Source organism: Peromyscus eremicus, chromosome 11 (assembly GCF_949786415.1).
Source record: "Peromyscus eremicus chromosome 11, PerEre_H2_v1, whole genome shotgun sequence".
Lineage (NCBI taxonomy): Eukaryota > Metazoa > Chordata > Mammalia > Rodentia > Cricetidae > Peromyscus > Peromyscus eremicus.
In genome coordinates, this window is record NC_081427.1 from 13,111,532 (window position 1) to 13,255,710 (window position 144,179).

At 40.5% G+C, this 144,179-nt stretch overlaps 1 protein-coding gene across 2 annotated transcripts; it reads right to left on the reverse strand.

Moving 5' to 3' along the window:
- Positions 1-4,624: 4,624 nt before the first annotated feature.
- On the reverse strand, positions 4,625-110,732 carry Marchf11 (membrane associated ring-CH-type finger 11). 2 transcript variants are annotated; one of them, XM_059276205.1, is made up of 4 exons: positions 109,957-110,717; positions 108,668-108,823; positions 28,680-28,872; positions 4,625-5,104 (listed from the first exon to the last, which is right to left on the reverse strand). In XM_059276205.1, the coding sequence occupies exons 1-4, from the start codon at positions 110,467-110,469 to the stop codon at positions 4,782-4,784; spliced, it is 1,185 nt and encodes a 394-aa protein (XP_059132188.1). In that variant the 5' UTR covers positions 110,470-110,717; the 3' UTR covers positions 4,625-4,781. The 2 variants fall into 2 exon arrangements, with proteins under 2 accessions (XP_059132188.1, XP_059132189.1); XM_059276206.1 differs by lacking the exon at positions 28,680-28,872 and having other exon boundaries at positions 4,909-5,104; positions 109,957-110,732.
- Positions 110,733-144,179: the final 33,447 nt, after the last annotated feature.

Here is a 144,179-nt window from a genome sequence, read left to right on the forward strand (position 1 = left end):
GCCTAAATCCCTTGAGGGTATTTGTAAGGCTTCTCCAAGGAATGATTCTTGAATGGTTTGTTCCATAAAATGAAAAACACTTTCTAGCCTCCTGTAGATTTTATTTCTTGTATCTGAAATGATGGCCATCAGAAAGAGCTTCATCGAGGTAATGAAGCAATTGTGATGTGGATGCTGATAATGGCGGTGCTGGTGATGAAGAAAGGAGAGACGGAAGAAGGGAAGGAGTGAAAAAGAGGAAGACAGCCGGCAAGTGTGAGAGCTGAACGGGGGATGCAATAAAGATCACTCAGCCTGGCCAGTAGACACCCCTTCTTCAGTCTCCCAGTTGCGACATTATGATAATTTAAAATTGTCACACTACTTCATTATTTTAAAGCTGTGTGTTTAATGATATAACCAAGTTGATCAGGGATATTTTATTATATAGTTGGACTTACTTTGTGTAAGAGTTTATGATTAATCAAAAGTGTAGAAATACACATTTTGATGCCCTCGTGAATTCTGTTTGTGATATCTCCTCTCACCTTGATCATCTAGGCAATCCTTTTATTTCAGTCTCCTTCATTTCCTTCTCTTCACCGATTTGTTTTTAAACTTCCAATAATCTCCTCTGATCCCTACATGTCATGTGTTTTTTTTTTTCTAACAGACATTCAATTGTTGGCATGCCCTGCCATTTTAATCAGAACTCATCCTGTACCTTTCCTTCTTCTAGGCATCTTGGAAGCAGAAGTAAATGAAATACAGCCCAGCGCTCATGGATTTTGTGCATTAATAGAACATAGTAAGAAACAAATGACACATAGATAGATAGATATCAGTGTGTGTGTGTGTGTGTGTGTGTGTGTGTGTGTGTGTGTTCACATGGATATGTGTGTTCCACATGTGTGCCTGGTGCCCCTGGATGGGGAATAGGGAACCCATTAGATCCCCTAAAACTGGCTTTGCTGTGCTCTCTCATGTGGGAGCTGTTAAATAAACAAGGGTAGTCTGCAAGAGCAGCAAGTGTTCTTTAGTGCTGAGTCATTTTTCCAGCCCCTGAAGTGTGTTTTAGAAATGACACATTAATTGCTATATTACAGGTAATTATTACATTTGGGTCCAAAATCAAATTTATTTTGTTTAACTCCCCAGGCAAGGGTAAAAGGAATGTTTGGGCATCATAACAACAAAAGGGCTTCACCGACTCTGATAAATAATGGGACTAGAAAGAAACATTGTGCTCTAAAGGAGCAAAAGCAAGGGGCTGGTGAACAGAGGTGGGAAATCGAAACAGACGTTTATTATGGTGAATTCCTCTGTGTGTGTGTGTGTGTGTGTGTGTGTGTGTGTGTGTGTGTGTGTTAGTAATGATAGAATGTAATGACAGGGCCTGTGTGAGATAAAAATTCTATTGTTGAGTTATAATCCAAGCGCCATTCTGGCATATATTTAGTTAGTGCAATATGTAAAATTAAATTTTATATTAAAGAAATACCGGATGACAAAATTTCATTATTGTTTGAGTAGCTTTTAATAATGAAGAAGCCAACTTCTATTTCACAAGACTGTGGCCAGCTTTCCTTTCCAGAATTGTGGTTTTGATGTCTCCCGAGAAGAGAGGAAGGCAACATAACTGACCCATATGATGTTCCGGTGGCCCTGTTGTCTGATGCTACTTACTCCAGTGGATGCAGAGGACACACTCATGCTCCAGAACTGAACATGCCAAGTCTGATTTCCTGCTCATGCATCCTTGCGGCATTCAGTAGTCACCCTTTTAAGGAGGGACCCATGTCTTGACCTGCACACTACATTGCCCTCCACACAGAGCCCCAACTTTTGTAACATGTACCTTTCTTCCCACACCGTCTGTTGCATCTCCTCTTCTGATTTTCAAATGACCACTTAGGCTTGAGGAACCAGGTTCCACTATATCCCAGTGGCAACCTCTCCTGACGCCCCATGGACAACTCTTCCACACCCCACCCCTCCAGACTGCCGCGTCTCTTGGCTCACCTGGAACCGCCATGTGTGATGCAGCGCCACAAATCCTCATTCCTTATCTCCAGCTGCCTCAGTCCATGCTGCTAACAGTGCCCAGTACTTATCAACTGGTCTGGAGAAATTCACACTACAAATTAGTCATTCAGAAGCGACTGCTTGCTTATAGGCTCTGAGTTAATTATTTTGGAAGTGATTTTGAAAATAATAATTTAAGATATTTCCAATTCATTTCCTAATTATAAATATTTTTGGCATCAAAGATTCAGTTTAAATTATAGTATTGAAATTTAAAAGCTGTTTCTGTCATAATAGCTTGTGTATGAAGATATTAAGAGTCTTAAGAATTTTATTTATTTTAAAACAATGAGTTCATATCTCTCTTTCTCTATCTCTGTCTTTCTGTCTCTCTCTCTCTCTCTCTCTCTCTCTCTCACACACACACACACACACACACACACACACACACCACTATTTCTATGAAATTATATAATGGGTGGTACATTTATTGTGTGGAAATTCTGATAATTTTCTTTTTTTTCCCCCTAGAGCTGATGACCGAACCCAGGGCCTACTGAGCTAAATCCCCAACCCCATATTTTTTCTTATTACAACATTGATTTAGGCATGCTCTGTCTCTCTGTCTCTATCTCTCTGTATCTCTCTGTCTCTGTCTTTCTGTCTCTGTCTCTGTCTCACACACACACTCACGCACGCACGCAGCCCAAATGAATGCTGAGATAACAAAATTAGAATTGTCACACAATAAATATTTTCCCATTGCTATCTTCCCAACACACACACACACACACACACACACACACACAGAGAGAGAGAGAGAGAGAGAGAGAGACAGAGAGAGAGAGAGAGAGAGAGAGACAGACAGACAGACAGAGACAGAGACAGAGAGACAGACAGAGACAGAGACAGAGACAGAGAGAGAGAGACAGACAGACAGACAGACAGAGACAGACACACACACGGTAGGTGGGGACAGGGAGCGAGCAGTGAAGATGGTTAAAACCAAACAATGCAGACAATGATACATGGCAGGACACAATCAGGCTTGCCATATCTCTGGGCACTCTCACCCTGACAAATCTCTTCCCTCCTGTGTTCCACCAAGATGTTTCAGAGAGTTTTCCTTTTGTTCTATAGGTGTGATGCAAATTCACAGGTATACACTGCCTCAAAGGGCAAGCTTGCTGTATGTTGGAGCACTGTCTAAAATATGCTGAAGATATATTCATGCAGTATTATCAAAACAATGCTCTATGCCGGGATACCAATAGTAACCAAAGCTGTTCCCCATTAAATGCTGTGTTGTTAAACAATCCAGGAGCCTCTCTCAGAACCATGGCACTAAAACAAACAAACAAACTGTTTGGAATAGAATTCCTGATACCCTCACTTTCTGGATCTGTCCCTAAATAATGGTAGGATTCCCTTCCCTGTGTGGCTTTGTGATTCATTTTTCATATTTCTACAAATTGTAGCCTTTTCATTGTTTGTGACACAGAATTATAACTGGAAAAATATTATTTCCAAAATAAAGCATATTTTCTATGGAGTAATTATAGTCATACTTATAAACACAAAACAATAATGTTAATAACTCCAACATTATTTTTAGAAAGTAGAATAGAGAACATTTTGTTTCATAAGCTTTTAGATCTGACTATGAACTTCAAATTACCAGCAGGTTTAACTCACATTCCTAAGCATGACTGCCTACCTCCTTGTACATTTAGTTATTGCCTTGTATATGTGTCAATCATTTCATTACAAGGATGAATTATAGATAATTACCAAGTAGCACTAGTTAAAACCCTGTTTCTAGGAAGTCAAAGGCTTAATTTTTTTCTTTTTTCAAAAAGAGAAAAAATTTCTAGTCTATCCAGAGGAACAGAAAGATCTTCACTGTTGGTAGGAGGAAATATTCCTCAGAACTCCATTAAGCCAAGGGGCAGGGTTAGTGTTTAGGTGGTTAAGCAGGTGTATAAGTTTTTTATGAGGAAAATCTGAGTATGATAATTTAAGACACTAATTATTTACCAAATTAATTATGATAGTCTATTAGGCTATGCTGATGTGAAGGGACTATTTTGTGAGGCTCTCTGATTACGGCACCTAAATTATTTCGGTGAGCTGAGCTTTCAAGGGCTGCATGTGCTGGGGATGACTTTATCTGTTTAACATAATTGGAAAGTTACGATCTTAATCCGTGCCTTTCTGCATCCTTCGACATTCCCTGTGCTGATTCAGAAGACCAAAAGCAGGCCATAATCCCTAGAGTTCACAATCCTGGGGACAGATGTTTGTTGCTACAAGTCTGGCAACCCAGACAAGGTGCGGGGTGATGCCCCAAGGAGCTTTGTGGAGTAGCCGGAGTCTGTGCCTGAGACTAGCACTCGGGAACCTGCCTGCAGCATTCTGAACAGACCCATTTGTACTCTGTCTGAATTATTATACATGTGGCAAAAAGTTTGATGCACATATATTTAAGATAAGCAAGAAAAAATACCTAGGTCTTAATGATTATTTTCATTATTCTTTTAACCATGTACAGTTAAATGATGTGTATGACAATTTTAAAAAGATGTGACAAGTCACAAAGCAAACAAGGAGCCTCTTTTTTTTTCAGAAAAATGTATTTGCAATTCAAATGTTCATATAAAAAGCACAGATTTTAAAAAGTTCATGGATGTACGGTTAGAAGTGCTATGGATTTGCCATTCATTGCAATTACATTCCAAAATGTGCAGGGTTCCACTCTCTGCTGCTGTGCATATCTGTCACACGGACGTCACTCTCATTACAACCTCCCCGGAGCCATTATCTTCTGACACATCTTCATGGGCCCTCATCCGATTGAATAGATGTAATAGCACATAGCCACACTGAAACCGTGGTGAGGTTAGCTGCGTTGGGTGGACCAAGTTCCTGTTCCTCAGAGCTGACAATGGTAACCACAAAGTCCTACTCGTTGAAGACTCTCCTCGGCTGCTTTCTTCAATGTCTGTGGCTTTGTCGTAATTTAATACATCCCAGTGCAAATTAACAGCTCGCCATCGCTTAAACACTCTGTAAACTGCAGCTCCTTCATGGACAATGAGGCCTGAAATTCAAGGAAAGAAAATGACTATTGGCAATTCAAAATTGGAAGCATTATCTTGTGTATAGGTAAGGAATTAAAAAAATAGATTCATCTCTGTCACTCCTCATTATCAGAGAACACAGCATTCTGAGGAATAGGAAAGGCACACTACTCCATGCTAGGTAGAGGTACTCATTCTTTAGAGATAACTCATTAACATGTGGAGAATTTAGCTGTCGTTAATGTAAATCCCTTCCAACATCCTGGCCCAGAGTACACATAGACATATCACATTGCTTTCAATCATTGGGTTCATTTTTTTAAACTCAACATTGTGCTAACTGTGTGTCATGCAGGCTATTAGGAACTGGGATTGAATTGACAATCCAAGAGGTAGATACTAAGGTCATTACCATTTCCCCGCTCTTAAAGCAATAGATGACATAACCATGGATGTCTTGAAAGCATAATAAAGTGGGAAGAAATGGAAGTTTTTTACAGGCATGATTGAAGTGAAAAATACTGTACATTTTTTCTTAGTACATATATGTGATCAATTTTTTAAAATGTGAAAATACTATTAAATGTGCTGTAGTAGGGAGGGAAGGGATAAATGAGACTAGTGGAAGGCTTACAAATGTTTTTTGAATTATATTTCAAATAGAGAAATCGGGACTCAGATATTCAACTATCGGTCTGAATAGTTTTTGCACCTGAGTAATTCAAATTTCCCAGACAACAGATAATTTATTAGTAATCGAACATTGATTGAAACCTTTAGGGAAACAAAGAGGTCGCTACCCTAACCTTGAAGAGAAGTCATAATTTGACTATAGAAGGAAAAAGGAGTCTTCACTGAGGGAAAAATGGCGAGGTTGTGGTGACAGGAAAGGGCACAAATCAGCCCAGGGACTTTAAGGTTGAAAGAGTGAGTGATTGAAAGGGTACTAACTTAGCATGCTTGAGGAAACTGCCCTTCGTTCCCTCCTTCCTGCCCTTCCTTCTTTTTTTCCTCCCACTCTTCACTTTTTCCTTCCTTCCTCTCTCCCTCCCTTCCATACATCCATCAGCTAAAACAATGCCAAGCAGGTGAGGAACATGTCTAGTCCTTGAAAAAAGAAGTCAGAATTTTGTCTATTCACACTGCCCCCTCAGCAGAGGAAAAGTTTCTTGTATATGTGACTTAATAGCATGCAGAGACATTTACAGGCCCATTAAAAATGTGTGCGACCTGGTAAGTAACACGTCTTTGAGGCCAAGTTTTCTATGTCACAAAATAGCAGGGGAAATATGCTCTGTCCATTGTGAGACTCACCAAAAAAAAACAAAAAAAAAACCCCACAATCATTGCTGAAGCTCCTTTTCCTAAAGAAATGACGGGAGTTGACTCAACCAACCAGTTGTTTACAGGAAACAGCCAGAATTACAAGTCAAGATGACTAGGTTTTAATTGCTACATCTATTATTAGCTTCCGGAATTCATCACAGTCAGTGAATTTGCCTTTCTGACTTTCTCTTTTTTCCTTAAAATGCAACTGAAACACCCATTTTTTTTTTTTTTTGCATTGAGCAGGAGAGTTTGGAGATTAATTGTAATTCCTCTATACTGAAGAACTGGGATTTCCTCTGAGATAGTGACTATACAAATATAAGACATAACTATTAGTTACAAAATCAATAATGGACCTATGTGATGTGAGAGCTCGTTCACACTAATCAAAAAACAATTACAGTCCAAGGTAGGCTCATTTGGAGTGAATGTAGTATCGATGAGGTTTGCAAGATGGCTTTAGCATAGAAAATCACTTTTTTTTTTTTTTTGGCATTTTTATTCTTTTTCCATTAACTTTCTTGGAAAGGCCAGAAGTCTGGATCATTTACTAGAGAACAAACTCACTTTCTAGGAATATATCCTAAGATCACTTCTTCAAACATAAAAATTACCCCAATGTGCAGAAACAGGTCCTCCAGTCTCCTGGAGTACATTCTGAATGGTGTCCAGAGAGAATTCCTTGAAAGTTCTCAGAAGACACAGTCTTCTTGTCCATCCACCTGCATAGGCTGCTGATCAGTTGCATCAGTCATGAATCATGCATAGATCTTGCTTCACTCTCCATGAGCATTCAGAGCTGCCCTTTGCCTTCCTAAGCTTAAAATCCCCCAAACAGAATTAATCCCATGCTGCTCACAAGGAGCCTCTCCTCTCCTCTTCATAGTCTCTGAAGCTGTGGCAAATGCTATTTGAGCTGGTGGCCATGGGAAGACATGACTACCAGGACCTTAAACCAAGGGTTAGAGTTCATTCAAATCTAGCTCTCCATGCTGAAAAGCTAACCTTTAAGAACTGTATCAATGGTACTTTCCCACTGATAAAAGGACTTTGTCACCTTGACATTTCAGGCCACGTAGTAAGAGGCTTGGATTTATATTTCACTTGAGTCATTAACCTTGCAGCAAATAACAGTGATGATTTCTATAAAATATAAATATTAAATATTTTAGGATAGTTTTTATATTCCATGCCATGGATGCCAACAGAGTATAAGAGTTGAGGAGTATGGTAGGCATGAAGTCTTTTTTTTCCCTTGCTAATACATTTAATTGAAAATATTATTTATATTCAAGGGGGCATTTTTGTTAAGGGATTATCTTGAAAAATCAAAGGAGGCTTAAATAGGTTTCAGTTTCACTGACATAAAAAAAATTTATTTAAGTAATATCAATCCCAAATTTTAAAGTAGTATGTGAGCTGCAATTGTCATGAAAACTGAGTCTAAGAGATGAAGGAAAATATCAAGGTCCATGTATTCACATGGTCACATGTCTGATCATGTGCATACATGCACTCATACATACATACAAACCATATTTGTCTCTATCTACTTTCACACCTGAAGTATTGTAACTAACAATGAGTGGGGCTAGGGGTGTATCTCAGTGGTAGACCACTTGCCTAGGTATGTTGCAATGCCCTGGGTTCGGTACCCAACACCACACAGCAGAAAGAGGAAAGAATAGAGGGAAGGAGACTTTCAAGCTTTGTAATTATAAACTTTATCTGACATTAACTACAAATGCCCTGGCTAAATACTTGTCTTTTTCTGTACCTCCCTCCTTCCCCATCGTCCCTCTTCCCCACCACCCACATCCAAGCAAGGCAATGTGAAGGTACAACAGGGAGATATCAGTCCTAAAGGCTTGATGAGATATAAAGTGTGTCAGTACTCTGAACTATCTGACCTCCAGCACCACAACAAATAAATGTTTGATGTTTGAACCATCCAGTCTCTAATATTTCATTACAGTATATAACCTGACTGCAATATTATGGAAAAACTACTGTCATCTTCATTTAAAACTTAAGTAAATCAAATATTGGACATTGTAATTTGAGAGATGTTGTATAATATGTTGCTATTATCAGCATCTCTGTGCTTCAATGACATTGTTTAATATTGCTAGGATGCTTCCTATCATCTGACAAAATCCCTGAGGAAAATGACTTAATGAAGAGGATGGTTATTTGGCTCTCGGTTTCAGTAGTTTCTTCACTTTTAAGTCCAAATAAATACAGCTACATACACACTGTGGTCCAGGGAGGGCTTGGAGGAAACACAGAAGTTGACCTCGTGACAGCCAGGTAGAATAATGCTACTTCCTAGTTTCTACCACCTTCCACTATGATCAAGTGATGAATTAATAATGGATTAATTAATTGAGTAGGTCTAAGCCCTCAAATCCAATCACATCGTTCAGAGCCTCACCTCTGAATACAGCACCAGTGATTAAACCTTCAATAGAATACATGTCTTCATGGGACATTCCATACCCAAACAGTAGCAGTCAAACAGCTATGCCCCTGTCCACCCACTTCTACTTCATGAACAAAAGGTCTCAGAGTCTTTTTGGAAGGCAGCAACACTGTCTAGTTATTGGGTAAGTTATACTCATCTCAGCTTTACCGGGAAGTGCAGCCCTGTGTAAGTCCAGCTCTGCTCAACCCTAAAGTCCTGGTGAAGGCTGGCAGGTACAGCAGAACTCTGGCCAAAGGAGAATTTTGGTTGAGATCCCTAAAAGTTCTAGTTTAAATTCTTTGTCCCTTGCCAAGATGTCACAGTATGTGTGAGTGCACACATGTACACTTGCATGCATGAGTATGAGTTCAAATGCTATAAATGACAAACACGGGACCCGCAGGGGTCTGCATCAGTCCTCTGCATGTGTGTTGTAGCTGTAAGCTTGATGTTTTTCCAGAACTCCTAACTGTGGGAGTGGATGTGTTTTTTGCCTGCTCTTGGGACTCCTTTCTTCCTGTTACATTGCCTTGTCCAGCCTCAGTGTGAGGGCTTTTGCCTTATCTTTTATTTTGCTTTGTTATGTTGGGTTGTCTCTTCAAGGCCTGCTCTTTTCTGCAAGGAGATGAAGGGGGAGTGAGTGGTATGGGCGAGAGAGTAGAGGGCTGAGAAGAGTGGAGGGAGGGGAAACTGTGGTTGGGATGGATTATACGAGAAAAGAATCTATTTCTGAGAAAAAAAATCCAAGTGTGTCAACCTGTATAGTCAGTGGCTCTAAAAGCAGCCTGAAGATTTGGATCTGTAAACACAGATCTATATGTGTTTATCTATATATCTATATATCTATACCCTACGTGGTGGAGCAGTTTGGATGGAGCCCATACCACTAGTTGGCCTACTTTTGATGCCTTTATTTTTGGCAGATATTGATGAAAAAGGAACAGTGTTGTTGCTTCAGAAGATCCACAAAATGAAACATTAGTTCATAACTTCCATGGTGGTGATAAACTTTGCTAAAATTCCATTAATGACTGGAGTGGTTGCTTAGTGGGTAAACTGCTTGTGGCAGCAGGCAGACTATCTGAGTTCAATCCCCAAAGCCCACTTAAAAGTGGAAGGGGATCCAATGTCATGGAGTTGTCCTTTAGTCTCACACGTGCTCTGTAGTATATGCATCCTCGTGTGCCACCCTCAATGACATAAGAAAGGAAATGTAAAACGCCATGAAGTACATTCACTCGCTTAGCACTGTTTCCTAACTGGTACACAAGCTGCATTTCCAATGCTTAGAGAAACTTAGATGTGAGTGTAGAAGTCACTACTGAAAAGGCATCTTTCATTGGCTATGGTTCACAAACGTCTTGAAGAAATAACTGTTAGTCACAGTTATTTCTCTATATGCTAAAAGATTTCTGTTATTGAACTAAACTATACATGAAGGCTAAAAACACATAAAAATGTATTTGGATGGGAACAGAAGGGGGTGGGACTGGGAGGAGAGGAAGGAGGAAAAATAAATAAATTTATTTTTTAAAAGGCAAGGTGAAGAGAGACAATACACACACCATCACAAAACAGTCACCATAAATTGATGTCAGATGAGACCTCTGTAAGCCACAATGTGCTAATCATAAATGGGTGTTTTTGTGATTTTCATATACAAATAAATGATATAAAGAAATCCTCTTGTGGGACCCCTAACAGTGGGAACAGGGGCTGTCTCTGACTCTTTTACAGGCTTTTGGGGACCTACTCTTCATACTGGGTCACTTTGCCCAGTCTTAATACATGAGGAAGTGCTTAGTCTTACTGCAACTTAATATGCCATGTTTTGTTGATGCTCATAGGAGACCTGCCCTGTCTTGAACAGAAATGGAGGAGGAGTAGATTGGGGGTTGGAACAGAGGGGTGATGGGGGAGAAGGACTAGGAGGAGAGGAGGGAGGGGAAACTGCAGCCAAGATAATAAATAAATAAACTTATTCAAAAAATTTTTAAATAAAAAATAGAAATAAATAAATGGGACCCTCATGAAACTGAAAAAACTCTGTAAGGCAAAGGAAACCATCAATTAGACAGAGTGGCAGCTTACAGAATGGGAAAAGATTTTTACCAACTACACATCCGATAGAGGACTAATATCCAAGATATATAAAGAGCTCAAGAAACTAAATTATCAAAAACAAAAAAAATCAATTTCAAAATGGGGTACAGATCTGAACAGAGGGAACTCGAATGTGCCTTTGACTGGTTTGCCGGATCTTGGGACTCTTCCTCCTATTTGCTTGCCTCACCCAGCCTCAGTGAGAGGGGCTTTTGCCTTGTCTGATTGTATTTTGGCTGTTGTCTCTTGGAGGCCTGCTCTTTTCTGAAGGGGATGGAGGAGTGTATCTGTGGGAGAGAAAAGGCTGGGGGGCGTTGGAAGGAGAGATGGGGAGGGGAAACTGTGGTCAGGACATAGTATTGTAGGAGAAAAATAATCTATTTTCAATAAAAAGAAAAGAAAGAAAAAGAAAAGAAAACACACTTTTATCTATAAAAGTTGTGTTGATTTTTCTATTGCAGAATATGAATGGTATAGACCTTTGCTTGTCTCAGAATTGGCTAGAGCCAATCTGAGAGTGATGTGCTCATTCTAACCAAAAGCAAGCACAGATTCATCATTACCACTGGCAGAAGACCCACGTGTGTTGGAGAAACCTGGTAAGTACAATAAATTCCACTATTACACAGAGAAAGGGCCTTGGTATAGACACTGGCTAATTTCTAGGCACTGATGTTCAAAAGCCAGCATGCCCTTAATGTAGATAACTGTATACACTAAGAAGTGAACATTGTGCTATTGGAGACCCTAAGACTTGATGGAGTTTCCCTGAGTCAACAACATAAATTTCATGTCTGTTCTATGACACTATCTCTGTGGTCTGTGAGTTCTACATTCATTAGGTGGATGGGAGGAGCTTGTTCAGGCTGGATCTCCAAGGATGGTCACACCAGGGCTAAAAAGAGACCCAGACTGTGGAATCCATCTTGATACAGAAGTCAGCTTTCACTTGCTGAACAGAGTGAAACAGATCCTTTCCCAGAAAGTATTGACTTGTGTTTTATTAATCCTTGTCTGCCCATGGCTGTTTCAATAAATGACCATTGCCTGCTTTGTCTGCTTGGCAAACATGGATTGAAAACCTGAAAGAGAAATGCCCACTCATGATGATGTACTAGGACCACTTTCTTTCCTGTTTCCTTAGTAGACAAGATCTGTCAGCTCCTCCTCCCTCCTGACCATCTTCCGCTCCAATGGGACAGAGCTGTACTGTGTTACTTATCTCTTGTCCAGTAGTACCTTGTATAAACACTGTGGTTCCTAGTCTGCTGTGTTCCCACTTCCTTTTTCCTTTAGCAAGACACTGTTTCTACCCTGTTCCCTGGCATAGGGTAAAAGCTTAATCAATCCTTGCTGAATTCCAGGGAAAGAAGAAGACAACTTGCTGAATTCCAGGGAAAGGCATCAGTGGGCTCTTGGAATGCATGAATCTAGCACTGACTGAACCTAGCTGTGTTAGCACTATTTAAACAGGATAAAAAAAAAATCTCAATTATAGCTCTTTGAAACATTCAAGTAATATTTTAAAACCCTGGTAGATGAATTCAAACATATGATTCAAAACTAGATTTGAAAAAAGCATAAGGGGTCATTCATCATATTTTACGACAGTAACTTTGCCTTCAGGGGAAAGCGGGATGAATAGAGGGATCATTAGTGGCAAAAGAGTTACAGGGAATTTGTTTTCAGCCCAGGAAACTGGATCCTCCTCCTCCACTCTCTTGACAGCCTGGCCACCAAATACTTGGCTGAATCAAACAATTACGAGCCCAGATGCTTACAAAATGACTGAGCCAGGACTAAAGCCTAAGGAAGAGTGTGGATTCTTCTCTGTTGTTACCAGAAAAAAAAGAGAATGAAAAGCAAGCCATCTCTTCATCTCAAACTTGCTGTCTGTCAATTCATCAATCAGTCATATTTTTTGTTTTGATTACTGTCTTGACCATTCAGTTGCTAACTTTGGAGCACAAACCTGTCACTGGTATAGTCATAGAACATTTCTCCAAAGCTATAATAAAATGCTGCAGGTTATAAATCCTTGGTATAGCAAATGAGAGGAGATCATAGTAATCTGCAGCAGAAGAATACTTTTGTCTTCTACAATTTTAGCCAATAATCATTGGAAAGAATCTGTGACTAAGACTTTTTTCAGTGAAGTAAAGAGATAGGCCTAGAATTTTTGTAGATAATAAAGGTAACCATGATGTATAATTAGGAGTACAGATTAGAAATAGCTTAATCACTTGAAAGAAACATCAGTGCTATTCATCAGTTCAAGTGATAATGAAATATCTGGTAATAAGGGGGAATACCCTATATCATGGGGGTAAAAACTGAAGACAGCCTGGTGGACACAACAGTCACTGAACTTCAAAGTTACAGAGCACTGGTATGGTGCAATCCAGCTCTTTAATTTGTTGGGGAGGGGATAAAGAATCTGAGATCTAGAAATGTGATATGACATTCAGGAGCCTGAGGGCTAAATCTGAGTCCAGACACCTGGTCCCCAATGCTTGTACTGTAGAACTTCAGACCTTAGGAGCCAAAGCCAGGCATTCCTGACCACTGAATGAATGGTCAATGACAAGGGGATATTATACTGACCAAGAAGTCGATGACATAAAAATCCATTGGTAACACCCAAAGCTGAGATGAGGCCTTTTCCTAGTGAAAAGCCAACAAACACGTCAAGTTCCATTTTTTCTCCAACTAATAAACTCCAACTGAAAACTCACAAAACAGGATTGATAAACCTTCAAAACCTAGGTGATACATGTGTTGCTTAGTCAGCTTTGAGGGGTGAGAATATGTTAAAACACCTAAACTGAAAGATATAATTGAGTAGTTAAAAGCTTGTTTATCTTTATGAATCATAGTAGGCTTCTTCAATTCTATTGGCTTTTTTTTAGTATTTCCTTTAGGACATAAAGGAAATGGGAAAAATTTCCAAATGTGTAGGGCCAGCTAAGCATTATTATAATGTCTAATTCTTTTATTCCATGATACAAGAAAGATATTTTATTTGATTATATAATGGAATTTTTTAATTAGAAATCAAAATTCTCAAACTTTGGTTTTGTTAATATTCTTTCCGTAACCTAGATAAATGAGAAACTTCAAGATGAAGTAGGAGTGAGTGTGTGTGTGTGTGTGTGTGTGTGTGTGTGCATATGTGTGAAAGATGGGTGCGTGTGGGGGTGGCATGGCACATGTACAGAGATTAGAGGATGAATTTGTAGAGTTTGCTCTTTCCTTCCACCTTTTGTGAGTTCCATATATGAAGCAGTCCAGCAGGTGACACTACAGACACCTTTACCCACTGAGCCTTCTTTCCAGGCCAGATGGGATTCTTCATATAGGTAATTTTTATTAAGAAATGCAATGGAAACAAAGAGATGGCTTATAGTATAAGTTATCATGTTGTATACTCTCTTTACTAACACTTCTACACTTTTTTATTTGGTTAATCATAAATAAGCAAATGAATAAAGATCATATATATATATATATAATATCTCCTTGGGATTTTAAGAAAAAATAAAATCAGCTCCTCCAATCTTAAAACTTACTCCTTACACCATATCTTTGTATTTTACATAGCTTTCATTATTACATAGACATTAAGTTTTATAAATTATTCCAGTTTAGCATTGAAGGAGAGTATTTTAGTCAGATAGTCAGTTTAATTAACTGTTACATAAATATTCTCAGTCTTTCTACAGAATCTCTGGAGTAATAAATAAGAATTCCAGTCTTAGATCTCATTTCCAGTCTGTGTGGGCATGATCATGGGTTAACTGCTGTCTCTACTCAGATTTCTCACCCCTAAGATGAGAATAACAGTGTCCCACCTCACGGTTTTCTGTGAAGGTCAAACATGAACACTAGCGTGAAGACCTTAGACTGGTACATGGGTCCTAGTAACTCAAATTCAGAAATCACCTAGGATACATTTGTAAAAATTCTTGTCCATTTATTTGGAAGTCGTGGAAGCACACAAAGTTTCCACTTCTATACCACACCCCTTTGATGACTCAAAGCAAGTGTCTCTCTCCCTTCAGCCTCCAGGATCCCAGTCATAATTTGAAAGAACGGTCATGGTCATGTTCCCTTGAGTGAGAAATGTATCTCAAAATAGTACAAAGCCAGGAAATGCCCAAAGGTCTAGGTATCCCATAGGAAGGACAGTCTCTGGGTTTAGGGGGCTTAGAGAGCTGATGTTCCCTGTATCTTTCTGAATGATGGCAATTGGGTCTTCTTGCAAAAGTTTGGCCTCATTGTCACATGATATAATTTCTTCTTTCTCTTTCTAAGTTGATTTGTCTTTCATGACTTTGTCATCTCACAATGCCATAGAACATACCTGGGTCTCTCTAAGATTAGAGCTGCTGTTTCCAAGTGTCACATGTTTTCCAGGCACACAAAACCTATTCTAGAAAGCACTCCAGTTACAGAATACCTCTCTTACACTCACATACACTGCATAATTACAAGAGATGTGTACTTTTACCCATTCCCAAATGTCTACAATTGCCATAGGTCTGTTTCCTATGACTGCAGGACCTGTGGAAATGCAGATTCTATAGACTAATATGCAAAATCCCATCCTGGGCATGGCCTTCTGGAAGCATACCATCTCCAAGCTCTGACCCCACTTCCAAGTTCTCTATCCTACCCACTTTCTTCACCTTGTTGCCCACCTTCCGACTCTGGAGGCATTTTCAGTTTTGTTTGTTTTGTTTTGTTTGCCAATTTCACTGCTTGCTTGCAACATTATTTCTTTCCTAGAAGCCAAAAAATAGCTCAGCCCATCCTGAGGCTGTTCTCTCACCTCATAATGTCAGCTGTATGGCTGTTCTGTGTCCTAAATCTCTGTATCACAAAATCCTGTCTGATCCCAGATACAGCACTTCACCTCTCTGAACCTGATTCTATTTCCTGGGATAAAATGTACTGTCTAGCTGTATCTTGCAAGGTTAGTAAAGTATGGCTTTGGAAGACTGCTGAATCATACTTAGTGGTTCTTCATATCCCTGGGACAAGGCTCATCCCCTGATGCACTCAGCAGCCAGCCACAATGTTTATTATTCTCCTGAGACTCTTCTTCCCATAGTGTGCCTTCTCTGAGAAGATGCCCACTCCACCCATTTTACGCTGAAATAGAGGCTAACTTGGCGGCATTCTCTCAGGGGAGTGGGTCAGTTGTTCCTGTGCATGGCCACCTTGCCCACTGGAAGCTGGGCTCAGCTCTCTGCATGTCTAGAGATGTCAGGCTGTTCCTTTGCATCTCTGGATCTTCACTCTCTCTTCTGACTTTTTGAACAAAATCTCTCCTCCTCAGTTGTCTCTGTCTAACTCTGCCATTAAAATGCACGATCCAGTAAGCACCATCTTTCTGAGGTGCACACCCTCTCTAGACGCTACCATTTTTAACCGTGTCCTCTGTCGAGCAAGACTTGCGACCTTCCATTCCCAGTCCTCTTGTGCCCATCTTCCTGCTGCTGTGGTGTTTCTCTTCTCCGTGCCCCACCCCCATACTGCCAGGTCTGCTTTGCTCTCCTTACCTGGAATGATTTCTGATTGGGCCACCTGGTCCTCTTCTCCCCTTCACCTGACCTTTCCTACTCTGGCCATGCTCCTCTGCCCATTCTCTCTCGCTGTGTTCCTCAAACTTCAGCTGATCTTGCCCAAATCATGTCCCTTGTAGACACTTGTCTCAGAGATCACATATAAATCTCTAGCTCCATCCTCTATCTTGTGCTGCAGGCTCCTAATTCCAGCTGCTTGACAGCCACATTTCCTGGGGTTCCCCAGAAATTCTGACAAAAATAAATGTTCAAGAGGAGTCCACGATCTTTCTCTCCTTCAACCCCTTCTGATGTCCCAGCCTTCAGGAACTAATACCAGCCTCTGTGAGTCCCAGCTGAGGGGCTCTCCCTATATCCCCAGCCTCAATTCCTTCCAATTGTTACCACATTGATCACTGTCACCTGATTCATCCCTTTTCATTATGGTAGTTCCCTACTAGGGCTAAGAAGTCTGAAATCGGGAGCTGGAGAGATGGCTCAGAGGTTAAGAGCACTGGCTGCTCTTCCAAAGGTCCTGAGTTCAATTCCCAGCAACCACATGGTGGCTCACAACCATCTATAATGAGATCTGGTGCCCTCTTCTGGCCTGTAGGGATGCGTGCAGGCAGAACACTGTACACATAATAAATAAATAAACCTTTTTAAAAAAAAAAGTCTGGAATCATTTGCTTAGGTAACTGCACTGTCTTAGTCACCCTCTCCTACATGACTGACTGTCTGTCCTCTACACCTATTATTATCAACAGATTTCTTCACTATCAGGATGTTCAACCATGTGCAGAAAAGTATTTCTTAAGGTCTTTGAACTGTGGTCCAGAGGCCAGCCTGGTCTCCATATCAAGTTCCAGCCCAGCCAGTGCTACAGAGTGAAACCAATCTTTAGAAAAGAAAAGAAAGAAGGAAGGAAGAGCTATGAACTACTACGTGTATGTTGATCAGTCCCACTATGAACTACTACATGTATGTTGATCAGTCCCACTATGAACTACTACATGTATGTTGATTAGTCCTACTATGAACTACTACATGTATGTTGATCAGTCCCACTATGAACTACTACATGTATGTTGATCAGTCCCACTATGAACTACTACATGTATGTTGATCAGTCCCACTATGAACTACTACATGTATGTTGATCAGTCCCACTATGAACTACTATATGTATGTTGATCAGTCCCAGTAGTTGTCCCCTCCCTGGGACCTTTCCAAGTTTCTGCTCTTCTTCAAAATTTAGCTCAAGACTTTTTCCTCCACGTAGGCTTTGCTGACCCTAAACTGACTACCCTCCTCTCACCAGTTCTCAGAAACCTCTCTCCTGGCATTTTCCAGGTTGTATTTAATCTTCTTTCTGTGAATGTCTCTTTATGGCAAATAGACAAAGCAGTAGGCATGCTACATCCCTGTTTAGAAAATGCAAAGGGGCCAGATAGTGAATTTTTATCATTTATTATTTATTATTGTTTATTTTATCTGCATTGGTGTTTTTGCCTGCCTGTATGTCTGTATGGAACTGGATTTATAGACAGTTATGAACTGCCATGTGGGTGCTGGGAAATGAACCTAGGTCCTCTGGAAAAACAGCTAGTACACTTAACCATGGAGCCATCTCTCCAGCCCCCAGATAGTGAATTTTTCAGGCTGTGCAAACCCTCTGGTCTCTATTGCAACTTCCCATTGACAGCACACATATACATGGATGTGGCTTTGTCTCAATACAATGTTATGTGCATTCAAAGTTTCAGTTTGATATAATTTTCATGTATTATAAGTTAATATTCTTTTGAGGTTTTTAGCCATTTAAAATGCAAAAAGAGTTCAATTACTCTCAAAGTCAAAAACAAGCAATGTGTTGTGTCTAGCCCTAGGCGCTATGTGCTGACTCACTTTCTGCTTCTTTCTCAAGTAGCACAATGTAAATACATAATGCAAGTGGCATGCATCTCAACAGGCAACTGACACCCTTCTGGCTAGACAGCGCTCAGTGGAGAGACACAGCTGACAATGTCTCAATTTCCTATGGAGGAGATGGAAGTCAATAATAATAGCACTCTTGGTCTGCTATTTGTTTATTTTTATTAATATTTCTTCAAAAGAACTAGGTCTTTACAAGGTCATTTAAGATGAAGGCTTCCTTGGGATCTTTATTTTTACCCCTCATGGGAGACCTATGGGGTTAATTAGTAATGAGAGACTATTTCAACACAACCCAGAAAGGCATGTATCAAAGATGAGTTCCTTTCTGCTTTAATTCCTGGGGTTCAAAATGCAACAGTATCACTAATAGCCAACCAAGATAATAATCTTTTAAAAAATTGGTAAACATCACTATGACTAAGGCACAGAAAATCCTATAATTTATACCTCCAGAGAAATGGATAATGACCTACTTCTCAAAGCATATGAAGTATAAAAGTCTGTTTTTCTTTATCCATTTCAAACAGCCCAGGGCCACTCTGCCTCTGTCCCCAGCGTGCACCCAAATTGTGGTCACATTCTGCAGCATTCGAGGCTGGGGCAGGTGTTCAAGGGAGACTTGGATTGTGCTTAGGGCTGACTGATTGTATCAGACACTTTCTGAATGAAACACTGGCATTTCCTAGGGTCTGGAGCATGTTAGCCTATTCTGAAGTCAAGGAATAATGATATGTCCATGTAAATAAATTCTACTACATCTAAGGAATGATTTCTAGTGAGCTAGCCGAGTGTGCTTCATGTGGTAGTTATGGTCAAACGTGGCAAAGACTCTGACTGTGCAGTGAACCATACAACCTATCTTCCACTTGAGATGGACTTGAGGTGGAAACCCCAGAGGGGTTCTGGTCAAAAACAAAAGAACGTCCTGTCCTCCATACAAAAGCAGATGAGTAAAGGTCTTCTAAGTAGCCAAATTGTAGTACTGAAGGATGTGGGTCCCTGATCACATTAAACATCAAGAAAAATAAAGGAATTTCCTGGAGGAGAAAATTACAGTGATACAGACATTCAAGAAAGGAAATACAAGCTAATCAACTTTTGTGGTTACTATGCCAAACAGTGTTTAAGCTGGGCTTCCTTTATCACATACCTTTTGAATCACACAGCCTTAAACACATCCATGCTTCCTACAAAACTCAGCCGAATACAAAAGCAGCAATTCCTCCTATAACCCACCTTTAACTAAAACCCAGAGTACCAAACACAGTACTCAGGAAGCCTCCTGTACCCTACTCTTTTGCTGAATGTTAACCATTGACTTCAAAGTTCAGTTCCTGAATAACTCCAGTGACCAAGGTGATAACTGGGTAGAAGGGTGGGGTGTGATGAAGAATTGCATCTGCATTCTGAATAGTTTTTATAGAAAAATATCTACATATTTATTACATCTTGTTGATGGGAAATTGCTAATGATTTTGATTGGGGAAGGTCTGTCCCGTTCAGGTCACCCTGGCATGTTTGTGTCTGGGGAGGGGGTGGGAGAATGGCTAGTACCTATGGTGTCTACTTCCCATAAAGAAAGTTAGCACATGCCAGAATGGGCTAAACTCTGGTGGTCCTCTCTCACTTTAGGCAGGTCTAGGAAAGAACCTCCTCCATTCATACATCCCAACCCCATGAGTGTAGAACAGCACCCCCTACATGATGCTAACAGTATGGCAAACATGCTGAGGTTCTCTTGGTAATTTAATGTTATTCATTTGGGTTCATCTGATGAATTCTATATGTATCCATAGACATCTCCTAGCTTTAACATGTGTGATCTCTAGATAATGACCTGGACTCTGCTTCAAGCACACATATCTTATCCATGATGAACAATCAGTAGCACAGAGCCTCTCTTGCTGCATCCTAAATTATGACCTGTCTCAACTTCTAGTGATTGTTTTTAACACTTCTGTCTTCTCTGTAGATTCATTTTTCACACAAAACACTTTAAAATATTGTCAATTTTTTAATCATTCCAAAAGGCACCAGAAAATAAGAATTTAGTCTTTTCTTATTTTTTGCTTTAGATGTATTAGAATTTTATGTTTCCGTATTAAGAGATCTGTTTTCTTGATTATGTTTTATTATGTCAGTTGCTTCATATTTAGTGAAACAATGGAGATGATCCACAGCCCCATTTTAGATGGAAATGTTTTGTCATTGTGTGGGCATCACTGATAAGGAAATGTATTTATGGTAATACTGATTCTTCTTGCCAAAATTATTCATCTTTACTCACATAATATCAAGAGTCAGAAAATGTACTTTTAAATTTTCATGTCAACATCATATTAAACCACATGATTATTTAGTGCTTCCATCCCTTCTTCCCTCTGTGTGTGTGTGTGTGTGTGTGTGTGTGTGTGTGTGTGTGTGTTATGTGTGCATATAATGTATTGAGCACTTATGTGAGCACCACAATTGTGTGAACTCAGAGAATAACTCTCAGGAATAAGTCCTGGCCTTCCCACATTTTTTAAAGATTTATTTTTTTATATGTATGAATGTCATTGCCGGCATGCATGTATGTGCAGTACATGCATGCTGGCAGAGGTCAGAGGAGGACCTCAGATTCCTTGGAACTGGAGTTGCAAATGGTGATGAGCTGTTATGTGTGCACTAGGAAGCAACTAGGTTCTCTGCAAAAGTGGGAAGCGCTTGTAACCACTGAGCCATCTCCTCAGTCCCTAACCACAACTGTTTTGCAGCACGGTATCTCTTGATTTTGCCACTGGGTGTGGAAGGCTAACTAGCTCATGAGTTACATGGTGATTTTCCTGACTCTGTTCCCATTTCCCACAGGAGTGCTGGCTTCACTGGTACCCACTGCCACAGTGCAGCATCTGGCATCTTACTCGGGGTCAGAGTATTCAACTCAGATCATCAGCCTGTATCACAAGCACACTTACTCAGTGAACCATCTTGCTGCCCCTATTTTTAGCTTTTCTACCTGAAAAAAAAATCACAAAGTGAAACAAGATCACCTGTACAATGAATGCTAATCTAAATTTAAAATCCAGATAAAAGTATTATCTTGGCTCTTTAAAATGTAAATATATGTCTAATCTAGTCAACCAAACACTGAATTGTATTTATCATTCTGATACTGAGTAAATGAAATGTGAATACATTGGTGACTGTAACTCTGAGAAGTTTGTGTGCCCAAGAAACTTCAGCCAGATAAATATTCAGCTATGAAAAGTACACTTCAATAGGGCTACCATCACAATTACAGGAATTGTTTAAACTTAAATAAAACTGTTTCAATTGAAGATCTAGGAGAATAAAAGTTTATTTGGGATAAAATGAGCCTCCTGTCTAAGAAGCATATGTTTCATTGTTGACTGTAATTGGTACAGCAAGAAAAAAATATTTTGATCTGACTGACATTCTAGCGTATCTCAGTTTGCTTTTTAGAATTCCATAAACTTGGAAGCATTCAAAAGCAACACAGTGTAAATAAATAGTCATATTAAACTCATGTCATTATTTTATATGGGATCATCGCATTCAGGGTGTAGACTAAGTTATTACTGCAAAAGAGCCCTGAGAGAGATTTTTGGTTCCTGGTGGGTGCATCTGAGTGTGTGCACGAAGGTGCATGTGAGTATGTCAACAGGCCCTCCACTCTGTGATATGGCGCCTTATTCAGAAATTAATAGGGAGAATAAAAACAACAGATCAGCATTAAAGCTGGCCCACCAAGTGAGAGAGGAGGGCTGTTTTCCTCAACTAGTTTCAGGAAGTGGATTCTACACAGAAACAGAAAGTGGAAGTGGCAAACAGCAGAATCCACTGACCCCAGAGTGTCTAAGCATCCTGGGGAATCCAGAGCCTGTGAGAGTCAGCTGGTACCACTCTCCATCACCCATGCTGAGCTTCATCTCCGAGAGGAAACATGGGAGGGATGCACAGGGAACTTACTCTGCGTCTGTGCACTGCACCACTGCTCTTCAAGGCTCAAGCTGTCCACTGGTGTGACCCAAGGTGGCCTTGCTTATTTTCTTAGATAAAATTATCACACTGACTTAATTACAGAAGTGATTTGGAGAAAGAGAGCCTAATACTGTTCTGTATAGAATGTGGTGACAGCCGTGGCTGCCAAGGCACGGGAAAACAAGAAGGTTTCTTTGGTGGGTGGTAGATGGTAAAAGCTGTACAGTGGGTTATTTAAAGACATCTTCTAAAATCTGACACACGTGCCTACTGCTCTATTCCGACTCTCTACTCTCAGAATCTTGTCTGAAGAAATAGTTAAAACAGATGTCTGCTACAACATTATCCCCCCTGGCAAGTGACACTGAATGGCTTAAGTCGCCATCAGTAGATGGAAGGTGAAATAAATCATGATATAACCAACAAATAAAGGTCTTGAGATCACATTGCTGAGTGGAAAGGACTGTTTGCTGTACATGTTTGTAGAGCATAAGAATGAAATGCCTCAGGATCTGTGTGTTTATAAGAACAAAATGATTGGTTATACATTGAAACATTGAGAATGCACATTTTCACAAAGGAAGTATCACATCAAGAAGAGAGGTGTGAGCCAGGTGGCCTTTTGATAACTACAGATTTTATAAGAACAAATAAAATATATATCTGTGCATAGTTAAAAATATTTTAAAAGAACAATGTCAATTCATTTTTTCAAAGAAGACAACAATAATCAGTGCCCTCCATAACATCCCAGGAAAGATCAAAACCTGTCCTTCACAGATGTGGATTTGCCACCAACTTATGGTGTTTATTAGACTTTTTTAAAATGTGTTTTCTGACTCTATGATATTACATAAATAAAGATGTGTAATTTTTGGCAAGAAGATATTTCAGGATTATTTGCCTCGGTTACCACAAATAAGGTCCCTCATCAGGGATGCCTATGTAAATGACAGAGGGTTTCCTTTTTAAATGAAGCTGTGGGGATCCCATTGATATAACATGGCTTTAGTCTTGCTTTTACAATGTTTACATTCTCACTCCTCCTGAAACTGGAATGGCTGGGGAAATACCTTCATTTTAGGTGCAAGGTAATAAACTGATCCTACGTCCTTTCATCTCCTTGAATGCCCAAGTTAGTCATTAATAAATATATTCCTCTCACAGCACAGCCTCGGGATCACACAATCAATGGGTGTATGATCTTCTATCACTTCAATAGGCAATGTGAAATACTGAATCCTCTGGGCAATGCCCTCCCCCATGCCCCACACTGGCTGGCTTTTCCTTTCTGGGGTTTCTAATCTTCCCTAGTCCACTGCACAAATCTTCCTTGGAAAAGCCAGCAAGGGCCTATATTAATTTATACTTCTTCCTAAGTCACTATCTCTGACTACATATCTCAGAGAATCAGGTTGTCCTGTGAATAATGATAATCTGGCATCCACTCAAAAGAGATGCCTAAATACCTTTTCCTATTTCACTTGTCAGAAACAAATGTGGGCTGTACAACAAATGTAGGTTGAAATTTCAGTTCCTGTATAAACTTCCTAAGTCTCTTTTAGAGGTTCAGAAAAGGGTACCAGGAAAGGACAGCTGCCAAGCACGACTCCACTTTGTGGCTCTCGATCTCTCTTTTGACATCAACCCTCTCTCTCTCACACACACTCTTCCTTTAGTCTTTTTGAACCCCTTTGAACCTTACTCCTCTCTCAGAACTAAGTCCCTTTATTGTTAAGAACTGCAGCCCATGTATTCCAACAGGGTGAAACTTGTTTGTAGTATACTTATAATATTTCAACTTATACATTGACCATTCTGTCATCTGGACCAGTATGGTGTTCAACAGCATTACATATATGTCTACTTAAATTAATTTAAACAAAATTAAACTTAAAAATCTATTTTTCTCATTCTCACTAGCCACAATCCACAAACCTAACTATGTTTGTGGTACTCAGCAGTGCAGCTATGGACCACTTTCACATCTATGGAAATTTCTACGTGGCAGACCATGATCTCAATATTTCAACTTTGGCCCCTGGGAGAATTTAAAACATTAATAAAAGCAAGATGCTAAATCTAAATACAAACAAATTCAATGTATCAGGAAATGAGTAATCAAATGCCCTCAATTAAGGATGTTTTCTGGGGTTAAGGACTTATCTCTGTTGTAGAGGAATTCCCTAGCAAGCACAATGCCCTGGGTTTATTCCTAGGCCCAGGAAACAGGCTCTAAAAATCTTTAAATTTCTGTTTAATGATTTGATTTCTTACACATTTCATAAAATGGCTACATTTTAATTTTTATTCTATAATAATCGTCTGTGTATTTTTCTGGATTATTTTTTAAAAGAACGTTCAAAACTGTCAATCTGTTCTTTCTAGTTTAAAAATAAGCAAATTTGAAAACCTTGTAAAAATCCTTCCAACTATTTCTAAGCCCTCTCTGTGGAGAAACAGTGCAGCTTCCTCCAGTGGGAGGAAGGGGGCATTTCTGCTTTCACCAGGCATCAGCCATTAGCTTGCTTATCTATCACTTCCTCCATGAAATTTCCTTGAAAATTCCCCTCCATGCAGTACCAAAGCAGGGATCACTCCCTGCACCATTGAATGACCATTTGCCCGCCCATGACATCACATCCCATTGTATTCCAATTACATGTTTGAACACCCATGCTCTTGCATTTGTTTAACTCTGTGAAGCTGTGTTACTGTGCCTGCCTAAAACACCGGATGGTCTAATAAAGAACTGAACGGCCAATAGCAAGGCAGGAGAGAGACAGGCAGGGCTGGCAGGCAGAAAGAAGAAATAGGAGAAATCTGGGAGGAAGAGGAAGAGAAGGAGCCAGAGAAGGAGGAGGACTCCAGGGGCCAACCACCCAGCTACACAGCAACCCACAGAGTAAGAGTAAGATTCACAGAGGTAAGAAAAGCCCCGAGGCCAAAGATAGACAGGATAATTTAAAGTTAAGAAAAGCTGGCTAGCAAAAAGCCAAGCTAAGGCCAGGCATTCATAATTAAGAATAAGCCTCTGTGTGTGACTTATTTGGAAGCTGGGTGGTAGGCCCCCAAAAAGAGCAAAAATGAACAACAGTAGATGGCAAAACTTTTTAAAGGAAAAATGAAGGAAGGTAGATAAAATACTTTGAAATAACAATCTTTGGCCACAGAGGTTAGAATCAACTATAATCAATGATGGATACCAAGGGAGACACCAGTTCAAGGTCAAACAGGTAGCCTGTTGGGTAAGATGTCCTTACAGAGGTAATTTCTGTGTGAGTTTGTGCTGGCCTCTGTACAAAGCTGTGGTTGTATAGTATTTGGAAATGGTCCTTACCAGGCATTCGAATGAGCTCTCCTGCACAGTGCTCCTACACAGCATTTTGTCGGTTAATTATTAGGGTTTGACAGGATGACATCATTTTGATTCTGAAGACCTCCACGTCCATATGAGGTCATGCCTTTCTGGAGGCAGTAAAGCAACGGACCTCACTTGTGTTCCTAGCATCTAGCACTGTGTTTGACACAGAACATGCGCAACAATTGAGCTGAGCAAACTCAATTCCAAATTATAAATCTCCTTGCTACTGAGACTCTATGTCTTCTGTCGGTAGTTTTAAGGTGTAATCTATTTAATTTTTGTTAGTGTGTACCTTTAATGAGAAGACATTTAAATTAATTTGTAATGTTGGCTGGAGCTGATACTGGCCATAATTCAGCTGGCTAATGCATCCTTTACTATGTTACTGTCTCAGTTTCTTAGGGTAAAAAAAAAAGTAACATTTTCACAGTTCTAAAATATACTGATTAATAAGGTTGCCAAATGAAATAATGTTCAATCTGAATTATTTAAAGTTTTTCCAACTCTGCAAATAGATCACTGAATGACGAGAGTGGGGTCTGAGGAGCCAAAAGACAACAGAACGTGTTTTCAATATTTATAACACAGATAAAAATTCACTTTCTAAAATGTCTGTAGAAAATATGGCAACTATTTTTGTTTCTAGGAAACTTGATTTTTGTAAAGTGAGAGAATATTCACATTTTAAAAGAGGAGCCGAAATATAGCACGTATTTCCCCAAGATCACTAGTTCACATGCCTGCGCTCTTGAAAGCAGGGTTCTAATAATCTTAATTGAAATGCTGACAGTAACATGTAATAACTTAGCAATGAATGCACACTGCTAAACTCACAGAAGTGATTTCCTACTTAGGAGGCATCTAGTCCTTCTTAGTTTTACAAAAAGGTAAGGAAAGGCAGCTCGACCTTCCCCCAAGGCTAACTTTTGAGCCCAGTGATCCATAGTGTTTGTTTGTTGTATTTAACTTTCTTTCTTAAATTTATTTTAGTTAGTTCACAAAAATACAAAACTGAAGCTATTGATGTACGTATAATGTTCACACTAAGGAGTAAATAGATGTATCTTCTCCTGAATTTATCCTTTATTTATGGTGAAAATTTTCAAAATCCTTTCCTCCAGGCTAAGGAAGCACGTCCCTTGTGGTATCAAAAAGCATACCCCATTTTATAACAGACATTGGAAGAGTAAACACATTCTCTGAGCTGCTTGAGGGATTCGGTGTGAAGAAGAGTTTCGTAACTCTTTATTTAGAGCAATGCCCTAGAGATTAAATTTGAAGAGAGATTTGGGATTTTCCAAGCACTTGAATATGTATTAGCACATTTACTGTGGAGTCCTCATATGTATGATCAGTTTAATTACCCAGGAAACCTGCACTTAGATTACTGTCTTCACAACATCTGCCTCCTTCATTTCTCTCTTGAGCCTGAAATTTCCTCATTTTCTTTCTTGATGGTCTTGTATTAGTGACAAGGGAAGAAAGAAAGGAAGGAAAGCCAGAATGGTTACATTTTAAATGTGTATAAACTTCCTTTCATAAAACAACTGAGGATTCAGAAATGTCTAGTTAAATTTAGACTCTCCTAAGTACTGACATTAGTTCAAGTGACTGAGATTAACTCAGGTGTTTTTGACTTGTGCTTACATATCCCATATGTGATTGCCTACTAATAATGGGGTTCTTTCGTGCTGCCTTTATTTAGACTGACATGGTAGAAATTATTGTTCCATTCTGTGGGTAGAAAGACAGAGGATGAAGAGATGAAGCAGATCTACTCAAGCAGATGTTGGTTGGGATCAGAAACAAAGTCATCTGATCTCACACACACAGCATTTTCCCAAGAGCCTTTGGCTCTCTAGCTTGAGTATTCATCACTACTGCAGAAAATGTGGACAACAGAGATGCCAGCACCACCTCTCACGTTTCTGACTCAGTAGGTCTGGAATGGGTGGGCCTGGTGATCAGCATTTCTAATCAGGTGACAAGAGGCTACTATTGCCAGTGGTCTGGGGACCACATTTGGAGAAAACCGTTGCTTTATATCATGGCTACCTTTCCATTTAGTCCCTTTTACAACCCAGGAGCCTGAAAACCAACTCAAAGCAGCATATTCTCCAGGGTGCCCTCCTCCAGGTGCTCTCCCAACCCCATCAGCTGTCACCTTCACAGTGCCTGCGAGGACACCAGACACACCACACACCACACATTGTTGCCTGAGTCAACTTCTGTCCATTGGTCAAGTGAACCATAAGCATAACCTTTCCTGTAAAGTCTGATTTAACAATATTTGTGGAAAGTAGGAAACTTTCCCTCTTTTCAGACACTGAATTTATTAAGCACAATGAGAGAAAAGTAAACAAGGAAAACTGTCCTGTGCCCTCAACTTTCCGAGGGGCCATTTATGCTCCCAAAGGAATCTGAGCCCCAATTATGAAGCAGGTTTTTTAGGGCACAGTCATCTCTGCAAACCCACAATGTTGCTGTTGGCATTGGCCATGCTTCCTCAGCTTTGGAAAGGGTACTGGTTTGTTCTTGCTCCTTAGAAACAAATGGCAATCCTAACATTGCTCACCCCATGTAATCTCTTCAAACCATTCCATCTTCTTTTTGGTTGCAAAATATGCCACATTAAATGAACACTGGTCTGTTATTTTTTTCTTTTCAAACTACCCTGGAAGCAGCCAAGTTGTGGCAACCTCCTCTTCCTGCCCCAATAATTAACCAGAAGTCAAGATAATTTATATGGCAACATTCTGTGTATATTGGACATGACTGGTAAAAATGCAGGTGCTGAAAGAGATGCATTACTGACAGTTTGTGAATATTTAACATCGTGGTCTTACCTATGCACACTAGATCCATAAAACCATACATTCCATAGCAGATTTGAAAAAGGATGTCCTTCCTCTGCCACACTGCATAGGGGCTGAAGGCTGACCAGAGGAGCCAAGTCACACTCGCTATTAAGAACAGGGATCCTAGGATTACAGCAATCATCTGAACTTTCTCAACCAGTGTTATAGATATGCTCTGCCACTAAAAGAAAAACAGAGGCATGTAAGGAAAAGGTGCTGTGCAGAGTTAAAAAGAGAAGAAAAAAATTACATTTTTAGAGTTTCTCTTCACAATGCCAGACCCCTTTCAACCTGATCATCCCCCAAATGAATTTCTCCATTATATCCAGGATATAAAAAAGTAGACAAGCAGATAATAATTAATGAATTGCCTTTGACTCCAATATTTTCATGAATTCACCATTTTCAAAGTTTAATATGGTTTTAGTCCAGATAATAACACTGAGTGTGAATGGCTCAGGAATATTTGGTACCTGGAAATCACATACCCACATGAAATTAAATACCTTCTGACAACACACAATGAGGACTCCTCTATCTCATGCTTTTTTTCCCCTTATCATATTTGGTTTTTAAGAAAGGGAAAATTCTCTCTTGTTCTTGTAGAAGAATGTAAAAATAGCAAATAAACTATATGTGATCAACAGTACAAACAGTAATTGAAAGTAACACATTAAAATAATCATACAAGAATCACAAAGCTATTCTTATCTATGAATGGTATATCTTACATTCTTAGACATAATTGGCTCTTATTATCAGTGGGTAAGCCATGGAGCATTTTAACCAAGATTTAGAATTTGTATACCAATGGCAGATCTTAGAAAGACATGAAACCATAGTAGCACACAGCATTCAATGAAGAGTGACTTAATATACTAAGTATCCATATTTGAGAGGAATTACAGGTGCTCAAAATATCCATCAGTGGTCCTATTAGGTTAAGATCAATTAATCATGTTCTCATTTTTATATGCTTGAGAAATACACAAGACATGAACTGATGGTTGACTCATAAGCAATGAAACACATAAGAACCTACTCAGTTTGTGAAGGAAAGGCCTGGCTGCTGCTATGTTGGGTTCATTGAAGAATCTTCCCCAAAGGAGCTCACCCCAATATGTTCATTCAATAAATCTGAGTTTTCTTAAAAGCCAAACTTACCTTAAGTCTGAATGTACATGCTCTTCAACAGTGAATCGGCCCTCCCTTGTAATTTCCCTCTATATTCTCTCCTTCCCTCCCTCTCTTTTTCACACATACCCCAAGAGCAGATAACCAAATGATCCAATTGTAGTATTTTAAATCTGAACTTGACCTCCAGTATTGACAGATATATTATTGAACTCTATATGGGTTAAATATCAACACACATTTAAAACAGTGCTCTACAGTCATTTACTTAACAAAGAACAGAACCAACAGTCGACAGTTGTTTACTGTGATAAACACATCCTTCATTTTAACATGGAGTTTTCTTTCATAACTTTAGCAAATGTGAAAATAATAATAAACTGTTATGTATTATTTCATCTTTATAAGTGAACAGGGTTGTGTTTCAAGTGTATTTTTGCTTTTGCCTTTAGCTTCCTGGTGTAATTAGGAACACATTAGTCCCACCTGCTAGGTCTTTAACGGTGAAGCATCTGAAGCTTGTTGTCACCTAACAAACAGGAAGTGCCACTGCCACTTGTTCTTGTTTCCTGTGGATTTCTATTAAAGTCTGCCTTAAACACAGCAACGCAGCAAGCAGCTCAGAAAGCGGGCATGCCTCCTAAGTGGATGCTGCCACATATGCATGCATGACCTTAGCCTGGAACAATCACTACAGGTGAATAATAACAAAACATAAAACAAAGCATACGTTTGGGGGTTGTTTGGTGGGGTTGCTTTTCAGACAGGCTTTCGGTCACAGCACCGAACTCACAATTCTCTTGCTGCACAAACTCTTGACCACTGAGGAATACGCCACTACTACTGGCTCTAAAGTAACTCATACTTCTAAGTTTGCAGAGCAGTGGTGGTGGTGGTGGTGGTGGTGGTGGTGGTGGTGGTGTGTGTGTGTGTGTATGTGTGTGTGTGTATGTGTGTGTGTGTGTGTGTGTGTGTGTGTGTGTGTGTATACTTGATTTTCATCTGAAAGTTCATATGCTAAGCACATAGGACTGAACCGCAGGACGCCTAAATAACCAAAAATGAGTGAGTGGATTCAGCAACTATGGTCTTATTCACTGGTATATATTTTTCTTTTTCCAATAGTCTGTGTAATGGAAGAGTGAAGTTTAAGTCAAACAGTTAATTGTCAAGGTAAGTCATTGTATATATACATACAATATATATATAATATGTATTCTATTGTATTGTATGTATCTATTATATATGTACTATATATATATATATAAAAAGTCAGCTTCAGTTAAACCTTGTCTGTAGGTCAAACTTCTGATTTTTTTTTTTTAAAGTTTTTCGACACAGGGTTTCTCTGTGTAGCTTTGGCACCTTTCCTGGAACTTTCTCTGTAACCCAGGCTGGCCTTGAACTCACAGAGATCCACCTGTCTCTGCCTCCCGAGTGCTGGAATTAAAGGTGTGCGCCACCACTGCCCTGCCAAACTTCTAACCTATGAGATATGCCCCTCCATGGCAGAGATGCCAAATGAGTAAAGGGACACTTCCAGGAGAAAGAAATATGGATGCTTCGCTCCTGTCTGGTTGAGGCCAAATTTAAGGTGGCTGAACACGTGAATGCCTGCAATTTGAATAGATGTGTTTAAGATCATGTGAGCAAGCTACAAGGAAATAATAACTTGATTATGTTGCACTGGGAGGGTCAATTATGTACTATTATCACAGACATTTACTCTTGCTGGGGATTTTCAAATTTACACTTAGAGAAAAAACTCTATATACTCTATAACGGAACCTTTGTAATTTTCTGGTATCACTCTGTGAATAACTCAATTAACTTTCTTTCTCCATTAACAACACAAACAAATTATCCAGTAAGTTTATGTACCTCATGTGCTGATGCACCCTAAACATCACATCGCTTTACTGAATGGCTAGTGATGACAAACACTGTCAAAGCCAAAGTTATGGAATGTGGTCATGGACACAGGGGGCTTCCCTTGATACAGTAACATCATCTTGGTAATTTCTTTGCCCTCTCTTTACAGCTCTCTCATATTTCTAGAGTTAAGTACAAAAGAAAGGAAAGTTGCCTCAGTTCTCCCAGAGGAAAAATAGCTCTGTCTTCCAGGGAAGGGAACTCAGCCAGCATCTTTTCTGTCAGAAGTAGGAGACTTCCCATAGGCTCAGCTCGGAGACCATGAGACAGAACAGTAAAAGCAGGCGATGACCGTCTTGGGGCCTGTCTTTCCACCTCATGGTAACCAAGGACTAGACTTCAGTTTGTAAAACATTTGAAACTTGAGCCAAAGTTTTCAATGGTGAAACATAATTTTCTCCTCTGGAGAAGCAGGTATAGTAGTGCATGCCTGAAATCCCAGCCCTCAGGGAAGGAGGGAAATTGCCGTTAGACTGAGCCAACCTGGTATGCTTAGTAACTTCTGGAATAACAAGGGCTCCATAATGAGACCTTGTCTCAAAGGGTTTTTTTCTCATATAATCCCTTTCTCCACTCTCCTCTCTCTCTCTCCTTCCCTCCCCCCTCTCTTGTGTGTGTACATTTTTCACTGGCATCATGCCATGAATGAGTATAAAGATGATACATCAGTACCTAAATTGGCTTTCCATACGTGTTATTTCACGTTAGTCCATAATATTTGATTTATAGTCCTAAAAACTATCTGTGTCTGTACAACAAACTAGTATTCCTTTAAAAATTGGGACCAAGAAGGTCCTCTGTTGGATGTTTACCCTCATTGAGTATCCAGGAGGTAATTTAATGATAATAACTTTCATTCATATAGGGCCAATATATGCCAGTCATTGTTCTAAGTTTTGTGTATTAACTCATTGAATTATCATAACAACTTGGTGAGAGAGTTGCAATCATCATTTTAAAAGATAAGTAAATGGAAGTAAAAATGACATGATGGTTAATATTGATTACTAACTTGACAGGATTTATAATCACTTAAGAGACAAGTCTCTGGACCTGACTATGAAGGATTTTATTGATTAAGTTGGTCTTTGGCCATGTCTGTGAGGGATTGCATTGATTAGGTTAACTGTGGTGGGAGAGCCCACCCTAAATCTGGGAAGCACTATTCCCTGGTCTTGGGTGTTTGACTGCATAGAAAGGAAAAAAAACTAGCTGAGAACAACAATTTGTCATTCTCTCCTTAACTACAGAAGCAATGTGACCAGCTGCCTCAAGTGTCTGCCATTATGGATTGCATAGTGTGTGTCAAAATTGACTTTTTCTCCCTTAAGTTGCTTTTTTCAGGACAGTTTATCATAGCAGCAGGAAAAAAAATAACTAAAATATAAAATTAGTACCAGGAGTAGGGTCATTGCTATGATAAACCTCACTGACCATGAAGGTTTTAGACCTCTACAATTGTTTTGTAAATGAAGTGTGAAAGAGGTTGGCAATTTGTGCTTCAAAACTCTTTGCATGTTAGAACCCATGCATAATTGGCCATTCTGGTGGGAGCTTAGAAGACAAGAATACTAAAAGAAATGTGAATAGCAGAGGCCCTGGTTCATGAGGTTTCAGGGGGAACAAGGACTCTACAGGAACTGAATGAGGAGGCAATTATGTGATATTTTGGCCAAGAATCTGGCTTCATTTTGCCAATGTCTTGAGAAGATGAGTAAAGTTGAATTTAAAGATGATGGGCTAATCTGTTTGCTAGAGAACATTTCAAAACAGACCCAGCCTAAAGGTGGACAGTGCCATTCACTTGGCTTGAGTCCTTGGCTGCATAAAGTGGGAAAACATGGTTGACCTTGAACATTCATTATTCTCTACTGCTTGATTGTGGAAACAATGTAACTAGTGTCTTCAACTTACTCCTGCTGCCAGGGTGATACCCTTGAATTGTGAACCAAAATAAACCTGTTATCCATTAACTGGATTTTATTTTGGTATTTTATAAAGAAAGAAATCAAGAGGGAGAGGGAAAGAAAGAAAAGAAGAAAGAAAACTAAAGGAGATATAAGACAAGAAGCTAAACAATTTTCCAAGTCTTATCCCATTTAGGACTAGATCTGAGGCGTAAGTTCAGGCAGTCTGATTCCTGCAATCATGCTGTTTACATGTTAGATTTTATAATTCTAGTGAACTTTATGACAATTTCATATATCTCTATATCCTCCTGTTCGCAGTGCTATGACATGCCTCTGGTGATTCTCCAACGCTGTCGCCTGTGGTTTGCTGGAAGAGCATTATAGCTGGGCTTGTGGCTGAACACTGTTCCCTGTTCTTCTGTGTAATCCTAGCTCTACATTCCTAAGGGAAGAAGAAGCCTGTAAATTCCATCAAAGAGAGCTCTGCAGATCAACATGAACCCTCAGTGCTTGGCACACAATTGCTACAGAATGTAAGAGAAGGTGATCAAGGGGGAGCAAGAGAACAAGAACAAAGGGATGGGAGAAGAAGGGAAGGAGAGACCTCTCTCAGTTAATTCTCTCAGATGTCATTCATCACTTTGAGAACTGAGCATGTTCCTTCTCCTTCTCTTATGCATCTGTTTAATGCCCATTATTTCTCACTTCAATTACAGACAGCCCTGTGGTCTCAACATCTTACACAGACCATGGGTTTTGTGATGGTTGAAGCGGAAACTTATCCTCTCATACTCACCACACTGCTGAACCCACCCATCAGTGCCTGGAACTATAGGATACCTAAAGTGGTTTTTCCTATCCATGTGACTGGCAAGTGATCATCCTTTTCACATCCATCATCATGAAGTCCTGGGTCTGGCCAAACCACCAGTGAATGGAGATATGTCTCTAAAAGCCTAAAGTATTTCCAAATTTCCCTCTCTGCTTCCTATATCTGCTCTTGTCCTTTCTCTACCTGCTTAAGCCTGTACCATAAGACAAGAAAGACACTGGCACAATCACAACAATCACGGAAAAGGCCGAGAGAATGGAAACCATGGCCAGCAAAGGCAACCCAGCACGATGCCAGCTAAGACTGACATAAACTCTCAGGGGCATCCACAGGTACTTCGTGAGTCTGGAAATTACAGCTTCTGAGATATACCCACATAAGGAAGATAATCTCAAGGAGTTGAATCCCTTTAATTTGAACTAATTTAGAAAATAATTAAACATGCATTACAAATTATGTCTTTTCTGAACAGGGACTCTTTAGAGGTGCATTCATTTGTTCCAAAAAGATACAGATGATGCATACAGCCAGAATTAATAGCACTGTGTGAGGGTCCATGTTGGTTGCTCTTCTTAGAAAATAATGTTAATTTCTCTGAAACTATAATGATGGTGATCTTATAAAAAGATTATTACTAATTAACTCAGCTTTATTACTGCCTACTGAGAAGACAAGATACAAAGAAAAATCTAGGAATTTTATATAAGGCATGACAGGAGACCAAGCCAAAGCAAAATCCAAAGTTTCCTTCTGTATAAATGACTTCCAACCAGTAAAACACATTTGGGTATCTAGGAAACCACTTAGGAGATATGCTCTCCATCCTGTTATCTGAAAGAGTTAAAGCATTTTCTAAGTTAAGAACCCAATTTGCTCCTGGAAAATAGCATGTGCTGAGAGGAAATCAGCCTGAACTTGGAGAGTGTAGTTCCGTTTGGTAAGCATTAAATCACTGAGTCCAAAGTACTGTGTCATCTTTGTTTTTACAAGGAAGACCAGATATGAATCATAAGCTAATGGGCATGTAGTAAGATGATAGGTGGGATTACTCACCAGGGCTACTCGAGAGAACATCTGCTCCTAAGGAGTGTCCTCATCAGAAAGAAATGAAGTTAAATGCAATCTATTTTCAATCATCTTTACATGGGGTTTAGATTGCAGTCCTAGAGTTAGGATTGTACATGCAGGCAGAAAACTTGCTATTGTGAAATCAGATTGACAAGAAGATGCAATGCTCCCTTGATTACAGGTCTTTTCATTATAGAGTTGTTTTGTAGGCTGCAAGATAGCAATGACTTTATGGATCGGACCAGGTCTTTTCTGCTAGAAAAGCATCTTCATAAACTTTTTAGAGCTGAGATAAAATCAGACAAATGAAAGCTGAAACTAGAGCAACCTCTAGAAAATCATCAGAAAACAGAACCACATATTTGGGAAAGTTAACAGCAACTTACAGAATGAAAGAAAGGTTTCAATCATTGACCCCATGTCAATCAACTCCATACTATAGATAAAATAGATGGGTGTCATGGGGGAAACAATTACTTTCTCAAAACTGACACATGAAGAAAAGGAATACATGAATAGCTCTATAGGCTATGTAGCTCAGGCTACCCCTTGAACCTGTTATGCATTCATTCCAGACCGGCTTTTCTCTCCAGATCCTCCTGCCTTAGTGTCTTGGGCACTTGTGTCACAACACCCAGCTGTGAGCCAAACTGTTTAAACATAGCTTACATGCTGTTCCTCAAAGAAATTAAAGACTCACATAAATTACAGTCGTAGACTAAGATGTACTGTTGTTTAGGTAGCCATTCTCTCCAAATTTCAATTCTAGACAAAAGTAGAATCAAAATATTATCATGAAGACTGTTTCCTTGCCATTTATCATATATTTATAGTACATATCACTTATTTAAAATGATCCTCCATCAGGTGGCCCCAATCATTCTAGTTTTTATGGATGACAGAAGAAAAGCAAAGTTCCAAATCCCTAGTTGGGTTGAAATTTCTGTAAGAACCAGAGAGTTGGAAAATCTCTGAGCCCATTTTCTTATGTGAAAACTGTCTTCATTCTAATCTCTTGGCTACTGGAAAGGCACATAATTAATGGACACCATTGCTGTGGGATGGTCTTTCTATATGCTGTGAGTATGTGTTCCTACCATTGGCTAATAAAGAAGCTGCTTTGGCCTATGGCAAGACAGGTTATAGCCAAGCAGGAAACTTAAGCAGAGAGACAGGCAGAAGAAAGGAGGAGTCAGGGGAGACACTGTTAGCCACAAGGGGGAGCAAGATGTAATAGAACACAGATAGAGCCACAAGACATGTGGTGATACATAGATTAATAGAAATGGGTTCATTTAAGATCTAATAGCTAGCTAGCAATAAGCCTGAGCCATAGAACAAACACTTTATAATTAATATAAGCCTCTGTGTGTTTACTTGGGACCAAGCGGCTGTGGGACACAGGAAAATTTCCAACTACACATTGTCCTGACTGTAAACTATCACTTTATTTAATTAAAATTCCTAGACTCAAGGCATACGATCAGAAAAAAAGTAAGTTCCAGGAAAGGCACAAAGCTACACAGAGAAACCCTGTCTCGAAAAACCAAAAAAAATAAATAAATAAATAAAAATAAAAAAGAGCAAAGAGGGAGGGGGAATGGGTAACTCAAGTGTTCCAGCAGATATGAGGGCTCCACACTATTGGATAATATTCAGAAAGTCAATGAAACATTGTCTTCCAAATACCTGGACATCTCAGAACAGAAAAGATCAGGACAAAAAGGAATCTGGCTCAAGTCATTTGCAGAGGGGACACACAATATGGGCCAGGACAAAAGAAATCTGTAAGCCTGAAAAGTTACAAAGTCAACTCTAAGAGAAGGAATCGGTGTGAGATAAGGTTTGGCCATGGACTGAATCAAGGCAAGCAGAAGACTTGGATCAGAGAGGCTGCTACCCAAGGAAGCATCTATGAATGGCCAGAGACCAAGACAACCATTGCAGGAGTCAAATGAGCCTTTCAGGGTAGTGTCTACCCCCAAGAGACTAGGTGAAGGGTCCTATAGCCACAAATCTGGGAGCTTGTTGAGAAAAACCCTAAGGAACAGGGAAGACTATAGCTAGGCTGGGTTGTTCTCTCCACAAAGATGCAAGAACTGCCTTTGTTAAGGAGAGTATTAAAATTTTCAGTGTTTCCAAATTTACTTTTCCATAGAATGTCCATTGCTGGCAGTTACCTTATCATTGCAGTTCATGCAGAACGTGCACTGAGTATTCTATTAGTGGGCAGAATAGTGCCCTTGGTGATAAGGAACGACAGTAGAAGGCAGACAGCCTCTTCTGTGGGACTTTTACAATGTTTTTGTCTCTTGTCTATGGGAAGGCAGCATAATATGGTAGGAGAAAGATTAGAGGCTCAGAAGTGGCCCTACAACCAAGTGCTTCATCTCATAAGGACCTCCGTGGCATTCTGTGTTAATGGCACTTGATAATAGCTATTGGTACAGTTTGGATAAGGTTTTCATGTGCTGGAAATTCCTTAAGAAGAAAATTGAGCAGGGTGTAATCATGTACTTAAGAATATACATGTATAGCCGGGCGGTGGTGGCGCACGCCTTTAATCCCAGCACTCGGGAGGCAGAGCCAGGCGGATCTCTGTGAGTTCGAGGCTAGCCTGGGCTACCAAGTGAGTTTCAGGAAAGGCGCAAAGCTACACGGAGAAACCCTGTCTCGAAAAACCAAAAAAAAAAAAAAAAAAAAAAAAAAAAAAAAAAAAAAAAAAAGAATATACATGTATATACACATGTATGCATATAACAGCAATGAATAAAAAAAGAGGCCATGAATCTGAAGGAAAGTCAGGAGGGGTATGGGGAGGGCTTGGAGGGAGGAAGTAAAAGGGGGAAATGATGCAATTGTATTATAATGTAAAAAAAAAAGTATTAAAGCAGTTTTTTTAAAAAGAAGCTATATTCCCAGAGGGGTAATGCATGTCTTACCCAGCCAGTTCTCTGAGTAAGAGTAGTTATAAGAAGAGTAAGCCGGGCCCTGCAATTTCTCCTACAAATGCTCCTGATAATGTGGTGCTATTTACCTTGGGAGCCTCTCTAGAGGATGAACAGAGAGGGGCCACCTGATCTTGAGCTTTAGCCTCCAAAACTGGGAGCTCAATATTTTCTTAATAAAGTACTCAGCCTTAGGCATTGTGTTATATCAAATAAATAAATAAAAAGGAACTAAGACCTAAGACTGTGTTTTCATTAAAGCTGTATACTCATGTCTTCATGACTTGTTTTACTTCCCTAAATAGTGTCCTGGAGACTGAATCAGTGGTAGAAGACCACAAAGAGACTGAGTTCCAGAGGAAAGACATGGTCTATAAAGCTGAGTGTTGATTCTGTAGCATCAATTGCATGGAACTGGACTTTGCTTCATTTCCAAGTTTGAGGAATCACACTATGGGATGACACCACCAATGTAAAAATACACATAGAGTTTTTACACACACACACACTACCACCACCACCACCACCACCACCACCACCACCACTCTAAGAACTAAAATATATCATTCATTCAATGTGCATTTATCAGATGCCTGGTGTATGTAATATGTATAGAAATCACTAACTTTGTGAAAAATTCCTATTCTCAGGAGATCATAAGACCGGGTATACTCATAGAGAAAATGAATATGATGCTTAGTGAGTAGCCATATTTCCTTTGCTGTGGCCATCACGGAAAGCTTCCAGGAAAAGTAACCTTGAGTCAAGCTTATCAGGATGAGTAAGAGATAGTTCAGTGAAGAAGCTGCTTTAGACTTGTGGGAAGGGTGAAGTATGCGGAAAGACACTGCTGGGCAAACAGTGAGGTTTTTCTTGCTAGAAAGTAGGAATTAAATAGGCAAGTGCTAGAGGGTTTCCACTATCAATTAGAGCTTGAATCTTTACCACAAAGCATTGACCATCACTATTGGTGAAATTATTAAGGCCACTCCATGTAGTTAAAAGGAGATTTATTTAATGGCGTAACTTACAAATTAAGTTTGTAATAGGATAGGTAGGTCGCGGGGTCTGGGGAAGGTGTATCGCAGTCCAGTGGTGTTCTCTGGAGCTCTGCTTGGCCCACCTCCACCGTCCAGGGTCCTGGAACAGAGAGAGTGCTGGCCCATCCAGATCTCGGGTCTCCAGGTGCCTCCCTTGGCCCCGCCTTGTAGGCGTGACAGTTGCCAAAGTCTCAATGGGGGTTGGAACTTCCAGATCAAAGCTGAAATGGCTACCCACTATACATCACATAAGAACAAGAATGTCACGGCACTGGATGTGACAGGATGACCCGTAGATGTCTCCTGCTTAGTTCAGTCCTGCTTCTCTTTTTTCCAAGGATGAGCAAAAATGGTGCACCCCATCCCATGTGCTCTTCTGTCATATGGCTCTTACAACCATGGAGTGGCAATCATTTTCCTACTCCTGTCGATAAGGGGACACATTCTGACCAACAGTGCATGGCAGGAATGACCCTGTGCCCACACAAACAAAGGCTGTCCCTGTGTAACCAATGTGAATTTCCTAGCTCTTAGAAAGCACAGCAGTTAACAAATCTGACTTCCCCGAGACTGGCTCAAGCTACTTGGGGAATCCCTGGGCCAGTGGAAGTGACACTGTGAGGCAAGGAGCTTCAAGGTACTAGTCACGTGATAGAGGCACTACCTGGAAACAAATTCTCTAGCTCCAAAGCACACAACAGCCACTGTGCTGTCCACAGACTCATAGCCCAGTCAAAACTCTTCAGACCTAAGAATCAAATGCAATATGAAGACAGTCACTTAGACAGCTAGGCATGGGTCAGCCTCTTCTTCCCATTGTGGTGAGAACTTGTAGAGACTCGTACACAGAACATACTGAGACTTCTGATGAGAACATGCTGAGAGTCACTGTGAGAAAACGCTGAGATTCATGGTGAGAACATGCTGAGATTTATGGTGAGAACATGCTGAGTTTTATGGCGAGAATATGGTAAGATTCATGGTGAGAACATGGTAAGATTCATGGTGAGAACATGCTGAGATTTATGGTGAGAACATGCTGAGATTTATGGCGAGAACATGGTAAGATTCATGGTGAGAACATGCTAAGATTCATGGTGAGAACATGCTGAGATTTATGGTGATAACATGTTAAGATTCATGGTGAGAACATGCTAAGATTCATGGTGAGAACATGCTGAGATTCATGGTGAGAACATGCTGAGATTTATGGTGAGAACATGGTAAGATTTATGGTGAGAACAAGTTAAGATTCATGGTGAGAACATGCTAAGATTCATGGTGAGAACATGCTGAGATTTATGGTGAGAACATGGTAAAATTTATGGTGAGAACATGCTGAGATTTATGGCGAGAACATGGTAAGATTCATGGTGAGAACATACTGAGACTCATACAGAGAACATACTGAGACTTATGATGAGAACATGCTGAGAGTCATTGTGAGAACATGCTGAGATTCATGGTGAGAACATGGTAAGATTCATGGTGAGAACATGCTGAGATTTATTGTAAGAACATGGTAAGATTCACGGTGAGAACATGCTGAGATTCATGGTGAGAACATGGTAAGATTCATGGTGAGAACATGCTGAGATTTATTGTAAGAACATGGTAAGATTCACGGTGAGAACATGCTGAAACTCAAAGTAGTTAAGTTCCTAGTATTTCACCAACTCATTTGAGTTGCACCATTTCTCAATCCTTCTCTTCATTGTCTTTACATAAGATCCCACTTCATGACTCTTCGGCTTCACAACTTCCTCTGTACCAAGGAATTTACTAATTTATTACTCAATCTGACCTTTCTTCCCATCTCCTTTTCCCCACACCTTAAGAATTTTGTAACAATAAGAACACAACAACCAAACAAATAAAATCCTTAAAAATACTAGAGGCGCTTCCTGGGTTCTGAAATAAAGATAGGGCCTTAAAACAGAAAAACAAGACTTCAGGAGAAGGACCTTATCTTGCTACCCCTTAAAATGGGATAACAGTACAGGCCAGTGTGGCTCAATGATAGAGCTCTTACCTAACATATATAACGTCTAGGGTTCAATCCCAACACCACAAAGAAAAAACATATAAAACAAAATAGCAGCACTTATTTCACATGGTTGTGGCAAAGCTTAAGTAAAATCACACACACTCACTCACATGAACACACACACACACACACACACACACACACACACACACACACAGAGGAGTGAGGGTGCATTTAGCTATAGTCTTTGTTCAAAGGACAAAGAGCCCTAACATACACCTTCTCTGGAAAAGAAAATTCCTGTGCCTGTGTATGGCTACACCATCCCATTCCTGATTCAGTGTTCTGCTCACCATATGACCTTTAGCTGAAGTCAAAAGAAATCCCATTCACTGACACAGATACTGTAACCTCCAATCTGCAGATTGGTAACTCATTGCCCCCTTGCAAGGAGATCAAGAAGAAGGAGATCTGATAATCCTATTTTACCCTTTACTTGGGAAACACATTAATATAATACATGAATGCCTTTCTGGAACTCTTTGGCCTTTTCATGGTCCCTCCAGTAAAAGGAAACAGACAGAAGCTTTTCCTCAAGGGCATCTTCCCCTCACTTAAATGCTACACCACTCACACACATGATAATTGAGAATCAATGAATCTGATGGCCTTGCAAGAGTACAGGATGCTACAGTGAGATGCCTAGCTCTGAGACAAAGAGCCTGACCATGCAGTGGCCCTATGGCCAGTGACTGCTAGTAGATAAGAGACCTAGTAATCCCAAGACATGGAAATACAGGGAAGTAAGTGTGATTTAGTTTACAAACATTAGAAGGAATACACAGGGAGGAAAAACATTTCTCAGAGGTACAAACACTTCTCAGGTTATAGCTTTTTTTTTTTAATTTGACCTATCACTAGCCTTTGATGAGACCTATGAGTTTTCCCTCATGCCTCACTCTACAAGTCTATAGAAATATTCCAATAGAAACTCTTTTAGTCCAAACATCTAGCATAACATCTGATTTCTATCTTCAGATATCACACAATGAGGGTGAACAGCATGACCACTGGATGAGAAATGGAACTAAGCCATGCATCGTGTCCTAGAGTCACAAACTATGAAAAGGGACTATGTTCTTCCCAGTGGGCATTGAGTAGACAGCAATCCAAGCTGTGACAACCCAGAATAGCTTCCTGGTGGAGGTAAGTCTTTCTGTAAATAGCAGGGAGAATCAGAATATATGTCTGAGCTGAAGCCATCAGCCTAAACAAGCACTACAAAGGGTAGATGAATAGCTTGCCACTGCAGTGTCCCATTTAAAATAAGACTATGCCTATCTCAACAGTAAAACGTACAGTCAGAAATATGATTGTAAAATTGGTCTCCATGACGTCAGTAGCAGGATGATGTATGTCTCTGTAATTCCTGCTGACCCATGATTGTCCATCCATATGCCTGCTCCCTGGACAGCATCATGAGCTCTCAGGGCAGGGACTATAACTGACTGATGCTGAGATCTTGTAACTTAGTACCCTGACACAGAGTGACATCATAAATTAGACACATTGGGTCAAGGAGCAAATTTTACTTTGTCTTATCTGCTTTACATGAGGAACTGATGAAAGGATCTCCAAAGTCACTACAGCTCCTAACCCACTCTTTCTCAGATGAGCATGTATTTTGCCTCAGCTCTACCCTAGAGCCTAAGTTTGTTCAACAATTGATTGGCATTCCTAGAAATGGTGCCACTAGCATCAATGAATACTGCTAAACCCTGTGTGATGCACAAGATGGACCTCTCAGCAAAACCAAACCATCAATAGTACCAAGCGCAAGAAAGCCCATCCCTGTTTGTTACATAAAAAGACTACATAAGTACTGTGTCTGCACCACAGATGTGCTGGGTGAACTAAAAATGCTTTTGTTCTAATTCATCCATAGTTATTTCTTGTCAACACAGGGAGCTGGCATGGAAGTGACAGAAACCACCTGTGCCATCAATGTCAAAGGAGGTTGCAGGAGGGCCGTTAAGCTGTGACTTTGGCTGCACATGAGGGAGTAGTGTATTATTTCCTATGAAAGCTTTGACTATCTTGACAAACACTCCAAAGCAATGAATTTTACAGAACAAAATGAATATGAAGCCTTCTGCCTGGTGACTCGCCCATTACCAGTCTATTAAGCAGGGCATTTATCCATCATCAGATGTGGAGGCACACTCCCTGGAACGTCCTGCTGCTTAGATGCTCAGAAGAAATGGCCCAGAACAAACAAGTGGTTTGGAGAGGAGAGGGAGGCTTGAAGGAAGCACTGTTGATCTTTTTCTGGAAAATCAGATCACCCTATTATTGGTTTCCAGTAACTTATGTCCCTATTAAAGGATAAATTGCTCTCCAACAAACTTCTCTGGGGAAAAGAAAAAGAAAATCTGTGTTTGGAAGAACTGGGATTGCATTGACAACAATAAAACAAGACCACTTGTAACTCAGAAACAATAAATACATTGTTGAATAGAGGTGACAATATTAACTGCGACTCCCTTCTCCACACCCTCCTTGGAAAGCAAAGAGTGAAGAAAGGGGGAAAAGGAAGGCAGGAGCTGGTTTGCAGTGGTGAGTGAACGATCTCGGGAGGCTGTGCTGTGGCTTCTGTCAGAAGAGGAAGGGGGCCGAGCTGCAGCCAGAATAGGGACAGAAGCCAGGTAGAGCGTAGGATGAGGGGACAGAAGGAGCCTTGGCTGTGTTCATCCAAGTAGCGCTGAGACGTCATGGGGAGGGTGCAGGAGACTCTGCAAAGCAAGATTCACAGAGCTTGGAGGCCACATCCCACAATGTCCTCTGGAAATTGCCTTCTCCTTCCACTACAAGGCCACACAACACAGCACAAGGTTAGTATTTTTCCAGAGAGCTGAGGCACCTGAAAAAAAAAACAAAAAACCACAGGGTATTTTTCCTCTGCAGTTCTGGAAGCCAAGCTGTGCTTGGAGCACGTCATGGAGACAAGTATTTGTGAAATGTGTGTGCAAATGTCTTTGGGCACACACACACATGTGTGACCGGTCCTGTGTTCTCCATCTGCTATTTAAAAAGGGTCATGGCTTGATGACAGTTCTAATTATTCCATTTCTATGTAACTCAGGAACTTGGTTGACCTTCAGAACCTTAGTGTCCTCAGCTGAAGACAAGCGGAGATAATGATTGCTACCTCACTGCCCTGCTGGGAGCATCTGTGACATAAACAGAGATCTATGTGCCTCTTCGATGTCCCCATTTTCTGGCATACGGAGTCACAAGTGTCTTTCTGTATATTAATAGGAAGACTGGGATCTGGGGGTTCTTGGGTAGCCTCAAGATGAACCTGCTTCCATGGGAACCAACCATGTAATTAGAGGGCTGAAAGTTTCATCTCTTCCCTTTGATCTTCAGTGAAGAAGAGGAGTTGAAGGCTGACCTGAGCACCAAGGACCAGTGAGATAATTAATCACCTCCACAGAATGAGACCTCTATTAAAACCTGAGCAGAAAGAGCTCAGAGAACTCTGGAGTGGCACTCACAGGCACCGACTTTGCATGCTTTCCCATGTATCTTGCCTTTTTGTCTTTTACAGTGACTATCCTTATGTCATATATTATAGACCACCTAATCAAAAGCAACTAAAGTGTTTCCCGAACTTATGAACCATTCTTGTAAATTCTTGAGATTACATCTCAGGAACGCATTTGGAGATTTTCAATCTACAGCTGCCAGAGATGTAAGAGAGAGTTCAACTTGGACTTGAGACTGGCAACTGACGGCCAAGTTTGGGACAGTTTTATAGGTCTAAACCTTAACCTGACCAGATGTCAACTCACAAAAGTCCATTCAGATAATTTCAGAATTGAATTAAGTCATTAGGCACCCAGTCAGTGTCTGCAGAGAACTGGAAAAGTGCTTGATGTGGGAAACACCCAAACATATGGTGCCAGAAGTAAAGCATTGAGGATACAGAAAAGAAACAGTGGATTTGTAAACAATTTAATATCTCTATTAGTCGTCTTCATCATCATAGAAAAACACTTGAGGCAATTAACTTACAAAGGAGAAAAGAACATTTTTACTTACAGTTAAAGAGGCCCCAGTCTGTGATCAGATGGACTTGTTACTTTTAGATCTCTGATAAAGGCGCAGGATGGCAATGTGGAGCAGGAAGTGGGGCAAGGAATGAACTGGGACACTTTCTGGCCAGGAAGCAGAAAACACAACTAAATAGAAAGAGAGGAAGGGATTGGGGTCCTGCAGTCCCCCAAGGAGCATACTCTCCAATGACCTGATGCCCTTCCTCTAGGCTGCACATCCAACCTAACAGTACTACCCTGGAATCAAACCTTAAAATGGGCTTAACATATTGAATGACAGATATTCAGGATCAGAACCACAGCATTCTGACCCTATCCCCAAAGCTTCATGCCCATTTCACAGTTAAATTGCATGGAGCCCATCTTTAAGAGTAGCCAAAGTCTTATTTGTTCCAGTCTTGCTCTTGCTCGGCAGCCCAAAGTCTCTTTGGGGATTCAAAGGAAACTCAGCTGTGAGCACCTGCAGAAAGTATAAAAGAGATGTGCATATGTATAAGACACAATGGTGGGCCAGGCGGTGGTGGCACACTCCTTTAATCCCAGCACCCGAGAGGCAGAGGCAGGTGGATCTCTGTGAGTTCGAGGCCAGCCTAGTCTACAGAGAGAGTTCCAGGAAAGGTGTCAAAGCTACACAGAGAAACCCTGTCTCGAAAAAACAAACAAACAAACAAACAAAAAGATACAATGGTGGGTGGGATACAACATCTCAAGGTATACTAGGGTGTGGTCTGCCAAGGGCTTGGGCATCCCTACCTTGTCACTCTGTAGGTTGCTGTCCATGTGGCTTCTCTGTCAAGCTCATTTTGCCCACTGCCTGTAGCTTCCCTCAACAAGCAATCCTTGTTCCCAGAAGTCTAACTTCTGAAGGTCTCTACTCGGCATCATGCTCACAGCTTCCCACATCACCCTTTCAGTGGTTGACTGCAGAACTCTGGCTTGTGCACTGTGTAGCCTTCCAGGCTGTCTTTTGAAATTTCAGTATCAGATACCAAGATCCATATAGCATGTTGTCAAAACTAGTCTTGCATAGATGACATCAAGGGCTATTGTTTGTAGAAGCCATACAGGGTCCTGCTTCAAAAATGGCTGTCATGGCTCCTCCGTGCCTTTCTGGCTGAACACAAAGAAACAAGTCCTGTAGATTTGAGCACAGAGGGCACTCCAGGACTCTTCTCTGAGAAGATTCTTCCCTGGAAGGTCTTTGAGAGGATTCTGCATTTCTAAACATCTGAACCTGTGAGGACTGCAGCCTTGGCAATCTCTGAAATGCCTTTGAAGCATTTCCCCTGGGTACTAGCCACACTCCCCCTGGTCCCACCTCACATACGCTCTTTTCCTAGCCAGTTGCATTTCCCTTTTCCCTTCTGCCCTGGACTGTGCTCCAGGTCCCTCTTTGCTTTGACTTCTACTCCAGGATGGTGCTATGGAATCACAACAACCACCTTCTGTGAAGCCCTGGAAGTTTGGATGCTGAATGCCTCCCCTCCCCCAACATACACAGGAGGCCATGCAATAAAGGCCTGGTCCTCCAGGTGACACTACTGGGAAGTGATAGCTCCTTTATGTACCCTGGAGGGGACAATGGGACCCTGGCCTTTACTCTCTTTTGTTCCCTAGCCATGAAGTGAGTCATTTATTCTGACATGTTCTCTTTGCCATAGCCACCAAGCATCCCCACTAGAACATTGAAAGAGACGACCGACTTAATCCTAGATGGGAAATTCTAAAACTGCAAGTTGAAATAAATCTTTTCTCTTTATAAGCTGGTTATCTTAGGTATTTTATTATAATGACAGACAGCTGACTAAAATAGAATTGTATCTCCTACTGAGAGGATGTGGAGGGGCCTTTTAATTTGCTTTACAGGGAGAGTTTGGACAAGCAAGGAGGAGCAGACCAGAGAGTGCTCTGTCCTGGAAGACAAGTGCTGAGGAATAGTAACCAGCTATCACCTGCTGAGATGACTGAGTTACCAGAAATCCCCCATGAGTTCTGACAGCTAGCCCAGCAACAGGAAACCACTATACCCATCATGAATTTCTCCACTAAGCTCCACTTGAGAAAAGTATCCCCCTCCTAGTTCTCCAGAACCGATTTATTCACTTTTTTTTCAGTTAATCCTAAAATGTATAATGAATACAATTTTAAAGGCCCATCCCCTAAAAACAAAAGTGACAGTGAAGAGTCCCTTGTTAAGACACGGGAACTAAGCTCACACAGTTCAGTCACTGTGTTCAAAACTGCTTTTCACAAATGAACCACTGTTTTGTGTCACTGAATGAAAGGAGCGCTGATGGGACACAGACAACTGTCCAGCAAACCTGCTTAGGTACACGTCCATCACTGACTCACGGGTGTCTAGTTGTGTGGGAGGAATAGCATGTCATACAGGAAAGGAGCAATAATGGGACAATACAAACATGAGATGTAAATAAAGCGGGGATGTATCTGAGCTGCAGAGGTTCAAGTACCAGGTAAGTGCTCGAATACTTGAGTCCAAAGTATCATTTAGGAAACACTGAGGGCAGAGGCGAGGTGATGACCCACAAGGTCACAGCAGAAAAAAAGCTACAGGTGTGTACACTGCAGGAAGTAACCCAAGACTCAGGGAGTCTACAAAGTCATAATTATTGTATTCCCTGCGGTCTGACAAGAGGACGGGGAGGACCTCATCAGCAGCTACTGAATTAAAAAGGACGTAAATAGAAAACACAGTGTGCGTGTTATCCACACAGCCAAGCACACTGGGAAACAAGAGCACAGTATGTGATATCTTTAAAATAAAATCAGTTCCAGCACATATACACTGCTTCCTCAAAATTACTATAGCCTAAGATTATGGTGATATTTTATTTGTGCTGAAATGTGATTTTATTTGTATGTTAATAAATAAAGTTGCCTGGGGGTTAGAGCTAATAGCAAGCCATTTAGCAGAAGTCTGGCAGTGGTAGCACACGCCCTTAATCCTGATCACATGACAGGCAGGAATCTCTGTGTGTTCAAAGACACAGCCAGCATGGAAACACACGCCTTTAATCTCAATATCAACCATAGAGACCTGGAGGTCTGTATAGACAGGCAGTGATGAGGAGGTCATGTGGTTGGGTTTACAACCAACGAGAAGGCAAAACAGAAAGTCAATAAAAATACAGACACACAGGAAGTAGCTCTCTTTTCTCAGGGGAAGGATGGCAGCAGCTGGTAAGCTAAGGGCTATTTGCTAGTGCTCTGACCTCTTGGGCTTTTAACTCTGCATTTGGCTCTGTGTTTCTTATTTAATAAGACCGTTCAGAATTACATCTACATAAGATGATCTACCAAAGTCCCTTTATCAATGGACTAGTGACATCTCCACACCTCATGGTTTATTTTCTCTTTCTGACAAAACAGAGCAAGAAACTCCTATCCCAGAAGGAGGCCACCAACATGCAAGGTCCAGGTCACTATGCCACTGAGACAGTCATCACCAAAGCAGACCAGAGTGCCAGTGGGAGGCCTGACTTCACTGCAGAATGCTGAGACAGTCATCACCAAAGCAGACCAGAGTGCCAACGGGAGGCCTGACTTCACTGCAGAATGCTGCCGAAAGAACTGGGCCTTACTACTGATTGACTCTACAAAGGACAGTTTCAACAAGATGATCTTTTCCCATACATGCGACCTTTTTAAATTATGCAAAATGTATCCATATATACATGAAATGGGAGGGGGAGTCCATAAAGGCTCAGTGGAAGAACACCACTTGTTAGAATCTCAACACCAGGCTGTCTTTGAAATATCATTAACAATGAAATCCATTCCTCTGTTCTGATATTTTTAACCAAGAGGTTATTTTTATTTTCAAAGGAAAGCCCTTACTTCACTTTTTAACAGAGAGACCTTTTAATGCCAGAATTAAAAGTAGCAGAAATCTTGGGTTTTGCCAGGAAAACTAAAGGAAAAATTGACAATTGGGGAAAGCTTGCAACTTCTCTGGCTCCTTCCTCACAGGGGCTGTGTTTAAGGTCAGTCTCCAGCATGCTCGATTTTTCACATGTATCTTTGTTTATCTTCCAGAAACCATCATTGTTCTGTGTGGTACTAATCTCTACTTTTCTTCCAGTAAGCCTGAATCCCATCCCCATCCCTACCCTCTCCCCACCCCCAGCCTGGGTACAAGGGTCCCTGTCATTACAAGACTTTTGTCATCAGGATGAAATGGCTTTCGTACCTATTAATACAAAAATTGGCTACAACATGGTTCGTCATTTTTTATGGTTTACATTTCCTTTTGACAAGTTGCATTATTGTTTTTGAAAATCCAAATTGCAGTCTGAAAAATTAAAGAAATCATCTGAGAACTTCTGCTTGGTAGCATTTAACTGTCCTCTGTGCCTCAGGCTGTTGTGATTACTTTGTCCATTTGTACAGGAAACATCAGGGAGGTCCATAAGGGAGCTTGTGACTCTTGGCTGTGCAGTGATATTTTTAACAGAAGCTGAGATGGGAATTTGTGCAGGGCATTTTTGAAAGAAGAATAACTTAAGATGAAATATTTAGCCCATCTCCTTATTAAGACAAAATTTGTGAGTCTAATTTCAGCCATTAGTTTGTAATGAGTGCCCTCTAGTTCCTTAATTCGTCAATTTCCTCTGTAGCGCTTGCATTAGCTGGGCACTTAGCTCTGCTTCCTCTGCTGTCTCGGGCTCCGCTCAGGTTCTGTGTTGCCAGCTTCCTCCCCAGCTCAGGACCACTGTCAAGTGGCTCTTGATTTCACAGCCTTATCCACTCAGAAGAGAATGAGCTCATCAATAAACCTGAACCCAGAGCCCCGCCCCCAACCCCAGAAGCCAGAAAGAAGAAGAGCAACAGGACACAGGGAAGATATTCACATCGCATATTCAGGAAGCCCACACGTTAGCAGGCAGTCAGAACTGTTAAAATATTGGGCAGGAAGCAAGAACAAAATGATTCCCACGAAAACGACATGCCACTTAAATGGGAACTTGGAGATGTTTACTTTTCCCCATAGTTACCTTTGTCAGTAAAAAGACGTTCGCTTACACTGTTTTCAGATGTGTGTTTGGAAGAGCTAAATCGTACAGTGATACAGACATAGCTCAGTGGGGAAGCACTGGCTGGCGTGGGATGTGTAACAGGAGACACACTTCAAAGGGTAAAGAAAAGGATCTCTTCTGTGTTTATCGACTCACTTAAAAATAAAAAGGTATTCTTGTAGCTGGTGCCTTCAAATGAAGCATTTCAATGTCAGTGATGCAAGGCTTTCTCTGTCTGTCTGAGTGACACCACCACAAAGTTGGATACACATGTACAAAATCAAACTGACCACAGACTTCAGTGCTCAGGACCTGAGGGGTTAACTCTCGCCAGGAATGCAAGGCACAGTACAGTACACCAGCCCCTGCTGGTGCGCTCATCACAACAGGGGTGGAGCTGCCCTTGCCCATGCTTATACTGTCACCAAACCAGATGTCCCAAGGGGCTGAGCATACTCACTCCACCTCCTGAACTGCAGACAAGCGCCATTACAGGTATTTTGGAAAAGAGTCAACACTACTCTGTGAACTTCTAACTACAAAACAAACAAACAAACAAACAAATCATACTATTTGCCTGCCCTTCATGATGATGTCAAATTTGTAATACATGGAAAGAGCCCAAGGGAACAACACCATGCTGTACGTAATAGCTGTGTGAAAATGCTTATACGTACAGATAAATTCTTAGGAAGCCAGACTTGAGCAAACAGTGTCTGTGACGCAGAAATTCCTTTCCTTCTGATCACAGAAGGTCGGACAGTGGCAGGTTCTGAGGTGTTTTACAAGCACAAAATAACAAGCTCAAGAAGAGCTAACGATGCCTGGGCAGGACGTTTGAGGAGGGCAAACAGAGAGGCAGAGTCGGACTCAACATGAATGGCAAGGTCACTCCAGCAGTTGAGATTTCAGGGCAATTACTTAAGTCACAGGATGGAAATCCACAGAGGACAGGTGTGCTAACAGTACAGTGGAAACTTTGGGGATTTTAGCAGCTTAATCAGGACAGCAAAAGACAGACCAGTGTTGAGTTGTCTCCTTCAGAAGAACACTCACTTCACACATGCCAGACCGAGAAGCTCAGTACCGGGACCAACCACTCTGGAAATTCACAGATTGATTTTTTCCAATACAGAGATAAATAAAATATGACTCCATCCACTTTCCTATAGCATGATTCATTAGGGATGCTATGAATTATTTATTCCTGACTATCTGTGCTGCCTATTTATTCAGTAATCTTTAAAGCTCTATGGTAAAATGGTGCAAACTTTCGTTAAACTGATTCATTTATGTAGACATTTTAAACAGCTATCTTTTATATATACCTGGGGGATAAAATCAACAGCAGTGCTTCTCAGGCAACAGAGAGCCTGGCCCTCGGGGAGATGGAAAGCACATGAAATTATGGCTGTTTTAATTTAAACTCATGCATCTTGCAAAATAAAATTCTTCTTGCATCAACTCAGTGGTCCCTCTGCTCATACATTAGTGCAAAGACAGGAGATTAGAAAAGCCCTCCCATGTAGCATGCAGCCTAGTGGATGCTAGATTTCAAAAAATTAAATGAAAAGGTCAGAATGTAAGCCCATACCAATAAATCTGGAGGAAGAGAAAGGGAAAAACCTCGGTGGGTTTGGGATTCCCAGAAACCTCTTTGATCAAAAAAAAAAGTGTGTTCATGTCAGTCACTTTTTAGTGGCTGTGACAAATTACTTCAGATAACACGGTTAGTTTCAGTTGTCTCAAGTGGACACAATCTAGATCCCCCTGAGAAGAAAGTATCAGTAACTGCCACTTAGACTAGGTCGTCCCGTGGACATGTGTGTGGGTGACAGTCTGGATTAACTGAGGTGGGAAGATGTGCCCACTGTGAGAAGTACCACTCTCTAGGAAGGGGACTCTGAACTATAGAAAACCAGAGAAACTGAGGGGGCACTGACTCATTGCTCTCCACCCTCGGGCGTGGGTGTAATGTGACCAACTGCCTCAGGGTCCTGCTACTTCGACGTCCCCAAAATAGTGGACTGCAAACTAGAATTGTGAGCCAGATAAGCCTTTTCTCCTCTGTGTTGTGCTTGTCATGGAATTTTATCATGGCAGCAGGAACGCAATTAGACAAGGAGAAAAGAAGTACTTTATTTAGCCCACAGTTTCTGAGGCTTTGGTTCCTACTGACTTACTTTTGGTGTGGGGTCTGTGGCAAGACAGTGTGTGGTGGTATTGTGTTCCCCAAAATATTGTGTACCTTATAAACTTATCTGGGGTCAGAGAACAGAAAAGCCACAAGATACTTAGGCTAGAAAATGTTAGCACACGCCTTTAATCCTAGCATTCCAGAGACAGAAATCCCTCTGGATCTCTGTGAGTTCAAGGCCGCATTGGAAACAGCCAGGCATGGTGACTCACACCTTTAATCCCAGAAAGCGAGCCTTTAATCTCAGGGAGTGGTGGTAGAAAGCAGAAAGGTTTATAAGGCATGAGGACCAGAAACTAGAAGCATTTGGCTCGTTAAGCATTTGGCCTGGTTAAGCATTTGGGCTGGTTAAGCTTTCAGGCTTTGGAACAACACAGTTCAGCTGAGATTAATTCTGGATGAGGACTCAGAGGCCTCCAGTCTGAGGAAACAGGACCAGCTGAGGATCCGGCAAGGTGAGATAGCTATGGTTTGTTCTGTCTCTCTGATCTACCAGCATTGACCCCAATAACTGGCCTCAGGTTTGATTTTATTAATAAGACTCTCTAAGATTCATGCAACAACAGTGAGACATCACATGATCATATGGCAAAGGAAATGTTTGAACCTCATGATAGCTGCAAAGCAAAGAGAGGGGAACAAAGGAGGTGAGTTCCAATAACGCCCTTGAAGACCGTGTATCCAGGGACCAAACTTCCTTCACTAGACCCCACCGCCTAAAAGTTCTACCACTCACAAGAATGTCGCAAGTTAGCCATCACATCTCTAGCATGTGGAAGAAATTTAAGATCCAAACTATAACATTTTATTCAAAATGCTAAAGACGTGAAGTAAGAATCATCCATGAAGAGCAGAGGACACAAACGCTTAGCAGAGGGCAGAGCACCAATGTACCGGCAGCAGTTCTGAGGCCTGTGGAGGACACAGAGGATGTCTGTGGAGGGTGTCAGGGGACAGACCAGAAACATGAAATGAGCTCAAAGAAGCAGGCATGGCCAGCATCAAAAGGGGGTTTAGTTCTTTAAGGGAATTGAGATTTCTCCCAAGCTGGCTAGACGACCAGCTACTAAAGAGGTTAACAACTGACATTTTGTTTGTTGCTGTATTCGATATGAACCTGAGTGGAGAAGCAGCAGAAATGCCATTAGAAGATGATGTGATTGGTCTGAACAGAGTGACATGGTGAGCTGGTCCAGGGGTGGCTGTCTATGACACAGGTGAGCAGGGGAACAAAACACTGAAATGTGGAGCTAAGAAAGCAAGGGCATTTCAGGAGGAAGATCATGAGTTCTGCTACAGACTCATTTAGATTCTAATTCTCATTAGATATGCAAAAGAAGTTGTCAATAGATAGGTAGTTATTTATTCACACAAAAGAACTTCCATATTTAATAGAGGAAGAACCAGAACTTTAAAAAAATCAAAGCAAAACACAGAACCAAAATAAACCTGAGCATTCTGAGAGAAAAGGAGAACTCCAGAGGAGAATCAACAAGAAATGAGTCACACCACGAGATGTCCAGAGCCTGTTCCAGGCCAGGGCTGGCTTCAAGAACAGTTTCAAGGAGGTGATGGGGGGACAAGTCACACTGAGTAGAGTGGAGAGCAGTCAGGAAGTGAGGGGACAAACATGTAGTGCAGACACTGTGTTTAAAGCGTCCGGGAGAGAGAATTACAGCAGTGGAAAGGGAAATGGAAAGCTTGCTTGTCAGCTTCTAGAACTAAGGGTTGCAGCTATGTGAGTCCCTGTAACTTGGACCTTTGGAAATAATCCAAGTGGAAAGGGACACATGATAGCGGGGGAAATAAGAGGGAGAGGAGAGGACAAAAGCCTTGAGGCAGCACCAGGGCTGAGCTTGGACCAGAGTGGAAAGATAGATCCCAATAGATCCTGAATAACTTAATGTGTCTTCTCTGGTGCCAGATGGAGAAACACACCTCTAACATCAGGGAACACAACTCTAACATGCTATAGGATTCGAGGGAGGACTGACTAATACTTCTAAGCCCTAGAGTTATGATAATTAGAAGATTTGTGGTTGTCAAATACTCAAAATAAAAAGGTGAATGAATACTGTGTTTGGAGCTACTGAAGTCTCATGAGACACACACACACACACACACACACACACACACACTAGTTAGGTTCTTCCCTTTCTGACAATACCATTCAGGGCTCCTCCAGTTCTTGAGTTTATCCCACCAATTATTTATTTAGAGCTCTGTTCTGTTACTTCTATTTATAGTAATAAAAACTCAATCCAAGGATTCAAGGAAGCAGTACAGAACGCAATGGAGTAAAATGAAGTAGCTTAAAACACGGTACTAAACAACCCTCCACAAATGGATCCCTTGGTTTTATGTCCATATATTTTCTGCTAAGTGCTTTATCTCAGGGGCACTCCTACCCCAGCAGTCAGTCTAAGGACAGCAAGCAAAGGCCAGCAACTGCACAGCACTCAAGGGCTATGGGGGAACTCCTACCAAAATTCTGAGAAGGGATCCTGCTTGGTTTCTCAAGTTCACCTTGGCAATTTAAATTCCCATTGATTCATTCACCCATTTCATTTTCAAATGTTTTTAAATGAAATAGAATCACATCATTTTCCTTCCCTCACCCCTCCCAGATACCTTCCTTTTGATCCCTCCCAGGCCCTTCAACTCTCAAGTAGATATTATCTTTTCACTACTTCATTTAAAAAATATGCATCGAGCCGGGCGGTGGTGGCGCACGCCTTTAATCCCAGCACTCGGGAGGCAGAGCCAGGTGGATCTCTGTGAGTTCGAGGCCAGCCTGGGTTACCAAGTGAGTTCCAGGAGAGGCGCAAAGCTACACAGAGAAACCCTGTCTCGAAAAACCAAAAAAAAAAAAAAAAAAAAAAAAAAAAAAAAAAAAAAAAAAAAAAAAAAAGAAAAAGAAAAAGAAATATGCATTGAAAATTCACAGTGTTCCAGATACACACTGAACACATTGTGGGAAAGTAAGACAGTACTTTCCTATATGCCAAATCTCACTCAGGTAAATAAAGTAGACTCCTTCCTGGGCATTTGGCTTCTGCTCTTGGGTCTCTCTTGCCTGGAAATGCTTCTCAATGATTGCATCATTTCAAGCCTGACCTCAGCTCCAGATCCTCAGGAAGGTTTATAACTCATATATGTAAGTAGGGTTAGGAACAAAATCTAAGAGAAGTCTATTCCTCTCCTTGAGTAGCCAGGCTTGCTGCAAGACTACCTCTGATCAAGAAAACGTGGAAAAGAGATATATTGGGGACAAACATGGGAGAACTGTAGGCGGAAATTTCTGTCCCACCAGCAACTCCTAAATACCTGGAAGCCACTTCCCAAATTACCACATAGAGGCTTATATTCATTATAAAATGTTCAGCTGATAGCTCAGGCTTGTTACTAGATAACTCTTACACTTAAATTAACCCATAATTCTTCTCTATGTTTAGCCACACGGCTTGGTACCTTTTCTCAGTATGACATTCTCATCTTGCTTCTTAGCATTTGCCAGCAACTCTTTGATCCTGCCCTTGTCCTTCCCATCATCCTTAGTTTGGTCACCCCACCTATACTTCCTGCCTGGCTACTGGGCAGTTAGCATTTTATTAAACCAATTTGAGTGACAAACCTTTACAGTGTACAAGAGGGTTATTCTACAGCAGATAACTTGGAGGATAACATATCAACATGGGCCACAGGAAAGCCACCCCATGTGAGTGCCACAAGACTGACCAGGACCCAGCTTCCTGGGTCTTCTAGTGAGACTAGAAGACGAACTGCCCGGCTGAGACCAGCCCAATTGCTAATAAATAGGTTACTGAGCTAAATAAATAGTAGCTGTTTGAAACTATCAACTTTGTGGTGGAAATTCAAGTTGGTAAAATTTAATCAATATACCTACCCCCTCTTCACATTTTGTTCTTGCTGCGCCAAGCTCCTTATTCTGGTGTGAATACGACATATCTACTCTGCTCTTGCCCTTCCTAGTGATCGTGTCTCACCCAAGTAGACACACACATCACTTCCTTCAAATTTCTGCCTAGCTATAATCCCTTAGTAAAGTGAAGCCCTCTCAAACAGGCCAGATAGATTAAAGCCTAAATGCCACATCCCAGATGAGCACTTCATGGTTTTTGTGCATAGGACTTACCACCATCTGACATAGTGTTTTACTACATACTTACTTATTTATTTTTAATCCACATTGTCCCTGATGACAAGGAATTTCTTTTTATTTCATTCCTTCCTGTTTGCCTTAACACATACAGTGACTGTGACATGGTAACAATGTAATATATGTTGGTGACATAAACAGGAAAATGAATGAATGAAGCAAACCAAGAAGTAAAAACTGACAATAACTGCTATACACAGACTTAAAATACAGTAACAAAGTTGTGGTTAGTGGGTCCAGTGGTAAAATTAGGAGCCACAAAATAAGGTAGCAATTGAGTGGATACTTAAATAAATTCAAGGTTTTCTCAATAATGAAGGTCTAAGTTGCACTAGCAATATTGCTGTTAATCATGCCACTTGACTATGTTACAATAGCTCAGAAAACAACCTCCATTGAAAGATCCAAAAAGCAGGACTAAAGCGTTTATGCCTAATGAAATAAATTTACTTATCCCGGAGCAGCTGTCTTTACACCAACTGCTCCACCAATGCCCGGCCACCAGTACCACCATAGCTATAGATCTCACATGTCTAATAAGAATGATGTCAACTTTTTTGATCACTTGTACTTTTCTAGTCACTACTGTTCTAGAAACACTGGGCTTTGAATCATGGTTACCACTATCCTTACTCTGGTACTCAGTGGCCCTATTAATATGCTAGGAACTCAGAGGCAAAGAGTTGAGATACTCTGTCTGATGGCATATTAACTACAAAGCCATGTCTTAAAACACGAGCAATGTAGCTTTCATGCTTCTACCACCTTTTCTTACCCACATATGACCCTTCACATTGATCCCAATGCCTTATCTAGAATCACAACTAAAGGAAACTTCTGGTTCCAGATGTCTCAGCATTATGCCTCCCCCAGGAAGCCATTACATCAATTAGTTCTTCCTCTACATCAATTAGTTCTTCCTCTTCTCCACTCACAGGCACTGTCAAAGCATGGGGAAAGAGGCTCCTTCCAGGAGAGAGCTGAATTGGGTTTCTCCCCATTTGCAATGGAAGGCAGTCTGCTCCAGCCACCTGCTGTCTGACTGTCTCTGTCCCAGGATATTTTCTTGGTCAGTAATCTGACACATCAGCTCTCAGCATCCATGTAGACTTGCTTAATACCTTTCTGAAGCCTGGCAGAAATGAGTGACATTTAAGGAAGCATTTTCCAGATGAGGAGAATTACACAAATGAAGAGATCACACATTGGTTTTCTGGTTCTGCCCAACATTGGTTTTACTGTCCAGTCAGACTCCCACCCCTATAACCCTGTAGTTTTTCTCTCCTCCCTCACACTGTCACATATGCTCCCAGCCATGACTTCCCTCTGCATCAGCCAATACATGCACTGCTTCCTCACCAGACTAAACCTCCTTGGCAGCAATGTGGGGGCCAGGTACAACAGAGGTATGTTGACCCTCCTTCAGAAGAGAAGGCTCTCCATCAAAGTTGATATGAGTTGATCACACACTCATATCCACACACCCTGAAGAGATGTCTCCACAGAAGACATGCTTCATTAATCCCCAAAGGCTGTACTATGCCATCTTAATGCTACATTTATTTCTTAAAATGAATAGTCCTTTTACAGTTGATGCCAGGAGGCTGTGTAGAGAATGATTTCCTCATGAACTTGACTGATCCCTTCCAACTGAAACATGCCTTAAATCCATACCCTCTAGTTCAAGCCTTTCCCTCTCCCAACCTCTTCACCTTGTTTACTTGCCACATATGATGTGATGATCTCCACTGAATCCTCTTAGATATCTCTACACTGAAGTCTTAGCTCCACTACCTCAGATTGTGGTTGCATTTAGAGACAGGGCTTTGACAGAATGGAATGGGGGCAAAATAGGAACGACCTTGTAAAGAGAAGAAAAGATGGCTACTGGAGGTCAAGGAGGAAAACTGGAACAGACCCTTCTTCACAGATCTCAGAGATCTTGCCAGCAGCCTCATCTATGATGTCTCACCTCTAAACTTGGAAACAACGACTCTCTGTTGTCTAAGCAGCTCAAGTGAACCATTAAGGCACACAGAGCCTTGGGATATGCCTCCTGTTGCTTTGTCTCTAATCTCCTGGGGTCTTATTTTTGATTGTGTTTCATGGTGGAGCCACAGTGTCCTGTATTATTATTCAAGCCCTATGTGGACTCATTTCTACAACAAGGTCAAAAGTCAGAAACTACACATTCTTATTTAATTGCACAGGCATTTGTAGTGACATTACCAATGTCATCGGAGTTATCATTTGGCAGAATCTACACCTGTGAAGATGGATTGGTAAAAGAAAAGCATAGTAGTATTGCCATATTTAAAAAAAAAAAGTCAAGGGCCTCATTTAGTATATGGGTACAAAACTATGCTTTTTACAAGCTACCATGTGGTATGAAAATGTTCAGATATACATGAGTCAACAAAATAAAATGCTGAAGACTGGACAGCCTGGGAAAAGTCCAGACCTTGCCTCTTAAATAAATAGAGTTGTGATGTGTTGGTTTTTACAGAGCTATCAAGTGTAAATCAGGCTAGTATCTGAATGCAGGAGATGACAAGAAGGAAAAGTGGATCCAGCGGGCTTGTTGCGATTTCTGAGCAGGAAATTAACCTTGGATGGGAGTGGGAACGGGCTGAGACAGAGAAAGCAATTAGTATGAAATTTAAAGAAAAAAAATGGAAGAAAATGAGGAATTGCTCCTAGGAAACTGGAGCTCTGAATGCTGAGGAAGAGTTATATGAAATGACTCACAGGGGAGAAGAGGAAGAGAAACTGAGAAAGGCGGGGCTGTTAGAGCCCGTGGGTGGAAGCATGCATTGCTCGCAGCTCCTAACAGAATTTCCTATGAAATTTACCACATCCACAGAGCTCCGAAGGGCCCTGTGATTACCTCGTGGACTCCTGGTATTCAGGTTCCAGGAATTTATAGGATCATTAATTTATATCTTGAAAAACAAACACATTCAGGGACAAGATAGTTAATTAACTGCAGAAGATACAAGTCTATATTTCTCATCTCAATTGTTTTAGGAAGGATTCGCTATAGGAATAAAAACCAAGAAGGTGGAGGGAAATTTGGCTCATGTGATAGGTACTAGGTGGTTATTAAAGATTATTAAAATTCTCTTTCATCAGCAATTTCTATGTAAGAGAGGTCTTCAGGTGACATGGAGTTTAAACCATATACTGTACTGCACGGTATCAATTCAGCAGGGCTCTGGCGATTCTGAAGGGCCACATTATGCTGAGGCAGCACATGGGTGAGGACAGCACTGATGACAGAATATTCATGACCATCTGACTTGAGTATGCACCAGGCCCCAAAGCTGACCCACATACTTCGCACTGGTAAAGCTGCTGCTGTGTGGACTGGGGATAATACAGATAGCTGTTCTAGAACAAGAGAAGGCACATTTAATATTCAACAAATCATGTTTGTAGCCTAATCCTAGAATCCTCAGTGATGGAGACAGTCCCCAAATGGCCCTGTGCCATGGAGCCAAGGCATGGGATTAACTTCCCAGCAATGCTTGTGCTGCCTGCCCTGAGGAATCTAGTCTCCAGGCTCCCTCCAGGAATGGATTTAGAGCTTGTAAAAGCTGCCAACACTGTAGGACTGGCTCCTCTACCAAGGCCATCCAGCTGCTTAACCCTGGCTGTGATAGCTTCATGATACACACGGCTTTGATACAATACCAAAAGGAAACATTTGAGGAAGCCTAGAATGCCCAGCTAGGAAGAAATCCTATTGCATCTGCACCATGAGGCAGCAAAAATTACCCAAGTAAATGAGAAGAAACGTAACATAAATCCTTCATAGGTAAGCTCATAGAAAGGATCCTCAATTTTTTGCTTTCCTCCATGAGAAGACACCTGCAAAGATATATTACCCCTGAAATTTGTAGGTACTAAGTCAAAGTCATGAGAATTTTCTCATTCTGATTTATGAACATAACTTCTTCCTTGAAACTCTCTAGAACGCAATTGGATTTAGATTAATCACTTGCTATAGTTGCTGCTTTGGATTTCTTAAATAATATCACTTTAGTCAAGAGTCATTGTGCACAATAAGTATTGTAAACTATTACAGTCAGGAGTGATTAATGAAGGGATAAAGGACTCATGATTGCAACTCATCTGTGAATAAGATTGGAAGCTGGGGTGGTAGATGAAAGGGGCAGGCGACCTATGGTTGGGACCTGGTTTGAGTGCTTACCCAAAACTTACCTTTAGGAAGCTCTGATGCCAGTGTGGTGATGTAAGAGCTGATGTAGGCTCTACAGGGATGAGTTCAAGGAAATGAAGTTGCTGAAGGGTCTCCTCCCCTCAGGAGAACCACCGCTAATCTCCTGAGGGGACTTGGATATGTCAACTAGAGGGTTGAGTGATGACTCAGTAGGTTATGTGCTTATGGTGTGAGCATGAGGATCTGCGCTTGGATTACCAGCACCCCTATAAAAAAAAAACTGGGAGTAACGGCACATGACAGCAGAGTCAACACCAGGTGATTGAAACAAGCAGATTCCTAGGGCTTGCAGTGCAGCTCATCTAAGCAAAATGATGGATTCTAGGCTCAGTGAGGAAACCCTGTCTGAAAAAGTAAGGTGGATAAGTAAGAGAAAAGGATGTTGACATCCAGCTTCCCTACAAGCAAGCACATACATCTGTACCCACACAGACTACCCCTTCAGCACCACAACACACAGAGTGAGACTGGAATGCCTTTTGTCTCTGGCTTCCTATTTCATCATTGGATTTTCCCTGTTAACATGCACTCTCTCTCTCTCTCTGATGCCGTTGACCATGCTGTGATGCAGCCAAGAGAGCCCTCACCAAGTCCTGGTTCCACATCCCTGAACCTTCAAGATAGTGAGCCAAATAAACATTTTTGTTTTTAAAATGTTTGTCTTTTTACTAGCCCATTTCCATTTTATAAAACGATTGATTTTGTTCTATTTTTAATCTCATGCACTTTACTATCATATTCACCATCCATCGCACTTCCCCATCCCCATGTCCTACCTCCCACTTTCTACCCTTGTGCTCGCATGTAAAATCTAGCTTCCATATACAAACAGAATATGCAATTTTTGTCTTTCTGGGTCTCACTCTACTCAGGATGAGGATCTTCAGTCCCATGCATTTTTTTATAAGTGGCATCATTTCATTCTTTTTAGCTGAATAGAATTCCTTTGGACACACACATACACACACACACACATACATATATGTATGTATGTATATATATATATATATACACACACATATACACATTTCATTATCCACCTATAAGTAAATGGACACCTAGGCTAGTTATGTAATGTGGCTGTTATGAACAGGGTTATAATAAACACGAGTGCACAGGAATCCTTGTAGCATATGACATGGAGTCCTATGGGTATCATGGGTATATTACCAAAGTGAAATGACTGAATCATACTGTAGTTCTATTTTGGGTTTTCTGAGGATCCTTCATGCTAATATAATCCACCATGGCTACACTGGTTTGTATTCCCACTAACAGGGAAGAAGGGATCATTTCCTTCCCTAATTCTCACCTTGATGATGCCATCCTGTCTAGGATGAAATGTGATCTCAGTGTAATTTTACTACACATTTCCTTGATGGCTAAGATTGCTGGCTATTTTCCCATATGTTTATTAGCCATTTGTACTTCTTTGGGATGTCTAACTTCAATTCATTTGCTTATGTTGATTGGATTGTTAGTTGTTTTGGTATCGCAACACAAAATTGGTTAACAGAGCACATAAAGAAATGGGAATCAATAATTAAACAGTTTGATTTACATAAAGCTCACTGATTCCAAGAAGTTGTATGCCAAGAATGTACTATATAAATGCCACTAATTAGCAATGTAGTCATGCATTATGTTGGCAGATAAACTAATTTATCACACATGAATTATTATGTTCCTTACTCCTAGTTTTAATACTTTGCATATTAAATGAAGCTCAAGTTCTTAACTACAAGTCCCTGTTTATCACTAGCATTATAGTAGATACCTTTTTATGCCCTGCCTACACATTTTAAAATAAAAATCAATTATTTATAATAATGGAAAAACTCAGTACTATATGGCAGTCCTAAATTTCCTAGGGCCAGACAAGCTAAATGATACTACATTATTTCCTGGGCTTTAGTCCTGTGGCAAGGATTTTAAATAATTGTAAGTTTCTCATACAATGAGGTCTGCATAGTTAAGACTGTAATGGGTATTGGCATTAAATAAATTCACTCTATACACTGTTCATTAGTAATACAATTAACTGTCCCAACATTAAGAAATGGGACCTGTCAAGGCTCTGCTTTCATTTGCTTCTACTCTTCATAGGACTAGATACAAAGAGTCAAATTAGCAACTTGATTAAAGCATTAAAACTTGGAAGATGTAGCTAAATAATCATAAACCTTTAATAACTACAGGAGTCTGCCTACTTGTACTGACATAGCTCAATCAGGAGATTGATTTGTTCAAATAATGAATGATGAGGTTAGAGCAATATATGTAGAGTAACTTTAAATATTCAAGTTTTACTGGGTATAATGCAAATTTCTGGGACAACAGGACTTAATGAATATTATAATATGTGGAATGAATATTCAATTAGTTCCAACTCACTCCAGTCATGTTTAGAGCTGGGATTCACACACATGCTCAGCACAGACTATTAATCATCTTTAAACCTGCCATTCTCTACAGTCAGTTGAAGCAGTGAAGTTGTGTGGCCAATTAGATCTGAGTGCCCACGGGTCACCACACAGGGATAGCAAAGATTATCTTATGTGCTCATCATCTCTCTCCTTTCTGGTGATCCTTAAAGCTCCAAATTCCAGAAAATACCTTTACAACACAGAGAACATTGGACAGGGATGTGAGTGCTGTGGGATGGTCTTTTTGCATGCTGTGAATATGTGTTGCTCTCATTGATAAATAAAGCTGTTTGACCAATGGCAAGGCAGAATAAGGTTAGACGATACTTTGAAGATGGAGATGATGAAGGGCAGAGTCGGAGCAGACACCAGCCAGCTGCTGAGGAAGCAAGATGTGTAAAAGATGAGATAACAAGCCATGAACCACATGGCAAAGCATAGATAAGAAATATGGGTTAATTTAAATGTAAGAGCTAGCTAGTAATAAGCCTGAGTCATTGGCCAAGCATTTATAATTAATATAAGACTTTGAGTGATTATTTGGAAGCAGTTGCAGAATGCGATGGGACAGAGAAAAGCCTCTGTTTACACATGAGTGTCCTGTCTAGCCTCAACTGTCAACTTGACATGGTCTAGAATCACCTGAAATGTGTCTCAGTTGAGTGATTATCTTCATCAGGTTTGTCTGTGGGCATGTCTGTGAAGGATTGTCTTCATTGTTAATTGATGCAAGATGGTCTGGCTCATTGTGGGTGATGCTACTCCTAGGCAGGTGGTTCTGGATATATACGAAAATAAGCTAAGCATGAATCTATGAACCAGCCTGACAACATGCCTGCAAGAAGTGTTAGACCATGGTTCCTGACTCCAGGTTCCCCCCTTGAGTTCCTGCCTCGACCTCCCTCAATGCTGACCTGTGACCTATAAGTGTGAGATGAAATAAACATTTCTTTCTCAAGTTGGTTTTGGTCAGAGCATTTTATCACAACAACAGAATGAAACTAGAAGAGAAAGCAGTCACTCTGTTGAGGAAGCCACTGAGACTTTGAGGTTTGCCCACATCAACCTACTTCCTTGACTAATGCATGTCAGAGAAGGTCTGTAAACCACCAGAGTCAGCACAACAGACATGCATTTACATGTGTAGCTGGCCTACTGGACAATGTTGTGATACCACAGTTACAATCTGGTCTTGTTCTGCTAAGGAGAGAGGCTGTCTAGTGAGCAGCACCACATCCACTTTGCAGAATTTTACTCTGACCCAATTTTACCCTGGGTACTGTGCTTGCTATGCTAGAAGATCTAGGGGAGAGGTTGTGTGCTAAATACTCTTGACTGGACCTTTGTCTCAATCTTTTTTGCTCACATGTCAATCCTATGAGGTCACCTGCCCTCTGAATTCTGAATAAATGGGATCAACTGCGGGGAGTTTAGGAGGTCAGAAGGTGGAAACAATTAAATTGTGGTATTGATCTGCACATGGTAGTGAGCTACAACAAACCCTGCCTGCCTGCCCAAGAATGTGGCAGTGGCTCTATTCCCCTGTATGCCAGCCCATCTCCTTTTCCTAGCCACAGATCCTGATCCTTTATACAAGTGGTTCTCAATCTTTTCACAGGTTTCACCTAAAACCATTGGAGAACACAGATACTTACATTATGATTCATAACAGAAGCAAAATTACAGTTATGAAGTAGCAACAAAATAATGTTATGGTTGGGGGTCACCAGAACATGAGGAACTGTATTAAAGAAGGGTCAAAGCATTAGGAAGGTTGAGGACCACTGCTTTATACCCTGCTACTGCAGCTCCCGATGCCTACCAACTCCTGCTGGCTTTCATAACCCTGCCTATTACATCAGCAAAACCCACTAGGCAATCCACGACCTGCAGTGGGTTGGTGAAAGCTACACGAAACTCAAAAGGCTAAAACTATCTGTGTGGAAATGTCTAGAGGACACTACACCTGGAGGCTGCACTGCAGGAGAGAAAAGTATACCCACTGAGATGTTCTTACACAGTCCAGGTAGGCTTCATAAGGCCACTGACCAGAAGCACACAGTCACACCAGGACTACAGTGAGTGTGGCCACATAGCACCCTACCCGTGGGGTTAAAAGACAACGTTGTCTATAGGCAGTTCACATGTGGATGGAGGCTGTGGCTGAATACATTCGTCCAGCTTTGCAAACTTATGAATAGCCATTAGCTTCCAAGGCACGCTGAAGCCTACTAGGGGGAAATGAATTTGAAATTGACAGGATCACACTATAATGAAGGAGAAACAAAAGCCAGAGAAATAATATCCAATATTCTGTGTATCACTACCTGTGATGGTTAGTGTTGTTAATTTGGTGGAATCTAAAACTCACTGGGGAGATCAGCCTCTTGGCATGCCTATGAATTATTATCTTGATTACATTAATTGAGGTGGTAGTTCTTGACTGTTATGGGTAGTACAATCCTTAGGGGGTGTCTAAAGCAGCTGTGTTCATTCACTGCTCTCTGCTTCCTGATTGAGAATGTGATGTGAAGAGTCACTCTAAAGTCCTCATGTTTTGATGCCTCTACCATGATGGACTATATCTTTGAACTGAGCCACAATAAATCCTCCCCTTGAAGTCACTTCTGTCAGAGTATGTTGTCACAGCAACAGACAGCAACCATGTGACTCCATACTGACCCGGCCTGGGAAAGACTCATTAGGAGAGGGTTGTGTGGGAAAAGGCACATAGAATATGCCCCTCAAAAGAAGTAACTTTATGTCATTGGTCATGTATCAAACTGTGTGCATACACACCTCTTCAAGTGCATCTTTCAGTGACTATGAAAAATGCATCCAGTGTTCAAAACAGTTCAGAAAAAAATATGCAAGCACACTGACATCTGTTTATCCAGGAAATTACAAACCATTTGGGTACCAGATGGGAACCTAAACTTTAGACACTAAACTTGCCCTGGAGTATCATGCCTAGTTCCTCTCATTGACAAAACAGACCCTTTCCTTCAGCAAGAATGGCACTATCCTTTAATCACTAACATTTTTATATAAAGAAGTGCCATCATCCCTTGACAGATCCAGGTTGATGGGAAGATGACTTTGCTTTGGAGGGACTCTTGGGTTTAGCACCATAGTTCAGCATTCAGTGTGGGAACCAAAACTCATTGACTATTCACACAGGCCACACAACTGGCATGAGACTGGTACAGCCTGGCACTCTGTGATGTACAAGGGTACAATGTATATAATGTTATAAGGGTATAATGCTTTCTTCATTTCTGAAGTGACCAGTACCTTAAACTTTAATGTTGGAGCATTCCAAGGGCATTTTATGGATATTTTAAGGTCATAAGGGGCTAAGGACGCTCCCCATCACTTCCTCACTATTAGTAGTATTCCCTTGGTTATATTTTCCTGACACTTATCAGGCAAACTGCTAGCAGAGAGTTTATGCCTTTGGGTTTGGTTTGGTTTGGTTTTTCTGTAAAGTAAAATACTAAACAACTTATCAAGTCACTGTTTACAATGAGAAAAATACTTATTTTTGAATGTTTAATTGAACATTTGCTTTGGCAAATTTAATTTAGTGATAAGATGTTCAAATAAAATATTTATTTTAGAGTTATAGTATAGTCCCATTGTGCCTTAATGAAGAAAATTAACAACTTGCTGCCTCAGCAACGCTTCCTTTCTGTGCTGAGGAGTTTCAGCAGCTCTGGGGAAAGCTGTATAATTTTAACTGTAGAGATGAGTAGGATGACCCTGATGTCTTTCTTCAGCTTGTTTTCAGGTTCCAATAAATACTGACCTCCAGCTGATATTCATTGAGTTATATAATTCTTCGGATCAACACTGTTTTCTTATATCTGCTCTAACTTACTTTAACTTTACATGTACTAAGAAAAGCAAAAATCCAAAAAGAAATAAATGAATGTGGGGAAAGCATACAGTTAAATTTGTGATATAAAATCCAAAATAGAATTATTTCCTTCTCCTCTCCTTTCTCATGTTTTAAGCTCTATTTTATTAAAAAAAATTAATAAAATCACCATGTTTCATCAGTTACAGAGAAAAAGAGAGACCAGTGTTCTTTGCCCACTAAGATTGTTTTACTACCTGAATTGGCATACAGGTGCAGTCCAATTTTAACAAATCTTAATATTATAACCAGATTTGGTTTGAAAACTGGGTCGACCTCTCAGCTAACAACTCACAATGATTGCTCTACTGATGGATAAACCCCACATACTCACACATACACATATTGAGTAACTGTCGGCCCATGTCACAAATCAGTTCAAACCACCAGTGATTCATCAAGACTGGGTGTGCACAGGTATTGAATTTTAACACTTGTCCTGTGTAAAATATGCTGACACACTGGGAACACTGAGATGCTAAGTGCTGTCCTGGTGACATTTGTACACTTTAAATATAGTTGTTGTATTGTTACACAGATTCTGCAGGAATTCTCTCCAGGTGGTCATAGAATATAACCAATGTGTTCTAGGAAATGACAAATTGTTCTTTGAAAAAGAAAAGAATCATGTTTCTAACTTAAAAAAAATCAAATGTTCTGATGGTGGAACACTTTAAGAAACCAGGTGTAAAAGACAACTACTCAATTCTTTTATGAAAATAATCTAAAAAGCTCTAAAAGGAGTCAAAGAATGTTCAGGATATGCTTCAAGTTTAAGATGTAAATAGGGTAGAAGAGAAGCTTCATTACCACTAATCAACCTCACTCTGTATCATAAATGGACATTGGAAATCCAAATATTCCTACAGCAATTTTATCAAAGAAGGCTCCAGCATACCTGCTGTGGTCAGGAATGAGTCGGTCACCCACTCCAGGCTGTTTTCTCTCAGAGACCTTTCAGTTCTAACATTCTGGGTGGCTTAAGTGGGAAGATCACTTTACTGTGTGCCAAAGAGCACTCCCCACCTCCTGCACCAACTACACACTTGGCTCTAATTTTTGCTGGTTTTGGGGCTTCAGAAACTGAATGCTGGTGAACAGGCACAAATATTTAAACAGCCCTGGTCATTAAGCAGCCAGCACTCCTGGTAAAGGAAAGTTCACTAAGGTAGGAATACAAAAAGTCAGAGAAGAAGCTGCCAACTGTGATTAGTGAGTGTCATTTGGAAACCGGCTGCAGAGGATTCATTTTATCTAGGTCCACAGGACCTTAGCATAAGTTCAGACCATTTACTAGGTAGCTGCGGAAACAGTCCAGAGGATGCAGGAGATTGCATCCTGAATATGAAACCCCCAAGGAAGGCTTATCATTGTGTTCAAAAACAAGTATAAAATCAGTTCTGTCTGAGGTGACAAAATAGCCCAAGAGCAAAAGTGTGGTGAAGAAATTATAGTGGTGAGTGGCTGGACACCTTCCCTTTGGCTTGACCTCGTGGACCATCCGGCAGCCATATGTGCCTCTCCTTTCAATTCAGAACAGCAGAATTCCATTAATTCTGTTCCAAGAGCATCCACTTCACAACTGTCTTCACTCCTTCTTCTTCAGCAAACCTCCTACAGGATGTGGGCCTGCACAGTCAATAATGGGGACTTTATACATGGAAATCTAATTGTGGGAGGAGAGATGTTTAACAAAGTACTGGCATGGGGAACAGGTGTTAGTAACCGACAAATGGAAACTCTGCTTGTAAATGCATGGTTTGTATTCAAAGCACCAGAGAACAAGAGAGTGTGACATGTTGGCCTGGAGGCCAAGAATAAGAAAGACAATATTTAATTTACAGACACAAAGAACACTTCAGAAGACGTCCTGGAAGCATCTAAAACCCTGAAAGCAGCTATGCCCTAGCAAGCAACAGGAGCAGGAAGCTGGTGCAAAAATATCAAGTACATCATTGAAACCTAAGTTGAAAAATAAAACATTAAATTAATTCTTCATACCCTGCCTGCCACAATTTAAGGAGAAAGATTCAGAGGAAAACACTGTTTCTCTTAAGAAATGAGATCATGTTGCTCAACCTGAAAACACTGTTGAACAGACTGAAAGTCCTTGGGACCAAGGAAAAGAGATATTATTTCAGTTAAATTGTGTCTTCCATGTCTACTCAAAAAATGTGAATAAATCACACTACATACTACATGCATAGATAAAAATGTGATTTCCTCTGAAACATGTCTCTCAGTGTGAAGACATGAACAAGAATGAAAGGCATCACAAAACAGCAAGATGAAAGGAAAGAAGAGAAAGAGAAGGGGAGGGCAAGGTCTGAAGAGGAGAATGAACATGAGTTACTTGGAAATGTTTTCAACACTAACAAAGTGTTCTGAAAATGCGGGGTCCTGCAGAGCTGAGTTTGTGTCTCTTACTGTACCCAAGTGGCTCATAGATATAGTAAGGGGTGTGGTCAGTGAAATATGCCATACACTACGAAATCCAGGGGAAAGCCCAGCATAGTAACACATGCTTGTAATGCCAACACTCAGGAGTCTGAGGCAAGAGGATTATGAGTTCAAGACAAGACTGGGATAGCTAGAAAGACTTTGTTAAAAAGAAAGGGGTGAAGGGAGAAGGAAAAGTTCTTGAGAAACAATAGTACTTAGATGTAATACATGTCTAACTCGTGTCTCAGAATACAAAAACAGCAAAGAGAGCAGAAAAATAAATGAATGAGTAAGGTATAAGTCAATAAAGTGAGATGCAAAAGAAACATTCAGAGTCCACACTACCAGAAAAGCTTGAAAGATAACAACAAACACAAAATCAGCAGACCTTGATGAAACTGAAAACACTTTTTGGCATCCAGATAGACTAAAGGTAAACCTCCCCTGAAGGAAAAGCCATCCAATCACTGTGGGATTCTCCCAGCAGCAGCCGGAGTCCTCAGACCAAAGAAGTCAAGAGACAAAAACCACAGGAAAATGAGTCCTGTTGGTTCCCACGTGCACTTCATAAGTAAAAATACAAGCAACTGCAAGAACCACAGCTCTAAAAGAGAAAGGAAGTGGTGTGTGCTCTGACCAGTGAAGAGAAGGTGACTAACAAAATGTTGAAAGGCACATGGGAAGGGAAGTGAAGGTTGTAGAGCCACACTGACTTACCCTAGAGAGCTCATATGAAAGCACCAAACATAACATAGTAGGGAAAAGTAGTTACGTACAATAAAAGTATAAAAGATACCAATAGAATAGCTAAAATAGAGAATATGATCAACTAAAGTTAGGTAGTAAAAAGAAAAGGTAGAAGTAGGGAAAATAGTTACCTCTTCACATGTCTTAAGGGGCATGAGTAGATACTGTCTGAAGAGATAAAATTATCTAAGCATATCTATGGCACTACGGTTATAAAGGTTGTTCCTAGAAGAGTTACAATGTAACATAACCTTTCCAAATAACAGGAAAAACTACACAACTAAATCCAAACCCTGTCATAAAAATGTAAGCAGTAAAATAAAGAACAGCATAAAATGTGATTACAGAACTGAGACTAGACATATAAATACAAATAAAATTTCCCATTATGGAAAGAGATATGTGTATAGATATGTGTAGAAACACAATAACGCAACTCAGAAATGGTAAAAAATAAAAATTTTGGGAACTGCATATCAGACAGACTAATCAGACATGAAAGTTAGAGGAGAGCTTGAGAAAAAGAGTTCAAGGGGAAGGGAACTAGTGAGAGAGGGGGATGGGACATGAAAATGCCTAAAATTCATTATATAAATGCATGTATCTGTCAATTAGAAATTCAATAACGTCGATCTTAATAGGACGCATTGGACTCATTGCAAATAGCATCAGGTAAGAAAAAGCTACTTTGAGGTTGAAGAATGAGGAACCTAAAGTGCATCTAACACTTACAAGCATGACATCAATATTTATGTAGCAAAACCGTGATAAACTGCAACAGCGTAAGGATCATTGAAGAGCTTGGAGGGACCCTACTGTTGGAGAACATTCAGGGGGACAAGACACAGGAATAAAGTTACAAAGCTACTCAGACCTATAAATGGAACAGCATATCAGAAAACAAAGACAAAGCTTCTTCACAAATGTCTACTGAATGCTTTTACTATTTATTAGGTATTTTAAAAAGTCCCTGAAAGTTATAAAAATAGAAAGGAACAATACTGTTTGTTCACAGTGCAGTGAAATGGAAAATTTATAAAAACCAGAGGGAGAGAAAGCCTATCTACCATCTGTACAAAGTTGAAATTCTATAAACTTAGTTGTCCAAAATGAAATCAAAAGAAAAAATACACAAAATTTACATAATACGGTAAAACACTGGAATGGTCTCTTTAAATCTCCAGAGAGTCCTAATACATTCATAGGAAAGCCCATTGGTCACACTGCATATGCTACTTACTTTAAATAAACATGAAACAATAAGACTATTTAAAAAGGTATTTTTCCAAGTCGAGAAAAAAGATAAATCCTCAAATAGCCAAAATTGATGCAAAGAAAAGTCAGAAAATGGAAATCATCACAGAGCACCTATGAGACATGTGCATTCTGACAATTACTTGGCTAAAATATTTTTCTTTTAGATTTTTTAATTATATGGATGTGTGGAGGGAGCATATGAGGTCAGGTGCACAGAGGCAAGAAGAGGGTATAAGATCCCTGGAGCTGGAGTTACATATGGCTGTGAACCATCAGATGTGGATGCTGGGATTGAACACAGGTCCCTGAAAAGCAGCAAGTGATCTTAACCTTTGAACCATCCCTTTATGCCCCTCAGAAAATAATTGGATGATATATAAAAATTTAGATGAATGGATTTTGCAGAACCACAGCCAACTACTAGAAATGAAGATGCCACAATTTCTCAAGGCATCACCTTCCCCCAAATGCTTCTCACAAGTGGCTCTGATGAATCCTTCACAGACAGGTGATGCCAATGTCTACTATGCATATGGAAAGGGGTGTGGACTTCTGAGTGTTCCTACACAATCAGTACAGTCTCCAAATCAATACCCAGTATGTGTGCACACACTCATGCTCCCTCACACATGTGTACACATGCATGTCTACAAACAACCCTCTGGTCTCAATGCAAAAAACCTTAAACCTACACAATCTAAATGGCACAGAACTGTTCAACAGTTAAAGCTCCTATGTCAATATAACGTCTTGTGTTTTTTCAAGACAGCAGACACCAGGTGGAAGACACAGATCACAAATATGAGAGCCACTGGAGTTTTCTGGAAAGAGCTGGGACCAGGTAGAGGACTTGGGGATGGAAAGCCACTAATGGACACTGTCCATGTTGGAGCCAGTCTTCTCCCTGCCTGTACGATGCCACAGACCCAGTCGGGCAGTGGTGGTCCACGCCTTTAATTCCAGAACTCAGGAGGTAGAGGCAGGCAGATCTCTGTGAGTTCAAGGCCTGCCTGGGGCTACAGAGTGAGTCCCAGGAAAGGCACAAAGCTGCACAGAGAAACCCTGTCTCAAAAAGCCAAAAAAAGAAAAAAAGAAAAGAAGGAAAGAAAGAAAGAAAGGAAGGAAGGAAGGAAGGAAGGAAGGAAGAAACCACAAAAAAAAAAACCAAGATAACATGGACCCTTAGAAGAGTAATGGAGATCAGGAGATCCACCATGGGAGATGAGATGAGGCTTCTGGGACTGAGCTTGAAAGGTAATCCTTCTGGGACCCCTGGCCTGCAACACTTAGGGCAGCTGTGAGTGGAAATCACACCTGGGCCTTGTCCTCAGCATTGAGGGACCTACAAAGGTACAGTGTTAGAAGTAGATGGCCAGGGTCAGAGATCTTCACATTAGTATGTCAGAGGGGAAAAACAATGTTTTCTCCACTGACACTGAGGAGGAATTTGACAAATTTAATAAAACTTGATTTTTTTCTAGATCCATCCATTTGCCTGCAAATCTCATGATGTCATTGTTTTTCTCTGCTGAGTAGTATTCCATTGTGTATATGTACCACATTTTATTTATTCATTCTTCAGTTGAAGGGCATCTAGGTTGTTTCCAGGTTCTGGCTATTACAAACAATGCTGCTATGAACATAGCTGAGCAAGTGCCCTTGTGGTATGATTGAGCATTCCTTGGGTATACGCCCAAGAGTGGTATAGCTGGGTCTTGGGGGAGATTGATTCCCAATTTTCTAAGGAAGCACCATATTGATTTCCAATTAATAAAACTTGAATGTATATATTCTCAATATTTAAATACTTTATAGAATTAGAGGTGGGAAGAACACTAGCATCATAGGAATAGGAATGACTAAGATTTATGTGGTACTTATATTTCCAGCATCTTAAGTAGATGTGTACAAATGTCAAGATTATTATTTTTTTCCTGAAGTCATGGTGAAATATGCCACAGCACTGAAAAGGAAAGGACCTAGGGACAAATTCTGAAGCTGGGAGAATCCGTTTACTCTCAAAGGTGGAGGAATGATGTAATCTTAAACCAACAGAGGAGGAAACACCAAGTGTTCCATCAAACAGGTGCTTCCAAACCATCCAGAGTACACACTGGAGACTTTAAGTATGGGCTGAAGAATAACGCAGCAGATAGGAGACATTCATAACTTAGAGTCATCACTAATATCACTGCAGAGACCAGGCTCCATGAATTCTCAAGTTCTGTACAGAAGGCAATGGTGGATTAGTGGATTAATAGGAAATACGATTTAACTGTGGTGGCGTTTTCCAGTTGATAAAGCAGCAATGAAACTGACTCCACTCTACCCAGGGAACAGAGTTTTTAAAAAAAAAAAAAACTCTTCCTCCTGAAACCATGGTGTTTCCACATAGATGGCTCTTAGGGCAACCAGATGACAAAACAGATCACAGAGAATTCTGACAAAGCCTGTCTTTACCCTCAAGGCCCACACTGGCCGTGCGTTCCAGATGCCAGCATTTCAAAAGAACACAGTGTACAGTGTAACTCAGTGAACCAGGTCATGTTCCCGGTTATGGCTCTCATTGGCCTTGTCTCTCTCCTTTGTTGTTTCTACTTACAGCAAAGCTCTGCTTACACTCTTTGCATTTCACATTTTAATGTGTAAAGGAGAATTGCATCAGACTTAAATGGAGCAGAATACTCTACGCTCATGCTGTCTTCCATCCTCATTCTGTTTCCTTATTGGTCCTTGGCACTTCACACTGACTGAAGAACTTCTGATCCTTTACTCTGTTTCTGCTTCTCATTTCTTATATAGCACAGGTTCATGAAAAGAAGCAAGAGACCACTATCCACAAATGTGGAGTCAAGGAACCAAGGAGGCAGGGTGGAATAGGTTAGACGTGACACCCTTCCATCCCCAGTCCTTTTCTGTCTTTCTAACAGTGAGCCAAGGCAAACTGGCTGCCCATGGTCCACTCTATTAGACAGCTAACCAGGTCACTAAGTATCAACATTCTCTCTCACCAGAAAGGACTTCCTGTGCCCTAAGTCTGAGACCCCACTGGTCATTTAAGCTGCCTTGAAAGAAAACCTTCCTAAACACAGCAAAGCCCTAGCCAGTATTCTATAAATGAAGGTGCTGCCCACACTCCAACTCAATCTTTTTGTTTATTCTAGAGACACTAACTATAAGATGGAGCAAGATCAAAGCCAGGAAGGCAAATAACTGGGAAAATTTTGTCTGGGTGTAAGTGGAGTGAGGCATTTGAAATAGGAGTATGCAGCCAGAATACTAGTAAAGAGGTTTGTGTGATTCTCAGTTACAGACCCAGCTGGGGCAGCCTGCTAATAAAACTCCTTCAGAATATGGGTAGTGTGGACTAAGTATCCCTAAATGAGGTGCTTAGGGCCATGGGGTTTCAGATGTGAGACCTTCTTTTCACAATTTGGATCTTTACATATGCATAAAGAAGTCCTTTGGAGATGAGTGCGAAAGCTAAATATGAAATTCATTTGTGTTTTATATGCTGTCCATACACACAAGCTAAAGGCAAACACTGACAATGTTTTAATAATTTTGTGCATGAGTCAAAGTTTGAGTGCTTTAAACAGTCACTCTTGTCTCATCATGTTGATACTCAGAATGTCTCCAATGTTGGGATAGGTCAGATGCAGAGATTTTGGTCCAAACATATTCAACTTGAAGTTTGAATGGACTATGACATGTTAAATAGTCCAGGAACTCCTGAATGCCTTGGTGGGTTAGTTAACTTTGTGTCTTTACCACACAGCACTGGGGGAAGCCAAGTTTATAAGGAGAGAACATTCATTTAGCTCACACTTTAGAGATAAAGGCCAAGATCCAGTGGCCACACAGATTTGGACTTTGGTGAGAACAGTCCCTCATGCGAGGTGCTTACATAAGAGAAAATGGACATAGCTTGAAGCAGTCTTTAGAGAGCACACCTCCAGTTGCCTAGCGACCTCCTTCTAGACCAGTCTCTTAAAAATTTATAGCATCTCTCAATAGTTCTGTCCTGTGTCCAAGCTGTGATTTTACTATATCAGTGACTGAGCCACATCAGAACCACAGCATTGAGTTGAGTCTAGCATTCTGTATATGTGGCCATGTCTATTCTTTCTTGTTAACAAAAACTAACTGAATTTAAGTGAAACCAAGCTCATTTCCTGATTCATTTTCATTTGTCAAGTTACCAAGAAGAATTTTATCTTTACTTCCCTAAGGCCCATCTATTAAAAGAAACTAATGATTAAACCAATAGCCCAGATTTTCATAAGGCATTATTGAGCTAATTCATGTGAGAACACTTCATACACAAAAAAACAATTAAGCATTAATGGTTATTGCTCAGAAAATTCAGTAAAAATGCTATGAAATGAGTTCAGGAAACATAAAGAACTAGAATGCATATAAATACTTACAAATATTAATTCAGTTGACAATTTTTTGGCTCCCCTCCCCCCAGTGCTATATTATAAAGACACAAACCTAACTAACCCACCAAGGTATGCAGGAGTTCCTGGATTGTAGCATGTCACACTGTAACATGCCATAGCCCACTCAAACTTCAAGTTGAATATGTTTAAACCAAAATTAAGACATTAATTAAGTTGACCTCTTGAGATGAAATTTAGCAAATTGGTCCTTGATGCCCAGACTATGTGTGCTCTCCCTGTGTGATGTCCATCTTAATGCACAGCCTCCAGTAGTCCTTCCTCCTCCCCCGGCACACTCTCTAGAAGCCTCCCTTAACACTCCTTTGTTCTCTAGCATTAAACCATTAAGCGTGTGTTCATTGTCATTCTCTCTTTCTCATCCCTTAATCCTACCTCTTGTTTCCCATCAGCCTGCTTGATTGATTTGAGGGTTTTACCATTAGTTAAACCATGCATTCTGATTCTTCATCAAAGCAACACATTGCTATCTGTGCACTGAGCGCACAGGGGGATACACAGAGGTGAGTTATGTGGTTCTGAATTAGGTAAAATTATATCAAAATCTAAGCGCCATGTGGGGATCTTATGGTGCCGAAGAAAGTCTGTAAGTTCACAATGCAAAATGCTATTAGAATGTAACATTCAGCTCCTTATCTGAGTATTTAGTTTGTTAGGCAAACACCCAAACTGAGTAGAAAGTTGGAGGTAACTAGTGAGGTTTTGAGTGTTGATCTGGATTTTGAATGTCATGTGCACAACATATAAAACCAGCAAAGTTAAAAGTGACCACCGATAGGAAGAGAAAGAAGCTGCCGGTAAAATGCACAGGGAAAAATCTTCCCTTGTGGGTTAGGATAAGAGTTCAAACAGAAATTTGTAGTGTAGGTTAGTTGAATCAAGTTGAACACATTTTAAACAATCAAAGGTCTTCTACTTAGAGTGTAGATTGCATGTGCTGACTGTTTTCAAGGAATAAATCATGGCAATAAGGGAGGGAGTTCACAGTGAGTAACTTGACAAACACTGTTGCAGCCAGCTCGTTTGGGTTTGAGGGTGTCCTCTATCATTCATGTTGCAGAAACATAAGCCCCAGGCCAACTCTGTGAAACATGGTGGCCGTTCAAGGCCAGGAAGGAAGCTGTGACAGTCCTACCCAAGGGTTTACAGAAATGGGTTCTCTGTCTCTTCTACCATAAAATAAAACCCGTGTTTTAAATGACCAAAAATCACTGATGACTGGGAAATGCTACACAAGTTAATTACTTCCACAGCAAGCAGTCTGTCTGGCTAGCTAGGGTAGCTGTAGGGTAAGTTAAGTTGATGTAGTTTCTGAGTCCTCAAATCATACTAAATCAGGCCTCTCTTCCATATTGTCCTTCTCTTCCTTGACACTTTGGTGTCAGGTGTCCTCTTCAGCCATCAGGGTCCCACGGCCCATCTCCCAGGTGGGCCTGGGGATGGTCTTCTCTCTTGGTTTCACCCTCCACCTCCATCTCATCTTCTTTCCAGGCTCATCATTTCTATAATTTTATATGCTTATGCATGTGCGTGTGTGTGTGTGTGTGTGTGTGTGTGTGTGTGTGTGTGTCTGTCTGTCTGTGGGTCTGTCTATCTGTCCATCTGTCTGTGTGTCTATGTTTTTGTGTGTGTACCTGTGTGTGTTGATGTCTTAGGGTTTTTATTGCTGTGAAGAGACACCATGACCACGGTGACTCTTATAAAGGAAACATTTAATTGGGGTGTCTCTCTTACAGCTTCAGACATTCAGTCCATTATCATCGTGATGGGGGAGCATGGCGATGTGGTACTGGAGCTGAGAGTGCTACATCTTGCAGGCAACAGGAAGTCAACTTACTGTCACACTGAGGGAAGATTGAGCAAAAGAGACCTCAAAGCCTGCCCCCACAATGACGTACTTCTTCCACCAAGGCCACACCTCCTAATAGTGCCCCTCCCTTTCGGGGCTATTTTTTTTCAAACCACCACAGTTGGTGTATAAGCACATGTGTACATGTGTGTATGGAGGCCTCAGGCATTGTTGCTTAGGAGCTAGTCACATTGTTTTGAGTTAGCTTCCTCACTTGGCTTATCAATTATCCAATAAACCAAGCTGGTTGGGTGAGTGGTGAGTTCCAGGGAAGTGCCTGCCTCTGCCTCCCCAGCACTGGGATTACAGGAGCATGTATCTATGCCCAGCTTTTATTGTTTGAGTACTGGGCACCAAATTCAGGTCCTTGTGCCTGTAAGGTAAGCACTTCACTGATTGACGCTCCTTCTAAGTTTTATTAAGGAGTTCATCTCTTCATTGGGGCTAATGTACAGACAGCTAGAGACAGCTTTAGGTAATCAGTGGGCCGTTTAGAATAATGTTTAGAGACAAAAAGAACTTAATTCTATGAGGACAGAAGTAGAGAGGTGGAATGACCAAGACATGCTTTATATTCAAACAAATATTCCTCGACAGCTCATGGTAACGACACCCAAAGCCCAATTAGTTCCCATAACCACTCTTTGCCACATCTCACTTTTTCAGACTCTTCTGATTTTTTAATATCCTCACAGAATAAAGCTATCAGCCTTTTGTCTTACATCCTTGACTCACAAGTGGATGTGTGTGTGTGTGCACACGTGCAAGGGTTCACTTCTGTGCACACATCTGGAGATACTGAAAATGGAATTAAAGTTAATTTTTCCTTCCAGATCTCCAGTTATAACCACAAGTAAACTGATTATACATCATATCCTACCCTGATATTGCCAGTAAGCCTATGAAAACAAAAAAACCTCCCACCAAAAAAAGGGGCAGCAGAAATAAAATAATAGTTTCTTTTTTCATTTTGTTTTGTTGGAATTTGTGAACAAAAAGAACAACATTCCTATTGACATGCGTGTAGTGTGTGTGCATGTGTGTGTGCACATGTGTGTGTGATAATCTAGCCCTTCCAGAACAATCGGAAGTAGCATTGAAGAGAACACTCGTGTTTTGATGCCAGCACCGATTGCTGTATTTCCAGTATCTCATTCATTAAGGGTGAGGTTTGTAGTTGAGCTTTATATTTTTAATTTATACTTCCCTGTCCTATTATGAATAAATAGTTTTGCCAAATGCTTTCTTTGCATTTATCCGGATGAACATGTCCTGACCAGTATACATACAATGGTGACAGTACAGAGCAGACTACTCCTACCTGACCAGACATACAACAAAAGTCTATTCCTGTTAAATAATGAGACTTATGTCAGGTTTCTAGGCCAAGGAACAAAACACAAATAAATGTGGCTTCAGTATTTCTTTGGAATAAGAATGCTTTTTTAACCACATAGCTCATGTTGCAAACCCTGATAATTCATCTTTTAAAAACTAACTGGAACCACCTTTCCTCAGAATCCAGTCGGGTTTTATCAGAATCCAGTTTTTGTTTTGTAAGGATCTGATCATCACTGAGACAAGGACAGCTATGAATCACCTCCAAACATCATCTGAGCAGAATCAGACCTTCAGTTCCTAACCCCAAACCGAGACACAAATGCAGCCAAGAAGTCTCATCACCTGCTCCCAGAGTCTGAGAGAAAACTTCCCTGAACAAATTACAGAACTGGCATCAGTCCTGAATTCTGTTTCCTCTACTTGGCTAAGAAGAAATCCACTAGATACATAGATGTGCTGGGGGTCGACTCTAGTGTTCCCTGCCACCAGCAGCTGGCTGTGCTATCTCTGAAATGAACATCTCTCTCCATTTACTACTATAATTAATCACCAATAATGTTATTTGGACCACACAAAGTGTAAGTTTCTTGAGTGTAATATGATTGTTTGGGTTGTACAAAATAACTGTTTGGCACTAAGTGCATATAACGTGTGTACACCAAATCATCTGTCAGTTCCTGTTATCGGTGTGCTGTCCAGTGTTCTGCTCTGCATACAGCCAAGAAAAGGAAAACAATCTAGGCACAAATCCTGTCCTCAGGCACCTCACAGTGTCACACACACACACACACACACACACACACACACACACACACACACACACAAAGTGCATACCAATTCCAGAAGCAAAGACAGACACAGTTCAGCTCTTGGGGCCAGAGAAATGGTTCAGTGGTAAAGAGCATGCGCTGCTCTTGCAGAAGACCTAGGTTCAGTTCCCAGCACCCACTTTGGTGGCTCATAGCCACCTATAACTCTAGCTCCAGGAAGTCCAAAAGCTTCTGTTCTCCCGGGCATCTGCATTCATGTGTGCATATACACGGCCCATAACATGCGTAATTTAAAAATGAAAATAAAATGGTTTTTAATAGAGTGCTGAGAGGTTCTAAGAGGGAAGTGAGGAAAACAACGCCACAGAGGCTGATGGCAGCAAACAGCTTGGACGACCGTGGCTTTGGATTAGCCTCGGAAACCCAGAAGAGATCGCTCCACCTGGAGAACAGACTGAAGGCATTCAACAGGGAGAAAGGAGCCTCCTCGGGGAAGTAAGAGAAGCAGGAATCTGTCTGTGCTGGGAAAGCAGGAGCAACTCCGGCCCAATAACCAGTCATAGGAAGCATGGAAGGGCAGACATAAGCCTGGCAGCTCAGGCTTCCTGAAGGCCTCACTACCATGCTAAGAGGAACGGCTGGCACTCTGCAATCAACTGGGTGTTACTGAGAGGCTCTTAAACAAGAGCACACGGGGTGCCAGGGCGCCGTGTATTAGGATGTAGAAAAGCTGAAGGGTAGCACTGAGGTGAAGCTCACGTCCAAAGCCAAGTACACTATTCTCTAAGACACTGCGACAGAAGAAACTACTAATTAGTGGATGCCCATATTAATAGAACTGGTTATAGTGGAGAGTGAGAATTGTCCAATATGCACTCATCCAGTTCTTAGGAAAGAACAAAAGTAGTTTAATTCAGTAGGCCTCATGTTAACGAGAAAAAATACAACATATTTGGGCTTATCTTCTCTCTAGATGTGATCATATAGGTTGTGGTTCATCAGATATCATCTTAAGTACTGTAAACAATTTCTGAGAAATATTCCCTAGATATTTCTAGATATATCTGAGGGGATTGCCTTTCTCCTCTCCATGACCCATCAAGGAATGTGGGTGCGGTGTCTAGCACTATAGTGGCCATGGTAGTCAGGAAGATGAACTTGAGGACAAGCCCCTCACAATGATACAAAAATGGACTTGCCATCCATATACAGTAGTTCAGATGGGAGGAGGAGTGAAGATTTGGGGAGAGAGGCAGCTGATGTCTCCAGCTGATGAGCCCACCATGTACCAACAGAGAGTCCGTGTTCACACAGGCAGACCCTATTAAACTCAATGTGTCACAAAACACAACAAAAAGGCATGAAGTGGAAAAGGGACTTGTGGGGAGAAGAATGGGATCAGAGGGGTAACTACCATGTATGTGCATAAAACTGACAAAGAACAAATTAAATAAAAGATGGTCTTTAAAGAATGGAATTTATACAAATGCCTACAAAAATGAAGGTATACTAATGGCCAGCAAAACCAGGAAATAATGCTCAACCTCTCTAATCAGAGAAATAAGAATTAAAATAACAGAGTATCACTTTTATGCAACATTAATAATTTAGCAATAATTAACTATTTATGATTTCCTTGACCATGAGGATATGAGAAATGAGCACCGTCCCACAATGCTGATGGAAAAAGCAGGCTGGTATAGTGCTGATGGTGGGCAAAATCCAACATTTCCCCATCTGATGTAGCTCCACAGGAAGGATCTCCATGTGTATACAGAATTCACTTTATTACCTTTATAACAGTGAAAATTAGGAACCACTAATAGGAAAGCAATTAAATTTCTAAATTCATTCTAAATAATACAGCACATTAGCTGGAAAAAAACAGGAACATATGTACTGAGAAGGCTGCCAGGAGACTGAAGCTGCAGAACAAACCAGGTAGGGTTTCCCATGAGGAGGAACAAACAGCACAGATGCACACGTGCACAGATACACGTGTAAACGCACCTGCAAAAGTCTGAGAAGTCTGCAGACCATTCCTTCTCCCAGGACTGCCCCTGGGAATCACAGGGTAGGTTGGGGCCTGGGAGAGAAGGAGGAATCCTACCTGTTTCTATCGGGCCAGTTAGTCTGTTTACTCGGTTCTTTAAATATCAATGATATTATACTGTTTTGAATTAGTTGCATAGTTAAAAATGACTTAGTAGACTATAAGAAGATTTAATCCAGATCTCATAGTGATGGGCAATGCCTCATGACCTTGGATACTGGCCCTCTGACTGGCTGGGAATCTTCTATTTCTCCAAATTGACTTAACCTTTTCACTCCAGAAGTTCCAGCTGGTCCAGTGACACTTGATACAAAGCAAGGAATACATTCCTATGCATGTGAAGTGTGTCAGTCCCACTGAGCACTCTGAAGAACACACAGTACACAAGAGCTCCCTACAAGACTCCCACAAGAGTAGTCATCCCTGTCACTATCTCTGGAGCTAGGGGTTGTTTGCATTATTGGAGGCTCTTCCTCAGGTTGAGCCTAGTCAGCTTGAAAAAGCGTGAATGTGGTGGAGTACACAAACATACTCTAAATATGGTGTGATACACAAGCATACTCTAACCCTTTCACTATGAATGGCTTTCAACCATATCTTTGAAATGGTTTGGTCCTAAAAATAGCACGCCTTTCTAATAGCAATAAACACCGGCCTAATTTCCATCAGCTTCTGCTGCCACTTACTGTGCAAAGAAGTGAGCCTTAGTTCCTAAGTATCCACATGAATATGTACAGTTTTCGTATGAGTTCTGAATACACTTCCCACCAAAGATAACACCTATAATCCAATCACTACATCATCATTTTGTGGACTCTGCTTGGTTTTGATCAAACATCGAGAAGAAACTCCATTACCAGGCTCTCTGATAAGATATAATAAATGAGCACTCTCACTTCTAGAGTACTAGACAGATTCTGACTCAGAACTGATAAGAAGTTATGTACCAATTTCCTATCATAAAAATGCCACCTATAGATAGTCATTACCCTATTTGAAGGGCTTTGTCTTTGAACTATAGAATGAAACTGCCTTTACCAATGTGTAGCATTTTCTTAGTTCCTCATGAAGATGCTAATCTTAAATCAGTGAAGTTCTGTCTGGAGATGGTTAGGTGAGTTTAACATAGAGCACAGAATGCACCTCTCACATACACATTAATTTAAGTACTCCTTTCTTTGCTCAATGAAATTTTATGCTATGTCATTGAAACGTTTTCAGTTCAGAAGAAACCCTTTATTAAAACATGAATTATTTTTATTATTGTATTATTGTCATACAAATTAGTATGCTATGTGTTAGGATGAAGGTTTAACTACTGAAAACATCTTATTGACCATACAAATCTGATTTCACTTTACTGTGTGTTTATTTCATTTACTACCTATTGTTTGCTACTGAGAGGAAGAGCTATTTTTGTGATAAGTGTCATGTCATTTTTCTTATTAAAGTAGGATAGAGAATATTTTTCAAGTTGTCTAAACTAAAACATGACCATGAATTAACTCCATCAATTTGTGTTAATGTTATGTTTAATTTTCTAAATAATCTGTAAAATTATTTTGGTCTAGAAATATATTTTAATCTTCAATAAAGCAAAAACTTTTCTTGTACACCTTTATATTTAGTACAGTTAGATAGTTATTCATTAAACTTTTTCACAGGGTACATCTATTTTAAATGGGTTTAAAATAGACTTTAATGCACAAACTATACAAAAAAAGAAGGTCATTACATATTGTAAAAGGGATCAAGTCATCAAGATGTTTTAATAATTGGAATACAGATACAGTCATACCAGAGCACATGCATATACACAAGAAGTATTAATAAGTCTGAAGAAAGAGCTAGATTAATGCAACAATAATTGAGGACTTTAGTAACTCACTTTCAGCAAAACTCAGAACACTGAGATACAATTACTAAAGAAACATCAGATTTCAACTACACTTCTGACAACACAAACCTAACCAACAAATAGAATAATTTTGATATAGTATCTATACACCATACATTATTATCAAAGATAAATGCAGCATTCTCCAGAATACATTACACTTTAGGCTGCATAACAATCTTCATGAATTAAAAGAGCATCAAGTGTGTTTTTCAACCACAATCACCTGGAACCAGAAGTCACTAATGGTAGAATTTAAGAAAATTCCAAAATACATGGTCATGGAATAACAAATGGGTTAAAGAAGAAATCAAAACTGAAATTCAAAAATGTCATAAGACAAAGTACAGTACATGAGTCTACATGGGATTCAGTCAAAGGAGACCTAAAATGTTTATAACAATAAATTTCTCTACCAAAAAAGAAAAGATCTCAACTTAACATTATAGTTCAAGGAGCTAAAAATACATCAAACTAAGCCCAAATGGTAGAAAGGAATATAGAATAATAGTAGGAAAAGGAAATAATAGATATCTTATTAAAAATAAATAAATCCAAGTAGAGCAATGTAATAGAACACCAATAAACTAAGAATTCTTTTGTGAAATGATGAGCTAAATTAAAAAATATTAGATCAACTGGGATCAAAAGAAAATCAGAAACAAAAGTGTTACAAGTGATGCTACTGACAGACAAATAGACTAAAGGATGACTCTGAGCAATCATGTGCCAACAAATGGATAACCCAAGAAATGGGTGAGTTTGTAGACTCATAGCACACTAAAAAATGAATTACAAAGAAATAGGAAATCTGAATTGAACAAGAACTAGTAAAGAGATTGCATCAGTAGCCAAATAAGTAATTAAATAAGCCCAAGACCTTATGGCTTGACTGTTGAATCTATCAAATATTTATACTATTACCAATCTTTTAAACCTCTATGACAAAATCAAGTGTTGGCAACTCACTGCTGACATTGCTGAGATTCTAAAGTAATACAAAGATACTATGAGGAAAGAAAACTGCCAGTATCCATGATGAATACAGACATGAGACTCACTAACAAAATACCAGCAAACCAAATTCAACAGAATGTCCAAAAGATAAAGTGTGTTTTATCTTCGTAATGTGAGAAAAGTTCAACTGTATGCAGAGTATAAATATGGCACACCACATTAACATAATGGAAAATAAAAAATATGATTATCTTAGTAGATGTAATGCAGCATGCTTCTATACTAAAAAGTCAGAAGCTAAGCACAAAAAGAACTATCTTAGTACCACAGAGGATAAATATGGCTTTCTCATAGGAGCATCAAACTCAACAGTCAGAAAGGGTTTTTCATTCTCTGACAATTTCAAACATGTATACAAAGAATTTTAGTCATTTTCACCCCATCACCCTCTCTCACCTTACCCTCCCCCAGTGACATCCTTCTTCTCAACAAGCTCCCCCCCTTCTCCTTTCGTGTCTCCTTTTTGTGTGTGACCCACTGAATTTATGAGTTGCTTACATAAGCATTGGTTTGTTTGCATGAGACCCTAAAAGCACAGACAACAGAAACAAAGAGATAAATAAGAACTACACTGAAATTTGGCCATAGCAAGGAAATAAAACTTGCTTTTAAAAGACCCAAATCAACGTTTCTGAAATGGCCAAAAAGTACGCCAAAAGAAGTTCAACATTTCTAGTCATCAAGGAAATGTAAGGAAACCATAGTGAGTTATTATTTCACACCTGTTAAAATGACTATTATCAAAAAGATTAAAGGTTATGTGTGGGGAGAATACAGAGGCAAGGCAACTCCACACAGTCATGAAGGATGGTACAACTGTATCAATGCATGGAGGCTGCTCCAGAAGTAGAAAATAGAATGACCACATAGCCCAAGAGTCTTAACACTGGGTATTCTCCAAAAGAAATGAACTGGCTTGGTATCTACAAGGGCTACTTGCATTAACACAGTCCATTGTAACATTATTTATGGCAACCAAATATGGAATCAACCTGTGTCCATCTATTACACATGAATAGATAGAGAAAATGTGGCATCTATAAACAATGACTAGAAGAATGTAATGCTAGAAAACAGCCTCTGTGCAAGCCTCATCTCATAGATACTACCAGGTACCATATTGGATACTATCTCTCAATCTTGAACTAGTAGACCCACCTCTGTCACACTCACCTGGGAAGTCAGTCTACATCAAAGGATTTTGGTTTGTCACATTTGTCCCCATCTGCCTGGGACTCAGAGAATCTGGCTTCAGCTCTTGATGTAAACTTCATCCTCCAAAAAGTATAAAAATAGGCTCCCTCATCTGCCACATGGGCTTGAATATGTTTAGAGACATTGCCACAATGCTTCTCTCTGATGTTGAGGCCTGAACTGTCTTACCATGTTGCTGTCTCTCTGTCTGTCAACAGCACTCATAACACTTACAATAAACTCCCTAGTCTCCAGCGCTCCATCCCAGTTTCCTCTTGACTCAATCATCTGCTGCCAAAAGCTAACAATGACATACTATTCAGCTTTGCATCAACAAAGAGAAATCACTTTCTCTTTATTATTACATAGATGAACCGAGAGACATTATGTTCAGTGAAATAAGCCACAGACATGCATGCATGTGCACACACACACACACACACAGAGAGAGAGAGAGAGAGAGAGAGAGAGAGAGAGAGAGAGAGAGAAATACCATACGATCTCTTTATGTGAAATCCGAAGATGCAGAACTCAGAAGCAGAAAGTAGAATGTAATCACCACAGGCCAGGTGTGTTGGCCAAAGGAGCTAACTTTCAATTAGGAAGAATTAAGTTCAAGTGCTTTTTTTTCTTTTTTACCTTCTGATGAATATCTAGCAACCAATATTTTCTTTTTTGTCTTTTTCTTTATTTAAAGGATTTTTTTTCATTTTACATACCATTTTACACACATTTCCCCCTCCCTCCCCTGTTCCTGCTCTCCCTCACCCCACCCCCCATCCCATGGGGAGCCAACAAAGTCTGGCATATCAAGTTGAGGCAGGACCAAGCCCCTCTCCCCTGCATCAAGGCTGAGCAAAGTGTCTCTCCACAGGAAATGGGCTCCAAAAAGCCAGTTCACGCACTAGGGATAAATCCCGGTCCCACTGCCAGGGGCCTCACCAACCGCCCAAGCCATACAACAAATACTAAGTAAGTAGGATGATGCATATATATGTCAGTTAGTTTGATTTATCCTCCCCACAATTTTATATATGCATATATAAACTGCATGTTTTACAAGATAAACATATGTAATCTTTATCTGCCAATGTAAAGTAATTAATTTTAAATGAATAAACAAAAAATACATCAACAGATGTTCACAGCATTGAAATTCAGTGGTCTGTCTTGAAAAGGTTGTGTAAGTGAGTGAAATGGGTTCAATGGACGTAATGAACACACTGTCATCTCACAAACACTTGGACACCTAAACTCAGCTCCAGTTCCTCGGCTACCCCTAAACAAGCCTGAAAACCAGAGTTGCAGTGGATTTCCCTGACAGAGACAAGAGTCTTTCACGTTTGTCATCCTTCCACATACTTCTTGACACATGAGTTAGTCAATCAGTACGGTGGGGACAGGTACAAAACACATTCCTTAGAGCATTGCCCTTGGGAAAGAGAGATGGCTCAGCAGTTAAGAGCACTGACAGGTTCAATTCCCAGGCTATCCAGTACCTGATCACGCCAGGATAATTAAAAGAAGAAGAAGAAGAAGAAGAAGAAGAAGAAGAAGAAGAAGAAGAAGAAGAAGAAGAAGAAGAAGAAGAAGAAGGAGAATAATATTGCCCTTAAAAGGTCGTATTTTTGGTGCCTCAAACCAAGAGCAATTTTGGCTTCATTAATCTGAAAAGGTAAAATTTAGATGTGTTTAGACAAACAATTTTTGCCTAAAACCAAATACTCGAGTTGTTAAAATACATTGTAACTCTAAAGTTAAATTTTATTTCTCACCTAGAAAAATAAAATTATTCATGTTTCTCCTCTTTTTTCCTTTGATTTCTTTGTTACTTCCAGGATACATCGCTAGGGACTCACAACTACATAGAAAGTATGCTTCTTCACACATCCTCTCCCCATAAAAGAGCCTCAGGGATGGCCGGTACCTCAATAGTTATAGTTTAATTTATGTTCAGCTGGCTGTTAACTAAGAATTAAAGCTGCCTGGAAAACAGTCCTCCCTCAAGCATGATGGTTTGCCATTAGTAAAACAATCAGTAGTAATGAAAAACCTCATTTTCAAATATCGTTCATAAGCTTTACATCATTCAAATGGTGTCTCATCTAATTCTCTTTAGAAATGTGGCCCCAAGCAAAGTAAAATGTTTTCTTTGAAAATGTAATAACAGAAGCTAAGATGTGATCAGTTTCTCTTTTAAATGATAAAGTCTTTCCAATTATTGGTTAGTAGTTGCTTTTATACATGTGAAACCAGATAATTACATTATTTAAAGAATTTATGCCTTTGTTCATCAATTTGATTTTCAGTATATCAAACATATTATGATACCATTAGGTGTTATAATTATCTTCTCTTTAAACATACCCTGCCCAGAAATAGAATGAACAATAATAATCGAATGCCCTCCCCAAAATAAATGCAAATGAACTTACACTCCACTTGAGTTCACATGCTTTCTAGTCTTAAATTGCCTTAAAAATTATTCCAAAAATGCCTGAAGAGTTTAATCCCAACAATAGGTTGAATAATATATATCTATATGATATAGATAGATAGATGATAGATGATAGATAGATAGATAGATGATAGATAGATAGATAGAAAGATGGATGGATGGATAGATAGATAGATGATAAATAGATAGATAAAATGTTTTTGATCAAATTAAAACCTAGCCTAATAGAAAAATTGTATTCACACTGATTAAGTAAGCAATGATAAATGATATGTCTTTTTATCATTGATTTTTTAAAAATATTTTAAGTAAATGCTTATTTTAAAATGAAAACCTTAAATGAATTTATTCTTGGTCATGTTCATTTCCAAGGAACATGAGAATAGTACAGAGATCCCTACCGTACCTAACTCAGCCCAACTCCAGAGGAATTCCAAGAACACGATGACCATGGTTCCTGTGAGACACTAGAGGGCAGAGTTGCACAGGGAAGTCTATCTGCCACCGACCTAGAAAGGGATGCAACATGGAGGTTTCTTCCTTTATAGACTGAGTTATTTTATAGACCCATTGATTTATTTGGAAAGGATTTTAAACTTTTAAAAGGCAGACTAAACTTTCCAATAGGAAATCAACCAACAAAACCCAGAGAAGGGCTCATGAAGAATAATTTCCTATGAATGACCATTCCTCCTTCTTGACGGTATCCATAATGAATGTCCCATTCCCTAAGACATGACTGCTGCTTTTCTTCTCAATAAAAGAGTTAATAGCCAAGGTACACTTGTAGACTCTAAAAGCTGAAAGCGTTGGGTTAATAATGCCTTGAACCATCAAATTTGGAAAAACAAGTATCCCATTTGTGTTAATCAAGTACCATAAGATCAAACAAAACGTCTCCATGCTATTAAAAGTTTTCTGAAGAAGGAATCCTCACACTTCAGAACCTTTTATATCCACATTCCCTACCAATGGCAGAGATGCAAAAACAATATGGGCTGTCCAGCATCTCACTGCACTGATAAATGAAACCCATTTATTTCCAAATGGATTCTAGAAGCCCAAATATCAATTTGTACAGATCCAGGAGCAACAGAAAAAAAGTCATTTCCCACTCTTTAAGTCATTGCATGTCGTTCACGGTGGCCAAGTCATTCAAGACACTTCAATATATCTCAATTATATTAGGTTGAACATCAGAGCATCCAACATTCATTCTCCAAATAGCCAAGTTTCTAGGGTACATTCAATGAGATGACTGAACTCTCCAAAGTCATTCATCTTAGAAACTATGTGTTTTCAGTGAGAAAAAAATTGCATGTCCCAAAAAGAAATCATTTCAAAATTGAATTTTACCTGTTTATTATCACTACCTTATAAAATCAGCATTAATAGTAATTTCAAGGTCTAACATAATTAACCATCTATGAATATTTATAGTCTCAACTTGGCAAGTGGCTGAGCTGACATTGTCTGCATATTACCAAAGTCCATGCTCTTTCAATGACATTACAGTAATCCTCATGTAATCTCAACCCTTGTAAAAGACACGTGGCAATGTTAAAGGGGCACGGCATAATGACAATGGCTAGTTGTGCCAGCTTGGCATCCTCCTCTGGAGAGTCCGGAGTTACAGAGGACATTACCAACACAGAAATAGTAATAAGTATTGTCTATTTATTGACTAGTGAAAGTTAATCCCTAAATCCTTCATTTCTCATACCAAGTCCTGGGTGATGGGAAGAGAAAAAACCTACACAGTTCCCTCACAAATTATAGCTGAGGACAACTGTATGAATGTATAAGTGAACACATATTCACAGAAAGTCCATTAGTAATTTAAGAAAACATAATCCAGTGCATATGAAACCTAAGTGTAGAATCTTAGACTCTAAATTGATAACTTTATAATCAGAGTATAACAAAGTATTTGTTGATTTTTATAAATTTTGGTTATAGGAATCACTTCATACAAGTCCAAAATCCCACACTTGATAATCCAACCATAAGGTCTCTCTAAGACCTAAGATTCAATTTAGATTCAAAGACCAAGTAGATGGAAAGAAAAAAATGGGGGAAATGTGTATCATGGGAACGTGCAATCAAAGTAGAGTCAGAGTGGACAGATGGACATGAAACAAAACTAATATTGAGACAAAACTATAGACTTCTGTATTTTGAATGATAGCTCCACTCAGAAATTTATATGTGGAAATTTAATCACCAGTGTAGCGACTACAAGGTGGAGATTTAAAGAAATAATTTATGACGCTAGAGGCATCATTGGAACTGAGGCCTTTGTCAGAGGCCTTGAGGGGGTGGGCTTTACTTTCTTCATCTTAACTTCGTGTGAGGACATAGCATCCACACTCTCTAGTGGAGTTAGCCATCAATAGACCCCAAAGCTACAAATGCCTATATCTTATATTATGACCCTCCAGAATTATGAGAGTATTTTTCAAACTACTAGACATAATGTATTTTGTTACAGAACTAAAAATAGATTAAGACATAGAAACAGAGTATTCTATAATGATAAAATGTCCAGTATATAGGATGACATAACACTTAAGAACATATTGGCACTAAATACCAGAGCCCTAAAATAAATGAAGGAGAAATGGATGGAGCTGAATAAAGAACAGACAATTCAAACTAACCATTGGAAACATCAAGAATCTGCTTTCAACTAGAAAGGAAATCAACAAGAAAATGGAAGACTTTTAACATCACCATAAACAAGTATACCTAACACTGTAAATCAGCAGATAGCTGTGATCAACAGGAAAGTGCAGGTTCTTCTCAAGTCCATTTAAAACACTCCTCAGGACAGAATTACATTTGGCCAAAATGTCTTGTCTAAAACACTTTGGACCATATGAGAGTCAGAACTTCAAATTTTCTGATTCTCTAATGTAAAATAGTACATTTGGAGCATAGTATGGAATACCTACACTATCACCATGCAGATCAATAACCCCTAATCAATCATATTTCCTCACAGACATAGACACCTCTTGGCACTAAGGCAAAGATTATAACAGCACCACCTTCATTCCATTGTCTTATCATCCAGCCCAAAGCATGTTCAAATGGATTTATTTTCTTTAAACTCTTGATGCAATCATCGTGTACCAGACATCACTGTGCCCCAGTGTTTTCCACCAGCACCCATGCTATCACTCCTTCTCTTCAGCAGTGTGTCCACAAAACAACAAAGGCATCTCCTGTTACCACTATAGTATTAGAGCACGTCTCATATAATGCAAATATCCACACATGGTTACTGAGACCTTTGGCATCCCGAGACTGATAGCTTTCTACCTGAAACCTTCTAATACCTTCCCATTGCTCTTCAAATGAAATATGAATTCGTCATGGTAGCGAAGCCCTGCTACCTCCATAGCATCACCAACTCTTCCTTACTCAGACTTCTAGCCATATAGACTTCTTTCATTCTCTCAAACACACCATTACTTCCTAGTTAGAATCTGGTTTTCCCATTCTCCCCTCAGAGTGCACTTCAAATGGTTGTCAAAACTAGCATTGCCGGGGAGGTGGGGGTGGGGGGGTGGGGGGTGGGGGGGTGGGGGGGTGGCGCACGCCTTTAATCCCAGCACTTGGGAGGCAGAGCCAGGCAGGTCTCTGTGAGTTCGAGGCCAGCCTGGTCTACAAAGTGAGTTCCAGGAAAGGCACAAAGCTTTTTCTTAAGAAATTTAATTTTAGAGTGCTTTTGTTTCCAAAAATGTTGTAAAGTTCACTTGTAGCCCACATGCAGTTGTCTTGCTGTTAATCTGTTGATTGCCATTGCATACTCAGCACAGCTGATGAACCAGCCCCCACATTAACACACCAGAGGCATGTTGACCAGTTTCCATACTTTATAATTTACTGTCTCTTTTTCGTCCCCATTTTCTAGTCTAGGCTCCAACCTGGATTCTTTAGTCATCATGTCCTTTTGTCTTTTCTTGTCTCAGATGTTCCTCATTCTTTTTCCTTCTGCTTTAAGAAGGCATGCTCCAGCGCCTTTTAGGCTTCTCCCCAGCTTGTTTTGTCTTGTGTTCTTGTTTTACATAACTGTACTGAGATGGGGGTTTAGAGGTGAAATAGTTTCATCACATCATATTAAGGGGATGTGCTATCAACACGACCCATCATTGAGGATGCTATCATTCCCTGACAGGGTTAAACCTTGATCATATGACTAAAGCAATGTTTGCTAGGCATCACAAACAGAAATCCATTCCTTTCTCCCCTTTCTACCATAGCATTTCTCTGTTCTTCAGAAACAAATAATTGAGTATAGTCCATACTCAAAGGGTAGAAGGAATAGAGTTCTACCTTTCAGGGAGGGAAATTGCATAAGTTACTTGAAGTGTTCTTGAGAGATTTGCCTATTCTTTCACATTTATTTATTGTTTATTTGTTTGTTTGTTTGCTTGCTTGCTTGTTCATTTATTTCTATCTATGTCCACTCTACTCAAGTACTCCATGGTCTATTTTAGCAAACCCTGAAAAAATGTGGGGGATTTGTTGGGGCTCTCCAGAGAACCAATACCAATAGCGTGTGTGTATATATGTGTGTGTCTGTATATCTGTGTGTATATGTGTGTATGCCGTGTGTGTGTGTGTGTGTGTGTGTGTGTGTGTGTGTGTGTGTGTGTGTTGAGAGAGCTGTGGCAAATAATTAGTTCATATGACTGAGGCTGAAAAGTCCTAAGACAATTAATCAGTAAGCAAAGACTCATCATGGCAGATGCTGATATCCCAGGTGGAAGCTGAAGGCCTGAGAAACAGGAACACTGACAGAATGCATCGACAGCCTACCAGCCTGAAAGACAGATAGAATAAGATCCAGGAAGAGCTGACACTTCTGCTCAAATACAATGACAAAAAAAAAAATTAATCCCCTGACCTAGAAACAGATAGGTGGAATTCCTTTTCCTTCCAAGAGATGGTCAGCCCTTTTGTTCTACTTAAAACTTCAATTCATTGGACAGGTCCAAACAGATCAGAAAGACATTCTGCTTGCTTCTCCTACAGATTCAAATGTCAGTCTCTCCAGAACATTCTCACAGACACACCCAGAATAATGTCTAAGAATTTGTCCAGTGCACCTACACATAAAATTAGTCATCATACCCAATTTATATCCCATATAATTAATAACGTAATATATAATTAACAAGGCCTTATAATTATTTTCTGTTTCTCTTATTAATGATCTCAGTTCTAGAATCAGAGGGCCTCATGACTTTAAGAAACCTGGCAACTTCAGGGCTTAGGGCAGGGCTTATATTGAAGCAGTAATTGATAAATGAATGAAAAAATAATCAATCATAAAATATTGATTATATAGTGCATAGTAGAAAATAACAATGATGGAATATTCTGTGGTTACCTCTGGGACATGACTAAAGTCACCCTGCAGGCCAAAAATAAACACATGTATATTAGCTGCTTGTCTTTCCACTATGACAAAATACCTGAAAAAAAAAATTAATTTAAGAATGAAAAGGTTATCCTAGCTCCTAATTTAGGGGTACAGTCCCTCAGGAAGGCCAAGGCAGCAGGAGCTCAAACAATCTGGACACATCATATCCATAATTAAAAAGTAGAGAGTAATGAATGCAAGCTTTTAGTGCTCAACTTGTTTTTTTTTCTCCACTTTATAAAATCCAGAATCCCATGACCAGAGAGTAGTCCTGTCCGTGATTAGGACAGGTCTTCATTCATCAACTAACTTAAGACAATACCCTGCAGGCGTGCCAGTGGTCCGTTTCCCAGGTAATTCTAGACTTTATCAAGTTGACAATTAGCACTAAGCACAAGCATTGCCTGTCATGGTAGGCAACTCATGGTGGCAGGAGCTTGAAGCAGCTGGTCACACTGCATCATTAGTCAGGAATCAGAGAAAGATGAAGTGTACTACTCAGCTGATTTTCTCCATTTTATACAGTCTAGGACCACAGCTTACATGTAAGGTGGAGCTTCACACCTCGCTTAACCTAACAGGCATGGCCATAGACTATCGTAATCACAATAGTCCCTCACAATCATGCCCAAATGCTTGTCTCTTATGTTGCTCTAAATCCTATTAAATGGACCATTATTAGCCATCACTACTCCACCTTGTATCAACTTGATGCTCAAGCACATCACTTTTAAGCCATAGCTTTCTACCCCTTGTCTCCATAGGCTTATGGGATTCACATAATGCAAATTGTAATTAGTACATCTTCAAAAGTCTCCAAAGACTTTAAGACTTTCAACACTATTTAAGAGATAAAAGAGCAATTCTCATATATGAGACCCAAATAATATCTTAACTGTGAGTTCTTACACAATCAAAAACAAATTGTATACCTCAATTTACAATGGCACAGAATTAACACCTGCATTCCAAAAGGGAAGAATGGGAGCAAGGCAAAGATCAAACCAAAGCAAAACCAGCTCCCAGCAGCGAAACACCAAATCCTACAGCTGCAAATCCAGTATCCAGGGCTTCTGTTGAAATCACCTGGGCTTGAAGGGAGTTGAGCATCCCCATGCTTCCAGCTGTTGCCTGCAGCACACATAGTCTCTTTCCTAAGCATCATTACTCAGGGCCTGTTACTTTCTTTAGAGAAGGCCCCATGGTCCTGGCATCTCCAACATCTCCAACCTCAATTTTGCACCTTTACACAGATATTTGCAGAGTCTAACTTAATCTAGATAATACTGATGGGGGTGTCGTTCTGTATGCTGTGAATGTGTTGCTTTGATTGGTTGACAAATAAAGCTGTTTGGCCAATGGTGAGGCAGAATAAGTTTAGGCAGGACATTCTAACTAGAGAGGGAGGAAGGAGACAGAGAGAAGAGACACTGCTAGGTGCCACCAAGAGAAGCAAGATGTAAAGGTACCAGTAAGCCACAAGCCACATGGCAAGGTATAGATTTATAGAAATGTGTTAATTTAAGATAAAAGAGCTAGCTAAAAAGAATCCTGCCATGGCCATAGTTTAAAAATAATATAAGCCTCTGTGTGTTTATTTGGCTGCAGACTGGGCAGGACACAGGAAAACTTCCAGCAACCAATGGTGCTCAACAGGTTGGCTCAAGTTTCCATGTGAAACCTGAGAATACTTAATAAGCAATTCTAAACTGAGCCAAAAACAGGTTCCTGCTTCATGTTTCATGCAGGCCATGAGATGCCGCAGCATTCGGGTTTGAGTGCAGCATGGCAGATTCCTGCTGCAGTAGACAGCAGCGTCTCCAAGTCTCACAGCACAATGTGTGACAGATTTAGCTTTTGCTAATACAGGGGGAAAAACGGTTTTGGGGCTACATGCTGCTGGATGGAGACATAGACCCACTGCCTCCCAGAGTCTGGCAGTGAGTATGGTTTCCCCAGAGCAGATGGTAAATGTAATTCTGCCATGTTAGAAAGCTGAGGTGGGTGGAGCCAGCAGCCAAAGCTGCTATTTTAGTCCTAGTAATGGTGCAGTTTAAAACAATAGATTCACAATAAAACAGATTCAGATGAAATAAACCCTAAACAGTTTACAATGTGCGTAAAAATATATGTAGGCTTGGAAGAGAGAGGAAAAGAAATATAGACAGTTATATAATGAAATAGAAAGTTTTTAAAAATAAAGTCTTTAAAGAGAAAGTAAAGGTAATATAAAAAATAAGCCACAAAAAGATGGAAATCACATGCAGAGTCTGGATTTTTAACTGCAGAGAGACATTTGATTATAAAAGCTGCTGAGTTAAATCAATATGTATATTTTAAAGACATCTTGATTTCAAAATTTATGTCTAAGGATGCGTTGCTTTGGAAAAAAGTTCTGCTTTTGTTTCCACAGAAGATGAGAACCTATGGATTGCTTCTAGGCTAATATGGTTTGATCAAAGAAGGCCCCCTGAGATGCCCACATGATCCAATATCCAAAAACAGCTTCAAGGCAACTGGCTCAGAAAATATAGCATCACAGACTATTCTAGTCAGGACTTGACCATAATTCTTAATTTTCTCAGGATCCTTTTTAGATTGCCAGCACCCTCATCCAGAAGGAAGTAGTATGAGAAGCTACGCCCAAATTCCCAAAATATTGTTTATAAATGTTTATTGTTATTTAAAGTGAGTTGATTATAAATGCAATCTCTTTCTAAAGAAGAAAAGGGGATAGTATAGATAGGACAGAATAAAAGGGTAGATTAATAAGTCTACTTTTTAAGAGCAACTTGTTTAAAAATGTTTTACATTGCTATGGATTTTAGTTTATTGATACAAATTTAGAGTTAATTTTGTTATGCTACATATATATTTCTGCTCTCGTTTAAGGTATTATGTTTATGTAACTCATTTAAATTGTCCATTACAATTAAGAAATACAGATCAATAATTAGTCTTCTATGATAGTCAAACTTATAGTCATGTTAAGTTTTCTAGGTATATGTAGATATAATTCAATTAGGTTGGTTATCTTCAAACACTTCAAAAACCTACAGAATATAACATCTAAAATGTTTCAAAAACATAGACTTTCTGGACAGTGAGGCACATCTGCTCCTGGCAGCACTGATTTACTTCAAAGAGAAAAATGGGCATTGAAGACACTCCATATGGAATTATCTTCTTCTTGGCAAAAATAGCCATTTGGGCAAGAAACTGTTCTTGCCTGGACAGCTTGACAAAATGTTGTATCAACTGGACATGCAGGACCAATGGCAAGGTGACCACTGAACTTCGCAAGGAGAGATGGTCCTTCATGTTCCTGCTTCACAGAAAAAAGCCTGTCAGACATTCTATAGGACACCAAGAAAGAAATGACTGAGAGACTAGGCCTATGGGCTGAAGATGGATGCTCCAACATTGCAGAGGAACTTTAGGTGACTGTCCAGGCAGGCAGCTGTCTCTGTCATTATAGATTTTTGGAAGTTGCTTACAATGCTCTTCCTATTTACTTAAGTAATATTATATTCTTCTGAGGTCTTTGATGTAGTGGAAGACTAGATAGTTATTATAGTTTTCCTTAGTCATGATAAAAGATAAATTAGATATGAAACTTTAGACTCACAAATATAAGATAGATGATAAAATATTTTCTTTAATTTTGCCAAATACAAATAGACTAGATGTTGTAGCTGTAATTTTTGCTTGATAACTGTTCCATTATATGTAATTTTACTATGTTAAAATTAAAACCTTCCTTTTGAATAGGAAGAAAAGGGGAAATGATGGGGATGTCATTCTGTATGCTGTGAATATGTATTGCTTTGATTGGTTGATAAATAAAGCTGTTTGGCCAATGGTGAGGCAGAATAAGGTTAGGCGGGACATTCTAACTAGAGAAGGAGGAATGAGACAGACAGAGAGAAGAGAAGCTGCTAGCTGCCACCAAGAGAAGCAAGATGTAAAGGTACCAGTGAGCCACAAGCCACGTGGCAAACTATAGATTTATAAAAATGGGTTAATTTAAGGTATGTGAGCTAGCTAACAAGAAGCCTGCCATGGCCATCATTTAAAAATAGTATAACCCTCTGCATTGTTCATTTGGGTCTGAGCAGCTGCAGAACCACAGGGCCGCGGGAGCCGGGCAGGACCAGGAAAACTTTTAGCTACATAATACTTCACAGGCATGCCCACAGGATTGTCTCCTAGTTGACTCTCAATTTCATCAAGTTGACATTATTAATCTTCACAATCTATCCCCAAACTATCGCCATGCTCTGTCACGTTAATAATCTGCATCACTCATGGTGACTTGATGGTGGAATTTCCATATAGGCAACTTGAGAGATAGATGGTATTTTTCTCCTTGCAGATTCCAAGAATGGAACTTAATCATATCTCAAACAAGGGGGCATGATTATTTTATAAGTCTTTTTCTGTAATGGACATTAGCCTCATCAGTAGCAGGTCAGAGGAGGAGATTTATAGAAGAAAAGGGTAGTCGTCACTCTTCCTTGCAAATCACTCAGAAATGTTTCAGAATCTATGTGTTTTGTACTCCATAGCCAGAAGACCACATAGCCCAAAGCTACCCAACAAATTTCAGACACATTCCTTGCAATCTTGTTAGCTAGCCTAGCATTTCCTGTGTTGGGTTTTGTTTTTACTTCTTTAAACTACTCACGTTGTCTAGATCTAACATGAAACCCACAGGAGCGACCACACTATTTCCAAATGACTGCCATGAAAGAAAGAACAATGATATATCAGGAGGCTTGAAGAAGCTCTGGGTCTGAGGCTGGCCATTATCGGTCTTGGGAAGCACTATACAGGCAAAGGCCACCATCTCTCTTCCTTGTGCACTCTTGCCAAGGGATTAGAATATTTGCTGGAAATTTCCCACCTATTCTCCCCACAAAAAAAATGATAGAAAGATGATGCTCAGAAAGTCAAGGAAGAGATGGGCCAGTGATAAAACAAATACTGGAGGGGAAAAAGAGACCCTGTCCTCTTTTATAGTCAAACATAAGATTTCACATACTTTATTTAAAAAAAAAAACTAATAGGCCATTAAAATGCATATTCATGTAAAAATCTGCAAATGTAACACAGAGAAGTTTAACAGAGTAGCTTTTGAAATGTTCTTCACAATAAGATAAAGTCCCCTGATACTTGTGGAAGATGCTACCCTTTTCTAAATTATTTTCAACAAACCACATTGAGCTTGTGTAAGTACCTTGAAATAGTTCCCTATTCATCTGAACTATTTTGTAGCTCAGTGTCATGATGGTTATTGAGGAGGAAGATGCCATTTGGCACAACTGCAAGGCCATATATAGCAAAGGAGTACCCAGAGACCTCCTGGAATAAGAGCTAGACAGTTGAGGAGCCCATCCCAAATTAAGCTCTTGGCCACTTGCATATAATCAGCAGGCTAAAAGGAGAAGCAAGACAAAAGGCACATTAAGGAAAGAGCCTCCATTATTCCGATTAGAATATATTGTCCATGTGTCACCAGTCAAAATGAACTAACTTGAGATAAAAATAGAAACAGAGTAGGAGATTCAATGTGAGTTTGCACAGCATGGCAAACTGAAGGGAGGGATGGAATGAGAAATGTCTCTTTAATAAGCCCCTACTTGCCTTTGCCTGTACTCAGTGCTTCTAGGTTTTCTTCACATCCTCCCACACAACAGTTTGCAGTCCACCTTTACTGATATCAAACTTCATTTGCATAAATCACATGAAACAGCTGTTGAATTATGAGTTACACTCACAGGGGACAAGCCGTGAAATATCCAAGGATACAGAAAGTACAAACCACAATACAGTTGTTCTCAGCAGAGTCCTCTGAGCTGGCCATGCATTTCCTTGTAATTGTAGTGATTATCTGCTCATCAGGCCACTCTCTGCCATTCTGAATGGTCCGATGCACTCCCAGTTTGTCCTCCGAGTCATCCTCTCCACTCTCAGAAGGTCCAAGAATAGAAGGAAGCTGAGTTTCCTTTGTCCTGATCCCTTTAGTCACAGCACAGCAAAGCCACACACATGGTAAAGCAGGAAATGAGCAAGGAGGAAACAGTCTGCCCATTGCTATATTCCCCTTTGCTGAAGTAGTGTACCCAGCACTCAAAAATCATCTTTGAACTTACGTTGCAATGGTACAAACCACGCATCAAAAAAAAAAAAATGTAGCCTTGTTTTTCTGTCAGGTGGCAGATTTCATAGCAAAAATGTATATCCAGTAGACTCTCTTAGCAGGTCATCTACAGCCATGAGCACATAGTGAAATTTCCAACAACTTATTCAAATTCCCTGAGCAAATGGTATGGGAAACCCTTCAACCAGTGACAATCTCAAGAAAGCAAGTGTGTCATACATAGCAATTCCATTTTCACTGAATCTTTTTTCATGACATTTTATGTTTTTTAAAGAGTGGATACATCTCACTGGAAGCTGTTTTTGATCTCTTGTTTTTCTAAATCTGGGTTTTAAAAAACAGATCTTTTTATTGCTTTTGAGGCTTTTTGTTGCAGTCTAAAAAACTGAAAACATTGGTCCAGGTATATTCTGAATCTCACTGCTAGCAGATTTAAGAAGACAGATGGGAAACGAACAGCCAGCAAACAGAAAATCAACCCGCACTCAGGTGATGAAAGCAATTTTAATTCCTTAAGACAAAGTCTCACTGCAGAAGTAACAGAACAGCTATAATTCTAGAGCTTTGCTAAAATGCTCACTCATGTATTCACACACTCACTCATTCATTCCTATCACCATTATTCACTGAATGCTCACAAAGTGACCAAAAAGATATTTAATCTCAAGCAATATTGTGCTTTATTCTGTGATTTGTTCTAAAACTTGTTTCACTCAAGATTATGCATGCCCCATTAGAAATCCAGGTCTAAAAACCCTAAGCAAAGTAGAGGATTTCAATATCAGGACATTCAGAAGGAACTATGGACACCTGGTGAGTGGCAGATGCTGGACAGATCTGTGTCTGGATGGGCCCACTAGCACTCTCCAGATGTGTGCCAGGACTCACTGAGATGAGAGGATGACTTTCTCCAAGGATACTGAGGGCTTCTGTGGCCCTGTCTTCCATTTCTGGGGATACTGAAACCATCTCTGTGGTCTGAAACAACTAAGAAACTATTTGAAAGGAATAATGGGTTGAATATTTAGCAATAGTCAGTATTTAATACTTTTATGAAGCAGAAATGTCAACATCTTCTAAATGATGTAAACTCATGATTTTTCTTAAAGTTGCAAACATTAAAACTAAAAACATGTTGCCCATGTGATTCTCTAAGAGATACCCAAGTCTGCCTTCCATTGTTGGAACTACTGCTGACCACCATGGAGCAGACGAAGTTCTGTAACTGTTTTTTGTATATGCTGCAATTTTTACATTTTAAAATGAAAGGAGGGGAAAACTCAAAGGAGTACCATTCCTTGAAACATTATGATTAAGTGAAATTAAAGCTCCAGTGTTGCTAAGTGCAATTCCCCTGGAATACAATCATATCTCTTCATCTATGTGGAATCTGCAGCTGCTTCCAAGCTAGGGTGGTAGCCATGATGCTCCTAGGAGTTTAATTAACTTTCTATTCTGGCCCTCTGATTTAAATAACCAGGTATCAAGTGAAGACATGTTGGAGCTGTTTGTAGTCCTCTAATCAAATATTCTATGCTACCCTAACTTGCTTTGAGGGATAGATCCACCTACATTTATACTGTAGATCCTTTCTAGAAGAGGCAGCTAAGTGAACAGCACAGACAGCAAAGAGGAGAAAACGTATCAAAAGAAAGGGAAGATACACTTTAAAACATCTATAAAATATGGAAAAGCAGATGTATGTGAAGGAGAAATTTCTGGAAGGTATCATCTACATAATCCACATTGTCTCCCAGCCCCCTCCATGTACAGGTTTTTAAAAGCACCAGAACACATGAAGTCCCAAATGCTCCCTCCTACCTCCCCTCCCCTTTTCCTGTCTCAGAGCCATCTGGCTTTGGGACAATTGGAGAATCAACAATACACAGTTCTGTACAGTAAACATGACAGCTATAGTAGTACACAAAGCTCATCTACATATTTCATTCAGCAGAGAATCATCAATCTTGTCTACTGAATGAAATACAGATTCACATGTCTTGAGAATTAGCAAATAAGTGAAACCAAACCAATTTCTAAGGTAAAGAAAGTTTCTTGTGAGGTGTTCCCTGTTTGTCTTGGCATTTTTAGTTGCCTACAACTTATGCCAGCATATACATCTGAAATATATGTCTGAACACCGTCTTTTTGACATTGGGAATGATCATGAAAAGCTTTGCCTCTGCCCCTCATCTGCTACTGAACCCATGAAAATGTCAACAGGAGCAACAGATAGATTAAAAAGTCAAATTGAGACAAGGTTGCACACATGTGGACATGTTGATCATTATGAGTGAAAATGGTCAGGGTACTATTGCCTTAAAAGGTAGCTGGCCAGCATGCAAGCCTCAGTCCTTCCCTAGGTAGACAGACCAAGTAGACAACATTCATCTTTTCCTCTGTTCCAGTAATGGCAGAGGAGTAAGGAAATTGTGGGGCATGGGTGTCTATTTCCCTGTTGATCTGCTGCTTTGTGATGCTCTGCCAAACCACCCTGTGTCATTACCCTCCAACAACCTCTAAGGCTCCCTAGCTTCCCACTGACTGGCCACATGCAATTCACCTGATGGTGGCCATTCCAAACTACAAATTAACAATGGCTCTCTGACTTTGAATAAACCTATCCTGGAAAATAACTACATTTAAAAGTCTCCAATTTTCAGATTTTTAAATACAAGAAGACTCAAGATGGATGTAAATTAGACTCATGGGGAGGGACATTTGAACTGTAAGTATGTTTGCAACACTGAGATCAGTATATCTCAGTGCTTTCAAAAATACTGATTTATTAATAATTTATAATAATGGGTTCAGTTAGAAACAAGTAAAAACCTAGGTGAAGATCAATGTTGGAAAAATAAAACAAACTGTGGAATTCACACTCACCTGGTTACAGAGCAATCTGAATGCCGATGGATTATGATGTGTATATACAAAAGAAGACTATTTAGTCTTACACAAAGCAAAAGTAACAAAAAGAATCTCTGTCACTTGCCATAATATGGGTGAAGCTTAAGAGTTTCATGTTAAGTGGAATAAGCCTGGAATTGGGTCATAAATACCATATGACTTCACTTGTGTGTGGAATGCACAAAATATTGATTTTTTGCCAGTAGAATGGCAATTATCAAAAGATGAGATGGGGTTGGAGTATGGGAAAGAGAAAAATGTGGTCACCGAGTATAAAATTGCAGCTAGATGCAGGGAGCAAATTCTGGTTCCCCATGTTGTTAACAACAATGTTACCTGTATTTCAAAAGAGCTAAAATACCATGTTTTAGATAATCTGACCACAAAAAAAATGTTAAATATCTGATGTGGTGAATACATGAATTCATCATATTTAATCATTCTACAATGTATCCATGCACTGGAACATCTCTTTGTACCCTGTAAGCTTATACAATTATTATTAATTAGTTAAAAATAAAACTTAAAGAGTAATATGGAAAGAGGGCAGTAACAATTTAGTGACAATAGAGGGGTAACAGGAATCACCTCTTATCAGAGGGGACCTAAACCTCTATCTCTTAGCAGGTTGAACAAGTAACAATGATGACGGACAAGGAGAAATCGCAGCCATTCTAAGCATGCCATGTATGTTTATGAAGTTAATGTGCAAAATAACATATGGAATAGGTTTCATCATGATCTCCCTTTGAAAGATAAGTCATTCCTAGAGAAATGGCTCAGAGGGAAAAGGCACCTGCTACCAAGCCTGGTGACTCAAGTTTGATCTTCAAAATTCACATGGCAGAAGAAGAGAACCAACTGGCGTAAGTGGTCTGTCCTCTGACCTCCACAAGAATGGCATGGCATATATGCACATGCATGTGTGTACACACATACACACACACACACACACACACACACACACAAACACACACACACATACCACAAATGCACACACATACTAAGCAAATAAAGGTAAAGACTATTAAATATAAGTTATCTCACATGTACATAATATTATTGTTAGGGCTTCTTGTGTATGTAACTTTTTCTATCTGGAGGCACTGCAGTCTGAGTTTTACTTCAAGGTTAAAGTGTCCCACCCAGCATATAACCTAGTAAATGTTTTCCCCTCAAAGAGTTATATTATCAACAGCATTCATAAGCTACAACATGGCTTCATCAGTTTATAATGTCACCAACATCTTGAAGTAAATGTGATCTTATATGCTCATGCATCTCAATTCTCAAACTTAATTATGTGATTCAAAACAGAATTAGCTTTAACTCTTAAAATACCATTAATGTATCATCTTGGATGTATTAATAAATAAATTCTGTAAGTAGGGAGGAAGGTAAATGCATTTTAATCACCTCAAATGTCTTAATTAACTCCTACTGCTAATGACGCAACAATTAAGGTGTAAATGTGTCTGCTCGATTTCTCCTAGATTCTACCACTGAGCATAACTAAAACATAAGTCAAGCAAGTGGGAGAATTTGAATCTTGATGAGAAAAAAAAAAGTGAGTGAAACTAAAGTGTTAGGCACTCTGTGGCATGTTTTGTTCACACATGCCTGTTTCCTGACCATCACTGTCCCTGTCTCCTCAATGAAAAAATATGAACATGATGACATGATGGTAACAAACATTCCTGGAAAGCGCATGATCAAACACATCAAACACCAAGGGGCAAGTCAAACTTCCATGCACTGATAGCCTCCTTCAGCTCAGAGCCCCCAGTAGGGAAGTTATAACGATGCCTACTGGTCCACATGGATCTGGTAAAGATCAAATTGAGAGATCTGGATGGGAAGGCTAGTCACGCTAGACACTTTTTCCTGCAGAGATGGTCTCTCTTTAAAAAAGGTCTGACTCCAGAAGTAGAGTCAGTTTGCCCTTCTCTTGAATCAGAGCCAGACTAAATTTGCTTTAGATAGAGAACACAGCAGATGTGAAATCAAGTCACTTCCAAGGTTGAGCCTTAATAGATTTGTAATGCTCACTTGCATCCTCCTAAGACCCAGACACCACAGTGCTGGAAGCACAGGATGTGGGAAGAGAACTGGGGTACCAGTAAGTATCTCCAGACTGAACCCCAGTCAACAGCCAGTACCAAAAACAAGTCAAAGGGGCAAGCCATCCAGGATGCTCTGACAAGGCCAAACCTCTGGATTATAGTTCCAGGTAATTCCATGTATGGAACAAAGCTCCCTAGCTGACCTCAGTCAACACGCAGACTCTAGTGAGATAAGTTATAGTGGCTGTTTAACCACTAAGAATTTAGGAAGCTTGTTATACAACAAAAGACTTTCTAATCCTTCTTAGAGATCTGAGTTAACACCAGCTCCCACTTGCCTCAAGTCTCACTCATGAAAGACCCTGAAATATCAAGCAGGCTATCAGAACTTTCCAGAGAAGAGAAGAACTTCTAACACAGTGGTTAAGACCACAGACCCTGAAGTCAGGTTGACTGAGTTAGAATGCTGATATATCCTTAGGAGAGACTGGCTATGTTCCAGTTTCACATTGTGTAATGTAGAGATAACATATCGCTCAGATTACTAATATGTTACAAAGACTAAATATCAGTATTGTGTGTGTAAGGCATTCTGAACAGTGGCTGCCACAGACTAACTGCTCAGTAAATACTCCTGCTCAATATTATTGTTTATTCCCTGTTCTGTTCTAGTCCAGTGAACTGCCTGCTCATAGCTATGAGGTGACCCCATGCTTAGGAAACAGAGAGACAGGCATGGAAATGAAGAGCCGTGCACATGCCTCCTGTTTGGTTCTGCCCAGGGGGAGGTGACTTTATATCAGGCCATAGGAACACGGAAGTAATGACTGATAACTCCCATGGCCCTCACATTAAGAGTCAGAGTGAATGCTCAGGTTGTGGATCATCCATAATGAAATTATCAAGCTGGGAACCAAACTCTTCATCTGGGCATTAAAAATCCATTGTTTGGGGCTTCATGACCAACTCCAGTTACGTAAGGGTAGCAAGCTTGGACTTGGAATACAGCCCAGTGGTAGAATATTTGCTTCATATGTGTGAGGGACCTAGTTCAATCCCTAGCACCTTAAAAAATGAGCTCCAAGCTTTATATGTATTGAGTGTAGTCTTACGAAGTTCTTTCATCTATGCATGATACAACAACATACTAGCAGAGCATTCATATGAACCTTTTTCTAAACATTACTTTCCATCTCAGTGTCATAATGAGATAATGTCACAGATCATATGTGTGTGTATGTATATATTCCTGCTCAATATATGTGCATATATATAATATATATATAATATATATATTAACACAACTAATCTTAAATACAATAGTAATGTTGGGTTAACTTGGGGGATTTTGATTTTTTGAGGGGAAAGTGTTTGGGGAATTGCTTTTGTTAAAGTAATTACGGTATTTTTAATGAGCAAAATACATGAATTCCTTTTGCTCTAGGATTATAATGACTATAAATAGTATTATTTGCCCTAGACTTTTACGTCTGCTCAGTGTTCATAAAGAGCCTATTTCTATTTACTGCAAAATTGGTGTTCAAAAGCAATGAACATATAGTAGCTCTCAATTAAATTTTTGAAATTTCTGGCATCACGCTGTAGCTCCACTCATCTTCTCACTAGGCTCACTACTGAGGACAAGACTCCTGTCTCTTACCTCTCATGCATTCTACTCATCATAGACACAACAATGTCAACCGTGCCATGACCTTTGGACACGGCAGCATAACTAGATCGATTAACACAGTCAGAAGTTCTGGAGAAGGTGTCAGGTCTGTGCCTGACTGCAATGTGGCCATGCTTCTCATTAGCTTCCCCTTTTCAAGTAACTTGTAAGCTTGAGGTGGAGAAATTCCCTTTTTCATTTCATGATTGCTAATCATAACTTAAATGCAACTCTCAGAGATGCAAATTAACTACAATAATAAATAGGGTACCAATTAAATACTAAGAAATTTAAATTATTAAATAATAATGATAAATACATTATTTAGTAATAAAATAATAATTCACATTCTAGGTTTCTTCAGAAACACTACAGTGCCATGCACGTTATATAGCTCAATGTAAATTGGATCTGATAATTTAGATACAAACAAGGGCCACTAGGTTCAATCATGTTGCCCTCCACACTTTCCCATTGCCTCTTTCATGTCTGGTGAATAGCTCACTGCTGAATTTACTGCCAGATCTCTGCTACACAGTTCCTCACTTTGCTCTAAAATATCATTCTTAATATTCTGAACTTGAGTCATTTCCACCAAGAAAAATCAGGGGATGGGGAGAAAGAAGCCTATTGGGGAGGGGGGCATTTGCCTGCCTATGATATTGCATCACTGTGTGCTTTTACACAAAAGTTTGAAGCTATGTACAACTTCAGCAGCATTGTTAAGAGCAGCTGCAGGGACATGCCTGCATCCACTTGGTAACTGAATGCCACCAAGAATTAATACGGACGGAATTGAACTCATGTGGAACAGAAGCTTAAGGAGGAAGAATACTCAAGAGTTGAGCTGACAGGTTCAACTGGAAGTTTCTGCACTGGTAAGTAGCCACTTCATTTGCATCTATTTTCCATAAAATGAGCTCAGCATAGTTTAAATAAATGTAAAAATGCTTGCTAAACATACTGTATAGCATCTCTAATCAACAAAACAGATTAAGTAGATTCTGTGACATGTTATCAACTTAGTCCTTAAGAAATGGAGCTGGCTATCATTTGATCAGTAAACAACAAATTATCAAGGAAATCATTTAGTTAAAACATCCTTTGGATTTCTCAGATAAAACGTCATGGCACAGCCTACAAATTCTAAATGGTGGGCTCACTTCAACTCGCATTAAATGTGCCTAAGTAGCATTAAGGGGATCGCTTAGGCAAAAATGAAAGTCAAGTGTACCCGTGTTAACAAAATTATTCCTGGAAGAGTAAGCGCCGTGTCTACCTGGCAAGGCTGCTTCATCTTAATGGCCGTGACGTGGTACCGATAGCAGCACAGTTCGCACGTCCAGGAACCTCTCTCGCTGATCCACTTTAGCAGACACAGCTGATGGGTATACCGAACAGAACCGTCGCATCGGCAGGGATTTAACAACTCACCCTGAAAAGAAAACGGCTCGCTGTGAATAGTCCTGTTTCTGCCTCCACTTACAAACCCTAAGCTCTCCTTCTTCCCCTTCTAAACGATTTAGCCAGAAAGATACAAGCATCAAGCTCTATCCCAGAAAACCAAATTAAATTTTTATATGTCTGATGGGAATGATATTAAAGTCTTAAAAAAAAAAACTATTTCCAAGATAGTGCTTAGAGTTATGACATAAATGTTCCTCTGACATGCAAAATGTCTGCAAGACATAGCCCCCAATACCCTTGGGAGAAAGCTCTACTATTAAATCTCTTTAATAACTTTTAAGTGGATGGTCAGATGCATTTCCTCTGCAGTTATTCTTAATCATTGCTGAAGAAGAAATGCATGGCGGAAAGCAACTCATAGTATCATTATGCTTTTACTTTTTCTAAATGCAGCATCATAAATATTGACTCGGGGCACTATGTTTCTGAAAGCCTGCATATTCTTATGCAACTTCCTTACTTTTAAAGACATTAAACCCAGTGTTTTCACACACTTTGGAAGGGCGATGCATTATCTTCCCCCCCCCCCAGCATGATGCTTCTCATGAAAGTTTTCATATGCCTCTAATGGTGCTTGTAATTTTTGAAATGTGTTTCTAACAAAACATCAAGCACATCAATTGGCTAAAATAGCCTTTCTTTTTTTAATGTACTTCCTTTTGCAGAACTGTAGTGCCTTTTGCATTAATAATTTGCAATAAAGGAAATATATCCTTTTAGTATTGTAGCACGACTTACCCTCCCCCCCCCCCCATACCCCCTATTTGTAGTCTGAGACTACGCTTTCTGGATACATTAATAGAAAAGAGACTTCACCTTTGCATCCTATAGATTTGACTCTACTTATAAACTAAAACGCTTTGAGTAATTCACAAGAAACGCTTGATGGTGTTACCATTATAGCACCTGAGGCGTAACCGATTGCAAAATCAGGTAGAGGGAAAAAGTGTCGGTTAAATTTACTTCTGTATCTGCCATCAGGACACTTTATCTGCCTTCCCAGAAAGCGGACTGGAGTGGAAAGCACAGCTACGAGGCGTGCGCTGTCCGCGGTGCTGAAAAGGCTCACCGCCTGCAGACCTGGGCTCCCTCTGGCCTTACCTGCTCGGCGCCCTGGAAGCAGATCTTGCAAATGGGCTGATGGTGCTGGTGCTGATGCCCCGAGCGCTGGTCGCCGCTGCTGCTGCTGCGGCTGCTGCACACGGAGCGTGTCTCGGGCTGATCTCCCGTGCCCCGCCGCTCGCCCTCCCCGCACGCACCGGCCTCGGGCTCCCCCGGGCCGCCTTTCTCCGCCGCTGCCTCGGGGAGCGCCACCTCAGGAAGGCGCCTCGGACCTTCGCAAGAGTCGCCGGCCGCTGACACCTCCTGGTCGCGGGGCAACAGAGACGGCGGCAGCGGCTCCTCCGCACCCTTGCGTCTTAGGGCCACCTCTACCGGCGGCTCGCCCGACCCCGCGGTGCGCTCCGGAGGAGCGGGCAGAGGCGGCCGGTAGCGTGGGGAGGTGGGGACCAGGGCCGGCTCTCCCGGCGGCGGGGGCGGAGGCGGCGGGGGCAGGGGAGGCTCGGCTTCGCGGCTGTCCACCCGGCTACACCGATTGCTGCCCTCGTTGCTCATGGTGGAACCGCCGCCGCCCTCCTGCCCGCCCGGTGGCGGGCCGGGCGCGGACTGCAGCCAGAGAAGAGCACTAGGGGAGGCTGGAGAGGGAGGAGGGAGGAGGGCTGGAAGGGGCACCCGGGCACCAGGACTGGGAGGGCGGGACCGGGAGGGGACGCGGAGGACCGGCGCGGCGGCGGCAGAAGCGGCTGTTCGGCTGAGCCGCCGGCTCGGCTCTGATGGAGGCGGCGCAGAGTTCGGCTGCGCGTGCCAGGCGCGCGAAGGGGTGGGTGGGGGGAGGGAGGGAGGGAGGGAGCGCGGAGATGCGCAGGGAGGCTGGGAGGGAGCAGGCGTGGGACTGGGAGAGGAGGAGGGGGCCGGGGGTGGGGGGGACGAGTCGTGCGTGAGAGGGAGGTGTGGGTGCAGAAGAGGACCCGACTGGAACTGGGGGATCCCTGGGCCGCTTCCACCAACCCCGCCCCGGGCCGCTCACGTCGGTTCCGGGGCGGATTGCCCCTCTCAGAAGCGCGCGGCACTGCGGCTCCCGTGAGCTAGGGAAAGGGGGAGGGGTCGGAAGCTGCTGATCCAAAAACCGTTACTGGGTGGGTCTGAGGGGGGAATTCCGTGGCACTGGCCGGGTGGGGGCGCGATGGGCCAAGAGGAGCCCCGCCGCGTGGGAGTTGGGACGAGGGAGAGGTAGGTATCCCCGTGGTGCAAGAACCCATTGAACAGAGGCGCGCGGGAAAGGGCTCCTGGGGACTGATGCTCTAACTGCTTTTTACTCTACTGTTGTTTGGGGGATCCCAGCCCTTTCCCCCTCAGGGGACTCTGCATCCCTTGCCTTCAAACAGAAGCCTCTAGAACCTTTGTCATCCCACTGTTTTCCCCCCTCCTTGAATCCTTCAGTCCCTCTCTCCTGCAGTATGCATCCTGGGTTTGTAAATTTTTCAGATGCCTCAGAGGGTGGAGGGTCACATCCTGTGGCAATGCCCCGCTGTGTGGCTTGTGTGGCTTGTGGATCTCCATCCTTATAGCAATGTCGCTGCCTCCTTCCCGGGAGAAGGGGCTACAGCCTTGAACCTCTATTTGACTCAGTCTGGTTTCTCTCTCAAACTCCTTCTGAGGCCCGCCCGGTTCTTTTTTGAAGGGGACCCCCACCCCGCGAGCGCCCCGCTTTCTGACAGGGTACTGGACAGAAATCTGCGCTCCTGCACTCTGGCAGTGTGTTCCAAATCCGGCAGTCTGAATTCTTAAGGCATTGGATTTATACCCTGAAAGGTGTCTATGCAAATCAATTGTGACTTTTCACTGATGTGGCACTTTAATGATTTGGACACAGCAACTGGCCCTGGAAACATTGGTTTTTGCCTAACTTCATAGCTGAAGAACCAGGGTTAGATAGGCAAGCCACCGCATCGCTCAAGGTCACCAGCCTATTAAAGGACTTTTAAGATACTTGACTGACTTCAGCTTTCCTGGCTCCGGCAGGGAGGGCCGGGGGATGGGGGGCTGCATTCTCTCCCAATCCTTTCTTCATCCTCTTGAAATAGTTCTATAGTATGTGGTTTGTTTGGTGTCTCTAACTCCAGTTAACAGATTTTGAAATGGTTGAGACAAAATACCAGCTTAAGTAAGTTTTTCAATTATACATGTGGTGGTATGAAGTATATTTGCCTTTCACAAAAAAAAAAAAGACAAGACACAAATCTTTTGACATATATCAGTGTGATCTGGATGAAGTTGCAAAAAAAAAAAAAAAAAGTCAAGAATGCTTTGTCACAAATGGCCTCGGATGAAACAGCTTCCAGGAATGTCCTCTCACACTTAGTTCCCTCAGACCAGTTTATTTTTGGTAGCAGAGTGGCAGGCAGCAAACACAGTTTTAAAATAATCCTTGCAGGCCCTAGGAACTTACCACATTGAAGAAATGTGATTGTAGATCGGTGTTGTTTGGGTCTTCACCTGTCAAAATTACACTGCGCACATTTATATATTACCCCACTCCTAAGATTTTCATAACTATTAATATACTCAGAAGCCTAGATCATAAATTCTTAAAGGGATACAAAATTTATATTTAATGCCAAGTAATTCAATGTATTGCTAATAAATCTCTATGAGATATTACAAAATATTGTCATTAAAGGACAAAATGAAGGCAGAGATTGTATGGATAGCTAAGCAGGTAAACAGCATCTAGGTGTGTCCTTTCAGTTGCTTATTTCTGGAAAAAAAATAACTCCAATAACAGAAAATTCCATTTCCTTAATATGATTGCTAACCACATAAAAACTGAAGGAAACATTGTTTCCCAGCTTCGTTGAAATCAGAGGTAAATCCCCTTTCCCCTGACCCCCAAAGTCTTGTTAGGGATCTTCCCTTTACCTACTGAGTCTTCAAGGAGTGGTAGAAACTGTGACTTTTGACCTCTGCTGTAGAAGTGTGGAGTCATGGGAGACAGGGAAAGAGGAACTGTCAACACCCAAGTGGAAGAGAGGAAGGAGGCACCCAAAGAAGAGCTGAGGAAGGACACCACAGCTCCCACAGTCCCCAGACACTGATGTGTATGAACCTAGTTTTTTTAAAAAATCAAGTTCTGTCAAATGCAAGTAAATGTTGGAATGTATATGGAACCATTCTTAACTTATATAAATAAGGAGAAAGCTAAAAATAACAAAGAAGATTAAAGAAATCCATCATTATGCTCCCCACATACATCCTTCACTAGGCGGGCTGTTTCACTGTGAAGTACGGACCCTTTAGACCTCACTAGCTGAATCTAAGAATGGTGGGAAAATGAGAAAGAGCCAGGCAAGTGTCAGATGCTCTTCTGTAGCATCAATGTACATCCCTAAGAGTTTCTTCTGCAGCTTCCCTAGTGTGCACACCCTGGAATTAGATGCTGAGATCACTTCAAGGGAAAAGGGTTAGACAGCAGTTAATGCAGGCTATGGCAGGTGGGAGTGATTTTAGATTTATCCTGAATCTGGACTAGGCGTGATGGCCTTGATATGCCCTTCAAACAAATAAAAATAGCCTGGAGAGCTCTTTAGAATTGCTCCTTTAAATCGTTTAAGTGTAGCTCTTACAGATATTCCAAAATTGTTCCTTTGGCACTTTTAGGATACATTGATACCTCCATGGAGATGGAATCCACATAGTATTCTCGGTTGTCTTCACACATCCAAGAAAGGAAACTAAGAATCCAGCCTATACTTAATCCCCAAATCATTTCCCTAGCCTTACACTGTGCTTGACAGTGAGGAGCTACACACACCATACCCAGCACTCACCTGTGAGGAGTATATCTTTGTAAGGCACCAGAACCTAAGCAGTGTCTGTGGCCTCATGTCAGCATGGGTGCATGTGCAGAGAGGTCCACAACGTACAGCTTCCCTCCGCCCCACTTAACCCTAGCTTCACATACCGGTTGTATCAACCAAAGCCATGTCTCACTAAGCAGGTCCAGTCCAAAAGCAGGTGACACCCCTAAGCCTTTTGTTCATCTTTATTATGCCAGTAGCCAGTTGCTCACTCACTGTGTTGCTCAAACCAAAAATTTTTGACGTCATCTTTGCATTTCCTTTTTCACCTTAGTGTATGAAATTTAAAAGTCCTTCAAATGTGCTTTCAAAATATATACCAAATTCTACGACTTCTTTTCACCGCTGTGCCCTCTGTCCCAGTTCAGACCACCATCCTGGTGCACCTGGCCCATCAGCATGGATCCTGACTGCCCCTGTGCTTCCCACCATGGAACCATCTCCTGCAACAGCCAGGTGATCTGATTCAAGTACGAATTCAACCCATCAGCTCCCTGCTCAGCATCACTGATGCTTCCCATCATGCTTGGTGTACTATTAAAAACCTTAGCACACCCCTACCCCTATCTCTGAAGACATCTGCATACCCTACCCAGAATTCATTTATTTCCAAGGATCTCTTTCTTCTCTATTCCTGTCTTTAAGACTCTGTCCCGTCTCTCACTTCACTCACCCTCTCCATCTGAAACAAGATCTTCCAGTCTCATTATAAGTCTGACCTTAGCCAAGTTCCCTGGTTCATCACACCACCTAACATCTGCTCATTCATCCCACCACCTAACATCTACTCATATATTCATATAGTGCGTTTTTTCTTGTTTGTTTTCTCACGCAGCATCTTTGATGTAGTCTTTCCCTATAGGAAACTTTCCTCCTCAGGGTTCTATTGCCAATGCCTAGAACAGAGCAATGCACAGCAAATATTTACAAAATTAAAAAAAAAACAAATAGTCTATCAGGAAGGAAATTATTCACCAGCTTCTGTGTTTAAGGCACTGCAAGGCTGGTTAAGCTGAAATTCTCAGGTGGGAATGCAATCATCAGTAGACTTCTTCCATAGGATGCAAACTATTCTTCTCCACTTCTTAACTGGGTTAATAAAAATTATCTCATGTTCTTAGTCACTTGTAGTTATTCTCTACTTAGTCTTTGTTACCAGGGGTAAGTGAAGTCAAAATCTTAGATGATTTGACCATGTTCAACAAAGACACATACATGACCAATATTAAAATTCATGCCACTGGACTTAGGGAGTCAGAGTGAAGGAGAAAGGAGAAACAATGGGCAATCTGACTAATCTTGTTACAGACTTGCTGTGTCCTCAGGTTTTACATGATTTGACATTTTAGTATTTGTCAAGAGAGCATATTCTTTCTTCCCATCTTTCTAATATTGATTACTACATCTCCCCATGGTTTTCTATCCCTGGTAATGTTTCCACTCTTAAAGGCTTCCAAATCTAAGATAGCCAGGTCCCCTCTACCTTTACTATGCTCACTGGTCCTCACCAACTTAATAACTGACTACAGTTCTCCAAGTCCCTGGTCTCATCTCTTCACTGGTCCCCACCAACTTAACAACTTGGACTACAGTCCTCCAAGTCCCCTGTCTCATCTCTAAAAGCTCTGGGATACCTAAACTCTGCAAACAAACAAATGTCATCAAAACTTCCTGATTGCCACCCAAACTACCCCCCCTTCAGCCCCCTCCCCAAATGTTCTGAGACCTTGAATACAAGAAACTGATCTCTTAAAGATTGTGCATGGTTTGTAAAAGATCATATTGCACTAAAATCATAAGGAATCCTTGTGTTCTCCCCTGTCTTGAACCTTGGAAACACAAAAGAGTTCTTCACATCAGAGATGTTAATGCCCAAAGTGCCTAATTAAAACACTGTGGATGTCTGCATGCACAGGGCATCCAGAACCAACCTGCCATCTGGAATATAGTAAAATCGATGTCACTTGACAGGGCAGCCAAAACTCTAATAAAGCCATCTCTGATTCTGCTCAGCTGAAAATTATCTTGTTTTCTACCAAACTCATACATTAAATGTGATTTTATGCTACATCTTGAGTGCTATGCCTTGCATTATGGCATTAGGTATGTTTTTATTTGGGCCTTTCCCATTGTTCTACATATTAATCTATTTGAGTCTATCTGTGCACATATAACCCTTTTCTCTAAGGGCTATAATTACTATGATGCTCAGTAAGCATGAATTAAACATTAAATTAACATAAATTTTAATTCAAAATAACTTATTTTTAAGTTATTAATACACTTTTAAACAAGTAACAACCTAAAAAGAGATGTGTTCCCACCATGCTTGGGTAGAGGGCAGAGGAGTCAGCTATAAAACTTGCTAATGCAGACAACCACTTCATAAGTAGCTTTGGCAAAGACTCTGTCCCAAAGAACCATTCAAGAGCTACAGTGTGTCCAGGGGAATTGCCAAGCTTCCTTCCTCTTTCACCTGTCCTTACCCTCCTTTCTCCAAATTGCTAATCACACTACCAGGACATGAGACCTTGTTGAGAAGAGTGGAAAGCTGAAGCAAGAAGGAACATTAGTTTTCTGGCTTTCACATTGATGCGAATCGGTCTGCCCCAGTGCCTATTTCTTTCATTGGGGCCTCTACCATAGAGGCGCTCTTCAACAAGGAAGAGAACCAGCTCCAAGCTTACACTAGACCACTAACCCCAACAGCCTCCCTCTGCACCATTCCCCAGACCTTAAACATTCCAAAGGTGAGTTATGATGTCCCCAAGTACATCATACACTGATGACCAGCCAGTGAAGATTCCATCAACAAAATGCAGAATTACTGTGAGTCATTACCAACTTCTCAAAGGGAGGGAAGTGTTCTTCCCAAAGGAACAACTGCTTGACTAATAAAAAGCTCCCATTATGCCTACTTCTTGGATGTAATCTGTAGCTTGTACCAACTATTGTATTTGCCACCTACTGCTATCCAACTGAATTCCCCCACCCCCACACCTAGCCCTCTCCTCCGCTAAAGCTATAGCATGAAACTGCACTTCCAGATGTACTTGTTATCATGATACAAAAGCAAGCATTATAAAAACTTTACGTATACAATGGATGCCTACATGCTAAAAAATGTAGAAAGGCTTGAATTAATAAGGCATAAATTAATCATTTATAAACATAACATATAGGGGCCAGCAAGATAACAGAAGGTAAAGATGTCTTTTTCCAAGCCCAGTGACCAGTATATGATACCCAGGATCCACAAAGGAGAGAGTGACTCCCACAAGTTGTTCTCTAGCCTACACACACACACACACACACACACAAATAAAATTTAAAATGTAAAATAATATTTGATACTGTCATGGGCCCAACTGTTAATATATATTAAAGATTGATTGTTAAAAAAAATACATCATTTGTACAGTCAACAATTAGCAAATCAAATCTGCTGGACTGTGCCCTTTGACTGATATTTTAATACCAGTATAAAAACTGAAAATATGGGAACAAAAGATGAAATACATTGCATAGATTAAGAATTGTAAGATTAAAAGTGTTATGAAAGTCTAGAAATACAAATAGTTCCGTATGGAAAAGGAGATTCATTGCAGTAAAGCTTCTCAGAGTAGATCATTTGAGCTGGGTTTAAACGACAGACAAGAATATGTTAGAGGTAGTCCAGCTTAACCAAATCAAGGGGCTAGAGAAACTGCCTCTCGTGCATAGTGAGCTCCGTGTGAGGGCTGAAATGCAAAGGCCAAGAGGAATTGTGAAGTAGGCACGAGAGTGAATAGCATTGGAATGAAAGAGTGACCAGTGGGACAAGCAAGGACTTCCCGCTCAAAGCCATCCCTGCAAGGTTTGACCATTTACCTACCAAGATCAAACGCAACCTAAACCTAGAGCTGAGAGTCAGGAAATGAACAAACCGCCCCCTAACAGATCACCTCAGCCCATGCCCTGGACAGTCTCGTAGATTTATTTATTAATGTCCCCACTTGTTCAGGTGATATGACATGGTCTTTTTTTATTTTTTAATCTTAAGTAGAATCCGACTAAATATGCTTCCTACTAAATAGAATTCTACTAAATATGCCCGATTTCCCTGCCCACAGCATACTGTAAACAACAATTTGGAAATGTAAGTAGTACCCCCAGCATTGAAAATAATAGATAATATTATTCCCCTCTAAAAGAAATTAAAGCCAATCTCTTAAAAATATCTCAGCAGCAAGATTTCATTTATGAGCAAAAGGCTTTGTGCATGCTTGAGTTAACTCCTGGAAATACTACCGCCTCGTAGCTTCTACTCTAACTGGCATTTATAATGAAGGGTGTGAGTGTCCGAGAAAAGTATATAGCCTCATGTATTGCTCTGAGGAGCACAATTACTTAGCATGCATGATCCTTCGGTTCAATTGTCAGGACCTTAACATTGAAAAATGAGTATGTTGCCCATACCACATTTGTTGATGAACCTATAAAAGGCAATGAAACGTGTTCAGGTCCTTTTTCAATAAAGCCAGTATATTAGTTACTTTCCTTTTTTTTTACTTCTAATTTCATTTATTTAGTTATTTTTGTGGGTACTACCCCAAATTCTTAGGAAGTCATCTCTTGATACTGCTGCAGTATCATTGCCTTAAAGGCTTTAAGTGCCCTTATGTAAGGACCACAACTCTTGACTATAAGCCATGATGCTGGGTAATGTTTGAAAGAACACATTTGATATCAATGGTCAGATGAAAGATACCAAAATGTCTGGCTTTTCTACTGCTGTAATAAAACACAATGACAAAGACAATATATAGAAGCAAGAGTCTATTTGGGCTCTGGTTCCAGACAGCTAGCATCCATGATGGTGGAGGGGAGGCAGCCGGCTATAGATGTGACGGCTGGAGCAGAAGTGAGGGTCCACATTTGAACCACAAATAGGAAGCAAAGTGTGTGAACTAGAAAGGGCACAAGTCTTCCAACTCTCAAAGCCCACCTCCAGTGATACACTTCCTCTAGCAAGACTATACCTCCTAAACCTACCCAAACAGTGCCACTAGCCAATTATTCAAATGTCAAAAATTATGGGTGGCTTATTAATCAAACCACCACAGTCAGTTATACACTCCAGTCACTTAAGATAACCAGGGTGAGAAGTTTCCGTATGTCCTCGTGAACAGCCTCTGAGCTTCCCACTGTCCCAGTCCTGGCAGGTGCACACTATGCCTGCCAGTGCCTTGACTAACATGCAATCCTCTGTGAGCTCCTCTTCTTTCTACCAATGGATGACACATCATTTGAAGCCAGGTCATCTATATTCACGCAACTTTGATAGTTTGTCCCCAGTGCTTGGTGCAAATCTCTAACCCATAATGGGTATTCAGGAAAAGCTTACAGAGTGAACACATGGAACAAGATGATTGCAACATTTTCAAAAATTCATCTTAAAAATGAATGAGCTTTCAACTACATGAGCAATTCTTTTGCACTTATTGATGGTAACTAAAATTGATTGCTCATTTACTAGGTCTGGCACTGTTCCAAGCGCTTCAAATGTGCTGATTTATTTAATCCTCATCTCAGGGCCAGGATCCAGGTACCATTATCTTCATTATAAGGAGGAGAAAAGGGAGTCGCACAGAAAGGGAACTGCCCATTCAGTAAGCTGGTGACAGAAACTTATGTTCCCACTCTGTCAGTCTGCTCCCAGTCCATGCCAACACCAAACTTTCTGCACTTTTTGTACTAGTAAGTCCATAGTAGACCAACTCAAGAAAGCTGTGCACCTCATAGCTGCAAGACATGGCTAAGAGCATCATCCAGCTTTACCAGTTTGAACAGTAACACAATCTCCTAGGGTAACATAACCTTCTGAAGGCATTTGTGATGATTAAACTTGATTGTATGATTTGATTAAAAATCAAATAAGATTAAGAAAAGCAAACACTGGATTGTGCATGAGGATGTTTAAAGCTTGGAAGCTGTTTCTATTTTTATTATAGAGAACTATATAGTTTTGTCCTGGTTTTCTGCAAAAGAGACTTGTCTTGAAGAACCCCCAGGATCTGTTTCTTTGAGCCTTATAAGCCTCCCTTGTATTTGCCTTCCATTAACATTATTTCTAAGCTTCTTTTCATGTTTCATGCATTTTTTTCAGTAATAAAATAGGTTTGACCACACCATAGCTTCCATGTTCATATATGATAACCAAAATTCTGAGACATGTAGAAAGCTGACTTACTACATTGGTAATATCCAGAATGTAAGAATATTCCATGCCCAAACTCAAACTCTCTCCCACATCAGAAGCAATGCAAGATGAAAAAATAGGTTCCTGAAGACAGAATTGTTAGTAGAATTTCATCCATCCTGAGGCAGGGATTTAGTTAAAGGCCGTGTATATATATATATATATATCCTCAGCTCTGGGAACAGTGAGTGTCTATACACGGTAGATGCTCAATAAATATTTGTGGAAAGAATTATGACTGCCAGTGTGCTCTACCTACTGTTTGGGGGAAAAGCTGATTTCTTCTCATCCTCGCCTTTCAAGTGGAGTTTTTGGGAGAGCTCTACATTTAGGAGACACAAAGGACGAAATGGTGGTTGACTCATACCCAATGTAAAGAAGATGGTGAGCTGGGATCCACTCCTGTTCTGTATAGTCAGTGAGCCAAAGAGAAGACAGCTGCTCCACTGTTTGGAGCTATGGACATGCTGTTGCCTTGAATCTACCTACATTTCTGGGTTGTGTGTCAAGGAGTGCCTAAGTATGTAATCTCACTCAAACGTGTCACACAGGAGAAAATGTTTTCTGCTGTCCCACTCCTCGACACAGCCAATAAGGTTCAGCAGGAAGAGCTGGGAATGAACTTCCCAATGGCCACAGACTAAGAAATCCCTTAGTCTTAAGAGCCGTCCATAATTGCAATGCGTCTACAGGTCAAGGGAGCCACAGAAAAGTTGAGAGCCTCCAAAGAGCTGGACAATGCTAGACAGAGTCAGCTTTCAGGAGAGCCTAGAGTAAAACAGCTCCAAGTCCTCGTCAGTCCCAGCCAGGACAAATGTAGCTGATAAGAAAGAGCTACCACACATCCTTACTCTCCTCATCACCCTACTTCTACCCAGGGTAGGATCCGGCTGTAGGAAGAGGTGAGCCGTGGGGGAAATGGAAAAGATGCAAGCATTAAGATCATCTGCTGTGGGATGGTCTGTATGTCAAATTGCTCTGATTGGTCAATAAATAAAACACTGATTGGCCAGTGGCCAGGCAGGAAGTATAGGCGGGACTAACAGAGAGAAGAATAGAGAAAACAGGAAGGCAAAGAGAGACTGCCAGCCACCGCCATGACGAGCAGCATGTGAAGATGCCAGTAAGCCACAAGCCACGTGGCAAGGTATAGATTTATAGAAATGGATTAATTTAAGATATAAGAACAGTTAGCAAGAAGCCTGCCACGGCCATATAGTTTGTAACCAATATAAGTCTCTGTGTGTTTACTTGGTTGGGTCTGAGCAGCTGTGGGACTGGCGGGTGACAGAGATTTGTCCTGACCGTGGGTCAGGAAGGAAAACTCTAGCTACAATAATCCCCATACGTCCCAAGCAAATTCTCTTCACACTGAGGTTGGGAGCAGGAAGAATTTGGTTTGGAGACAATTTATGATTATTGTCAGACACTGAACATTTGAATGGATGAACTAAAACTTTTATAAAAACAGGGCAGTTGGCCAAGAATGGGCCACGAAGCTTTAAGACCAGTAAACATCACCTAGGGTAGAAAATAGTAGCTACCGCCACTTCTCAGCATAATCCGTGTACATAACACAGCATCATTTTTGCACTACATATGAGCTGTGTTCATTAAGAATGCTTTTTGAAAAGACGGATAAGTTATCTGGAGTTTTGTGGGAAGAAAATACTTTTTTTTTTGTTATTCACCCCTCGTTTAATGGCTGAGATTCCTGTAAAACAAAATAAATAAGCAAGAAAAAGATACAAATTTATGTAGTATAAATTGTGCAGGATACATGAGGCTTTCTGAATAAAGACAATTAACCACAGAAAATTATATTCTCAATGTTTGCTTCTGATAGAAAACTGGAGAGGGATGATAAAAATAATGATTTGGCAAAAGGGTAGTCTGACATTAATAAATTGGAGGGATTAATCAAGGCCTGTTCATACTGCTCTGTGTGCTCCTGTGTCTTAAGAGACTCCCTCCCTCCAAGTCAAGGGGTCGTATTGTTCTCACAAGGGTCATGTGACCTGAGTTACAAGAAGGTCGTAGGATTCTTTTACAATTTGTTTCAAGAAAGAAGACAAAAGACAGGAAGAAAGAGGTGCCAAGCAGGCTTCTCTGCTTCTGCTGTTTGCTCTCATGCCGAGGTGCTGTATTGTAGGTTAGGGTGTCCTCACCCAGTTAGTATCTATTGACACCTGCACAGACTGTCTTACGCTCACTGAGGAGGGAAGAGAAGCTCCGAGATTGGGTACAGGCTACTGTAAGTTAATATCGGGCCCCCAGGGTGGTGTCAGTGGTGGGCTGAAGACTTTGAACTAGAATTCCAAGAGTTTCAAACCCCCAAGTACTAACCAAGAGGAATATGCAACAGATAGAACGTGTAGCCTATAAAGATGAATATATTTACTGTACAGGCCTTCACAGAGAAGAAGGAATCCCACCCCCTACTTTAAACAGCACAAGGTTCATGAGAGGCATCTGGGGTTCAAGGAGATGAATAAACCTTAAACAAACATTCCTTGGCCAACATAGCATAAGGGGATAGGATGAGACCTAAGGAAATTGTATTTATAGAGAAGGACCAGGCTGAAGGAGAGTGAGAGAAGGAATCTTTAACAGAGCTCAATTTGGTTTTCATGTTTCTGCCCCTAAAAAAATGGGTGGAGAAAGGATGGGGTGGGGCAAGGATGCTAAGCCTGACCTTCTGAGATTGATGGCATGAAGTAACACAGCCACACTTCTTCAAAATTACTTTTTGATTCTGCTGACAGAAAGAAAATACCAGGAGTGGAGGGTCATTGAGTAAGTATGACATTTCCTAGGCTTCTATCTGTGTTCTGTCAGATAAAGAGAGCCTACGCCAAAAGGTCTGCCTGGTTCCATGCTTCAAAAATAATGCATTTACAAATCATAACTAAAAGTGATAACAAAAGCCTAAACTCATTCTCATCCCATGGCTCTTAGCCAGGAGCAACTTTGCCGACTTCTACCCAACTCCTACCTGCTAGGGATATTTAGCAATGTTTGTTGTTTGTGGACATTTTTTAATTTTGTTACTACATTTAGTAGGGTGGGACTTCTGATGTAGTATAGAAGCTAAAGATGCTGATGAGCATTGTATGACAAACACACACACACACACACACACACACACACACACACACACACATCACAGCAAGGACATCAGCATTATCAGGGTAGAGGTACACCATCCTAAGTAACAGTGAATCTCTCTAAAGATATGACTATAGCAGAACTGAGCAACTTTAAATGCCACAAAGGGGTAGGGGAGGTAGCTCGGTGGATTAAAATGCTTGTTGTACAAGTGTGAGGGCCATCATTAGACTCTCGCAGGACCCATATAAAAGCCAGGCAGGCATGGAACCTCCTGTAATTCCACTGCTTGCAAAGGGATCCCCAGAGCAAACTGGCTAGCTAGATGAGTGGGAATTGTCAAGCTTCAGGCTCAGGAGAGACCTTGCTTAGTAAATACAATGAGTGAAAAGGATGACATCAGCATGAACACATTTACACATGCACATGCCCACACACGTGATCATCCATATACACTAGAACGCACACTGTACACGCATGCAAAAAGTGCCACTAAAAACTAAAGAAAGATAATCTAAAAGTTTCAGAAGTTTAAACAAAGTGTCAGTAAGAATTTAAACACTAGAGGCTTTTGTTGGCTTTTTATTTTTTGACTTGAAGGAAGCAGAGGGTTTAGGGAAAAGGGCAGTGTCTAAAACTAACTGGGCTGGCTATGCACAACACAAAGACATATGTCTAAAGTAAAAGTTAATTTAAAGCGGAATAAATATAATGCATATGGACCAACAGTATGGCTCAGCATGTGAAGTCACATGCCACCTAACCCGACAACCTAAGTCCAATATCCATGACATACAAGGTGGAAGGAGGGAATAGACACAAGTTGTCCTCAGCCTTCCACAGATGCACTATAGCATGTGTGCACCCCCAGCAACACACACGCACACGCACACACACACACACACACACACACACACACACACACACACACCAAATGTAAAGAAAGTGATATAATTCAGTGTGGTGCAGTGGGAAGAGGCCAGGCATCTCAGACAGATGAAGCCAGGGCCTTTCAGGCTCTTGTTTTCCTCAGTGCTCTGTGCAAAGGTTTCCCACCAACTTCAAAGGGTAGCTTGGGTTTTGCTTTGGAAGCTAAAAGTTAGACTTTGAAAATTATAACCCTCGGTGAATTAGATTTTAAATCTCCTCAAATGTAGAGACATGCTTATTCAATTTGTGCTAAAACTCATGTACTAAACAGAAGCAAACACTTTGATGATAGTCCGGGGAATGAAGTTTCTATTTCTAAGAGGTGATGCTGAAAACAGATTAACTAGCAAAATGCAGATCAAGAAAAAAAAAGAAGAGCAAAGAAAACCAATAAATAGTCAATCCATGTGGAGGACAACTATTTGTTTTTTTACATTTAAATAAACATTTGTAATTATTTGAGAATTCCATACTATGTATTCCATGATTACCCCAATTCCCCCCTTCTAGATCCACTGCACCTCTCTCTACCCCTGCAACTTCATGTGCTTTTTCTGTGACGTCACTTCCAACCAGGCCATTACCCTTGTTGCCTGTCATGCTGTAGTGCCTGTACTGGAATGGCTTTGGTGTGTTCTTCCCGGCTTGTTACTTCTGCTCCAGTTTGGTGATTCTCAGCTGTGTGTTCAGCATGTGAGATGGTGTCCAAATGCCGGCCTTTGGTGTCACTGACTCCATGGTGGATAACGCAGAGCCAGGCAGGTCTAAATGTGGAACGGAAGAGGACAGGGCCGTGGCCGAGCCTGGCATTGGCATCTAAAGGTGTTCATCACCAGGGCCCATCACCAGGACAGCCCATCACCTGACTCAGCATTATCATGCTAGAAGTCAGGACCAGAGTCCGCTTGTCTCTAGAGGTACAGGAGGGGCTGAAATAGTTCTTTGCCAGCATTGGCCTTTTCAGTGTCTGGTACATCCCTGCAGACCAGCTTTCTCCAGTACTGCTCAGTGTGAAGTTTCTTGGGGAGAAGCTAAATTAGAGGGGTGGGGGGTGTTAAGTTGCAGTATTATGAGGTTCTCAACTCTGATAGCATTTCTACCAGTTTATGACTACCTCCCTCTTATGCTCCAGAGCCACGGGTTGTATTATACAACTGGCATGGCCACCAGCTTTCTAATACCCTGTGGATTCACATAGATGGCCCTATTTTATTTATAATGGGATTTGAGAATCAAGAGTAATAATTGTGCTTTTCATTTCCTAAACTGATTTGAAACCTCTTTATCTATTAAGATTAGTAAGTTTCAAAATTAGATTCAACTTACCCTACAATATGGATAAATTACCATGCCTCTGTTTCCTCATTTTAAATATGTATATATGCATGCATATTGTCATGCATAGAACATGTATAAGAAACTCTACAAACTCCAGATATAATTATTTTGTCATGTATATTGTAAAATTTTGTATCTTGTAAAAGAGACCTTTTATGTGTGGTCCAATATGTTTATGTGAATGTGACTATAGGAATGTATTTATCTTTACGCCTTCTAATCATAAAGCTAGCACGTATACACGGTATTAACCACATACCTTGGAAGCACTGCACATATATTAACCCATAGTTCAGAAGGAGAAAGAACAGAGGAAATTAGAAAGTATTTTTAAACAATAATGAAACACAACACAATAAACTTAGGGTGTGCATTTTGCCATTATGTTTCCTAATTAGCTATTGCTAGTTCTTAAAAATGTTTTTGTTTCTGGCCATTTATTTAGGATTTAGTTAGTACAGAACAATGCCTCAGGCAGAGGGCTTATGAGTTATTTTCATATTATTCTAAGGAGTGAAAACAAGGCACAGGGCAGGGAGGCAGAGAGATGGTCTTCTGAGGATGTGCGACTGAGAGGGATGCAGCGAAGTCACACACTCAATGCTTGAGGCCACTCTGAGGGGATATGAGCTCCACTTCAGGGTGGCATCAGTGGGGACAGGGATGAAGAGGAAATTCTTTATTGTCTGTCTTCTTCCTTATCTCTGGGACATCAGGGCCTTAATTCTCTGCCTTGGCAGAGATCCAACTCAATCAGCTTGCTTCTCTCCAGGAACTGCCAGTTGCTTCTGTGATTGTTCTAAAAGGCATTAGAAACCACATTGAGGTCATAAAAGCTCATCTTTATGTTTTGTTTGATTAATAAGTTTTGGGTGGTATTTGCGATATTTTATTATCATATGTACATACATATGCACATACGTGAATGTACATATACAGAGATATGTTTGTTCCTGTTTTGTAGTGTATAACTCCTAAAACAACCAGAATTTCCAAAGTGATAAGTGCCTTTCTATGCTAATGAGTTGTCTGATGGCTGGGGCCTAATGATGTGAGCAATTGTCATTTCATAACGAAGCATCCATTAAAGACCCATGGGCTTTGTCAGACTTAAGAGTAGCTGGCTACAGGGTGATTCTTGGAGAGTGGTCCCCTTGGCCTGTGCATCCCTTCCACCTCACTGTCTCACTCTTTACCTGTGTCTTCTGTATTATCATTGTAAGTGGCCAAAATGTAAGTAACCATGGCCCTAATTTCTGGGCAGTATAAATCACAGGGAAGGGCTGTGAAAACCTCAACCCATAGCTAGGTAGAAGTGTAAGTAACAACCTGTTGTATGCAAATGGTAACTGAGGAGGGAGCAGCCCTGATGACTCAGTCCAAGTAGACTGGGTCAGAGTGAAATTGAGTTAAAAGACACCCTGCTTGTGCCCACCACAGACTCTACTGCTGAAGACCTGGTTATGTATAAAGAGAGACTCCCCAATGCACACACATTTTGGTTCCCATAGGTGATCTGTTTTGAGAATTACTGTAGGAACATTCACTCTGATATCTTCCTACATATTATACTCTTTTTTGTAGTCAACAGCGTTAGCTTGATTACATCTTCTCTAATAAATTTCAGCTAAATTTTCATTACAGAATCATTTATGAAGCATGTTGGATTTTTAATACTTGTTTCTGTTGTGCAACAAAGCCTCTAGGATGTTGTAAAGTTAGAAGAGTCATGAGCATCATCTCAGCCTCTCTATGGGTCAGGAGGCTGGGAAGAGATCAACTACATGTCCCTACCACAGAGTCTCCCAGGACACAACTAAGGGTCACCCATGGCTGTGTCTGTATCAAAATGTCCATTGGAAAGTTCCCAAGCCCACTGGGTCAGTTAGTAGCTGGGTGAACTCTTTTCCTTCAGAATATTACAAAGTTCAGGCCCTTCCTGGCTGTGAGCAAATGTTAAGTTCCTTGACATGTGAGCAGCTTAACACGACAGTGTGCTTCATATAAGATGAACAACTGATAGAAACTCCAGCAAAAAATCAGTCTTCCACAGTCTCAAGTCAGAAGCAGTAAGACATTGCTTCTGCTGTATTCAGTTTTCTCAGAAGTCATATGCAAGGCTTCAGCTGTGTTTGGAAACAAAATCCCTTTAGGTGGGGAAGAGCCATGCTCCTCTAGAGAAGAGCCTAGTGTCTTTTCATTGCCTTCCTAGTAGCTGGAAGACAAATGCCCGATCTGCACTTGCCCACTTGGATCTACCAATGCAAACCTTAAAACAAACGCTGCTTTGGGGAAAGAGTGTGGCAGCAACAACCAAGTGCCAGGTTCTGCAGTGTGACAGGAGCATTCCCATCCCGGTCTGCCTCACTTCTGTGGCCCAAGCTGTAACCTCAGTGCCCGAGTCTCTGTACAGTCCCTGGAAATTCATATTCCAAGGCTGCTTCTGAGACTTTCTTAGTGATGTTGAGACTTAATGAATGTCTGTAAGTGAATTCCTTTCCTCATTAAATCAACCAGTAGTTTGTGTTTCCTCTGAAGCTTGCCCCTAAGAAATTGGAAACCTTTAATGTTCTCATTACTGTGTTAATTCTTTCTTTCTTGTGTCTTCTTCAAGATCAGCAGTTCCCCATCAGAGTCCCCCTTTTCCTCAGCTTGATCACGCCTTTGCGTTTTCACTCTGTATTCTAAGACAGACTCAATTCTCTTACTTAACATTGATTTGTTTTATAAATTGGTCTTTCAATGGCAATTTGTTCTTTAAAAAATATTTATTTTTTTTTATGCATGAGTGTTTGCCTGTGTTATGCCTGTGCACCATGTCCATGCAGGGCCTGCAAAGGCCAGAAAGGGTGTCAGATCTCCTGGAACTAGAGTTACATAAGGTTGTGAGCTACTATGTGGGTGCTGCAAACCAAACCAGGATCCTCTGCAAGGGCAGTGAGTGCCTTTAACTGCTGAGTCCTTGAATGTTATAATTTACTCTTCATATAGTTTTCACTTTAACTTGAACTGTACTCTTTGGCACACCCCTGTTCAGAATGACTAAAATTTTCATCTCTTCACTGTTCTCTTGCTTTCTAGAATTCATTTATTCTTCATTGTAATTGAGAATGGTAAGCATGAAATCTTCCAAAAGAACTTCCACTTTCTAGAGTGAATATTTTGAAATATTATTTTTTCCTCTGTCTTACCTATGTGTCCCTCTGATGTAAGGTCCAAGACTGTTTCAAAGCCAAGTGCTTCAAGGATGAATTTTACTTGAGTATACTTATTGTCTACCTGCTTCAGAAATCTGCCCAGATTTAACCTTAAAAGCTTGATAGTTTACATGGCTAATAGCAAATACTTTTTAAACATAGCTTAAATCTAAATGCTCAGTAAATTTAAATCAACAACATAAAGTGTTGATTCTCATACAAGAAGGTTTGAAGGTAGAAGGGGAGAGGTAAATATGATTGAAGTGTATTGTACACATATATGAAGACATCAGGATGAAACTCATTACTGTAAGTAATATACACTAATGGTTAAAGATGGACAAATGTAGCTAGAACACACTTTAGAATTCCACAATGGTATAAGTAAAGTTAACTGACAAAGAACAAACTACCAAAATGTTGTTTGATATTCATAGAACTATTAATTTCTTCAACTATATGGATATATAATTCTTATGATGGGGTTAGTGCCCCAAGACTTTGGGTAATTTAAGCTACAGTCACTTGAGTAGTACTAAGTACAAGAAGGATTCTCCTACATTTCTCTAAAGCAGGACAAAGAACTGCCAGGAGGTACCTGTCTTAGGGTTTCTATTGCTGTGAAGAGACACCATGACCACGGCAACTCTCACAAAGGAAAAACATTCAATTGGGGTGGTTTACAATTCAGAAGTTTAGTCCATTTCATCATGGTGTGACATGGAGGCAAGCAGGCAGACATGGTGCTGGCTACATCTTGATCAAAACGCAACAGGAAATGAACTGTTCAGTGGGCATGGCTTGAACATATATGAGACCTCAAAGCCTGCCTCCACAGTGACACACTTCCTCCAAAAGGCCACACTTACTCTAACAAGGCCACACCTCCTAAGAGTGCCACTCCTTTTGGGGGCCATTTTCTTTCAAACTACCACACAAACAGGAAATTTCCTACACAAATAGAAAAGAGCCATCCTCATCTCTAAAGGCAAAGGGGCACCAAGAATAGTATAAATGAATGCCCTTGTCAAGGGTTTCCATTTATTGCCCTCAACACACACCCTTCTTTTTATGTCCTCTGATGAAAAATTTTTATAACTTTACACTCTTTATCTAGTTAAAAAAAAAGCAGGTTCACATCATTGCTTTACATCTTCATTTTTATGAAGGGTCTCACTTCTTTTAAAACTTTTATTAAGAAAATTAGGCTATTACACAAAAAAACCCTGTCTCAAAAAAACCATAAATGAAAAAAAATCAAAAAAGAAAGGAAGGAAGGAAGGAAGAAAGAAAGAAAATGGATTTGTTTGTTTGTTTGTTTGTCTTATGTCAGCCTAGAACCAGTAGAAGAAAAAGATATTTTCTTCCCCTAAATTTTCTATCAATGTTATTTATTGTAAATTATAAAAAGACAAAAAAACATAATCTTCTATATATGGGCAACTGTCATGAATGTAATTCACAGAATAGAAAATATAATTTTTTACTTATAAGAAGATTTCTCAAAATAAGAAATTGGATGTTCATATCAGCATTGTTTGTAATAGCCAGAACATGGAAACAACCTAGATGGCCTTCAACTGAAGAATGGATAAACAAAATGTGGTACATATACACAATGGAATACTACTCAGCAGAGAAAAACAATGACATCATGAGGTTTGCAGGCAAATGGATGGATCTAGAAAAAATCATCCTGAGTGAGGTAACCCAGACTCAGAAAGACAAACATGGTATGTACTCACTCATAGGAGGATACTAGATGTGGAACAAGGATGACTGGTCTGCTACTCACATCACCAGGGAGGCTACCTGGAAAACAGGACCCAAAGAAAGACACGGGGATCGCCCAATGATGGAGAAATGGAATGAGATCTGCACGAACAGCCTGGACATGAGTGAGGGTAATGAAGGGCGAGGGTCGAGGGAAAGAGAGCTTGGAAGAGTGGGAGATCCCAGCTGGATCAAGAACAGAGAGGGAGAACAAGGAATAGGAGCCCATGGTAAATGAAGACCACATGAGAATAGGAAGAAGCAAAGTGCTAAAGAGGCCCACAGAAATCCTAAAATAATACCATTTCTTACCTTTGATGTTGGAAAATTTTTATGGCACACTGAGTAGGCAAGGTGTGGAAAATTAAGAATGTGATATGTAGTTTTTGGTGATGTAACTCTCAGACAACTTCTGTAAAATTTCTCACTAGAATGATTTCTAAATGTATGCACCATTTGCCTCTGCAATTATACTTGTGATCTTTATCTCACAGGTATCCCAAAAGACATTTTTCCATACTAGCAAAAGGCAATATCAAAGACAACTTTAATGTCTGTGATGTGAAGGTTAGTGTCATCAACTTGACAGAATCTGGAATCACCTCCCAGACAGGCTTCTGAACACATCTATGAAAGATTATCTGGATTAGGTTGCCTTTGCTTATCCTTTCAGGGTGTGGTTGTTTTGATTGGGTTTTTCTAAAAACTGTCAAAGGATCCACCCACTGTGAATGGCTTCATTTCTAGGCCTGGGATTCAAGGATCCACCCACTGTGAGTAGTGTCATTTCCGGGGCTGGGATCCTAGGCTACATGAAAGGAAAAAGTAAGCTAAGATCTAATGCTCATCGCTTCCTGATTCCTCCTTGTGAATGTGAGATGACCAGCTGCTTTAAGCTCCCACAGTTGTGACTTCTCTTCCAATGATAGACTGTGCCCTTGACCCAGGAGCTGAAATAAACCCTTTCTTCCCTGAGTTGCTTTTATCAAGATATATTTCACAGGTACAGAAAAAGATGGGGGTGGGGGTGGTAAAATAAATTTCAGTCTATCATATAACAAAAAAATCTATGCAATAGTTCAAACAATGTGGTAACTCTAGTTTTTCCAATCAAAGGTGATTTCCAAATCGCATTGGAAATGGTGACAAAATAGTGAGGAAGGGAAACAGGTGCTAGTTGGTCTTGTCCTCACCTACCTGAGAAAACGAGGTAGCTGCCTGAATGCTTGTCTGTATATGGAATGTCTCCAAAAGAAAAACAAAAAGATATTGCTACGTTGTTGACTCTTGGAAAAAGTTCTAGAGACAAATGCATCTATAGAACTACTTTTATATTTTGTACTGTTGTGACCTTTGATATTTGACCAAATTGGTAATTTCAAAATTTCAGTTTAAGTTTTAATGAGTTTGCACTGGTACAGTTGCCCATTTTTATATCTAGCTATCCCAAATGTTTTGACTATACTTACACTCATTTGGTTTTGTCATGAGACAGGGTCTTCCTATGTAGTTCAGGCTGGTCTCAAATGTGTGACCTCCAGTCTCAACTTCTCAAAAGCCAGGATACATTATGCTGTATGGGCTACCAAGCCCAGCCTCCTTGCATGTTTTAATGCTCTAAATATAGGCAAGCACAATATAATTACCTCAAAGAATGGGACTCTTAGATCATCAAGCAATTTTACAAACTGAGAAGCTATTTTTAAGAATGAAGGCAAAATTATCCACAAGGGTATCTCCGGAGCAAATCACTAGACAGTGAAGCAGCTTTGGGAAGCTGAGGGTGAATACTTAACCATCAGGCCCTTTGAAATTAAACTTCATTTAGAAGCTGTGCTGTTGCCTTGAAAAGGCCTGCTCAGTTAAGAGGATGTAGCCCCATGTCCACATATGAGAACATCAGCATTGTACATCTAGTACATTCCTTGGCTTCCTCACAAAAATGCGGGCTTTTGATCTTTCTTCCAAACTAATTTCACCTGTGATGATTATTAGGCATAAACATTATCTTGATCTTAATTATGTATTTTCTTTCATTTTGTTTCTTCCTCTTTACCATTTAAATTTAATTTCATGGGTTTTTTTTTTCATTCAAGTGGGAGTTTTCATTAAGACTGCCAGAGTGATTTTATAGCGTGCAGTTAATCTACAGCAGTCTTTAAGATAATTTGCCAAGATTTTGAAAGAGCTGAAGTTTTGTGAGTAGAAGTGGATATTTTGTTTATAATATTGTATTTAAGATAAAAATTAAAAGGACTTCAAAAATCACAATTATTTCTCCCAGACTAAGAATCAGTTGAATTTCAAGGTGGACATACCTATGAGTATCTAATAGATGACACCATGACAAATATCTGTGAAAAACAGTTTAAAGGCATGTTCTAGTTCTCTTTCTGTTGTTGTGATAGAATGCTTTGACCAAAATTGACTTAGAGGCACAAAGGGGTCACCTGGCTTACACTTCCAGGTCATGGTCCATCGCTGAGGAAAGTCAGTGAAGGATCTTAGGCAAGAACTTGAAGAGAGGCCACGGAGGAATGCTGTTGGCTGGCTAGCTCACAGCCTCAAGCTTGTACAACCTGGAACCAGCTTCCCAAATAACAGAGACACCCACAGTGCCCAGGCCCCATCAACTAACAATCAAGACCATCTCCACAGTTACACTCACAGGTCAATCTGATCCAGATAATTCCTCAATTGAGAGTCTCTTCTCAGATGACTCCGGGCTGCATCAAACTGATGAGTAAAGCTAACAAGGATGAGCAGGAATGATTTATTTTGGATCCGGGTTTGGGTTTGTTGTCACTTGGCCATATTGCTGTGAGCCTGTAGTGAAACAGGGCATCAGGGTGAGAAGGACACAGTAGAAAAGAGTTGCTAGCATATGTTAACTGGTAAGCACAGAGAGACAGAAGGGTGCTGAGGACAAGGAATATAGCCTTCTGGGGAAGGCCCCAAGTGACCCACTTCCTCCAACCAGGCTAGCACACATCCCCAAAATACTAACAAATTGAGAACTCACCAATGGATTAACCTTTAATAAAATTAAAATCTTCATAATCCAGTTCCCTAAGGCCTCAGTGCCAACCTCTGCTACACTGGGAATCAAGCTTTCAACATGTAAGTATTTGGGGGGATATATCACATTCAAACCACAAGAGCACTCCTGTTCAGATATTTAGATTTTTTTCTCTCCCGAGGATAGATGAAACAACACTGGTTAATAAATTATAACTACCAAAATAGGAATTCAGCTTCAGGATGAGTTTATCAAACTAGTCTCTCCGTGTTTGCTTTAGTTACTGTTCTACTGCTGTGGAGAGACACCACGACCAAGGCAACTCTTAGAAGAGAAGCATTTAAATGGGGGACACACTTGCAGTTTCAGAGGTTTAGTCCGTTATCATCACGGAAAGAAGCATGGCACCAGGTGGGCCTGGTACTAGAGAAGTAGCTGTGAGTTACACCCTGATCTGCAGGCAGATGGGAGAGAGAGAGAGAGAGAGAGAGAGAGAGAGAGAGAGAGAGAGAGAGAGAGAGAGAGAGAGAGAGAGAGAGAGAAAGAAACAGAGAGAGACAGAGAGAGAGACAGAGACAGACAGACTGAGACCCTGGGCCTGACATGGGCTTTTGAAACCTCGAAGCTCACCCCGCACTGACACACTTCTTCCAGCAAGGCCACACCTACTTGGACAGGAACAGGGCCACACGTTTTAATCCTTCTAATCCCCAAACAGTTCTGCTCCCTAGTGACTAAGCATTCAAATATGTAAGTCCCTATGGATGCCATTTTCATTCAAACCACCACAGTGTTGTTGTTTGAAATGTCCACTATTTTAAAAATTAGTGCATGCATTTGAGGTATAGATGGTGTTTTATACACATATATGCAGTGGTGTAAAATAATTGCTACAGAAAAAAACTCACATATCGATTAATCTCACATTATTGCCGCCTCTAGCTGTCTACACTCCTCCCGAATCTCTCTCTCCAGCATATCCAGTGTGGAAGGGTGAGCCTTCATACTCTGTCTCATCCCAGCAATGGGGAGGAGATGGATGCCTCCATGAAGGACACTTCATCCTTTCAACCAATAATCTAGAGGGCTGCAGCGGACCATGCCCTCCCCTAGCCTTGGAAATCACAGAGGTGTAGTAAATCATAGTTTTGAAAAACACTCCACCTTTATGCTCTAGTACTTTGTGACCTTGAGAGTCTTCCATCAAGAAGTGAGGTCTAGGAGATGGAGAGGATAGCTCAGCAGCTAAGAGCACAGGCTTCTCCTACAGAGGACCTAGGTTCAAAACCCAGTACCCACACAGCAGCTCATAACCATCTGTAATTCCAGTTCTAGGGGAGCTGATGCTCTTCTGGCTTCCACGGGCACCAGGCGTGCAAGTGGTAAACAGACATACATACAGGCAAAACACACATAAAATAATAATTTTTTAATATTTTAAAAATGTTAAAAATGAAGTAGTACCTAAAACCCTAACCCTTGGGTCTAGATCTCCTTTAAGTATGATTTGGTAGATGAGTCCACATGACTTCAGAAGGACCCACAACCACTGCCTGTTTTTCTGGTGTGCTTGATCTTCTACAGTATTTTTTTTTTGGTGGGGGGATGCAATGAGGTGTTGTTCTGGCATTGGCAGGTCTATAAGCATCCAGAAGCACCCTGGCCTCCACACATTAGGTGATAGAAGGGACTTTCTTTAGATCACAACAACCAACACTGTTCCCAGATGTTTTTAGCTGTCCTCCCAGTAGACAAAGCACCCTCAGCTGAGAACCACTGTCCACAGGAAGCCAGCAAAAGAAGACTAATCAAGATCCCATGCTGGAGACTCACAACACAGGTTCCCATCAGCAGGCCTCGGTAGAGACCGGCCTTCTAGCCACCCCTGCTAACATGCTGTATCCGTGAGAGGAAGCATTCTGATCTCCGGATCAGCCCATCTGTTGGGAGAGTACATCTGAGTGAGCTTAGTTAATGCCACCACACCCTGCTGCAATCCTCATTTGTAGAACCTCCGAGGTTTAATTGTTTACATTTATTTTTTGTTTTGAGAATTTCATCCATGAGTAAATCATTAATCCACCACGTATTGGAACAGTTTGTTACACGGCAAAGAGAGAGTACCTAACAGATAGAAGGTGCAATGATTTCTTTAAATAGAAATTAGTATGCCTTGTTTATCCTCGAATGCTTTTTAAAATTTTCACAAATTGCTGCACAGCAAACTATTTTGTAAATGCATTCATCCTCTCACTAGTTTAACAAATATTTATTGAAGAACCACTCTCCGTGGCATCATGTTGGATGTGAGAGACACATCAAAATATGGTAGTTGTGAAGCATAGTGTACAGACCGTTTCCTTCATTTTCCCTGTGATCTAACTAGTTACTCACTTTTGTGGGGCGATGACCCTGGCATGACCTCCCCTCTTTTGTTGGCATCTGCTCATGTCCTTTCCTACATCTTTCTCCTCTCTCTCCAGTTCCCTGAGTTCCGCCCACATCAGGCCCAAGTGCAACTCCACCTCCAATATAAAGCCTGGTCATACTCAGCATCCAGAAGCATGCTCATTCTGATGCCCCTAATTTGTGCTTTCAATTACATGCAGTCGTCCTTTCTCAGGATGTGATATTTCCTTCCACTCTGTACCGAATACAGAACCCCTGAGCACTTAGAGTGTTAGAGTCCAGCCCCCAACTCACAAGCACACCCACACCTCTGATGAGGTCAACCATACATTCCTAAGTGGAACCTTGTTGAACAAGGCATTTCTTAATCTGATGACCTGGATGTCTCCAGACTTCCTCTTCCCAGTTGCCTCTGGAAGCCAGAGTGTCTAATTCATCCTCTCTCTCTCCTTTTTGTCTACCTTCCCTCCTAGTAGCTTTAGCATCATGAAATAAACTGAAACCTTTTCTGCTGATAGAAGGGAAGGGCCCTTGCCTTGTTCTAACTTCAGCTGCACTAATTCCCCTTTCAGAGAAATCCAGTCCACAAGTGTTATCTCCAACCATCCTTACCTCTTCTTAAACCCTCTTTTACTACCCTTCAGTCTCCATAGCATTTCCTTCCTCTTCCTCCCTCATCCTCATCCTCATCCTGTCTCTCACGTGTTCTATTAAAACGTCTTTAATGAAGGTGAAGCCTCATGGGGCTAAACAGCAGACAATTTTCACTTTCTACTTCAGTAACGGCTGTTTTAACCCAGCCAGCCACCCACTTCCTCCACTTATGGTCCCTTGGTTTTCCCAGTTTCCCCCTTCTTCACCTTGTAACTCCTTCCCTCTCTCTTTTTGGTCGTCCTCTCTGTAAACAATACAGAACTTCCTAGTTCCTGCTTCTCAGATCTTGTAAGAAGGGCGTTTTCCAAAGTTACCAAAGCATCACCACAGATGCTTTGTTAATCTGGAGCTCCCTGGTCCTGTGCAGAGCTCAGAACTCACTGACTCAGCTGCTTCCTGGGAAATCTACCCATTTGTTCATCAGAAACCTCAAATGTCACAGGTTCAAGACCAAACATGTCACCTGCCTATTTACCCTTTGATGTTCATCTGAGGGATGACACCCCCTTCTCTGAGCCACCCTGTCAGCCACCTAAGGACCAGCGCTTCATGACTTGTCTGTCATTCCACATCAATTCTGCCTTAGCTCAGGACCTCATCTTTTCAACCTTGGATCTTTGCAGCAATCTGCTAACTGATGGTCATCTCCAACTTCACCCTGTCTCCCAGACTCCCTTCTCCACGCTGCCAGATCCCTCTTCTTAACAAAAGTATAACGATCATGCTGGTGACACCGTTTCAGTCTTTCTTGAGAACAAAGTCCATGTTCTCAAAATTGCAGAAAGGATTCAGTGGGGGCTCTGCTTTCTTTCCTGACACATGCCTCTTCCTGTACCACCTGCATTCTGGCCACACTGATTGCATTTGTGGATCTCTGAGTACTTCTCACTTTCACATGTCTACACTTTTCCAAACTTGTTTGCTCTGTTATATTTCCCTCTTTCTGGTACTATTTTTTTTCTTACTCCTTTCCTAATTCACTAGCTATACTCAGTTTTAAAACACTCAACCCATCTGCCAACTGTTTGGGTAGCCCCTAAAGAAAGACAACAGAGAATGCCTGGCTCTCTTCTTGTGACACAGCAAACGTGTTGGCTCTATTACAACTCTTGCTCACTGTCCTCCTGCAACACTGTCCTAAAGTTTTCAGAGCAGCGACTCTTCCTCTGCTCTTCTTACTTACTCTCTAAGTATAGTCTTGCAACATTAGGTGCTAGATATGCCTTAGATCACCATGTTTTGCCTATGAAAGCACAGTATGCTGTTTTGTCTTTTTTACTGGTCAGCAAGCTTATGGGAATAAGAACTTCTCTTTTCAAATCTTTCTATTACCACACTCTCACATTCTAGACACATAATGTGGAACTAAATTGCCATATTGTATCACATACTGTCTTAGTTAGGGTTATTATTGTTATGATGAAACATCATGACCATAAATCAAATTGGGAAGAAAGGGTTTATTTGATTTACACTTCCACATCACAGTTCATTATCAAAGGAAGTTATGACAGGAATTCAAACAGGGCAGGAACCTGGAGACAGGAACTGATTCAGAAGCCATGGGTGATTTACTGGCTTATTCAGCCTGCTTTCTTATAGAAGTTAGAACCACCAGCCAGGGATGGTACCACCCATAATAGGCTGGGCCCTACTCCATCAATTACTAGTTAGAAAATGCCCTATAGGCTTGCCTACAACCCAATCTTACTGAGACATTTTCTCAATTGAGGCTCCCTCCTCTCCAGTGACTCTAGCTTATGTCAAGCTGACATAAAACTGGACAGCACAGATACCAGGATGAACCTAAATGATATTAAGCAAAAATAACAAAATGCTTATTTTTGCAGTGCTTACCAGCAACAGGATGTCACCAAATTAAAACAGGTGGTAAACTGGGACCTTTCAAGACATTCACATATGTCCTTTTAAGGAACAATCTGCTACACAACCTTTATCCAGCTAGTCTACACTTAATAGCTTGCATCACCTGTGTTAGTATTTTGCAGGAAGGTGCCTTCTATTCTCAACCAGAGCCAGTGTCCTGTCTACTAAGAGCTGAATAAAACAGCTACAGAACAATTCAACTCTCCTTGCTGTAATTGCCTGTTAACCAAGGCTATGCATTATTTATCGACTGGGCAATAGGATGTAAATAAATTCTCTGCTCTGCCTCCAGGAAAGTGTTTATTTGGCCTTGAAAAATTCTGAATCAGACCTGCTGGTGAATTTTCACACTTTGAGAACATCGCCCGCAATCCACTAAACTTGGACGCATCTGCATAAATCTTGGCAGAGCTATAACTTAATCACTTCAATACTGGATAAATGCCCTTGCACCTAGACGGAGATTCTGGAAGCAAAGAGGATTTTCATATGATTTTTGAAGGCAGATTTCTTAAACTATTAGCTAATCTCACTTAACTTGTATTTCATCTTTTCTAGTTTTTAAGAGTATATAAGAGCTTTTAGTAATCAAAGTGATACACTGGTATCTGGACGATATAAATTTTAAGCTCAGTGGGGTTTTACTTGTACTCAGGTTTGGTTCTGAAATCAACATTTTTGGCAAAAGGCATGTGTAAAGCGATTACCCTTGTCAGGACCCCAGCTAAACCAGATGTCCCTTTTCTACAAGTCTACCACAGCCAGATTCCCGTGTCACCACACTGCCGTTCTGTCAATCTGATATCAAATGAAGTTGCTGGCTTGCATTTAGGGACCTCTACACAAATAGCAGATAACCTATTCTTTTTTATAAAAAAGTAAGGATACGTTTTAGCAGTGTGAGATATCCATGCAATCAAAAGCCAAGAGGATTGCCGAGTCAGCAGCAGATTTGTGCGGCATTTCATTTGCATAGGGATGGATAATGTTTGGTGACGTAGCAGACAGAATCACAGTAATGTTCTCTCGCTCCTTTCTGTTAGATAACTCACAGAAGCTAAAAGTCTGTTATTGGTGAAATTATTAAGGCCAGTCCACGTAGTTAAAAGGAGATTTATTTAATGGCATAACTTACAAATTAAGGGATAGGTAGGTCGCAGGGTCGGGGGAAGGTGTATCGCAGTCCAGCGGTGTTCTCTGGAGCTCTGTTTGGCCCACCTTCACTGTTCAGGGTCCCAGAACAGAGAGAGCGCTGGCCCATCCAGATCTCGGGTCCCCAGGCACCTCCCTTGGCCCTGCCTTGTAGGTGTGACAGTTGCCGAAGTCTCAATGGGGGTTGGAACTTCCAGATCAAAGCTGGAATGGCTACCCACTACAGTGTGTGTTCTGTCACTGCAATGCAACTTAATTGTCCTTAAGACCTCGTCACAAACCTACGAAAAGATGAAGCATGCCTTGGATTCATTCCACTCTAGCACTCTTGTCTGACACCACAAGTCACACTTCAGTTCTGGAGTTCCAAAATACCCTTACTGCAATCATGTGGGGAAAAAAGTAGATTTGTTCCAGCACCCCCAGATTCTAAAAAATACAAAAGATTTTTCTGATAGCATTATCTGTGATTCCACTTTTAGGACCATGTTGATTGTTTTTTAATAGCTAATGATTTCCACTGTCAGAAACATCTGAAGAAATAGATTGAGAACTTGGCATATGGAAAGTCTTACATGAATATACAACTGGGGACTTCTCATAACATGGTTTTCCATCCTCTCCTATCATGCTTTAACTCTCAGATTCAAATACCACATGGGTCCACTGAAGACTACATAAGATTTCATCTGGCATATGGGTGTATCAATATCTCAATGATGGATCCACTGTAAAACCATCAGACAGCAAACTACCCTTCTATCAATTATCTCTCTAGTCCTTGAAGCCACTTTGAAAAATTTATGTGTGCTGTGGAACAATCCTTTTCTGCACTGTGAATACGTATTACTCTCATTGGTTAATAAAAAGCTGACAGGCTGGTAGCTGGGGATGAAGTTAGGTAGGAAAACCAAACTGAGAATTATGGGAAGGAGGGTGGAGTCAAAGGAGAAGCCAGACAGCTTCCCAGGAAGAAAGACATGCTAAAGGGCAGGTAAAGCCATGAACCATGTGGCAAGACATAGATTAATAGAAACAGGTTAATTTAAATGTAACAGTTAGCTAGTAACAAGCCTAAAGTATCAGCCAGGCATTTATAATTTATATTCAGCATCTGAGTCAGTTATTTGGGACCAGGAGGTCAGGAAAGGAAACATCAATTTACAGATATGAGCTTTATTCCATTTTGAAAAAGAAGAAATGGAGATTGAAAAATATTCAGCAACATATCCAAGGCCATAGACATCATAGATGGTATAGTAGAAATGCAGACAGCTTTATCTGCCTCCAGCACTCCAATGGCTGCACTATATCATGCAATTCAAATTACCCCTACGTCTCATGCTTCCTCTCAGCCTGTATCACAAAGATGCTCTTGTTTATTTTTATGACAGCTTTTATTAATCAAGCAAGAAATTTTTGAGTGCTGATTTCATTAAAAGATTTGAATATAGTGTATTAGATTTCTAGCAAGGTCTGGTTATTAAAAAGAATTAGGTGTCACTGTCCACACAAAGTGCATGTTTTTCATGTAAAGCCCTCATTTTTAGTCCCACATCCCCAAACAGGAGTTCTCAGTCTTAGATTCCCTCTGATTCCCATTCTCCATAGAATAGCCTCTTTTCTCCTCAGAGCAGAACATAAATGCAGGCTGAAATGAAACAAGGGAACAGGCTTGGGGAGTCACTCGTTCACATAAATACTTGCTGATAATCTTTCTGTGTCCACTCCACACAGACCCAATTTGCAGAGGTAGAGAGAACTTTCCATCTACCCAGACTTCCACTTCAGGGCTTCTGCAATAGATCTTAACTTGACCCTCCCTCCAGCTCACACTCCAATTTCCTCTGTGTTGCTAACTCTCTTATCATTTGCCTTTTCCTTTCTGACTTCTGAAATTGTATTGCTGTTATGTCTACATCTAGATTTTTTAAAAGTCTCTGCAAATGTGACCTGCTAGGTTTGTTCAGTTCCCTTCCCACTTGAGTGTAGAGGTCCCATTTCTCTTTTCTCTTCCTCTCCAAGGGTTGTATATAGACGTTAGGTTACAGGATCCCAATAAGCCAGGTCCCAAGTGGGAAGGATGAATGGACATCATGCTGACTAGAAAGAGTATATGATAAATGAACAGCAACTAAATTACTGAATTACTCAGCAACTAAACAAATCAGATATCAGAAACCTGATTTAAACAAAGCTGTAAACTAAACCTGTGATCTTCTCTGGAAGCTGCATCCAGTGTGGGAGAATGAGATCCCAGTGTTAGAATCTCTGCCACTAATGCCACAATCCTGGACAATAAACTCAACTGGACCAATCATATCATCTCCACTTCAAGTTTCACCTTTGAACTAAGGTAAGAGAATTAGGGGTTAGTGTCAACCAAGCGAGCATGTGACAGCATTCCAGAAGGGAGGTCTTTAAACTCCAATACAGGGGTCTCAGTCCCCAGACATCACAGAGCTTGGGAGGGGGCTATTCTTTGTGCCCTATGACATACTGCCATATACATATCTTTCCAAGGAACCCTTCCCTTTTAAAGGTGATACTGTCCATTGGCAATTACCACAGTACAGGTGGGTATAGTACTGAAATTAAAAGAAAAAGTCACATGCAAAATCTTCTAACTTTATCTTTAGTGGCTTTACAAATTGAAACCATCCATGATGGTGATACTTATTTTAAAAAATGGACAAATGGTTCAAATTTTAGCTCTACTCCCATCCACCATAAGGCAAGATGACTCTTAAACACTTGACAGCATATCACTGATAATTATCCTGGTAGCAACTTCCTTAACCCCTCAGTGTGCCCGTGATGAAACGGGTATAAAACTTCTGTTTTCCTCTGTCCTTAGACATTGTGTTATTGAGACTTGAGCTAGGCAAGAAAAACAAGTAATATAACACTATGCAGACTCTTATGAATATCCAATGAGCAAATTCTCCATGCAAGTTCTATAGCAAAGGAACCAGAATTCTAGAGAATAAAAATCTAAGTGATCTTTTGATGTCCTCCTTTCTCTTTCACTATGTAAATTGTTCTTCTGGGAAGATCGAAGTAATCACCTGTTCTGAAGGTGAAAAAGCTGTCAGTTCAATACATTATTAGTTTATATTTGTACATAAATATATTTTATAAAGCAAGTCTATATGCATCATGATCTTCAACCCTTTTTATATCTATTTTTTATTTCAGAATTCCAACACAACTCTCACCTTGCTTTTCCCCTTTACTCACATATAAAATAGACATTCTTAGATAAAATACTGACTGAAGTTAAGTATCTGGTGAGGCATAAGGATGCACAAATCCTATGTTAGATCCATATCTTGGGCTTTACGGATGACTCTGCTCTGAATGCTTGAATTAATATCAACTCTCTATCCTTCATTGGAAATGGATGTTGAATCAGGACAGTGTGGCTATTTATCACTGTGGGGGGAAATGTTATGAGGTAGGCAATTCAGATAACATTAGACAACTACAACACACCAGGTGTTCTGATTATTTATAGGATGGTTCTGAGAGTGTAGAGAGGAACAGTCCCCACAGTTGTCTTTGAAGGACAAAAGTGGAGACAGACACAGTGAGCGCATCAGAAGGCAGGCTTCACTGACGCGATGTTGCTGACCTTGCGTTTCATCCACCTTATTTCCCAGAGTCATCTTTCACACTTTCTCCTAAGGAGAGGGCTTTATTAGGGGACTGCATTCGAAGGTATAGTGAAACATTATCTCAAAACAAATTTGCAAGGAAGAGACTTTGCTGAGAAAAATCTAAAAGAAATATGTTTTTTCACATATAAAGCATAGCCTAGGAAAATTTACATGGAGGAAAAGAATATCAAGACTTAAAGAAAATAAAAAATGGAATAAAATATTGGCAAGAGAGAGGTGAAATTTGTCTAAGGAAAAAAAAGAAAAATCTTTAGGGTAGTAATGAGGTATAACATAGCATTATGTCTTTATTTACTAACAGTTCAAAATTATACAGCACTCTTGACCCAATTTCTCCCTTCAATATCAGAATAAAATCTGCAAAGGAAGATATGAGCAGATCCATATGTCTTTTCAGGTACCCAATGTATGCACCCCCACCAAGACCCTCCCTAGGTCTTTTAAGTTTTATCTTTGATTTAGCATGAAAAGCCATGTCCAGGTAAAGCAATTTCAGGCATCATTGAGCAGAAAAGATTTGGCCCCTGGACTCTATCACATGCTACCAGTTGTGTGTACCTATGTATTTTTAATTATTTTTTAGTTTTGACACAGGCGAAAATATAACTTCAAAGTGCTGATAGCCACGTTGAAATTGAATAGGTAAAATTCTCAGTCTGAAAATAAATTAAGCATGTGGTACAATTAGGTATTGTAATGGCTGTTGTCAAGGCTGGAGGCTACTGAAGACCTTGTAAGCAAAAAGACTTAGCTGCTTCCATGAATATATCGTGTCAGTAATCTCCTCCATCCTTTATTTACTCACTGAATGTGTATTTGCTGAACAACTATTCTGTGTCAAGCCATAATCATAGCATTTGTTTTCTGGAGAAAGTCAACACAAACCAACACAAACACACACACACACACACACACACACACACACACACACACACACAATTCTCCCATGGACATTCCATTATAGGCAGCAGAGGAAAAAAAGCAAACGATTACAGGAAAAACATGTCGACTAGTGACAAA

Excerpts from the sequence above, each read along its gene's own strand:
- Marchf11 (XM_059276205.1), bottom strand. The coding sequence starts at position 110,469 with ATGAGCAACGAGGGCAGCAATCGGTGTAGCCGGGTGGACAGCCGCGAA. Across the intron at positions 108,824-109,956 it reads GCTTCCAGGGCGCCGAGCAG|GGTGAGTTGTTAAATCCCTG; the intron begins GTAAGGCCAGAG and ends TTTTCTTTTCAG. Across the intron at positions 28,873-108,667 it reads AGATGAAGCAGCCTTGCCAG|TGGCAGAGCATATCTATAAC; the intron begins GTAGACACGGCG and ends TTTTTCTTTTAG.